We start from the raw sequence: 144,179 nt of genomic DNA, 5'->3' as shown, positions 1-144,179 counted from the left end.
AATAAAAGTTTGATAGCAATAGTTATATNATTGTAGGTTTGAAATCTAGAAAACACACCCTTGTGATAGTTAGGTTTTCACTTTTCCTAGCCAACTTCCAACTGATTTCGGCGACCAAAATTCAATCAACACCACCAGTTGAACCGACGACCTCTACTCTACAACACCACCAGTTCCTATAGTTAGGAACCAGAACTAGGAACCAGGAACCGTGATTAATATAAAATAAAATTAAAGATTAGGGGGGTTTAATAAAAATTTTTGTAGAAAAAGTAATGTGAATATATTTATATTTATATTTTATAACATTTAAAGTAAGTTGGTTTGACTTTTGAGAATCTATCTTTACAAAGTAATAGAGTTTGTAATTTTGAATTTGTAATTTGTAATTTTATTTTTGTTAACAAGTGTCAGGTGGAGGGGTATTTGTAAGTTTTAAGGGTTTTTTTATCATTTTAAAAACTTTTGGGGGTCATGTAATTTTATAAGGTACCCAGAACTGGAACTGGAACTAGAACCGGAACCGGAACCAGAACCGTTGTTATAGGTTCTGGTTCTGGGTACCTAGGAACCGGAACCGTCAGTTATGGTTCTGGTTCCAAATTTCAAGGAACCGTCGGTTCCGGTTCCTTCAAAAATTGCAGGGTACACGGAACCGAATACCCCTAATTTTGAGTATTATTTTTAAAAAAGTTGAGTTAGGTTGTTATTATGAGGTATGATTTGAAAATTAACAAAAACACATCATAAGTTTGTTAGTTTAACTAAACACCCTTTACAATAAAACATTAAAATTAACAAAAACACCCCCACCTACCCATTAGATGCTGGCCACCACCGTCAAAGGGTGGTCAAAAGTTCTCGTAATGGCACACGATCGACTGAAAAAAGCTATATCGATGTACGACTGGTCAGATCCAACTTGTCGTATGCTATTACAGTAACTTTCGACCACCCTTCGACGATGGTGGTTGGGTGTCGATATTTAATAGGTGGATAAGAGTATTTTTGTTAATTTATAAACTTTTATTATTGAGGATGTTTAGTTAAATTAATAAATATGAGAGATTAAAAAATTAAATATTTTGAGTTGAATATAATAGAATTGAATTTTGAGAATAATGAAATAAATATGTATTTTAGGTAGGATTGGATAGGACGAAAAAAAAAAAACTGCATTATTTTCCTTTAACTATTCATAGATTGCATTATTTTCTTTACTGCGTTGAGTGACAGAATGGATTGATGCACACATTTATTAAATTATTAAAAGTGGGACCTGTTAAGGTCAACCCTTAATTATGAGAGATCCACTAAGGTCTGTTTTCATCCTTTTTTTTTTTTTTTATTTCTTTTCTTTTCTAATTATTTTATTTTAATAATTAATTTTAAATTTAGAACATATATTAATATATGAATAAGTTTATAGATAGTATATAGAATTAATTACAATAAAATCCTTTTATAATTATAACGATGAAATTAAACTAATTTTGTTATTATGAAAAGATTATAATTTAATAGAACAAATTTCTAATAAGATTTGCAGATAAATAGGTAAGTTTTCAAATATATATTTGAATATTTAAATGTTTTCATCCTACTTTTCCTAAATTGCATTATTTTCTCAAGTGTTTTGCGGGATAGAATGGATTGATATATACATTTATTAAATCATTACAAGGTGGAGCTTTGTAGGTCAGCCCTTAATTATGAGAGATCCACTAGGGTCTGTTTTCATCTTTTCTTTTCTAATTGTTTTATTTTAATAATTAATTTTAAATTTAGATCAGATATTAAATATGAATAGGTTTATAGATAGAATACAGAATTAATTATGTTTCAACTAAAATTAAAGGGTCATAAAGTCAATTTCATCTGCTTCATCGACTATTATAACTAAAATTTAAGCACATCTTATTTCAGAATTTCCCATAGTAATTTTAAAATTCCCATATACTTCCCGATACAATTAAAATCATTAATGAGTCATTTGCAAACGCTATATGAATATTGGGCTTTTAAATCTATAGGAAGAAAAAAATTGTTTCATTTTCATTAAAAACAAAACATCTTGTATCACAAATTTTCATTGAGAAAATTTGACCTCAAAACTTTAATAATCAAGTAATCAGTTTTTTTATTTTATTTATTTTTATGACAGGAGTATTCAGACTAGTTTGAGCATAGTTGGACTGAAAAAAAAAAAAAAAAATTAACCAAACCATAAACCATCACATTTTGTAAAATAGAAAATGAGGTGGATTTGAGTATTTATACAGAGTGGATCATTTGGCACTCCCTTATATTAAATTATATAAAATTAACTTTAATTTCCCACTCTACACAAGTACTTTTGGCACCCATTATTATTTCATAAACCCTAATTAGAATTAATAATAAAGATAGGTTTCAACTATGAGATTGTTTATTTTTTTTTTTCAAGGTACTGATAGTTACTTTAATCTTTATATTTTTTGTGTTGTTTAACTTTGTTATGTTTCTGGAATTGTTTGTAAGGATTTTTTTTAACTTTAATTTTTTTTTTTTTTTTCTGAATTTTCAATTTGATTATCTAAAATTTTGTTTTAGGAATAACAATGGTGAGAGGTATATAATATAAGTGAAGTGGATATAATATAATGTTTGACTCTTTTAAAATGAAATAAATGGAATGAAAGGGCATTTATGGTGTGCCATAAGAAAAAAATTTAACTGTAAAACTTTGAAATGGAGTATCTTAACAAATAATGTTTCTTTAGTGCATTAGTGGGTGTTAATAGCTTCATTCATTTATAAAAGAATTGAGCATGGACGTGGGAATTCTAGTCCAACCCAACCATATTTAGTAACTATATTGTATATAAATATAGGAATTTGCTATTAAAGCCGGAAAGTGAAAGGTGAATATATCCTTCCATTATACATATATTGTCAGCAACTATACCGTATATAAACATAGGAATTTGCTAATAGTATAGCTGGATTTCACAACTATATATGTAATGGCGCATATCATGCAAACAAATAAATATCAAGGACGATCGCCCAAATATTTCGCTAAAATCTAAGTTGTTCCTACCAGATGTCACATGCATTTATGGGACCATATAGACAATAATTCTAATATTACATCATCAACCATAATTAGGCCAAGCATTTCATTTCGTGCGCTCTGAGTCGGATATTAGTAAACATTTCTGGTGCATTTCACTCCAAAAAGTATGAAAATTATTGATCTTGATCACGTGAAGAGATGGAGTTGCTGCTATACTTTATTAAGATAAGACAATTAATTAAGAAGAAAAATAAAGTCACCTCCACAACTTCTCTTCAACCCGATTGAAAAGTTCCCATCAAAGATGTAGGGTTATGAATAAAAATTGATTTGTTATGAGTTTGGGTCTATGAGTTTTAAAAAGATTGGGTCTGGTGGGGATGGCTTTGATGGAGTTACATTTACAGTTTCTGAAAGTTTCTCTTGACAGAAGTAGCGACGGGGATGGAGACGACTCTAAAATTAAAGTAGTTGATATATTAAAGATGTAGGGTTACTACATCAATTTGTATAAAATAGTTTGCGTAATTAGTTTGTACGTATAACATTCTTTATAAAAAAATTCGGAGATGAAAAAATATTTCATCAAAGAACTAGGGATAGGCGTGGGGCGGGGTGGACCCCATTCCCCGTCCCAACCCGTACGGAGATTTTGAAGGGAAAATTCCCCACGGGGATTTCCCCCTGCTCATTCCCCGTATGATTTTGTACTTTTATTATGTTAATATTAAATTTTTTTTTTTTTGAAAAATGGTTACAAAACTTTATTACGTTAATTACTATCTATCGAAATTAAAAATATGTGCAAGATTAATAACACTCTTCTGTCATAATCAAAGATGGTAAGCATAAATAAATTATTTTATTTAATTACTTGTTAATTTGAAGGTTTAAATAATAAGAAATTATTAATATAATTAGAGATACATCATACATCAAGCATTTGTAATTTGTAATTTCTTATACAATTGAATAAAAATAAAATATTTAATAAAATATTGATATTTTAATTAAATATTATAGAGAATGTAGAAAAAAACATTTGATATTTTCATAAAATTAATTAAACTATTTCGATCTTAACATATGGTGAGTTAATTAATTGATTCATAAATCACTATCACCACCACAAATAATAAAATTAGTCCGCTTGTGAAAGGGACAATTCCCATTACCCTAACATTAATTAAGTTTAACATCATAATTAATTAATTAAAAAGATAACTGAATTTGTATAATTTGATATTTTTATTTGTGTAATTTGTAATTAAGTTGTGACGGAATTGTGTGTATATTCTTGTATTGGTTTTGTAATAATTTAATTAAATTTATTTTTGGGGGCTACTTGAATAATAAGTTGGGACATCAATTTATTAGAGAACATTGTGAAATCAACAATATAATAATTGATCGATTTTATTATTTAACTCTCTCCTTCAATTATTTTTTCTATAAATTTAATAAAATATTAGTAAGGGGGTCTATAATACTTTCTAAAAATATTATCAAGTATTATAAAAATAAATATCTATTTTCTATAAAATTTATAAAATTAAACAATCTTTAAGTGTCCATGTCCAATTATCCATGACTCCATGTCACCTGGTGGCAAACAAGGTACAATAAAACTTCTCTATAATGATACTTTATATAAGAATAAACTCTACATAGTTATTAAAAAAATTTAATCCCAATTTGGGATATTTATAAATAAGAATAAACTCTACATTGTAATAAGTTATACTTTTTCTAATTCTCACCTTAAGGGAAGTTGCTTCTACATAGTAATAATTATCTGTATGTTACAAAAAAATATATGTTATGTAAAATTAAAGCTTTTAAATGAAATAAAATATTTATTTAAAATTGTTTAGGACAATGATTTATACTTTAGAGTTGTTATCATATCTTTTACCATATAAGTACGTAATAGCTCGTTAGCATGTATACCTTCTTGTTAAAGCTAAAATATTTTTAGTTTCTCAAGCATGTTTAGAGCTTCATGACACAAGACTTTTTGTTTTTCCGTACTATTATTCTTAGGATTATTTCCTTTCTCTTATTGTCTAATTGCAACAATGATTTCTTATCTGGAAAGTATACATGAGTTGTTGCTCATTTGGATAATCAAAGAAGACATTAATATCCATTCGATTAGTGTAGTGAAGTTGTCGAATTTGATCACTCAATTCTATAATGACTCTTTTATTCTCCTCATCTACTTTATTTGTAACTTACAGTTTATTGACATTAATGGTCCTAATTTTGTAGTATTTAAAACAATTGACAATTGTCTGTGGCTTCACATCAATTGACCATGCATCAACTGCATTTACAGTTCCATCAATGATACTTATTTTTGCTAGTTCTAAGAAACGATCTTTTATCCGTTTCAAAAGTAGGCAATTGAAGTGTTAAATTGAAATCCTAATATTACTAAATATGAATTGAAATCCTAATACTGTACTGCTAGAACATGAATTATAAAATAAGAAATCAAAACTATAATTTTTATAATTACATCTCCATTAAGTTATAACCTCCTTATAGTAATAAAATTAATTAGTCCCACCATTAAGACTATAGAGAGGTTTTACTGTATTTAGAATATTTTAGTATAAATTAAATTAAGTATTTGAATTTATTAAAAAAAATTTAGTGATTAATCTCATGTAATATTGTCAAAGAAAAGCATGCATGCAAGAATTAATTGTCACTGATAATTAAAGATAAAAGATCTTACATTTTTTTGTACAAAGAAATTAATTAATTTTTTTAATGTTTCTTGGCCGTGATAAACCATTACTGGTACTATATATCTATTGAAGTCTGCATTTTAATTAAAAGCAACAAAAGAAGAATTTTCATTGTGTCCATGAAGGGATACGCTCAAAGTTCCAAAGAGGTCTATATGCTTCTCTAGATATGTTCTGTTTAAAGTTCAATTAAATACTAGTAAGTTGTCTGGGACACCTTTTGATGAAGCATGCATGAAGAAGAATAAAATTGGTAAGTTGTTAGAGGTTCATAGGTGAAAACAAAACCGAATCTGATTATTAATTGTAGGCAGTTGTTGATCCACTGGAAATTTAAATATTATATTTGTTCATATGGAACGAATACAGAGCATCAAGTTAAGAATAATTCTTTTTCTTCTCGTTCTATAAAATCTAACCATGAAAGTTGACAATCGACTAATATAAATTAAAACTTACTGTGATAAGTCACAACCACTCCCAAGTCTGGACCTGGACCACAGAAATTAATTAAGACTAACGACTTTTCTTTTTTCTTTTTTAGTAACCAGGGTGTCGAGACAAGCTTGCATGCACCTTAACTAATCCCCGAGTTTCATTAAACACCTTACAAACCTAAAGGACGAAGTAAATCATAATATTATTATGATAGGTGATCACAAAGTTTGAACCTAGTAACAAAAGGAAGAAAATAAATCTTTTTAAATGTCAGACCAATCCCTTGGGGTTAGACTGACGACTTTTGTTCCTTAAGCTAAGTCTTATAATCTGTTATGTACTTCAATATTACTATTTTGGTTGCACAAAAAATTGATAATTATGCTTTGAAATGTAACTAATGAAAAATGGCACAGTATAGGGAAGTTTATGTATTGTTTGATTATTATTATTAAAATGTCTTATATTATGATTTGTTTTATTTTTAATTTTTTTTTTTTATTCAGCCTAGACTTTACATGAACTTAAGTACTGTTGGCAATCCAATTTGAATTTGTAAATCCATCCCTAGAAAGCATTGATGAATGATGCTGCTAAGGACTTCATTTGGTAGCAAAAAGAATATCTATCAATCTACTGACAAAGAAAAAATCGTAGAGATTTAGTCTTATCCTACTTAAAAGAAAAGTATTAGAGGCACAAAATTTAGGTTAGTGCCTAGATACTTGATGACGTTATAAGTTTTGGGGTTAATTAATCAATCATTTGATAATTAAACGCCATGATATATGTGGACCAAGTATTATAGAGAAATAGTTGGGAGGAAAATATATATTTGGGTCTTAAAATCGTCTCTGCAGGCATCCGCTATGACTCTAAATGTTGACCATCCCTTTCCGTTACTTATAGGCTTTTTTCAAATATTGAAAGTGTTGGATTAGGTTTTTACTTGAGAATTATAATTTGGTTATGAAGACAAACAATTAAACTTTATTGACTTAGTTCCATTTAATTTATAAATCCTTGGCTTAGAAGAGAAGAGAAACCCTTTTTCTCTTTCCATATGGCTTCGACAAATAAAAACTTTATTTGTTGAAGCCATATGTGATGCAGATAACAAATCTGTTGTTTCAAGGTTTGCAAGTGGGCAAACTATTGAACTATTTTCATGGGACTGAAAGGAACCTGATTGTTTGTAATTGTTTCCTATATTTTTTTATGTATCATGTATGGATGGACTTTCTGATAATCTTTCGGTTGTTGATATAAAGTTAGATATATATGCTATTATTTAATAATGAGTTTATCACACCGTTAGTTATAGAATCAGGGAAAATAAAAAAAGAACCATTCACTTTATTTCAAGCCATGTCCCATTCATTGATTAAAGAAATACTAAAAACTTCATATAAATTACGAAGTGTCGTATGAAAATAATAGACATTTCAGTTGGTCCTAACCCAAGGATTGTTTTTGTTCTGTCCTCCTTATACATTCTCTTTCTATCTCCCCAAAAAAAAAAAAAAAAAAAAAAAAAAAAAAAAAAAAAAAAAAAAAAAACATTAATAGACATTAAAGCATGTTAAATTGTTAATTAAAGCAAGTCATCTTAAAGTTAATTAAATTGTTGAGAGTGCTCGTCAAAAGAATAAAGAGAGTAGTTAAAGATTGACAGATGAAAACAAAGAAATTTCGTCAATGTAGTTGAACCACACTTAGTTTCTATTGTTTGTCCTTGTCCAATACGTAAATATAAAGCGCAAATAAAGCTTCAAAAAGTATGATTCCTATATTCTTTTTCCTTATATTAATAACAAAATATAGCCATGAAAAGAGTGATTGACAATTTCCCAACCTAAGGTTTGCCGTAATTGCATTTCCACCATAAACTTGGAAAAAAAAAAAAAAGTTTCACCCATCATCAATCTTTGTCAATGGAATATGTTACCTGACAGAGGTAAAGCTATAAAAAGACTATAATACCATTTACTATTTGAATTTATGATTTTTAAGGAGGTTGCATAACATTTTCCTCTCCAAACTTTATTAAATGTATTTTTCACCCCTGGTTTGGTTTTTATTAATTTTAGAGTTAATAAATTTAAAAAAATAAAAATAAAATTAGTTATTAAAATAAAAAAATAAAAAGCTTGAAAAGAAAATAAAAAATGAAAAGAAAAGGTTGGCTGGAATCATGCCTAGCGATTCCGGCCAACTTTTTTTTTTCAGTTTTATTTATTTATTTTATAAAATTTTTTATTCTGGATTTTTCTTCTTTTTTACAATTTTTTTTTTTTTTGGAAATTGTATTTTTTTTTTATAATTTCATAAAATATATACAATTTTAATGAATATTGTTTTGTAATTATAGAAATTGAAGATAGGGGTTTAAATAGCTAATTTCCAAGTTGGTGAAGGTAATTGTTATGTGTTTGTAATTTAGGGGTGTAAGTAAGATTAACCCTATAATATATATTGTGCGACAAAAATGTCATTTTGTTGTCAAAACTAAGGGATTAATTTAATGATGGGTGGGAACATATAATTAAGGCAAACTTCGGGTAGGAAAATGTGATTCACTCCCATGAAAAACCCAATGTTTGAGACACCTAATGTAATAAATAAATAGAATAGCAACATGTTATAGCCGACAAGGACGTCCAAAATGAAAATTGACAGTGGCCCATTCCTATATAGTCATAAATTACTTAGAAATTAAGACAGACAGAAGCTTTGGTATAAGACTAATCCTGATTCGGGTAAATACCCCTGGTCACAAGATGCTTCCAGTGCAGTTCGAACCCTTGACCTTTACAGGTAAAGTTCAACCCACTTGGAGTCCAGTTCCCAACTGGACTACACTGTTGGACAAATGACAAGGTGCCAAAGTTATAAATCATTGAAAGGAAACGTTGTCGTTTAAAGTGTACATTGAAGCTCAAATAATGCACACCCAAAACACTATCGTTTAAAGTGTAAAAGGCTACTGACTTAAAGTATATGTAAAACAGTAACTCTTCTTCTTTGTAATTAACAAAAGATCAGTAAACCCGTAATCTGTCTGCCTAATAGCCTTGTTAGCTCTATTAAGGCATCTGTCTCAAGGGTCAAATACTGTAATGACATTAGGTGTTCAGTCTAATTAAATGATTGTCTTCATGGTATGTCTACGTTTCTAATAATAAAGGTCAGTCCAAAATACAAGTCAGTTCTATAATAGAGGTTAGTCCTCTTCAGGTCAGACTTCTTCTGATCTTAGTAACAATGTTGATCAGGTCTCTCATGTTTTGAATAATAGCACTTGTAACATCATTTGTTACTGAAAATTGTCAATGTACTACTTGCTTGAAAAATAATGAAGTTTCTGATTTGACAAAATTTCTGTCTCTAACACAGCCTTTAATTGATAATTCTGATCATAAAACATTAATACTGATTTCATTGTTTAATTGCCAACACACAGTCTGAAGAGTACATGCTTTGGCATAACTACAGTGATGTTTGGGGTCCTGCCCCTTGTACCTTAATAGAAGGTTTTAAATACTATGTGAGTTTTGGTTAACTACAGTAGATGTACATGGTTGTTCCCTTTAAGACCAAAGCTGAAGTGAGATTACTTTTATCAAATTCAGCATCTTGCTGAAAGGCAATTTGGATGTAAACTCAAAACCCTACAATCTGATCAAGGTGGGGAGTACAAAGCCTTTTACCATACTTAGTTGACCAAGGCATTCAGGTTAGACAATCTTGCGCTTATGTTCACCAACAAAATGGTAGGAGTAAGAGGAAACATAAACACATTGTAGAGTTCTGGTCTTACACTTTTGGCCCATGCATCTATGCCACTGCAAAATACGGGTGGCTAGCCTTTGAAACTACTGTTTACTTAATCAATAGACTGCCTACCCCTGTCCTAAATAATGTGTGTCCTTATCAAAAAGATTTTTAACCAAACTCATCTATGAAGGCTTAAAAGTCTTTGGCTGCTCATGTTTTCCATACACTAGGCTTACAATAGGCACAATTTGATTTCATACCATAAAGTGTGTTTTGTTGGTTATAGTTTAGTGCACAAGGTTACAAATGTCTAAAACCTGATGGAACAATAATATACCCCTAGTGTACAATTCAATGAATGTGAATTCCTTTTGCAGTCACTAATATGTTTTTCCCACACTAAAATCTAAACCCTCCATCTCAGACCAGTGTTGACACTTGTACAAGGCCACAAGTTTAAATTTTCCTTTTGGCTCTAATCCTAGTTATTATCACCCTTCAGCTCCCTTAGTTCCTACAGTAATTGACCTACTAATCAGTCACCTCAGAAAATGTAGTAGTTAGCAAGACTTCAATTCATGTGTCTTCTCCCACACTATAATAGCTCCTAAATAACAATTACTTCTCCCAATATCTCTTCCAGATTTACTTTTATGTCTAACCCATTAATATCCTTACTATACCTGTTTCTTATCATAAAATCTTCACTGATCATAATCAAACCACAATAGACACTCTCCATTATTCATACAGGGTGCTCTTCCTACCATGTCAGCTTGTTGTTGATCTCACATTCATCGCAAGTTACTGTTGAACCAAATGACAGTTGTCTCAATGAGACCTTTTGTTCCAACAAATCACCACCACATCAGCTTGTTATTGATCTCAATTCATTGCAAGTTGCTGCTGAACCAAATATAAAATCAGTATATGAGAATATTCATCTAGTGTTGACCAGATGTAAGTCAACGTCCAATCCCATATGTTCCTTATAATCAAACTAATGATGATAATCATTTTGCACTTCTCATTGGTGGATCTGGCATCACTAAATCTGCTGAATCGAAACCTAGTTCAGTCCGGTGATTAAACTAGCTACTATGCATATTGTTCTCACTCTAGATGTGACACATGGGTGGGGTATTCAACGATAGATGTTAACAATGGTTTCTCATTGGAGTTTTAACTGAAACAGTTTTCAGGAGCAACCACCTGGTTTTAAGAGTTTTGCTTTTCTGATGCAGTTTGCAAGCGAACAAAGCACTTTTTTCTCAAGCAGGCTCCAAGAGCTTAGTTTGATCGATTGAAGGCTGCTCTACAACTTAAAAGCTTTCACAACTCAGTATCAGACTCAAGTTTATATCCTTAACAAGACACGGTTCCATGTATGACTGTGTATGTTGATGACATACTATCATAGGTTTTGATCAGGTCTTCATTAAGCAATGATGAAAGATCTCAATGATAATTTTGCCTTAAAGACATTTGGCTCACTCAAATATTTTCTGGGCTGGAAGAAACAAGAGATTAACAGGTATTCACTTAAAACAGTCCAAAGTATGTTCAGATTTATTAGTTCGAACCAAAATGATGGAGGCACATGCATGCTCAACTCCAATGACTATTGGTGTCAAACTTAGCTCAACTGACAATAAGCTATTCAGAATCCCAACTGTATAGAAGTACTATAGGAGCACTCAAACTTAACTCTTACAGACAATATCAGTTACACTGTAAACAAGTTAAGTCAATTTTTACAAGCACCTACTGAACTTCAATGGCAAACTTGTAAGAGGGTGCTGAGGTACATTAAAAGTACTTTGATTTTGGCCTTCTGTTTAACCAGCAAGCAATCTTCATGTTGAGTGTTATGCTGAGTGTGATTGGGGAGGAAATATAGAGGATCGAAGATCTACGAGTGGCTATTGTGATACTAGGACCAAACTTAATTCAGTGGAGTTCTAGGAAACAGAAAGTTGTTGCTCTTTCCTCTACGAAGCTAATATAGAGCCCTTGTTCACACATCCACAGAGATAGCTTGGCTTGAAAATATGTTTATATACTGAGCTTGACCTAACCTTTCACACTATACCAGTAATCTGGTGTGATATGTAGTGCTGGTGCTTTTGCATCTAATCCCATATTCATGCTCGAACCAAACATATTGAGATTGACAATCATTATGTTTCAAGAACAAGTCTTGGCAAAAAAGCTAGCCATCCATATGTTCCCTCCAAGCTACAAATTGCGGATCTTCTTACTAAAGCTATTTCAGTTGCTCAGTTCACTGAGTTAAGCCAAACTAAATGTGGTGTCCTTAGGAAATGTTTGCAAGTAAATGATAGTTGATTCAATGTGATTAATTCTTGCTTTGCTTACGATCTGATTTGTAGCTCAGTTAATTGATCGCAGTTCTGATAAATTGGTGTCTTGAAGTCTGATAATGATTCTTGCTGCTTCTGATCTGATTTGCAGCTCAGTTAATGATCTGCAGTTCTGATAAATGGTGTTTTGAAGATTCTGATAATTGATTCTGGCTTTTGCTTCTAATTTGGTTTGTAGCTCAGTTAAATGATTTGCAGTCTGATAAATTGGTGTTTAAAGATTTTGATAATTTATTCTGTAGCTCAGATAACTATCTGCTTTTGATCTGATTTAGCTTAGGTAATTGCTCTTCTGTAGTTCTAAAAATTTTCTACTAATTGATCTTTACAAGCTCAGATAACTATTCTGGTTGCAGCTCGAAATTTCCTTACTATGGTGCATCAGTTGATGGATGTATTCAGCTTAGATATTTCCTCACTACGTTGTAGTTAGTTGATTGATATATTTCAGCTCAGATATTGCATTCAGTTGATGGATATACATAATGAGCAATTCAGTGTGATTGATGTCTCAGCCAGATACTTGATTTGTTTTGCAGTTCTACTATTGCAGATTGAAGTTTATTTTAGTGAGATATTGCAATCCAGTCATTTGGCACACTGCAGGTAGTTCTCAGTTGAATAATGGTGTTGATCAAATGCAGCTGAGTTAAATTGCAGTTTTGCTATAGCAAATTTGAAGTTTCTTTTAGTGAGATATTGCAGCTCAGTCATTTGGCATAATGTAGTTAGTTTTTCAGTTTGAAAATGGTGTTGATCGAATGCAGCTGAGTTAAATTGCTAATTCCAGCACACTTATGCAATCTAGTTTGAGGGGCAATGTGGGACAAATTCAGCAAAATGCATCAGTTTGAAGGGCAATGTTGGACAAATTCAACATAATGCAGACAAGCAATTAAATAGCTTAGGCAGTCCGTTGAGGGGCATTGAAATTCCATCTATGTCCCTTAGTCAATGACCATAATGCCCTCATTTTTAATGCATTCTCTATGAAATTCTATCTCTTTTCACTCCCCACAATTTCAACTAATTTTGAGTTAAAAGACCTTTTTATCCTTAATGAAAGTTTAAGGGATTTTCTTCACATCTTTCTCAAAATAACTTTAACAAAAATTCAACTAAGGCCAACCAACCAATATTAACAATATATCGACCCAAATAAAAGCAAACCAATAAACATTTAAACAATACACTATAAGTTAACTATGTACCTCAAGTGGGATGTTACACTCAAATAATGAACATCCAAAACGCTGTCGTTTAAAGTGTAAAAGGCTACTGAATGTGAAAAGTATATATGTTAACAATAGCTCTTCTTCTTTGAAATTAAACGAAGATCAGTAAAGCTTTGTATTTCTCTCTGCCCTTATTGCTCTCTGTTTTTCGGTTACTTTCTCACATGGTATCAGAGCCGTGACTTGCGTCAATGGCGAATTCTAGTAAATCCTCTGATGTGCTCAACGACTCAAACGAGATGTTGAAGCAATGAACAAATCGAGCTACCCCAGCTCTAGCTACCAGCCTTCATGTCATAAATCCGAAGCTGACCCAAAGTAATCACCGATTTTGGAGCTCTCAGGTGTTGTCCATAGTTGGCTCTCACGAACTTGAAGATCATCTATTTGGTAGGGTTTCTTGTCCCTCACCTATTATAATTTATGATTCAACAATTGATCATGAGTTAGGTCAATCTAGTGGTGAAGTTAGGGCAAGTAGCGTTTCAGTTAATGAGCAATTGAATCCTGCTTATATGATGTGGAAAAGAACTAATAAGTTCTTAGTTAGTTGGTTATTGGCATCGATTTCGGAAAGCATCTTTAGGTATGTGTCAAAATATAGAAGCTCCACTAAGATATGGTTTGCGTTAGAACATGAGTTCATTACTGACTCAAAGGCTAGAGCGTTACATCTCAAAAATTTACTTCAGACAACACAAAAAAGAAATTTAAATGTAGGAGATTATGTCAAAAAGATGAAGGAAATTTCAGAGAGTTTGTCTGTTAGTGGAATGATAATCACTGATGAAGATTTACTATAGTACATCTTAGATGGACTTAGTCTTGAGTTCGATGCTATTGTAGTGCACTTAACCTCTCGAGTTGAGTTGAAATTTGATTCTGTTAAATTGCAAGAAGCCACATTTTTGCTGCAAAAATATGAACTTAGACTTGAAAAGTTCAATACTGTTGATTTATACAATTGTTCAGCCCACATAGCTTCTACTGGCAACTCTGTGAGTGATTCTAATTGTTCAAACAATGTCACAAACATTTCCTTCAAACCAGACCTAGTCAGTCAACAATCTGACAAAATGACTGGACCATGTTATACAACACCTCCCACCCTGATGTCTCTCGACAATCCTCATTACCCTCAATATCCCATAATACTTGGCTCTCAAACTATCCCTCAAACCTACAATCAGCCTCTGTACAACAACATACCACCTTATTTTGGGGGAGTATCGTATGGTAGAGGAAGAGGACGTAATACTGGAAGAGGAAAACTAAACTGTCAGTTATGCAGTAAAGCAGGACATTCAGTTGGGCAGTGTTATCATAGGTATAACTCTGCTTTCACTGGTATGTCTCAGAATCCCATTGGCTACCTATCACAACCACCTAGTTCGTATCATGAAGGATTATTCTCTCAGCCACATAACAACCAACATTCATACAACCATCACCAATACAATAGTGGTGGCAATCATTATCCATCCAGCATTCCTCAATTTAATGGTCCTGCAGGAGGCTTTTATAGTTCATCAGCTTATCCACAACCATCTTATAGTACTCAAATTGGTACTCAACATGGGAACTTCAATAATGGCACAAATTACTTTGACAATGTGGTTGCTACTACTTATAATGTTCCCAATCAGCAAATTACTGGTTAGAATCAAGCACATTTTGTGGTTGTGGGTTCCAATTTTCACTCCGCATAACCCTTTCAATCTTCACCCTCTTCAGTACAGTCCCTTCCACAAGCACAACAACAATTTGCAGTGGCTACATCTCTTACACCCACTGATCTAGTGTGGTATCTAGATTCAGGGGCAACTGACCATGTCACTTTAGACCCTAGTCATCTAAATATCAGTAAAAACTACAGTGGAGTGGATCAACTTCAAGTTGGAAATGGTGAGTACCTTAATATTTCTCATACTTGCCATTCCTTTTGCCTAGTACTTTTCATTCTAAATCTTTGCATCTTAAGAACATTCTTTGCGTCCCTAAAATTACAAAAAACCTATTAAGTATCTCTAAGTTTACTAAAGACAACAACGTTATTGTTGAATTTGATGCTCACTGTTGTGTTGTCAAGGACAAATTCACAAGATCAATCCTACTGAAAGGGGATCTTAAAGGGGGCTTGTACCAGCTAAATTCATCCTCCAACAAGCTTCTTATGCTACTCATATGTCATCCCCAAGTAATCTGTCTGCCTATATAGCCTCTGTTAGCTCTATTAAGGCATCTGATTCTCAAGGGTCAAATACTTGTAATGACATTAGGTGTTCAGTCTAATTAAATGATTGTCTTCATGGTATGTCTACTGTTTCTAATAATAAAGGTCAGTCCAATAATACAAGTCAGTTCTATAATAGAGGTTAGTCCTCTTCAGGTCAGACTTCTTCTGATCTTAGTAACAATGTTGATCAGGTCTCTCATGTTTTGAATAATAGCACTTGTACATCATTTGTTACTGAAAATTGTCAATGTACTACTTGCTTGAAAAATAATGAAGTTTCTGATTCTGACAAAAGTTCTGTCTCTAACACAGCCTTTATATCTGATAATTCTGATCATAAACACATTAATACTGATTCTCATTGTTTAATTGCCAACACACAGTCTGAAGAGTACATGCTTTGGCATAACTACAGTGATGTTTGGGGTCCTGCCCCTTGTACCTTAATAGAAGGTTTTAAATACTATGTGCAGTTTTTGGTTAACTACAGTAGATTTACATGGTTGTTTCCCTTTAAGACCAAAGCTGAAGTGAGATTACTTTTTATCAAATTTCAGCATCTTGCTGAAAGGCAATTTGGATGTAAACTCAAAACCCTACAATCTGATCAAGGTGGGGAGTACAAAGCCTTTTTACCATACTTAGTTGACCAAGGCATTCAGGTTAGACAATCTTGCGCTTATGTTCACCAACAAAATGGTAGGAGTAAGAGGAAACATAAACACATTGTAGAGTCTGGTCTTACACTTTTGGCCCATGCATCTATGCCACTGCAATACTGGTGGCTAGCCTTTGAAACTACTGTTTACTTAATCAATAGACTGCCTACCCCTGTCCTAAATAATGTGTGTCCTTATCAAAAGATTTTTAACCAAACTCCTATCTATGAAGGCTTAAAAGTCTTTGGCTGCTCATGTTTTCCATACACTAGGCATTACAATAGGCACAAATTTGATTTTCATACCATAAAGTGTGTTTTTGTTGGTTATAGTTTAGTGCACAAAGGTTACAAATGTCTAAAACCTGATGGAACAATAATTATCACCCCTAGTGTACAATTCAATGAATGTGAATTTCCTTTTGCAGTCACTAATATGTTTTCTTTCCCACACTAAAATCTAAACCCTCCATCTCAGACCAGTGTTGACACTTGTACAAGTCCACAAGTTTTAAATTTTCCTTTTGGCTCTAATCCTAGTTATTATCACCCTTCAGCTCCCCTTAGTTCCCCTACAGTAATTGACTCTACTAATCAGTCACCTTCAGACAATGTAGTAGTTAGCAAGACTTCTCAATTCATTGTGTCTTCTCCCCACACTATAATAGCTCCTACAATACCAATTACTTCTCCCAATATCTCTTCCAGATTTACTTTTATGTCTAACCCATTTAATATCCTTACTATACCTGTTTCTTATCATAAAATCTTCACTGATCATAATCAAACCACAATAGACACTCTCCCTATTATTCATACAGGTTGCTCTTCCTCACCATGTCAGCTTGTTGTTGATCTCACTTCATCGCAAGTTACTGTTGAACCAAATGACAGTTGTCTCAATGAGACCTTTTGTTCCAACAAATCACCACCACATCAGCTTGTTATTGATCTCAATTCATTGCAAGTTGCTGCTGAACCAAATAATAAATCAGTATATGAGAATATTCATCTAGTGTTGACCAGATGTAAGTCAACTGTCCAATCCCATATTGTTCCTTATAATCAAACTAATGATGATAATCATTTTGCACTTCTCATTGGTGGATCTGGCATCACTAAATCTGCTGAATCAGAACCTAGTTCAGTCCGGTGATTAAACTAGCTACTATGCATATTGTTCTCACTCTAGATGTGACACATGGGTGGGGTATTCAACAGATAGATGTTAACAATGCGTTTCTCATTGGAGTTTTAACTGAAACAGTTTTCAGGAAGCAACCACCTGGTTTTAAGAGTTTTGCTTTTCTTGATGCAGTTTGCAAGCTGAACAAAGCACTTTCTTTCTCAAGCAGGCTCCAAGAGCTTAGTTTGATCGATTGAAGGCTGCTCTACAACTTAAAAGGCTTTCAAAACTCAGTATCAGACTCAAGTTTATTTATCCTTAAACAAGACACTGGTTCCATTTATGTACTAGTGTATGTTGATGACATACTACTCATAGGTTTTGATCAGGTCTTCATTAAGCAATTGATGAAAGATCTCAATGATAATTTTGCCTTAAAGACATTTGGCTCACTCAAATATTTTCTGGGCTTGGAAGAAACAAGAGATTCAGCAGGTATTCACTTAAAACAGTCCAAGTATGTTTCAGATTTATTAGTTCGAACCAAAATGATGGAGGCACATGCATGCTCAACTCCAATGACTATTGGTGTCAAACTTAGCTCAACTGACAATAAGCTATTTCAGAATCCCAACTTGTATAGAAGTACTATAGGAGCACTACAATACTTAACTCTTACAAGACCATATATCAGTTACACTGTAAACAAGTTAAGTCAATTTTTACAAGCACCTACTGAACTTCAATGGCAAACTTGTAAGAGGGTGCTGAGGTACATTAAAAGTACTTTGGATTTTGGCCTTCTGTTTAAACCAGCAAGCACTCTTCATGTTGAGTGTTATGCTGATGTTGATTGGGGAGGAAATATAGAGGATCGAAGATCTACGAGTGGCTATTGTGTATACTTAGGACCAAACTTAATTCAGTGGAGTTCTAGGAAACAGAAAGTTGTTGCTCTTTCCTCTACTGAAGCTAAATATAGAGCCCTTGTTCACACATCCACAGAGATAGCTTGGCTTGAAAATATGTTTATATACTGAGCTTGACCTAACCTTTCACACTATACCAGTAATCTGGTGTGATAATGTTAGTGCTGGTGCTTTTGCATCTAATCCCATATTTCATGCTCGAACCAAACATATTGAGATTGACACTCATTATGTTCAAGAACAAGTCTTGGCAAAAAAGCTAGCCATCCAATATGTTCCCTCCAAGCTACAAATTGCGGATCTTCTTACTAAAGCTATTTCAGTTGCTCAGTTCACTGAGTTAAGAGCCAAACTAAATGTGGTGTCCTTAGGAAATGTTTGCAAGTAAATGATAGTTGATTCAATGCTGATTAATTCTTGCTTTGCTTACGATCTGATTTGTAGCTCAGTTAATTGATCTGCAGTTCTGATAAATTGGTGTCTTGAAGTTCTGATAATTGATTCTTGCTTTGCTTCTGATCTGATTTGCAGCTCAGTTAATTGATCTGCAGTTCTGATAAATGGGTGTTTTGAAGATTCTGATAATTGATTCTTGCTTTGCTTCTAATTTGGTTTGTAGCTCAGTTAACTGATTTGCAGTCCTGATAAATTGGTGTTTTAAAGATTTTGATAATTTATTCTTGTAGCTCAGATAACTATCTTGCTTTTGATCTGATTTGCAGCTTAGTTAATTGCTCTTCTGTAGTTCTAAAAATTTTCTACTAATTGATCTTTACAAGCTCAGATAACTATTCTGGTTGCAGCTCAGAAATTTCCTTACTATGTTGCATTCAGTTGATGGATGTATTCAGCTTAGATATTTCCTCACTACGTTGTAGTTTAGTTGATTGATATATTTCAGCTCAGATATTGCATTCAGTTGATGGATATACATAATGAGCAATTCAGTTGATTGATGTCTTCAGCCCAGATACTTGATTTGTTTTGCAGTTCTACTATTGCAGATTTGAAGTTTATTTTAGTGAGATATTGCAATCCAGTCATTTGGCACACTGCAGTTAGTTCTTCAGTTTGAATAATGGTGTTGATCAAATGCAGCTGAGTTAAATTGCAGTTTTGCTATAGCAAATTTGAAGTTTCTTTTAGTGAGATATTGCAGCTCAGTCATTTGGCATAATGTAGTTAGTTTTTCAGTTTGAATAATGGTGTTGATCGAATGCAGCTGAGTTAAATTGCATAATTCCAGCAACTTATGCAATCTAGTTTGAGGGGCAATGTTGGACAAATTCAGCAAAATGCATCCAGTTTGAAGGGCAATGTTGGACAAATTCAACATAATGCAGACAATGCAATGTAAATAGCTTAGGCAGTCCAGTTTGAGGGGCAATGTTGGACAAATGACAAAGTGCCAAAATCATAAGTCATTGAAAGGAAACGTTGTCGTTTAAAGTGTACATTGAAGCTCTAATAATGAACACCCAAAACGCTGTTGTTTAAAGTGTAAAAGGCTACTAAATGTGAAAAGTATATATGTTAACAGTAGCTCTTCTTCTTTGTAATTAAACGAAGATCAGTAAAGCTTTGTATTTCTCTCTGCCCTTATTGCTCTCTGTTTTTCAGTTACTTTCTCACAAGCATAAACCAAGACTTAGACTGTCTTTCTTTTTGCATTTCAATTTGTACATAACAAAGTTGTATCGGTAATTTTTTTTTTCTTTTTCTTAGTACTTCTCATTAATTCAATAGATCTCATATCATATAGATAATAAATGAGAAAATTTTAACTGCGATATAGACATATGATCATGTCATTTATATAGTTATCATGTAATATCATAACATATATGCAATTTCTTCAAAAACTATAGCTAGGGTTAGTTAGATGAAAGAGAAAAGAAATACGATGATGATGTTTCATGCCCAGATAATTCTTGTCCGACTTGGTTAGGGTTTTTTTATCTTTAAGGTTTTAAAAAATGATTCTTATAATTTTGTATAGTAGACAACTAGACATGAGAAATTTGAATTTGCGATATCAAATTAGAATAACATATGTGATAATCAGTTTGGAAAATAGAGTTTAAATAAAATAATATATATATTTCACAAATTGCATAAAATTGGTTTTTAAATTTCTTTTTTTTTTTGAATTCAAATTTTATTTACAATGAAAAAGCGTCACTGACTTTTTGCTATTTTTTTATTTACTTAACATTATTTTTTTCCTTTTCCTACCAACAAAATAGTGGAAAAAATTAAAGAAGCTATTCGAGAGAAAATGAAGTAAAATCCAAACTTCTTGGGAGCAGATGTATGAGAAGCATGATGAAGAAGAAAAAGAGGAAGTTATACGTCAAACTTTATCTTTCCACTCTCTAAAAGTAAGCATTGTAAATGTTATAAAGTTCTATATGATGTGCCCTTCTATGTCTATATAATTAAGTTAATTAATGTTGGAGTTAGGTGAACTCAATTTAATGTTTAGGTACCCATTTTAAGTGCAGCGGAAGTATTACCAAGTTGATTAAGAGATTTCTAGTTTTTAACCACATCGAACATAAGTGCAGAAAGTAAAGAACATAGTCATATACATGGTTCGGCTAAATCCACTTTTAGCCTACATCCATGGGACTTTGTCCAAATCGAAGCAATCCACTAAGTTAAAAACACATTACAAAATAGCATTCAAAGTTGATCTAAGTTACAGTAAAAGGAACTCCCTGTTCAACTTTATACTTAGTACCACACTTTGAATCCTTAACGTGTAGCAACTCTTTGGACCTTCTTCATGTTGGGAACACACCCAAGAACAACTTGCGAAACACCAAGCTTCAAGCACTGATGCCACACACCAGCATCAGCAAAGGAACCATGTTCCAAGAGCCATCAAGTCTATGTTTGATATTGTGAAGTTTTGGCACAAAGGGAAATGAATCTACGAACCTTAAGAGAAAGAATACTATAAGAATTTCATAGTGCAATGAAACAAAATGTCAAAATGTTAGATTCATACATGCAAGAAAGAAGATTATATAATGAAGGGTTTCTTGCTCAACAATATAGTGCCAAATCAGCCAACAAGGGACTGACCAATGTTTGTCCAAATAAGGAAAGTATTTATTCTTTTGGTTTGGACCACGAAATAAATCGAGAAAGATAACTTTATTCCCTAGGACCACTTAAGGATATTATGATATATGTAAAAAGGTCCTAAAAAGCAAGAGACAAAGATAAGCAATATCTTTTTCACTTTATCAGACATGCAACTCTTGCTGGGTTGCAAATAACTGAAGCGAGAATGTAAGTACTAACCGTTATGCACACACATTCGAAATGAAACAAGCCAAGACATAAGTCTGACAATCAATGTACACATAGAACTGATATGCACACACACGACAAAGGAAACAAGTCAAATCACAAGATTAACAACCAGTGTGCACATATAACTATTGTGCATACATAACTCATAAGTTTGACAAATATGAATAATCTACCATTAATATTTTAAATAAAGAATTTAAACTCATGTAATCAAATTTTGCAAATTTCTATCAATTTATTTGTTTTCAGTTGACTTCCTTCTTTGTACTTTTATTATTATTATTTTATTTAGAGGTAAATCTCGTTAAGAAACAAAATTCAGTACAATCAAAAGAAAACAAATGTCTCCAACAAGACGTAAGGGCATCTCCAACCCACGCTAAAATGGTGCAAAAAACACCAAATTGGCGTGGGTAGTCCAACCCGCGCTAAACACTGCGCCATTTTGGCGCAGCACCGCGCCAAAATGGCGCGGTACTGTAGCAGACATAAAAAAAAAAATTTTTTTTTTAATTTTAGTTTTTTTGTTTTAATTTTGTTAAGTTAATTTGAGTATTAAATTTTACACCAAAAATCACACCAAATTTGAGTATTTGTATTTAATTTAATTTGATTATTATTTATAATAATAAATTTATAATAATGATATAATTTAAAAAATGATGAAAAATTAAAAATAGAACTTTATTCAATGCAAATATTAAACTACAATAACTCAAAATAAAAATTAACACTAATTTAAAAACACTAAAATTAAAAGAAAATATAACATAAACTAAAATAACAATTTATATTCCGGTAGATTAGTTCCGATCCAGTAAGATCATCATATTGAAAAAACTTGAATGGACAACACATCTTTTTGAATAGCCACAAATCTCAAAAGCTTGAATGGACAACACATCTTTTTGAATAAGCCCACAAAGCTCAAAGCTTGAATGGACAACAAATCTTTTTGAATAAGCTACAATCTCAAGCTTGAATGGACAACACATCTTTTTGAATAAGCCACAATCTCAAGCTTGATGGACAACACATCTTTTTGAATAAGCCACAAATCTCAAAGCTTGATGGACACACTCTTTTTGAATAGACCATAAATCTCAAAGCTTGAATGGACAACACATCTTTTTGAATAAGCCACAAATCGCAAAAGCTTGAATGGACAACACATCTTTTTGAATAAGCCACAAATCTCAAAAGCTTGAATGGACAACAATCTTTTTGAATTATATTTTTTATCTAGAATAGTGTTTTCTTCAACTATAAAATCTCATACCAATCAACTTCAAATCATTCAACTAAAATATATCTACAAAGATGATTTCAATTTGAGGTCCATCTCATTTATCATCTTCTAATTCATCATCATTTTCCGACAATGAAATTGATGATGAGGAATTGATGAATGATCTTAAGCAATTGATGCAGAGCGAAGCAATCCTTCGCATGAGAGCTAACAACAACCTCCTCCTCCTTCACTATCTCAATCACAACAGAACAACCAGGTGATCCGTAGAGGATCAATTCCTGGTCATAGAGTCATCAATCGCAATCGAGAAACTGCTGATCGCATTTGTTCAAAGATTTTTTGCCGAAATCCACGTTTAATGATTCCATGTTTTGCCGACGATTTCGAATGTCCGCAATTTATTCATTCGTATTGTTGATCAGGTGAAAGGTCATGACACACTACTTTGTACAACGAAGGGATGGGCTCGGTAGCTCGCGGATTGTCTGCTTTTCAAAAAATAACACGGTATTCTGGATGTTGGCGTATGGTCTACCGGCATTGCTACTGATGATTATATTAAAATAGGCGAGTCTACAACCATTGAAAGTTTGAAGAGATTTTGTCGTGCTGTTGTTGAGGTATTTGCAGAACGATATCTAAGATCACCTAATGCTAATGATGTTGCAAGGCTACTTCATATTGGTGAACAACTTGGTTTTCCAGAATGTTGGGTAGTTTAGATTGTATGCACTGAAGTGGAAAAATTGTCCAACAGCTTGGGCAGGACAATATGCTGGTCGTAGTGGATCCCCAACTATTATTCTCGAGGCTGTAGCTGATTATGATCTTTGGATATGGCATGCATTTTTTGGTTTGCCAAGTTCCAACAATGACATTAATGTGTTGGGGCATCTCATTTGTTTGCCAACCTAACTCAGGTATTGCTCCTCCCGCTCATTATAGCATTCAAGGAAAAGATTATAATATGGTTTTATATTTAGCTGATGGTATATACCCAATGGTCTACTCTCGTACAAACTATTCACGATCCACGTGGTCCCAAAAAAAAAATTATTTGCAATGAACAAGGAAGGATGTAGAAAAGATGTGGGAACGTGCGTTTGGAGTTCTCCAATCGCGATTTGCAATTGTGGCAGGACCGACACGTTTTTGGGATAAAAATGTATTACATGATATAATGACTGCGTGTATTATTATGCACAACATGATAATCGAGGATGAACGTAATGTTGATGCATCGATTGAATCGATGAAGCGCCAACTCCCGAAGTTGAAATTGTCATAGATGAAATGTCCGATTTCGAAATTTTCTTGCTCGACATAAACAAATCAAGGATACAGAGGCTCACCATGCTCTTCAAATGCATTAATTGATCATTTGTGGGAAGAACATACTAATTTGGAAAATTAAATTACTATCTATAGAATTTTACCTTGTGTTGTTGTTGTTTTTTTTTTTTTTTTTTTGTATCATTTTATATTAGATGTAATGTTTTTCTATATTAAATGTAATTTTTTGATTAAATAAATACTTAATTCTATTAAATTAGTATAATTTTCAAAATAATTATTATTAATAAAACTATCATTCCCAATATTTAATTAATATATACAAAAATAATAAGTGAATAGATTAATTGTTGATTATTACATAAAAGAAAAAAAGAATATTATAAGAATATTCTAGGGAATATTAGGGAATATTCTTTTTGATGCAATATTTGGTGTTGTGGGTTGGAGATGGAATAGTATTTTGCACCAAATTTTGCATCAATTTGGTGCAATTTTGCACCAAATGGGTTGGAGATGGTCTAAAAGCATTAAGAAATTAAATACACATTAACAAAACGAATGGCAGACATATACTCTAGGAGTGATACAATATAACTATTTATACAAACATTCTTTACAAAGGATACTATTTCATACACAAACTTTACTCTCATACAAAGTGATGTATTTTAAGATGATTGGGTGACTTTAAATTAAAAATAAATTAAATAGTTAAAACAGATTACATGACAACTCATAGTGTGAAATTGTAAACAAAAAAAATTAATTTAGAGTTTGTATTATACATCAACATAAAGTTATAATTTTCACTTGTACAGTGCTTTTAATTTAGAGTAGCGTTGTTGGCCCTCCAATATGTATCTATTAGACGCCTTTCATAATTTATTTTTTTGAATTCCATTTTATCCTCGGTGAAATTTACTAAATTTGGTAAACTAAAAAAAAATAACTACATGTATAAATAATAATAATTATTATTATACTGTAGTTATTTTTTTTAGTTTACCAATTTGTAATTTTCACAGAGGATAATTTGGAATTCAAAAAATAATATGAAAGGCGTCTAATAAGATACATATTGTAATTATTATTATTATTATTAAAATACTCTAATTTTTTATGCTACATTACACAACTTTATTTAAATTAATTTTTTAATGCAAATTTCATAATTTTAGTTCAATTTGCTTGCTTTTTTTTTTTTTTTTTTTTTTTTTAAATGGCTAAAACAAAACAAATGTGTTATTGTATTAGAGAAGCAAGGCTATGAAAATTAATTAATTCACCCAATAGTAGTGTTTTAAAATGGATTCGACCGCCAATCGCCCCTTCTCTAGTTCAGGGACACCCCAAACCTGGTTTCAACCATTAATTTGGATTGACCTACTGTTGAATTGATGGAACAATGCCGAACCGCCAATTCAACCGTTAGGTTAGAGGATCGGTGGCCAAACAACTATTGTATGTGGGTCATGCAGGATGACGTTTGAAGCTGTGAAAGGACAAGGTGAAGAGGAAAGCTGAAGGTAGTGTTGCTGTCGGCGATCGCATGCGATAATAGTCGGATGATCGAAAGGTGGGTTGTGCAAGCAATGTTGATTGACTAGAAATCGGCGAAAATGGATGAGGGAAAGTGTTTAGGCAATGTCAAGAGAGTTGGGAAAAAAAGGCTGCGGGCTAATTTGGGGTGGATTGAAGTTGCGACGGCCAGGGTTTCCACTTTCCTGGCCAGATGTAGATATGTGTTTGCAGGATTTAAAACCTATAGGGACTCATGAAAATTTCTTAGGGTTGTGTTTGTCTGGCTTCAAACCCATTGGATATGCTGAGATCAGCGGTTGGACTGACCAGTCCAACCAGTCGGACTGCTCGATCCAAGGACCAGCCCCTTGGCCTAGTCGGGTTTAAAAATATTGACCAATAGAAGTATTTGTCGATGAATAACTTAAACCGTTTTCTATGTCTCCGTATGTTTAAAATTTTCAAGATTATTTATAGTTTTGAATGAAAAAAATTTGATAAGTAGGAGAAAAAAAAGGTATTCATCAATGTTTCATTTTCTTATCATCATATTAGTTACTATTTCCTTTAGTAATTTGATAGTTATTATATATAAGTTGTATCTAATTTAATCTCAGAAAAAGATTAATATATATATAAAAGTGATTGTTATTCAAATCCTTAAAAATATAAAGATTCATAAAGTATGACACAGTAATTAAAATAATAATTAAAAAGGATTATTTGGATATACATTGTGTTTATTTAGATATTTTAATAAATTTAAAAGTACTAGTGGAGGTTTTTAAAAGTGGGGTTATACAAGATAAATTGTAGAAGGAAAAATAGCATCATTCTTAATTTATTGATATTTTTCCAAATATTGTGGTTTGCTTTTTTATATCTCTCAAATTTAGGGAGAAAACATGTTAGGTCAAATATAAAACGGTAATTTTAGAATAAATAAAAAATATATTTAATTTTTTTTTAATCAAAATACACTTAGAAAGAGTTTAGGTTGGGCTCAATAACATCACTCTTAAAATCTGAAAAAAATAAAATAAAAAATAAAGAGTTTATTGTAATTCTGCCTTTGGGTTTTTTGTAAAATAACTTTTCCCTGATCATTTATTTGAGAAATAATAATCCACACACCTAACATTCAACTCTTCGTTAAAGTTTTGGTGTTTAATTTAACTGATCAAAGGTATTATTTGCTAGTCAGATAACAAAAACTCAAATGAAACACAAATAATAGTGGATAAAATGTTATTTTAGATACCTTATGGGTAATTGTAATGAGCTCTATTTTATAAGAAGTCTTTTATTCTAAACCTTGGGACTCAATTGATTTTTTGTTGTAATAATTAGGGCTCAAAAAATCTACTCACTGAGTAATTGAGTATGTCAGTTTAGGCCCACTTCTGAGGCTCTAAAGATCTGTTTCAATTTCAAACTCAACGTTGCCCATTTAAACCTTGTTTTCACTATCATCCCAACGGGGAGACTTTATTTTATATAGATCCTTTGTTAAGAGTTTACCAAATTAACTAATTATCACCACAATGAAATGCTATATTTAGTTAAATAATGTTGAACTTGGTGCAATACCTAAACTTACCTAACTTCTTGATAAACTCGAACAACTTTGTGACCGATATAGCATAATTGAATGTTTTTAAATGATCGAATATAATGCAATCACATAATACATAAACCGAGACTGATCAGAGAGATTATTAAAAGAAAAAAAAAATTGGATTTAAAATGGCTTACAAGAAAACTCCCTATGTAGTAGTAGTTTGGTGCATTATTATCGTAGTTTTGGTTGTGAGCAGTGACGTCCATAAGGCTTCGGGTTCCATAATTGATGATATAGTTCAATGTCAAGAAGAATGTGAAAGCATAAACAAAGACATTGACTGTCTTTCTTATTGCATTTAACGTTGTTGGACGAAGTATTCTGGTAATAAATTTTTTTTTTTTTTCTTAGTAATTCTCATTAATTCAATCGATCTCATATCATATAGATAATAAATGAGAAAATTTTAACTATGATATAGACATATAATGTCATTGATATAGTTATAATATAAATCAAACATATATGCAATTTCTTCAAAAACTATAGCTAGGGTTACTTAGATGAAAGAGAAAAGTAATATGATGATGATGTTTCATGCCCAAATAATTTTTGTCCGACTTGGTTAGGGGTTTTTTTTTATCTTTAAGGTTTTAAAAATGATTCTATAATTTGTGATAGGACAAACTAGCCATGAGAAATTTGAATTGTGATATTAATTAGAATAACATATGAGATAATCAATTTGGAAAATAGAATTTAGATAAAATATTTTTTATTTTTTCTACAAATTGCATAAAATTAGTATTTAAATAGTTTTTTTTTTTTTTAATTCAAATCTTATTTACAATGAAAATGCTTCATTGATTTTTTTTTTCTATTATTTTATTTACTTAACATTATTTTTTCTTCTTTTTTTACCAATTTTATAGTGGGAAAATATAAGAAGCTGCTCTAGCTGAGAAAATGAAGCAAAATCCAAGCTTCTTGGGAGCAGATGTTGAGAAGCATGACGAAGAAGAAAAAGACGAAGTTATACGTCAAATACATCTTTCCGCTCTCTAATAGTAACTTTGTAAGCTAATAAAAGGGTTTAAATGTCATACAGAGAAAGTTCTATGTGATCTGCCCTTCATATCTGTACAATTAAGTTAATTAATATTACTTAAAGGAATTTAAACACGTAGTCAAATTGTGCAAATTACTATCAATTTTTTTTTTTTTTTCAGTTGACTTCTTTCTTTGCAGTTTTATTAACTTTTAGAGGTAAATCTTGTTAAGACATAAGAAACAAAATTCAGTACAATCAAAAGAAGAAAAACAGAGTATCCAACAGAGGTAAAAAAATTAAGATATTAATTACACATTAAGCAAATAATAATGCTAGATCGATAACTCAATCTCACAACTTTCTCTTACAATTCTTGACATGATATTTTGTAATGGTCAGATTGCAAATGGGTTTGCCTGCTTGCCATGGGTTATGTTTACTTATTTGCGAGCTGACCAATTACGAGCTACTACGACAGGGGTTATGAGAGAAGGTTGTGAGATTGCAAGAATTTATTCTAAAAATAATGCTACATATACAAACTATTCCTTACCAAGGATAATATTTTATATACAAACTCCTCATACAAAGTTATGTGTTTTAGGTGATTAAGTGACTTTAAATAAAAACAAAATTAAATAGTTAAAAAGAGATTACTGGTAAATCATAGTGTCAAATTTGTAAAAAAAAAAAAAAAAAAATTGTAATTTAGAATTTGTATTCGTACATCAACATAAAGTTATAAAGTGTGCACTTGTACATTTTATAACTTTATGTTGATGTAGTAATTTTCAGAAGAAAACAGATGTATCCAACCAGAGGTAAAAACATTTAGGCTTCGTTTGGTTCAAAATTTGGGGGTTTTGGGAAAAGTTTTTTGAAAAAAGTTAAAAAAAAGTTGAATTGGACGGGTATTACGATATAGAATTTATAAATTAATAAAATATCCTTTATGTTTATTTTTTTACAAAATACCCCCTCTAATAAAACATTAAAAGTTAACAAAAATACCCCTAACCCACCCTCAAACACCTCCAGCCGGCGACCACCACCGGAGGTGGCTGGAGTCGCCTTATGAGCGCATGACCGGTTGGATCTTGCTGGTCATGCGTCGCTATGGCCTTTTCCGACCAGATCCACGGTGGATCTGACTGTCAACGGCCAGATCTGGTCGTATTTGCTCTCAACAACGGCCAACAAACGGTTGTCGTTGATGGTCAACGACGACTGTTTGTTGGCCGTCGTGATCGAGTGTTACGGCCAAAGATCCGGTCGTCAACGGCCAGATCTTTGGCCTTAGATCTGGCCTTTTTCGGCCAGATCCACGGTGGATCTGGCCGGAAAAGGCTAGATCAGCATACTACCGGCCAGATTCAGCCGGTAGTGCGCCATCCTACCAGATTCCGGCCATTTTTCGGTAGTGGTGGCCGGAATCTAATAAATGTGGATTGTTGGGGTGTTTTTGTAATTTAAAAAAAAATATTTACGGGTATTTAATTAAATTAACAAATTTAGAAAGTTTAAAAAAAATTAAATAATATTGAAAATAGTATTCCTAAAAATGAGAGATTTTAGGTATTTTACTGTTTAACTGTTTTAGAAATATCAAGAGTAGTATTCCCAATCTTGAACCAAACGGAGCCTTAGAAATTAATTACAACAAAACGATAGGCAGGACTTTATTCAAGATTTTAACCTAATCACTTTAATTTTAGGTTTTAAGAAATAAGTTAAGGAAGCTAGCATATCAAGAGTATTTGAGTATTAATGTGTAATTATTATTGGGAAATGGGAATTTATGGGATCCTGAACTCTGCAATTCTTGGCAGAGATTATGACACAACCATAACATTTTCTTAAAGAGCGTGATGAATATAATATCTGGACCTCGTTACTCGCAGCTTTCTTAATATATTAACAGATATTTAAAAGAAATTGGCTTTGATTTTGAATAAATTGGTCAAGTTTTCAAGTGATTTCTTTTTTTTCCCTCAAAAAATGCATGAGAAATCAAGAAATTACCATGCACAAATTTTAGTGCCAAAATCAAATAAACATAACAATCCTTTTGGTGATGCAATTTATGGAGCTGGATCGGATCTAATCAAAACTGAATTTAGTGATTACAGTGAGAAGCCTCCGGGATCAAGCTCATCTTATGTTCATAGCAATGTAAGATAAATATTTATTGCTAATTAGAATGTTTAATTAATGCTAATGGCTTTGAAAATTTTGTTGCATTGCAGCTTGGAAGATTACTCTCCAACACCCGATATTATTTTCAGGTCAATGATCAATATGTTATAAATAAATTGAAAGTGATTCTTCTTCCATTTCTGCACAAGGTGTATATGTAATTACTAATTATAAAACAAAATTAAATTGATGTTTTGTATGAATCTTGTTTCCAGTTTTATGAAGCCAAATTACGTTGCTTTCACATTTCTGCAGGGACATTGGATGAGGGTAACGGATAATGTTGAGGGTCAATTATGTTATAAGCTTCCAATTTATGATATAAATGCACCTGATTTGTACATCCCATTGATGGCATTTGGTAGTTATCTCGTTCTTGCTGGCTTCTTTCTCGGCATAAATGGAAAGTAAGTTCGAAGATTTCGTGTATTAAAACCTCTCAGAGGTTTGGTGATGACTCGAAGTAACTGAAAAAATGCACCATTTTTTTTTTTTTGTTTTTGTTTTTTTTCAGGTTCAGTCCTGAAGCTTTAGGAGTGCAATTTTCGAACGGACTGATTTGCTGGCTGTTCCAAGTCCTCCTTCTCGAGGCTACACTGCACAATTTAGGCGACGGAGACATACCCTTACTTGATGTTGCTGCATATGGAGGATACATTTTTGTTGCTGTATCGGTTGTGTTGATGGCCAGAATAGTTGGCGGCTATTGCTTCTATGTGGTTGCATTATGGGAGGGTGTCTGTATGGGGATGTTTTTGGTGAAAATTCTGAAGAAAATTTTGATTGCAGCGGTTAGAATTCCTGAGAAGCATCCCAGCAAGCGACACTATCTCTTGCTTTTAGTTGCCTTTGCGCAATTACCATTGTTATTTTGGCTTGGAAATGTTAGTGTTTGATCTGTAACTTTATAAATTTCTCAATTGTTCATCAACTATTAATAAATTAAATCTCCACTTTTCGTATTATACCTGTCTACTAGTGAATGCAACCAAATAATGTGATTATACTAATGCCAAAGGAAATTATGGAAATTAGAAAGTTCAGAATGCGCAATTTTTTCTTTGCCTATATATATATATATATATATAATATCTATGAAACTCTCTTAAAATATTGATTTCATTCGGTTTTGTTAGGATTATAATTGCATTTGCAATGAATAAATATTATTGAAATTAACAAAAGCAAGAATTGTAAGTATTATCAATAGATTGTTTTCAAATTTTTTTTTTTTTTTTTTATTTAACAAAGTTAATTATAAGAGATATTAGATTAAAATTTGATTACTACTCTACTTCATGAATTCCTTACATTATGCCAAATATATATATTAAAAAGTGTTTAATAGCATGATAAGTTGTTTTTCCGCCGCCTAATCAAATTGTTTAATTTCCTTCTATATTTTAATCAACAAAGCTATGGACACCGGCATTTTGCACCAAAAATATGTACCGGCCTACGTGTCCCCTAACTCACACCAGCAATCCAGACGCGTTATTAAATATTTTTCTAGTGAACGGTCATCCATCAAATATGGACGACCGTTTACTTACATGGACTTTCGTCCATATTATATGGACGGAGGTCCATTTACTACAGACAGGTGTCCCCATTTAAAGGACGTTTGTCCATAAGTAAAATTGAATAATTTTTTTTTTATAAAAATTAGGGACGGCTGTTCATAGGTTATGGACGACTGTCCCTAAATATTAGACAGGCGTTCATATTTTAATGGACGCCCGTCCATTAACAATTTTTTTTAAAAAATTAAAAAACATTTAAGAACGGCCGTTCATCTGTTATGGACGGCCGTCCATGCATTTTGAACGAGCGCCCGCAAATAAGGGACGCCCATCCTTAACCAAAATGTGAAAATTTAAAAAAAATAAAATAAAATAACTTTGGGGACACCCGTCCACAAATTGTGGACGGCCGTCCTTACTTTTGGACACGCATCCGTAAGGAATGGATGCCCTTCCATTATTTTGGTTTTACAAAACTAAAGAAAAAATTTGGACGGCCGTCCATAAATCCTAGCTTCCCTTCCATCTTTGGTGCACAATACCACTACAACTTCTCAGAAAATTTTCATGCATGTCTTAACTATGGCATCTTACATGCTGCCCATCTATTCACTTTGTCGCGATCATGCAAATCCTCTCGACTATTGCATATTCGACTTGGGCTTTACCTGTCATTCGAGTGACGAGGTTGGGCTGAGACTAGGCCTTTTTCATGGGGTTAGGCTTAGGCTTAGGCCAAGGGGCACTTGGTCCCAACCCGACCCATTGCCATCTCTAGAGGTGGGAGGTGTACTTGATTTTTGGCTTTTCTATTGCAATATAAGTATGTCTAAAGAAAAAGAAAAAGAACATGATTGAGGATTAGTCTTATACTTTCAAGTATAGGACACCTCAAGGCTTTCATGAAAAAAGCAAAAGAACCTTGATTGGGGATTAGTCTCGTACCTTCGTGTGTGAAAACACCCTGAGGCTTTAAACAACAAAAAGTGATTGCATGTTCAAACCAACCCGAAGTAAACTTACGAAGAATTATCCACTGAAACTTGAAAATCAATTATGTAGTGTGTAAATATAAGATTTGTCATTTTAATTAAAAAAAAAACTGGAGGTGCTAATGGCCCCCACCAACCCAGGACAAATAAAAGACCTTTCTAGACCCTTAAGACTGGAAGATACGGATATTGTCGTCATTTTACTTGCTCTCGTTTTAGGGGCTATTGATATTAGTGATGGAAATGGGCCTGGGCCAAGGGGTAAGCCTGACCTCATGACACAGGCCCAAGCCCGGCCCAAGCCCGTTACAGGTATGATAGACAAAGCCCAAGCCCCGCCCAATATTAAATATATAGTATAAAATAAAATAAAATAGTCAGTGAACAATAAAATAACAGTGGATATAGGATTTACTTTTAAGCATCTGAATCACTATAAAAACACCTTATTGTCAATCTTTTATTTATGTTCCTGCAACATATATATCCTTAGCACCATATTCAAATCACATAGATCTATCACGTATAATTTCTAAGACTCTCTTAACACTTCGTATGTGCAAGCTGTTGAAGTCCAAAATCAAATGTCAACATATTTCTTCAGTAACTGTGATTTTATTCTTTATATTTATTTGATTGAATTTGGTTAGGCTAAGCGTTACAATCTGCTTTAAGAAATGGGGTGACAAGAGTCTATAATGCAGGCTGCTAGTTTCCTGAACTGTAGTTGGGTGTTTGGGATAGGGGGTAATTTGGTGATTTAGAGAAGAGAAGTTTTCATCTTGGCGGATAAAGCGGAGTAAGTTTCAGTTATTATTGATTTGAGTGGCCTGCGCCAGGTCAGATTGTTGGAAGAAAAAAAGCAGAGTTTGTTACAGGGCAATTATGCAATAAGTAATACTACACATGTATAATTCTCATACAGTATTTTTCATACAACATTATATGACAAGATATAATTGGCTACTTTAAAGTTAAAATTAAACTTTCACCCAATCATATCTTACCACATAATGTTATATGAAAAATATTGTATAAGAATGATGTATATGTAGTATTATTCTTATGCAATTATGTTATCAAAATTGAACAAAATGTTTTGTATTATAATTTAATCATCTTCATTCTTCAATAATCTTAGATTATAGGACATGAAGTGGATGAACACTTTATGTCATAATATTTCCTTAAAGACACGTGTAAATTGATGTTATTTTCTTTTAAATTAGAAATTGTAGGCGTGAGATTCCAACGCCAGATAGTTTTGTAATTGTAATATTAATATACCAATTTTTTATTGTTATTTTCTAAAAAAGTAAAGCATCTCTTTTAGAAAACACAACAATATGCGTTTTTAAATTTTGGGCTGGCGGAATAATAAAATTGTGGTTACACTTGGTGACAATTGACAAAAGCTTAAAAGCAAGCTTTATGTCTTTTTGTTTAGTTAAATAGTTAATCAATATTCCTTTTATTATATGTCGTTAACATAAGAAATAAGCCGTAAATAATTAATAAAATGGTTAATTGATCAAATTAAATTATCCATGAAAGTTGAATATTGGTTGAATATTGGTTTGATTCTGTTTCCAATTTCCATGTGCTCCCCAAAGATAAGATATTATTGTACATACAACAAATGCGAATTGAGATTGATATATCATACATTAATCTTTCTAAATTTATGATTTATTTCAATTCTTCTTTATGTTTCAATATAAAGTATAAACTATTAAGGCCTCGTATAATCTATGCTAAAAATAAAAATGTGAGTATGGATGAATGATATCTATGGGCAAAACATACTACAGCCATGATTTTAGGCTTTTAAATCCTCATGAAGAACGAAAATGTTATATCTTTTTCAAAGATTTGGTGCATATAAAATACCTAAATAGATTTTTTCTTAGAAAAAGTCAATGCGGTGCGGTGTATCTCAAGTCTTTTAACTCTTAACACCATCAATGCCCTTGGTTAGGTCTCTACAATCTACTTGATGGTAACGGTGAGAAGACCAAAGGCTACAGAGTAATGTCACCACAACAAACCGAAAAAAGATTATAAAAATAATTTTTACACTTTGTATGCATAACATTTCCTATCAAACTAACTGGTTAATTCATAATGTCCAATAAACTGACATAGTGGTGACTGAAGAGTGTTAATTTTCTCAAGTGAAGCTGACTTTTTTACTTAAAACAGGGAACATATGGGGTCTTTCTTTGACAATTAAACAAAAGATACATTATTCTTAATCATATTAAATATAAGACAACTTTACTATTTCAACCAATCTAAGCTTTTATATTATCTTATAATATAACTTCAGCTTAAGCTTATCATTTGATTAATCACATTTGATCTTCAAATTAATTTAACTTTTCTCACCTAGATGATTCTGCCTCCTCCTTCATTGCCAAAATGTCCTGGCCATACTTATTTAGCTGTTCATTCTCAGGTTGTTGTAAAGAAAGCCCCTGCAATCAAACGACATGTTCAATGTTCAGGAACAAATACTGCATTTTGAAATTAAATAGTATGAGACAGCAACAATGAGGTAATTCCAATACCACCTCTGCCCCATACCAACTACATGACCTTCATATCACTCACTCACCCCCAAATCCAAAAAAAAAAAAACCATAATACGCATCAACTTAAAAAAACATAATCTGGTAACAAAAACCGAGGTTGGATTTATCATCCAACAACAAACTTGTACTTACACAAAATCTTTCTGTTACTAGTAATGTTTTAAACAAACTTGTGATCTTCATGATATGAGTAGAATTTTGATAAGAAAATTGCAAATTTTTAGAATTTTTATTAATTTGCAGTTACTAGTTCAGGACTTACAATTGATCTCCTGTGTAAAATCTAAGCATCCCTTATTATTTAACATAGATTCTAAAAATAAGATTGCCTAAATACATGAGCTCAATATGGAGTCTTTCACAAAATCGAAGAATGATTAATGCATACTAAGAGACATTGAAATAACACTTTTCTTCTCAACATACCTCTTCCAGTTTTGTTCTTTTTTAGCATCATCAATAATAATGTCTTCATGATCTCTCTCATCCTTATTCACTTCAGAAATCCCACATACTCTGTCCCTTCATCAGACGGCCATGTTTCAGTTAGGAGGATTTGAAAAGGGTATTTGGAATCTGTAGCCCACCTCTTGTCAGTTCAGTAAGTAATCCTTCAAGACAGGGTCGTCTACATTTAACTTTCTTGGCTTCATCCACTATTCCTCCGGTTTTCAAGCAGGGAAACTGCAAATGATGTGCCTAATGTGTTCAAAAATATTTGAACTGCATTCTGAGAAAACCTCAAGGAGTAGAGCTTTTAGCTGTTGTCGACTTCAAACATTTCACAAATTTAGCTATGTTCAAGTAGCAGAGATCCTGTACAACAATGTCATAAGTCCATTTCCTCTTAATGTAAATGTAATTGTAGTACAGACCTTATGTGCATTATATACCAAAATTTAAGAGGATGGACAATCAACATGATTTCTCAATTCAATAGAAGAACCAAGGGTGAATTAGGGTCCAAAATAACAAGAGATGTGAAAAGTAGTCCGTTTACACCTACTCCCAATCCTAAATGGTATCAACACGTAGAGATGATGTAAGGGTAATTCATCCTAGCCTTCTAACCTCACAAAACGACTATCCCAAGGAGGACAACCCATGATACATTAGTTACTGAGCATCATTACATTATCTGGCAATTAAATGGGAAATACTGGTTTCTGCTATCATATTATCAACCTCCATGTCTTCAATATTTATAATGCATTTGTTAAACAAGTTAGGTAGCAGATTTCAGCCAAACATAACGTATGTTTAAGAAAGTTGAGCTGAAGTATATAATGAAGAAATAAAGGAGGTAGTCATTATAGGATACAGAACTGATGCAACTGAAAGGATAGTCTCATTGTGTTTTACAGTATAACCCATATTTCTGGTAGCACAAGAAAGCTATACACAACGAAACTAGAACATAGAAATTGCTGCACATACAACAAGTATCTCCGATTAGACTTATAAATAAATTACCCAATAATAATACGAGAGGCTATAGAACTTCCAGTCAATATAGCAGACGTGCGGACGTCTACTACAATGAAGAAACTCAAGGAAACAAATTTTATGATTCTAGCCTAGTTAGGGTGAGTGCATAGTGATGTAAAAAAGAAAAAAAGTATTATATGAGAGTGAATACAGTTTATAGAACAAGAAAGACAGTATTTAGTTTATTGAAACAAGTTGAACTTCATTTGGAAATTATATTTATATACTCATACCTTGCAATGAATCTACATTTGTAATGATAATATCCGACTAATAAACCATATTACTTTCTTCATGATCAATTGTTCAAGATTCAGATAATGTCAAACACCATTCATACAATACAAAGGGATATCCATTATGAGCACTGAGGCTGCATGTGTCATTATTCACAAACAAATCATGAACAAATTCTGTAATACATTGAACCAACAGTTGTCGTACAACTTAACTGTTACGACATGATTCCACAAGATTAAATTTCTTTTCTGGTTTTCCAACACAAATATAACAAAACAGTGTCCACCAATTTCAATTATGAGTTTGAAACAGAATCGAAAAAACAGTGAAAGTCTGTAAGGATTTACAATAAAACGGTATATACAGATATATATAAAGCAAAAGAGTTTGAATTAGAAAACAGAAAACGACTCTTGCATAGTTTTAAATGCCGACAACATAAACCTTCTTGATATATTTTAGATTTTCAAACTCAAATCAAGTAAAAACCCATAACTTAATCAAAACACAAAAAAAAAAAAAAAAAAAAAAAAGAAAGAAAAAAGTAAGCTACTGATAAAAGCTTAAAAAAGAACATGACATGAAACCAGATATTGCTCCACTATCTCATATCCATTATTTCGTTACTTCCTCTGCATCCAAACCATACATTCCATATGCTTGCCATGCAATTACATATTAACACGCCACTCATAACCACTAACCATCCAACTCACTCAATCAACTCATTCATGCAGCCTCTTACCCTTAACATTTCGAGAAGCAACTGAACCCACTACGCACAAATTCTCTAGCTCCACTCTTCAAATACGACTTAATTTGTAGTTCAATGAAATGAAAGCCAGTCATAGCCCATGGTCAAGCATTCAACCATCATCTTTAGCGTAGACAAGTTGTATAAACTCTTAACTCTCCTTCTCTTTCTTTCCAATTTAAAACTTGGTTGCAGCGACACAAAAAATAAAAAGAAAAAAGAAAGCCGCCAAATTTCAGCAAGAGTTGCATGACCCACATGACAGATTCCATCCAAAAGTAAAATCAAACATCACTAGTCAATGTAGGCAGCATTAAATGAACCTGTTATGCCTAAAAAATACAAGGGCTGACGTCAGGTCCACTCAGCCCACAAAAGTCAAATCATTGGGACAACCACCGTCTGTTCCCGTCAGGATAGTGGGTGCGCGTCAGGCTAGTCAAGAGCTGTGGTGCTCCCACATGTTCAATCCCTGCTCTAAATTGCGCAAATCACTCTGGAAGGTGGGCAATGTGACATAAAGAAGGATTTGCACGGATAATCCCACCAACTTACAGATTTAGTGATCATTGCCTCATGGCATCTGACTATAAATTGGAAGCTCATCTCTTATTGAAGGGGATTGGCAAATGTTACAATTGATTAATTATCCTCTCTTTCCTAGAATTCTTAGCATTCAATACCTTGTAATATTACTGTAAAGTCAGTCAGCTAAAAAAGAACTGACCTTTATCATCAATATAAGCATCAGTGGACGTAGGACTTGCTTTTTTTTGGATAAGGTAAGTATGTATAAAAGACAAAAAAATACAAATACGAGGGGCATACCCCAAGAGGATGACTGATAACTATCAGTCAATAACATTTGGGAAAACCCACAAAGTCATGAGCAGCAAAAGAGAGCACGCAGGCTCCCCACAAAGCAAAAGATGCCATAAAAAAACCACAAACCGGCATAAGGAGCACGCAGGCTCACCACAAACACAAAGCCACAGACCGGCAAAAAAGAGCACGCAGGCTCACCACAAACACAAAGTCACAAACCGACACAAAAGGGCATGCAGGTCCCTTACAAAGCTAGTCAGGAAGATGCCATATCACACGAAGCTGAGGCGGGATCTCGTATCTAGGTGCTAGACCCAAAAGCTTGAGCCGAACTAGATCACAAATAGCCAAGACAATATCTCTGCGGGAGCTACAATGCTGACGAAACACGCGATTATTCCGTTCAAACCAAAGGAAATAAACTGTGGCTGAAAGGACTAACCGGGAAAGAAGGTGACTGAAGTCACCTTTTCGTCGAAGATGCAAACTAGCCCACTGAAGCAGAGGGAGCCAGGAGAGAGTAGGCCATGTAGAAAGCGTCCTGGTAGTGACCTCCTGCCAAACATACTGGAAAAAATCACATCTGAAAACAAATGGTCATGGGTCTCTGTAGCTGATCTGCACAAACACATCGGGAGGACGTAATGACACCATGAGAGCTGAGCCGATCCATGGTGTGAACGACCAAGAGAAGCGAGCCAGAGAATGAAAGAGTGACGTGGAATATGCCCGATACCACAGGAGTGATGAATCGAGTTCACATCTCGTTTGTCCGCAACACATTCCAGGCTGAATCAATAACCGTCCAGATGGATGGCCCTTCCACACATATGGTCAGGCTGACTCGCTGAATGCTGCACTGTAATAGAGTCCCAGATATGCTGAAGGTCGGAACTGCCCGAAGGAAAATCCCACAAACCATCCCGAAATGTCTGAAACCCGAGCATCCCACGGCAACCCAGTAGAGTCAAGGTCCTGAAAGGAAGCAAGTCACACAGAGGACCCTGCGGAACCAGTGATCTCGCCATAACATGGTGTCCCTACCATCTCCATACAAGTCACAATAAGACCCCGGCACCAAACCCTACTGAGTAAAATCTTCCTCCAACCCATGAAGCCCCAAGAACTCGTATAGCCAAAAGACCGACCACAGGAGAACCGAATGGGCCCTGAAGACCATATGAAGATCTATCAGTAAGTCCTCCAAACATGTTTGAGAATAGCGGCCCTGTTCCAATCTTGGATCCTCTTAATCCCCAGGCCACCCTCCGTCAATGGATAGCAAACGAAGACCATGCAACCTTAGCCCCAATGGGACAGAGAAGTACCTTTCCAAAGAAATGAGGCCAAAATACTCTCAATCCGTCTAACTGTAGCTGCCGGCAAAAGAAACATGGAGGACCAATAACCTGTATGGGAGAAGTACCGACTTTATCAACGTAGTCGGCCTGCATAGGTCAAAGATGCCGACGTCCATAGCCTATCCGAGAGAAATGCGCTCCACAGAGGCCTACAATCAGAGTGTCGAAGCGGGTAAGATTAGAGAACCCCTAGATATCTTACCGGTAACTGGCCCAACTGGAAACCCATGATAGACTGTAACCCAATCTGCTCCTCATCTGTAACTCCAGAAAGAAACAACTGGCTCTTCTCTGCATTAGTCACTAATCCAGAAACCTGAGCAAAATAATCCAAGGCCGATTTGATCAAGCTAACAGAGGAAGCATCTGCTCTACAAAACACCATCAAATCATCTGCAAAACCAAATGAGTAATAGATGCCTGCCTACATCTCCAATGATACTGAAAACCAGGGCTGTGGAGAGTTTCCCGAAAATACCAGCTAACCCCTCCATAGCAAACACAAAAAGGTAAGGAGAAAGAGGGTCCCCCTGCCGCACACCCCGGGAGGACCTAAAAAATCCGTGAAGCTCTCCGTTCAGGGCAACGAGAAATACGGTGTAGAGATACATGTCATGATCCACCTCACCATACGCTCAGGAAACCCACATACGCATCCCAAAGGATGACTCCCAACTCACAGTATCAAAAGCTTTCCGATATCACTTTAAGGGCACATCGAGGTGAAGAACCCCCAAGATGATAATTCCGCAAAAGCTCCTAAGTCAGCAGAATATTATCAATCCTTCGACCCGGGACAAAAGCTGACTGGGAAACCCCAATAATATCCGGAAGCACAACTTTAAACCGATTCACAATCACCTTAGTAATGCACTTGTAAAGTACATTACAACAAGATATCGGCCTAAAGTCTGTCATACGACTCGGGCTCTCCACCTTAGGAACCAAAGCAATCCTGGTGGCATTACACATCTTGGCATTTCATTAGTACAAAAAAAATGTCTCACTGCATCCCTGAACTGTACCATAATATCCCATGCCCGCTTAAAAAACAAAGAGGGGAATCCATCCGGGCCAGGGGATTTATCATCCGGATAGAGAATAAGCAATCCTAATCTCATCATCAGTGATAGGAGCAGTCAATGGAGAAATCATATCAGGAGAAATGCGGCCAAAAAATACCTGGAAGCCTCGGCAATCTGAGGGCGACTAGGGCAGTAAGAAGATCCTGAAAAAAACCCACCGCCAAACGCCCTAATCCCTGACTGTCAGTAATATGTTCCATGCCCATCAGTCAAACCGTGGATGCGGTTCCGAACCTGCCTATGGATCAACGACTTATGAAAGAACTAGTATTCTGATCCCCTAAGTTCAAACCACTGAACACGAGACCGCTGCTTAAAGAAAGCCTCCTCATCTCGACAAAGACTGAAATACTGGTTGGCAAGGTTCCTCTCCTCAGAGATACACTCAGTAGAAAAGGGTTCCCGATCCAAATTTCCCTGGGCTGCTGCCCACCGACCCGACCTCAAGTACCCTGCTGGAGATATGACTGGAAGCCCGAATATGTAAAGCTTTTAGCTTCCGTTTCACTAGCCCCAATTTCTGCGTAAGACGGAACATAGGATTGCCCACAAGAGTTTGTCCCAACTGCCTGAACAATACCCTGAAACTTGCATGATCAGCCCAAAAATTTAGAAATTTAAAAGGGGATGGTACCTTCCACGGCGGACCAAACCGGACGATAATAGAGCTGTGATCTGAAGCATCTCGAGGTCGGAACTCTGAAACTGTGCTTGGTCGATCAAGGAACCAAGAAAGTGATGCAAGACCCAATCGAGCTTTCGTAAAATAACCCATCGCCATGTTGACTGTTATGCCAGTATACCGAAGCCCAGTAAAAGGAACCCCAATCAACTCAGCATCATGGATACATTGGCCAAAATCATCCATTAACCATACCACTCAGGATCACCACCCACTCTGTCAAACTCCCAAAATGGCATTAAATCACCCAACACAAGCCACGGGAGCCCCTCTGAATCAAACTCTGCCGACTGATCCCTAAGGAAATCCCACAGATTGCGGCGATTCCCAGGGTCATTAGAACCTACACAAAAGTAATCCCAAATGAGAACCCCTCAGAAACATGAGTAACCTGCAAGTAATCTCCTGAGAGAGCATAATGACTATGCACAGAGTAAAGAGAAGAGTCCCAACATACCAAACGCGCAAGCAATAGAATCTGTCGCATTCGATAACTGCCAGGAAGGACAAACAGATGAGACCACTGACTGTAAATGAGACTGCTCAACCTTAGTCTCCAACAAACCATCAAACCCAAAGAGAGTCAAATCCAATTCCGCACAGCGCGTTGTTTCGAGAAGCCGTTAAGGCCTCTAATATTCCAACTCCCTATCATTGGAATGGGATAGAAACAACAAAGAAATCACTTGAGCCGAAGCCCCGCTTTCCCCGACCTATCCCCTTTGCCAGGGTGGCAAGGAAACTGATCCAGATAAGGTAGCATCTGTTGTCTGGAGATCGTCACTATGCAAAACAAGCGAGGCATACCTGTTGGAAGAGTGGATTGCCTACTCCCAGAACTCATAAAGGACTGAGTGTTTTCTGTGCAATTTGTAAATCCCATATACGGTCTTGCTCGTCCTCAATAGGAAAGGGGAATCAGGTTCTGACCCCGATTCAGAACCAGAAAATGCACCTCTGCTAGACACGAACAGTCTGCTGATACGGACCATGCCAAGAAACATCCCCAACTCTAACTGTACTCGAAACTGAAACTGTAGATGGCACTAAAACATCCCTCTCTATCCCCCGGTCCTCTCCCTGATGGGATCAATAGTGGTGCTGGCTGGTTCAGAGGCTCACAGTTCTCGGATTGCACTGACTTCCCTGGTGCCTTTCTGGAAACTAGTAACTACCTTATTCTTACCTGAGCTATGGCTGGAGTAGGTACCTCTGGCTGGTGACAAACATGACCAACAACACAGCATTTAGGGCACCTCTTAGGGGTCCACTCATACTCCACTGTAATCTGAATAGCTCTGCAGATAACCGGCACTGAAATTCAATATGACGTCTCAAAGGCTTTGTAGCATCTAGCCAACACATACCCAGCATAATCCAACGGGTCCGCTCTGATGTTGTCTTATCACGACAACGGTCGACCTAACTAGAGGAAACCATGCAGAGTCCTTGTGGGACCACAAAGGATAAGGCAACCATGCAAACAGCAGCCCATACCGGAACTCTAGAGATGCGGCTCTTATCAAAATTAAACTGAGCATGCCATTGTTGCGAATAATACCTACCCCAAACATCCACGGCCCTCTCTCAAGGATTGAATGCACCGCATCCTCATCCCTAAATCTGAAAATGTAGAAGCCAGTACCTGTGGACATAACATCTTCCAACCCTGCAGCTTCCCATGCACGGAAAGCAATTGAGCGAGCAGCATGAAAAGGCATAGAATATCCAGGGAAATAGCCCACAATACAGCGAAGCCATTCAACATCATTATCATCAATAACATCATCCGGTATATGTAAGATGTCATCCTTAATATCAAGGTCCACAGCTTCAAGGGTGAAATGGGACCCGACCTCTGTCACTCTAACCTTGTCCGCCCATGGAGGACACTTTTGATGTGCTCTTTCCCCTACTCTCCTGATCTTTTGGCTTAGGGCTGTCTTTTTTTCACGAGGCTCAGAAGATGCCCAATTGAGTTGAAGACCTTTTCAGACTCGGCATTTGTAAGCCATTAACACGATTGCAAAGACAACCTGCAATATCATTAGAATCAAAGTCAAGAAAACCAAAGAAGACTTTTTGTGGTGAAAAACCTTGGCTCCTTGAATCGCCACATTTGAAAAAACGGATAACAAGTACTTGTCATCCATCCATGGCTCCAAATCCCCAATCCATAAAGATTTCCTCGAATTCCCGGAAGGCTGGGAGCTTTTGAGGTAGTGGTTACTGTTTTGGTTGGTTTTGGGGGCGGCACGGTGTTATTTGGGTGTGAGAGGTTTGGTTCGGACATTTTGTCGAACACTTGGTGGGAGGAAAAAAATTGTGATTTTAGTGAGTTTAAGAGTTTGTAAAAGCGGGGATTTGTGAATTAGTGGTTGGGGTGAAGAGATTTTGGTGTTTGGGAAGTGAAAATGGTCTGGAGGGCGAAAAAGGGGTGGCTAGGCGCTGGCGCACTGGGCGCTGGCCGCGCGCGCTGCGCGCTGGGTGAGCCGCCCGCGCTGCGCGCTGGGGCTGGCCGCGCGCGCGCGAGGCTGCCTGCGCCTTTTGTCGAACCACCTGGCGTGCACGTCCAAACTCGATCAGATGCAACCAAAATTTCCAGATTTCTGCAAAATCAAACCCAGCAAGAAACCAAGAAAACCCTACAAAAATCACAAAAATCACACCAAAACATCCACCAAATGGCTTACAAACCCAACCCAATCCGCACATTTTCCGCGAGAAAACAGTGGGTTTTTCCGGCAACCAGAGGTCAACAAGGTGCAATAGGATGTGGGTAGTGTCGATCTTGTCTGGATGAGTCAGTATTGGCACTCCATTGCAATTCCCGAATGAAAAAACCCACTTCAAAGAAAATCCAGAAGTGCACTTTTCGCCAGATTCAACGGATAACTCCCGACGATATAGACCTCTAAACCACGCAGTGACTGAACGACTGGAAAGAGGGCTGAACCAGCTTTCCACAGCAGGTTAGATCGCCGCATCCGAACCACTTTAAAAACTGTCCCCATTGCATTTACTATCTCTTTATTCATTACATTCACGTGTGTCTTCTGGGTCATCATAGCATTTCACACGTGTGTTTCGTTGGTGCAAAAATCACGCATCAACAGTTTGGCTCTGGAAGGAGGGCCCGATTTAGTGTTCATCCTTTATCAGGAGAATCTCCAACTTACCGGTCCTACAGCAACAAGTGGCCCGCCAATCGGAGCATGAGCAAACCAACTAGGGCGCTGAGAGGCTCCCCCAAGTTCAGGGGGATACCTCTTCCAAAAAACCTTCAACCCCGCAAAATACTGTAGAAGATATCCCATCAAGCTCACAGCTTGACCCCGCTATAAGAAGCTACCTGGAGAGGTTTGACAATACTCTCCAGACGGTCAACCAAAGGTTGGACCGTTTGGACCAAGGCGCGCCATCTAAGTCAGCTGCGGCGGTACAACTGCCAAAAAGGCCTGCAGGTCGTGCGAAAGAGCGGCAAAGGGAGATAGCCCATGCCGCGAGCACTGCAGCACGTAGACGAAAGGGTAAGCAAGTGGCAAAAAGCAAGCCCACAGGCTCCAAAGGGCCAGCAAACACCGACCGCGTCTCAAACAGAATACCAGTCTCATTGAGACTTGGTGAAAAGACGCAGCCTGAGCTGTCCCATGCCACGTCGCAGGTACACCCCCAAAAAAGTGCTGGACGAGGCGATTCTTATCACCGTCAGCAAAGCAATCCTGGTCGTCATCGTGCGAAAGGGTCCTACACTTCGCGGGGCAGTTTTTACCACAGCGAAGGTCGTGAGAATACCCCGTACATTTCATCGCCATCACACGCCTCTAGTCAGCGTGTGTCGAGAGTGGCTGGAACCGCCAGCTGAGGTGAAAAAGAACCCGACCTCCGGACATTCCTCAATCATAACCGCGAGAATCGAACTGGCGTGGGTGAAAGCAACCCCCAAGCGGCTCCATTACCGCAAATTGAGGAGCTGCAGCGAGCTCTAGACAGGCTAAGGGCTCAGCAAAATAAGTAAGGATAGGTCGCATCCGCGTCCCCCTTCTCTCCCGAAGTGTTAGCTGCTCCACTCCCACCGGGATTCAGGATGCCCCACATACGGGCGTTTGATGAAAATTCCGATTCGCAGGATCATCTATACGAATTTAACGACCTGATGGAGCTTCACCAGGTCTCAGACTTGGCAAAATGCCGCTGTTTGGCAGTGACATTGACCTCCCATGCCAAGCGATGGTTCAGGTCGCTCCCAGCGGGATCGATCAGTTCGTGGCCTCAGATGAGCACGACGTTCCTAAAGCATTTTCAAGCGAATTAGAAATTTTCGATGCCTTTGAGCTACCTCAGCAATATAAGGCAAGAAAGGGATGAATCCCTCTAGTCTTACATTGACTGTTTCCATAGAGAACTCAACAAGGTGGCTCATACTCCCGAAGAGTCTGTTCGGATTCTCATCATAGCCGGGGTTCGCCCACAAACCGACCTGTGGAAAGAATTACAAGCTGAGGACGATGTTTCCCTCACAGGGTTCTACAACCTTGTAGAGAAATATCTCCGAATAGAAAATTCATTGGCGGCACTCCGCCGTCGAGGACCCGGTGCTTCGAGTAGTATGTCTGGTTGGGGGGAAAGTAGGAGAGCTGATCGTAGAGGAGACGCTGACGATCAACGAAAAGGGAAGAAGCCCCGCTACGAGCACAAAAAGTCCTATGCTCCTGTTCCTCATCGCGATCACGACAGAATTCAATATACTCCACTAAATGTGTCTGTATCTGCCATTCTTGATAAATCCGGGGAGGCCAGTCTGCTCGGTGAGCCAGAACCCATGAAAACTCCTGTGACGGCCAGAAACAACAAAAAATACTGTTGCTTCCATTGGGACAATGGACATCATACCGATGAGTGCCGAGCTCTAAAACAAGCAATCGAAGAGCTCATCAAGAAATGACACTTCAAGAAGTATATTAATGACTTCGCTCCCGCCAAAGAGAAGGGCCAAGAGGAACAAGGAAAAAAGCGTCGTGATTGCAGAGGGTATAGTAGCGTCAACATAATCTTTGGAGGACCGCACCTCGTGGGAAACACGCGAGGTCCGATCAGGGTGATGAACACATCGCAGCGACCGCAAAAGGTTCAAAAGGAGGAGTTGATCGCCTTCTATGAGAAGGAGGCAGCTCGTTTACATCATCCTCACGACGACGCCCTTGTGATCACGCCCCTCATAGGGCACCATAACATCCGCAGAATGCTCGTGGACAACGGAAGCACTGTGACCATTCTGTTCCAGACCGCTTTTGAAAGAATGAACCTGGATGAGGCCGACCTGAAGCTCGCCTCGATCCCTCTTTACGACTTTACAAGGGACCACTTAATCCCCAAAGGAACGATCCAACTCCCGGTGACACTGGGTGACTATGACGAGGTGACTAAGGTAACTGAATTTTTTATCATGGATTGCCTATCTGCCTTCAATGGAATCCTAGGGCGACCTCTATTAAGAAGCTTCAAGGCAATCACTTCCATATACCATCTCAAGATGAAGTTCCCCACCCCAACGGGGATAGGGGAAGTGAATGGATCGCAAAGCACATCTCGCGACTGCTACATAAAAGCGGTGCAGATGGCATGTAAAAAAAAGGGCGTTTTGCGAAGTTCACCCCGACAGGCTATGGCGATCAGCCGGATTGAGCCGCAGCCTGGCCTAGTAGAGGATAATGTGGATCCTCGAATTTAGGAAATCCCTTCTAGCGGCACAGTTGGGGATTTGTCCGAGGTATTCGTTGACTTGAAAGAGCCGAGCTGAGTGTTAAGAATCGGGAGCAACCTCAACCCTCAGCTCGCGTCCGAACTAATAAGCTTCCTGAGAGAAAACATTGATGTATTTGCCTGGTCGCACGTGGATATGGTCGGGATCAGCCCGGACATCATTTGCCATGTGTTAAACATCGACAGCGAAGCAAAACCAGTTCGCTAGAAACGAAGAGCAATGGATCCGGAGCGGTATGCCGCCTTGAAATTAGAAATGGAAAACCTCCTCCGAAATGGGTCCATCCGAGAGGCACCTGACCTGGGTTTCCAACCCAGTTCTGGTAAAGAAGCCAAATGGCAAGTGGCGAACCTACGTCGACTTCAGCGACCTTAACAAGGCATGCCCCAAAGACAGCTTCCCTCTACCAAGAACTGACCAGCTCGTGGATGCCACCTTAGGGCACGAGCTGCTAAGTTTCATAGACGCATACTCAAGATACAATCAAATTCTGATGTATGGGCCAGACGAGGAGCATACGTCCTTCATTACAGACCGGAGTCTGTATTGTTACAAAGTTATGCCTTTTGGCCTCAAGAATACCGGTACGACCTACCAACAGTTGGTTAACCGAATGTTCTCCGACCAGATCAGAAAGACAATGGAGGTCTATGTGGATGACATGCTAGTCAAATCCCAGGTCGCCTCAGAGCACACTGCGCATCTCGCCGAGATGTTTGACATCCTTTGGTTGTATAGAATGAAACTGAATCCTCTCAAGTGTTCGTTCGGAGTATCGTCAGGAAAATTCCTGGGGTACATGGTTAACCAGCAAGGGATAGAAATAAACCCTGAGAAGATTCAAGCTCTACTCGATATAGAGGGCCCGACCAGTAAAAAACAAGTCATGTGTCTTAATGGGTGAATAATGGCACTTAGTCGTTTCATATCGAGGCTAATAGATCGCTGCTTATTGTTCTTCAATGTCCTAAAGGCCAACAAGAAGTTCGAGTGGACACCCGAGTGCGAACAGGCGTTCCAAAGCATAAAAGAGCACCTCAGGAAACCACTTCTCCTGTCCAAGCCTTTTCCACAAGAAATCCTGCTCCTGTACCTGTCCGTCTCTCAATTCACGGTCAGTGCAGCTCTAATTCGGGAAGAGGAAAAGGCGCGATGGCCAGTATACTATGCGAGCAAGCGTCTGACAGATGCTAAGATACGGTATCCGAAAATGGAGCGATTAGCCTATGCCCTGCTGATCGCTTCCAGAAAGCTGCGACCTTACTTCCATGCCCATACTATACATGTAATGACCAGTTTCTCACTCAGGCAAGTCCTTCAGAAGCCAGAAGAATCGGGTAAATTACTTAAATGGGCCATGGAATTGAGTCAGTTTGATCTGAAGTACAAGCCAAGATCGACTATCAAAGGGCAGGCAGTTGCTGACTTTATCTCAGAATTTTCCTATCTTCCAAGTGAGCAACAGCCTGGCGAAGCCATTCAGGAAAATATTCAGAACCTGTCGACCTGGAGCCTTTAAATCGACGGGTCATTGAACAGAAAAAGGGCCGGTGCAGGTCTTCTCCTTGTGAGCCCCGAAGGTGCTCGCGTTCATGGCATTCTTTGGTTCGGATTTAAAACAACCAACAATGAGGCTGAGTATGAAGCTCTGCTCGTCGGGTTGCGATTGGCCAGAGAAATGGGTGCAACCACGATTAGTGTCTACAACGACTCCATGCTGGTCGTCAACCAAATTTTGGGGGAATATCAAGCCAAGGAAGAAAACATGGTCCGTTATCTGAAAGAAGCTAAGGCTGCACTCGAGCCGTTCAAACACTTTGAAATCACTCAGATTCCCAAAGATAGCAACTCTGTGGCAGACGCCCTGGCAAGGATAGCCTCGTCGTTGGATTCAGAAGCTCCAGATAGCATTGCTGTTCGGTTTGTTGAGGCTCCAAGTATCAACCCGACAGAACAAGCCGTGAATGTGACGCAATCAGATTCCTGGATTACTCCCATTTTCTAGTACCTCAAGGATGGGATTTTGCCAGATGACAAGGTCGAGGCAAGGGTCCTGCGAACAAGATCTACACGTTACACCCTCATCGGGGACCAGCTGTACAGGAGAGGATTTAGTGCCCCTCTCCTCCGATGTGTAACCAGCGAAGAAGCAGACTACATCATGAGGGAAATTCATGAAGGGATCTGTGGTAATCACACCGCCACTCGGTCTCTTGCGAACAAGGTTGTTCGTCAATGGTACTATTGACCCCGAATTCAAGATGACGCTTACAACTTTGTAAAGAGGTGCGACAAGTGTCAGCGGTTCGCCAACATACCGCGAGCTCCTTCCCACGAACTGATAACTATGATTAGCCCTTGGCCTTTTTCTATGTGGGGGATCGATCTCATCGGTCCCATGCCAGTTGGAAAAGGGGGAGTCAAATATGCCGTGGTCGCGGTAGATTACTTCACCAAATGGGTAGAAACCGAACCGCTAGCCGCAATCACGACCAGAAAACTCAAAGACTTCATTTTCAAGAATATTGTCTGCCGCTTTGGAATTTCTCACACCCTCATATCGGATAATGGAAAATAATTCAACAACGAGGAATTCAAACAGTTTTGCGACGAGCTGGGCATTCATAAGAAATTCGCCTCTGTCGCAAGACCACAAGCAAATGGCCAAGTTGAAGCTGTCAACAAAACCATCAAGTACACTCTGAAGGCCAAACTTGGCGCAGCTAAAAGAAATTGGGCCGACGACCTCCCCGAAGTCCTATGGGCGTACAAAACAACTCTAAGAACCTCCACCTCGGAAACCCCCTTTTCGCTGGCATACGGTTGCGAAGCAATGATTCCCATTGAGGTAGGAACTGGTTCACTTCGGAGAGACTCGTACAATGAGACCGACAACGAAGCACTCATAAGGGCGAGCCTAGACCTTGTTGAAGAACATCGCAACAAGGCTTCGCTAAGGATAATAGCCTATCAGCAACACACGAAGAAGTTCTTCGATTCAAAGGTCAGGCGAAGAGACTTCCAGGTCGGTGACCTGGTGTTAAAAGAAGTTCTTCTCGGAACTAGGGAACCAAGTGCGGGAGTTTTAGGGCCGAACTGGGAAGGTCCGTACCGCATTGATAAAGTAATCAAACCGGGGACTTATCATCTCAAAAGGCTAAACGGTTCCAAGGTACCCCGAGCCTAGAATGCTGAGCACCTTCGGCCATACTATTAGTAATTCCGAACTTAGCTTTCCTTGTAAATTAATTTTTGATTTTTGTAAGTCATTTCTTTGTAAAATTTTATCTTGGGCGTTTGTAACAACCTTTGTATGTGATCCTTTTTGTGCATATGAGTTATGTTATCTTTGACTCAATGAATGTAAGTAATCAAAAAGTACTCATGTATAATGAAACGAACAGAAATTGTATAAGTAAAAAATGTGAATTTTATTAATAAGGAGTACAGTAGGCAAATTTACGTGGACATCAGGTCGACGTTGTTGAAATTTACGAACTGCTCGAATGATTCCGAGAGTTCGCATTTTAATAAGGTATAAACCACCGGTTGTAGGTACTCCGACAGGTTCCCTAGCGAGTCCAACACTGGGGTATCCTTCTTCGCACCTTCAGTAGCGACCGCGTCAACCATCGGTTCCTTGCCCGACCTCCTTCCAACGTCCTTCTTCGACCTCTTTAGCTGCTCACCCTCAGATTCGGTCTCTGACTCCTCGACCTGAATCTGCCTCATCTTCTTTCGTTGAACCATTGTTTTCATCCTCGGGCGAGTAGGCGACGGCTGGGAGACCTTCGTGGTTTGCGTTGGCACGTCTTCCATAGGCGGTTGTTGCAAAGTTCCGGAAGGTCGCGCTGGTTGGCCCAAGGTCGCTCCCTCAGCCAAGGGGACGGTTTGAGCAGCTTCGGTCGCCTTAGCTTTCTTCGACCGAGGAAAATTAAGAGGCCTTCGCCGAGGCTGCTCTGGCTCCTTTGGTGGCATGGTTGCTGCATACAAGACAACGTTAGTGAAGGCATTCTATTCCATGACCAGGAAGAGAATAGGTTAGCAGAGCTTACTCAGTGGAGGCTCTAACGACGCGCTTGCGTTAAAGAAACCGTATTTCCGTAAATTCGCGGCCGTCACAACTTTCTTCGCGTCGCGCTTGTCCTCAAGTAGGGAGCCGAAGTGCAGGATCCTTCTCTTATCATGGAGCAGCCCTATTTCGGTCGTCTTGTTAACTGTCAAAAAAAAAAAAAAAAAATCAGGTCGTTAGAACGAACACACTTCGAACGCAATCAGTTCGCCAAAACAAAGCAAAAATGAAAACGAAGAGAAAGAGGCATACTCGGTTCCTGGAAGCGGCAATGGCCATCGTAACGAAAGAAGAAAAACTTCGTTTTATAGGCCCCCGCATTGCTGGGATAACTGTGTATCCCGTCGGCAATGGTTGGTCACCTGGACAAGTAATACGAGTCCTTGTCCTTGCTCTTTTTCAGAAAATACGAGCAGTCGAGCTCCAAGGCGGTTAGCTCGCCCAACCCGTTTTCCTGACACGCGATGTACATTGCGACAGCAATGACGTATGCGTTCGGGGTTAGCTGCATCGGTGCAACCCCGAAGTGGTCCAGAAACGACCTGATGAAAGGGTGTAGGGGAATAAGTCCTCCACCCTTGATAATCTCCTCGGAGATCGCGGCCAGGCCGCTTGACGAATGCGTCAGGTCGTGGAAAACGTCCACCTCGATACTGTATTGGTTTATTACCCTCTCGAGTTCTTCCTCGATAAGTACCGAGAAAACCTCGAGAGGGATGCTAGGAGCACCCTGCGGGGATGAGCTAGTTCCCTGCTCGGATTTGGTTACTAAGGGGTCCATTTTGCCTGTTTGCAAAAGCGACAAGCAGAAGGGTTATTTGGCCTCCGTACGCTATTTCATACGATGACGTGGGAGAAACAGACTCCCCAATTCCCAAAGAAAACCCTAACATCCCGATTCGAGCTACCATTCATGGCTCGAACCCGACACAAGCATTTCGTCTCCGATGGGTTATTGAAAGACAGACGCCATTAACTCACAAAAATAATGAAACAATGGTAGAGAAGTCCTTACCTCTCGGAGTATGACGACTGTTTCTGCCTCAAATGTCGGAAAAATGCAGGTTTGGAAGACAAAGGTTCCTGGTTTATGAAAGTCTTTTGTTCTCTGTGAAAAAGGCTCTTGTGACATTGCCTGAGAACGATTTGAGGTTTTTATAGCGTGTGAATCGGCGTTTGGATTTCCCGAAATCGAAACGACGTTTGGGCGGCAAAAGTTTCTTGCCGTTGATCTCGACCACGTGTCACTCATCAGCAAAGAAGGGTGAACGAAACGACTGGATAAAGTCAAACTTTCATCCTTCTAGTTGAAAAGCTCAAACGACAACCATACCTCTCTCAGAGCATTAATTGCGTTTCAAATCCTCATTTAATGCTCTGATAAGGGGCGTCGTTCCAACGTAAAATGCATTTAATGTTCTGATAAAGTGCATTGTTTCAGCATACAACGCATTTAATGCGATTGGCTGGCATTTATCACGCACAGGACACACCTGTCAGTGCAAGGATTGCTTCATTAAATGCATCCCCATCACCAGAACAACGTGTGACGTCAGACGAGATCAGGTCGCTCGCCCTCTGCAAACGATGAACATGTGAGGTTGCGCTCATGAAAATGTCACTCCAACCTACTTTCGAACAGATCAGAATTTCCAAAAATCATCCCGCTGTGGCATTACCTATAGTTTCTAAGGTTCAATCCTCAAACCTTAAAAACTATGGGACTTCTGTTATGCCTAAAAAATACAAGGGCTGACGTCAGGTCCACTCAGCCCACAAAAGTCAGATCATTAGGACAACCACCGCCTGTTCTAGTCAGGATAGTGGGTGCACGTCAGACTAGTCAAGAGTTGTGGTGCTCCTACGTGTTCAATCCCTGCTCTAAATCGCGCAAATCACTCTGGAAGGTGGGCAATGTGACATAAAGAAGGATTTGTACGGATAATCCCACCAACTTACAGATTTAGTGATCATTGTCTCATGGCATCTGACTATAAATTGGAAGCTCATCTCTCATTGAAGGGGATTGGCACATGTTACACTTGATTAATTATCCTCTCTTTCCTAGAATTCTTAGCATTCAATACCTTGTAATATTATTGTAAAGTCAGTCAACTAAAAGCGACCTGACCTTTATCATCAATATAAGTATCAGTGGACATAGGATTTGCTACCTTAACATCCGAACCATTTTAAAAACTGTCCCCATTGCATTTACTATCTCTTTATTTATTATATTCACGTGTATCTTCTAGGTCATCATAATATTTCATACGTATGTTTCATTGGTGCAAAAATCACGCATCAACAGAATCACTCAAAATAAACAAGAAGAATTGACTCACAAGTTCGATGAAGAGGTGGGAGAGATAGAAGGCGGCTGCTATCTCTGTTCAAAGAATTTCATCGTTAATTAACAGGCTGATAAAATAACCATAAAATAACGTCAGTTTGACTTTTTTGCCCTTTATATAAGGGATATAATATCACCAAAATCAGGCTTCTACGAAAAGAGAACTGAAGCCTCTTTGACACGAAATTAGCACAAAATTGTCATTAAAAAAATCAAATTCCCCTATTTAAACCCAAACATTCACCGACCTTCCCTTTGATTCCTTCTCTTTCTCTCAGCTTTCTCCCATTTTCTTTTTCTCTTTTTGGAAAAAAAAAAAAAAAAAAATCAAAAACCAAAAAACAGGTAATTTATTTATTTATTATAAATTTAATATTTTTTTCATCATCTGGGTTTGGTTCTTATAGCTATTGATTAGATCTTGAAGTTTTTGTTTTTGGGTTTTAGATGTCAGATCTTTTGTGTTTTGATTGAAGTTTTTTTATGTTTAGTCGAACAGAAATCTTGGAATTTGAATTAGGTTTTGTGATTATAGACTGTTTCGGGATTTTGATTTTGATTTTTTGTAGTTTTGTTATCAGTTTTTTGTATTTTGAATAATTAATCATGGTTGATTGTTGTGTTATATTGATTTATTTTGTTTTTTATCTGAATTTGATTTGCTGTAATTTAGATCTAATCCCGGGTTTGGTTTAAATTTGGATTTTTAGTCAAACCAAGATAAGGAAAAGGAGTTCTACTACTAAATTTGATTGTTAGTTTGTGGAATAATTCTGTCTGTTTTGAGTTTTTAGTTTAGAAAGTTTTGATTTTTATGATTTTGGTACAGAAAGTTTGAATTTCTATGTTTTTGATTGCAGGGTGTTTGTTGAAATTCCATAATGTTAGAGCAATTGCTGATCTTCACTAGAGGAGGGTTAATCTTATGGACTTGTAAAGAGCTTGGGAACGCTCTTAAAGGTTCTCCGATTGATACCCTGATTAGGTCATGTCTATTGGAGGAGCGATCTGGATTGGCATCGTACAATTATGATGCTCCCGGTGCTGCATACACCCTCAAATGGACCTTCCATAATGAGCTTGGCCTGGTTTTTGTTGCTGTGTATCAGCGGATACTTCATCTGCTTTATGTGGATGATTTGCTTGCCATGATGAAGCAGTCTTTTTCAGAGATTTATGATCCGAAGAGAACGGTGTATAATGATTTTGATGAAACGTTTAGGCAGATTAGGATGGAGGCGGAAGCCCGGGCTGAGGAGTTAAAGAGATCAAAGCAAGTGGGTAAGCCTGTTAACAATGTTAAGAAGCAAGGAGGGAAGGTCCAGAAGGTTGGATTTGAAGGAGGAAACAAGAAGAGTGAAAATGGCTTGGCAAATGGTGATGGAGATGCTGATCATGTCAAAGGACGTAAGTTGGGGAATGGACTCTCCAATGGTAACCACGTTGACACTGAAGAGTTTAGGGTAGCAGGTGATGTTAAGGGTAAAGAAAATACGAGCTCTAACATAGGGGCTTTTGATGTAAGTAAGTTACAGAAATTAAAGAGTAAAGGTGGTAAGAAAACTGATACTGCTGTTGTTAGCAAGGGTTCAAAACCGGACCCTAAGAAAAAAATAACAAAAAAGAATAGAGTTTGGGATGAATCGCCTCCAGAGTCCAAATTGGACTTTACTGATCCTGTTGATGGAAATGGCAATATTGAGGTTGAGGTAGCTGATCACGGCGAAAGTATGATGGACAAAGAAGAGATTGTCAGCAGTGACAGTGAATCTGAAGAAGACGAGGAAGTGGAAAAGAGCGGCGACAAGCCTGATGCTAAGAAGAAGGGCTGGTTTTCATCTATGTTCCAGAGGTAAATTTGTTTGATGACTTCCTTTTAGTTCATCAGCTTTCTATTGTTATTTATGAGTTGGGGTTCATCACTTTTATTAGCCAAATTTGGAATCTGCTTGCCTCTTGGTTTTATGAGGAGCTACAGTTGACTAGAATATTTAAAATTTTTAAAGTCCAGTTAAATTTTAATTTAATTTCATCTACTTTTCCTATTTTCGGCAATGTTTTTGTGTTCAGTATTGCTGGAAAGGCAAACTTGGAGAAGGCAGACTTGGAACCAGCTCTCAAAGCTCTCAAGGATAGGCTCATGACCAAGAATGTGGTATGTTACTCTATTCCTGAATATTTTTTTTTTTTTATATGTATTTTAATTTTTGATTTTTTGATACTCAATCTTAGGAAGCTGCTAACGAGTTGAGTATTGTGACACTGACAGGCTGAGGAGATTGCTGAGAAACTGTGTGAATCAGTAGCAGCAAGTCTTGAAGGTAAAAAGCTGGCATCTTTTACAAGGATCTCTTCAACGGTTCAGGTTCGTAATTTTCATATTCTTGTTCTTTTAATGTTTTATTTTCAATTTTTTTCTTTCTTTTTCATTTTCTTGTAAGGGCAATAATATATTAATATGTCAAATTCTGATTGCAGGCTGCAATGGAAGAGGCCCTTGTTCGTATTTTAACTCCAAGGCGCTCCATTGACATATTGAGAGATGTTCATGCTGCCAAGGAACAACGAAAGCCTTATGTAGTTGTTTTTGTCGGTGTTAATGGAGTTGGAAAATCTACCAACCTGGCCAAGGTTTAAGCTGATCACCTTGTTAGATTCTCTAAATTATTTTGTTTCATAACTTCTGATCATGTAGGCTAATGGCAAACTTGACTTGCAGGTTGCTTACTGGCTTCTCCAGCATCAGGTCAACGTTATGATGGCTGCCTGTGACACTTTTCGGTCAGGAGCTGTTGAACAATTGCGCACTCATGCACGCAGACTCCAGGTATAAGTTGGTCACTCTTTAATTTTCTCAGGGTTATTTGACCTCTTAGTTGGTATGTGGCACTTACACGGGCACTTATACGGTTACTTATGATGACACTTGTCAGATCCCTATATTTGAGAAGGGCTATGAAAAAGATCCTGCCATTGTTGCGAAGGAAGCTATCCAAGAGGCCACTCGCAATGGCTCTGATGTTGTTCTTGTTGATACAGCTGGTCGGATGCAGGTATTCTCTAAATTCTGCTGTTTTGTGTTGCATATGTATTTAGATATTGTCTGGCAAGCACTTTTAAGTCCTATCAACAAGTTTCTGGCAATATTCACTTGATTTTTCTTGATTAAGAAAGGAGAAAAAAAAAAAAAAAAATGCCATTGAAGTATGTTTCAGCATTAAGCCAATGAGATCATGAATACCGATCAGGCTGTTTGTGAATAATAGGATCTTTATATTCAATGTAGATTTATACCATGGTTTACCGTGCATGATTATCTACTGCTGTATTGTTAACATCTATACTAATGCTTTTTAGGATAATGAACCACTAATGAGGGCTCTCTCAAAGCTTATCAATCTCAACAGTCCTGACCTTGTCCTGTTTGTTGGAGAGGCTCTTGTGGGAAATGATGCTGTTGATCAACTGTCAAAGTTCAATCAGGTTTGGTTTATTATTCAGGATTTTTATTCATCGTTGTTTACCATGTCATTTTTGTTATGTTAATCATAAAGTATCTTTTGTATAAGCAATCCCTTGTTCTTGCAGAAATTGGCTGACCTGTCGACTTCTCCTAATCCCAGACTGATAGATGGGATATTGCTCACTAAATTTGATACAATTGATGATAAGGTAGGCAAATCTGTGCACGTACAAAGAATTTCTATGTTTCAATTTAATCTCTTATCTTGTTTTCATCTTTATCTTTAGCGTGCTCTACATGGGTAGGGCAGGCTTTCCATTAACTCAGTGCTTTGGTTTTTGTCGCATCATCTATGTTTGACAAGGGAATTGATATGTTAGTGGCCAACAAGCTTTTGGCATTTTAGCACTCACATTGCTTTTAACTGAAATGGATGTAGGTAGGAGCTGCATTATCGATGGTGTATGTTTCTGGAGCACCAGTGATGTTTGTCGGCTGTGGACAGTCATACACCGATTTGAAGAAGCTGAATGTCAAGTCCATCGTGAAAACGCTGCTGAAATGATACTGTCTCAACCCTGTTATGTGTGCTACAATGTTGTGAACTGTTTATTGCTATGACCTTGTTACTTTTGTTGGAGGCAAGTCAGTCCCTTGCGGCTGTAATAAGTTAATATTAATTTTAACCTTTTTTTCCTTTTTTATCTTCATACTGGAGCCTTGTTTTCATGTATGTGAGTCCTGTGTAGATTTGGTTAATCTCTGATATAGATTTAGAAAATTTTAGAATGGCACCAAATTCTGCACCTTTATTGTGTTTTCGGATATAAAAGCGATTACTGGATTAAGCAATTAGATTACCGGATTCTTGTTTTTGGGTTTTAGATGTCAGATCTTTTGTGTTTTGATTGAAGTTTTTTTATGTTTAGTCGAACAGAAATCTTGGAATTTGAATTAGGTTTTGTGATGATAGACTGTTTCGGGATTTTGATTTTGATTTTTTGTAGTTTTGTTATCAATTTTTTGTATTTTGAATAATTAATCATGGTTGATTGTTGTGTTATATTGATTTATTTTGTTTTTTATCTGAATTTGATTTGATGTAATTTAGATCTAATCCCGGGTTTGGTTTAAATTTGGATTTTTAGTCAAACCAAGATAAGGAAAAGGAGTTCTAGTACTAAATTTGATTGTTAGTTTGTGGAATAATTCTGTCTGTTTTGAGTTTTTAGTTTAGAAAGTTTTGATTTTTATGCTTTTGGTACAGAAAGTTTGAATTTCTATGTTTTTGATTGCAGGGTGTTTGTTGAAATTCCAGAATGTTAGAGCAATTGCTGATCTTCACTAGAGGAGGGTTAATCTTATGGACTTGTAAAGAGCTTGGGAACGCTCTTAAAGGTTCTCCGATTGATACCCTGATTAGGTCATGTCTATTGGAGGAGCGATCTGGATTGGCATCGTTCAATTATGATGCTCCTGGTGCTGCATACACCCTCAAATGGACCTTCCATAATGAGCTTGGCCTGGTTTTTGTTGCTGTGTATCAGCGGATACTTCATCTGCTTTATGTGGATGATTTGCTTGCCATGATGAAGCAGTCTTTTTCAGAGATTTATGATCCGAAGAGAACGGTGTATAATGATTTTGATGAAACGTTTAGGCAGATTAGGATGGAGGCGGAAGCCCGGGCTGAGGAGTTAAAGAGATCAAAGCAAGTGGGTAAGCCTGTTAACAATGTTAAGAAGCAAGGAGGGAAGGTCCAGAAGGTTGGATTTGAAGGAGGAAACAAGAAGAGTGAAAATGGCTTGGCAAATGGTGATGGAGATGCTGATCATGTCAAAGGACGTAAGTTGGGGAATGGACTCTCCAATGGTAACCACGTTGACACTGAAGAGTTTAGGGTAGCAGGTGATGTTAAGGGTAAAGAAAATACGAGCTCTAACATAGGGGCTTTTGATGTAAGTAAGTTACAGAAATTAAAGAGTAAAGGTGGTAAGAAAACTGATACTGCTGTTGTTAGCAAGGGTTCAAAACCGGACCCTAAGAAAAAAATAACAAAAAAGAATAGAGTTTGGGATGAATCGCCTCCAGAGTCCAAATTGGACTTTACTGATCCTGTTGATGGAAATGGCAATATTGAGGTTGAGGTAGCTGATCACGGCGAAAGTATGATGGACAAAGAAGAGATTGTCAGCAGTGACAGTGAATCTGAAGAAGACGAGGAAGTGGAAAAGAGCGGCGACAAGCCTGATGCTAAGAAGAAGGGCTGGTTTTCATCTATGTTCCAGAGGTAAATTTGTTTGATGACTTCCTTTTAGTTCATCAGCTTTCTATTGTTATTTATGAGTTGGGGTTCATCACTTTTATTAGCCAAATTTGGAATCTGCTTGCCTCTTGGTTTTATGAGGAGCTACAGTTGACTAGAATATTTAAAATTTTTAAAGTCCAGTTAAATTTTAATTTAATTTCATCTACTTTTCCTATTTTCGGCAATGTTTTTGTGTTCAGTATTGCTGGAAAGGCAAACTTGGAGAAGGCAGACTTGGAACCAGCTCTCAAAGCTCTCAAGGATAGGCTCATGACCAAGAATGTGGTATGTTACTCTATTCCTGAATATTTTTTTTTTTTTATATGTATTTTAATTTTTGATTTTTTGATACTCAATCTTAGGAAGCTGCTAACGAGTTGAGTATTGTGACACTGACAGGCTGAGGAGATTGCTGAGAAACTGTGTGAATCAGTAGCAGCAAGTCTTGAAGGTAAAAAGCTGGCATCTTTTACAAGGATCTCTTCAACGGTTCAGGTTCGTAATTTTCATATTCTTGTTCTTTTAATGTTTTATTTTCAATTTTTTTCTTTCTTTTTCATTTTCTTGTAAGGGCAATAATATATTAATATGTCAAATTCTGATTGCAGGCTGCAATGGAAGAGGCCCTTGTTCGTATTTTAACTCCAAGGCGCTCCATTGACATATTGAGAGATGTTCATGCTGCCAAGGAACAACGAAAGCCTTATGTAGTTGTTTTTGTCGGTGTTAATGGAGTTGGAAAATCTACCAACCTGGCCAAGGTTTAAGCTGATCACCTTGTTAGATTCTCTAAATTATTTTGTTTCATAACTTCTGATCATGTAGGCTAATGGCAAACTTGACTTGCAGGTTGCTTACTGGCTTCTCCAGCATCAGGTCAACGTTATGATGGCTGCCTGTGACACTTTTCGGTCAGGAGCTGTTGAACAATTGCGCACTCATGCACGCAGACTCCAGGTATAAGTTGGTCACTCTTTAATTTTCTCTGGGTTATTTGACCTCTTAGTTGGTATGTGGCACTTACACGGGCACTTATATGGTTACTTATGATGACACTTGTCAGATCCCTATATTTGAGAAGGGCTATGAAAAAGATCCTGCCATTGTTGCGAAGGAAGCTATCCAAGAGGCCACTCGCAATGGCTCTGATGTTGTTCTTGTTGATACAGCTGGTCGGATGCAGGTATTCTCTAAATTCTGCTGTTTTGTGTTGCATATGTATTTAGATATTGTCTGGCAAGCACTTTTAAGTCCTATCAACAAGTTTCTGGCAATATTCACTTGATTTTTCTTGATTAAGAAAGGAGAAAAAAAAAAAAAAAAATGCCATTGAAGTATGTTTCAGCATTAAGCCAATGAGATCATGAATACCGATCAGGCTGTTTGTGAATAATAGGATCTTTATATTCAATGTAGATTTATACCATGGTTTACCGTGCATGATTATCTACTGCTGTATTGTTAACATCTATACTAATGCTTTTTAGGATAATGAACCACTAATGAGGGCTCTCTCAAAGCTTATCAATCTCAACAGTCCTGACCTTGTCCTGTTTGTTGGAGAGGCTCTTGTGGGAAATGATGCTGTTGATCAACTGTCAAAGTTCAATCAGGTTTGGTTTATTATTCAGGATTTTTATTCATCGTTGTTTACCATGTCATTTTTGTTATGTTAATCATAAAGTATCTTTTGTATAAGCAATCCCTTGTTCTTGCAGAAATTGGCTGACCTGTCGACTTCTCCTAATCCCAGACTGATAGATGGGATATTGCTCACTAAATTTGATACAATTGATGATAAGGTAGGCAAATCTGTGCACGTACAAAGAATTTCTATGTTTCAATTTAATCTCTTATCTTGTTTTCATCTTTATCTTTAGCGTGCTCTACATGGGTAGGGCAGGCTTTCCATTAACTCAGTGCTTTGGTTTTTGTCGCATCATCTATGTTTGACAAGGGAATTGATATGTTAGTGGCCAACAAGCTTTTGGCATTTTAGCACTCACATTGCTTTTAACTGAAATGGATGTAGGTAGGAGCTGCATTATCGATGGTGTATGTTTCTGGAGCACCAGTGATGTTTGTCGGCTGTGGACAGTCATACACCGATTTGAAGAAGCTGAATGTCAAGTCCATCGTGAAAACGCTGCTGAAATGATACTGTCTCAACCCTGTTATGTGTGCTACAATGTTGTGAACTGTTTATTGCTATGACCTTGTTACTTTTGTTGGAGGCAAGTCAGTCCCTTGCGGCTGTAATAAGTTAATATTAATTTTAACCTTTTTTTCCTTTTTTATCTTCATACTGGAGCCTTGTTTTCATGTATGTGAGTCCTGTGTAGATTTGGTTAATCTCTGATATAGATTTAGAAAATTTTAGAATGGCACCAAATTCTGCACCTTTATTGTGTTTTCGGATATAAAAGCGATTACTGGATTAAGCAATTAGATTACCGGATTAAGCGATTACTGGACAATAGATTTCGGTTGGTTGATACAGTTCTGAGTGTAGAACTTAAAAAACCTAATATTGATGACAGACAATTCTTTTTGAAACCTTCGAACTCATTTTCATATTTCTTCATCATCCTTCTCCAAAATTAGAAGCCATAGTTGTTTAGTTAGAAACAGAAGTTGCTGTTATGATGCAGTTTCACCCTTCAATTGCCGTATGTATATACCGGCGTGATCTGGCAGTGGCATCTCAATGTTAATGACCTACTGTAATGACGGCGAGCAAAAATTAATTAATTTGAAAAAGATTTTGAACATAAATACATAAGACAAGCAATTGAAGTTGTTTACCATGTGTTCAGCAAGATCTTCGATGGTCTTGTTGAGGTTATGAAATGCAGAGTCGTGGTGAAAGAAGTTAGACCATAGCAGTGGTGGTGAGGTGACCGTAGGAGAAAATGATGCCAAACTCTTCGCCGTAAATTTTTAAGGTGGTCAATCTGCATTTATTCAAAGTGGTCAATCTGCATTTATTCTGGTTATGTATTCCTATGGAATGCACTCAATGCAGTGGACACCATTAAAACTTTAATCAATAAATAATTTACTAATTGCAGATCCTTAAGTTCAAAAGCACGAATATTCAAACCCGATTTTTTTGATTAATGAATAAAACTATAGTTATATAGAAAATCATCAAAATAATTTATTAATGGTATTTTTATAATTATCTTGAACTTATTTACATATTTGTGTGTGGTATAGTTTCATTATAAATGTCATTAAGTTTGCATTTCCTTTTATGATTGATTATATCATATATTATTATGATTATAATTATATATTATCACCAATTGTGGATGTTTTTATTTTATTAGATTAATAGACAAATAATCTTTACCTTTAAGATCCAAGAACATGCAATAAATTTTTAATCGATGAATGCATAAATAATAATATTATACCCATAACCTTTTTATAAAAACTTTCTCTCGTAAATTTATGTGGTAAAAGATAATTAAGTGAAAATTTATTTTAAATTTAAAACCATCTAATCATTTTTTCCACATAAGTTTGTAAGAGTAAATTTATATAAAAAAATTGTGGGTATAATATTACTTGTATATAAATTGCAACATAATAAACAATTTATAATAATATTTAAGTAATGTTATGCTTACAACCGAGTCATACAACCAAATAAAAAACAAATGATAAAATAGTCATTTTATATTAATTTTGTGTAATTTTTGCCTGATCGTATGATTCAATTGTAAACACAACATTATTGATAACAATTTCAAATGGAAAATATAATATATTCACCATTCTGTTGCCATAAATACCGTGCAAAAATTAAACGTTACTGGTATCCCAGTAATATTACTGTGTTACTAAAAATTTCTCCAATGAACAATCAATAATCACAGCTCATCATCATCACCACCATAGTGCCAGCGTTCATATAAATACTCATTCATTTTTTCTCTCGCCCTCCAATAACAAATAGTATCCCCTTGGACATTTAAGTTTACTTTCTCTCCTTTGTCACAGTGCCCTTCAGCTCCACTAATGAAGTAGAAATTCCCTCAACGGTCTAATTCAACAGTGGGGTTACCATCTCTGTATTGTTTAATGGCAGGCTTCATAGTCCTCCCTGCTCACTTCCAATACTGAATCAGTTTTGTTATCGTATTTGAACGCTGCAAACATCAGTAGTATAGTTAATTTTTATATCAGTAGGATAAGGCTTTAATTAAAACTAAAGAATTAGTAAAGAGAAATTACTAAGAGTATCGCCTACTATGAACTCATCAATTTTCTTTGCCCATTCTTTGAAAGTATTATTGGATGGTGGTATGGTCCATGAAGTTTCATTGCCTCCAACCAGAAGCTCTTTCTTGTCACAAAAGGATGTGGCTTCAGGCAAGATAAGCAATAAGGAAGTGAGAGCTAAGATTGCAAACCGGATTTGAGAACTTCCATCTTTTGTTATCACAATGTTTTCTCTGTTCTTTGCATAAACCGACTCAGCGAAGTTGATAATGACAACGGGGGAAGAGGATGAGAGAAGCTAGGGTTTTGCCTATATTTATACTGGGTTAAGTACCTTTTGCTCCCTAGGGTTTTTTTTAGGTCCAGTAATATCCTACAGTTACACTTTTGTCCTCTATAGATCAAATTAAGCATGTATATAAGCATATATCTGTTACCTTCGTTTGTGCATAATCATATTACTGTTACGATTTTATAATAATGAATGGATAAAAACTTTTTTTTTTTTCTTAATGGTCGAGGATGTTCGGGCCAGTTTTACGCGTACCTCAACTAATCTCTTGAGACCCTGAAACTACCGATCTAGTGAGAGCTCTACTAGCCATCACTATTAATAATCAAGAAGTGACTTGAACTAAGAACCTTTTGAGTAATACACCTAAAAATCCATATCGAATCACTCGGCTATCAAAGGGTTGGTTAATGGATAAAAACTTGCGTGTAGTTTTACTTTTTTGTTATTTTTATAATCAGTTATAAATTCAAGAAACTATGCATAGTATTTTTGGTGTCTCAAATTTTGATTTTTTCTTCTATTCTTAATATTGGGTTGCTAAAAAAAATCATGATATGAAATGATAAACATCGATTTAATTAAGTTTTAAGGCTGATTAAGATAAGTAAATAGAAGTTTATGAGTAAAGAAAATTAGAGAACGATGTTCTCCTTTTAGTATTATCTCTTTATTCTTATTTATTATGAGAATTTCTAGTTTGGGGGTTGCTTTTTGTATCTTTACCCTAAGAATGATTCACATGGATAGGAAATGCCGAAATGTTCCTTTAAAATACTGTGGGAGTAAAGCACTGATTTGAGCAAACCATATATTTGACCATTTGCTAACCCTTAATATTGATTCACATGTGTGGTATGTGGTATTTAAAATTTGATTTCTCTTTTTCTATTTTTAATATTGGGTTGCTAAAAATATTGACCTAATGAAATAAGAGTTGGAAGTTTATTCCTATTTATTTTAAGAATTTCTGGTTTGATTCACATGGGTTGAAAATGTTAATTTTATTTCAGTTTTAAATTCAAGAAAATATGTGTTGTTTTTGGTGTTTGAAATTTTTTTTTTTTTTTTTTTTTTTTTTTTTTTTTTTTTATAATCGGCCCTCTCAAAAAATGTTTCAAAAATGAAGTTTTAGGCTGATTAAAATAAGAGTTGTATAAGCTAGTCCGAACTCTCGGTCGAAAATAAAAAAGATGGAAGTTAATGAAACCTTGAAGCAAAGATACTAGAGAATGATGTTCTCTGTTGACAATTTTGTTTGTTCTCATGTATTTATTTGGTTACTACTGTTTTTAATACTATTCTTTATTCTTATTACTTTAAGAATTTCGGTTTGGGGGTTGCTTTTCGTATCTTTATTCTAAGAGGAAATGTTATACCTAAAATATCCATTAACTTGACCATTGCTAATCTTTATATGGTTTCACATGGTGTATTTTTGGTGTTAGACTTTGAAAATTTGACTTTTTTTTCTATTTTTATTATTTCGTGTCTCAAAAAAATTTCAACCTGAAATGGTAAAATATTGATTTGATGAAGTTTTAGGCTTATTAAGATAGGAATTGGAAGTTTATTTTTTTATTTATTTTAAGAATTTGGTTTGATTCACATGTAGAAAATGTTACTTTAAAATACATAACAAACCATTATATATTTTTTTTTTTGGTAAGTATGCAGTATCGTTAAAAGAGAGAAGAAGTATAAAGATACCATAAAAAAACCAGTCATCCTATCTCAGACAGCGACAGACCTAAGATAGAAACAAAAATATAAGTTTAATTGACTGAAAATCTATCTCATCTTGTTTGTTTATCTAAGCACACGAAGATAGGAGACAAAAGAAGAGGAGCAAGCAAAGGAACACAAAGACAATACAATCTACAGAGGACATACCTTGGGATAGGATCCCAAAAAACTTAAACAAAACAAAAACAACTATACACAACTACCGATTTGACCGTTTGCTAATGGATAATACCTTAATACTGATTAAGTTTTACTAAGAGTTGACGATATTGTGACATAGGCCAGCTCAAGTGGGTAAGCTTTTGCTTTTTCCTTAAAACATTTATTTAATAAAATTAAAATTTCCTTGTAATAGCTTTGTTTGATATTCATTCGTTATATAGTTAGACTAATAGCTATTCTGAACGATTATATTTATAAATAAATATCAAAATATTAGTTTGGTCCTATTATTGAACAATGACTTGGATTGGGGACCATTTTTATATGTGTATATGATTTTATATTTATATTTTATTTATTTTTAAATTTTTTTATATAGTATTTAGCATATTTGATACAAAATTATATGTTTATAAACAATATATATGATCAAGGAATTTGACACAATCTACCTATTAAAAGAATTTTAACTAATGAGGACGGGACTTTGAATGGTTTGAAGATTTGATTTTGATTTGAATCATTAATATCAAAAGAAACTTTTTATAATAAGATTTTTCTTTTGGGTAATTAAGCTTTAAATAGAAAAAGGAAAAGAATGTGCAAAGAGGTTTATAAAGGCGACCGACCTACCACAGGACAAACCTCTGGGAGGATAAAAAACAAAAGTCTAACCAAGACAAAAGAGTTGTATAAGACTTTAAATGGTTTGAAGATTTGATTCTGATTTGAAAGTTATTTTGAAAGTTTGATGAGGATGAACTTAAAAGTTATGCTAAATTAACTTACGGATATATATGACATGTTTTTAAAAAAAAAAAAAAATTCCGGAAATTATTAATATGAGCTAATCACATTTGGATTTATAGTATAGAAAGTTGAAGAAAAGAGTAAAGAAATTATTCTAATTGCATATGTTGGAGTCCCACACTGACTTGGCATGCTCAAGTCTATTGATTTATAAGAATGGGTAATCATCTCATTTAATAAGGTCTTATTGGATGAGGAGTCAAACCCACCTTAAATTTTATCATGGTATTAGAGTCCAGGTTCAGTTCAGTTGAGCTAACTGGTTGACCATCGAGTGAGGAGTTAGAGTCGACAATTACCTCCAATAACAGGCATGACCCAATATATGGGCTTGACCATGAGGGGGAGTGTTGGAGTCTCACACCGACTAGGTACGTTCAAGCCCATTGGTTTATAAGAGGAGGTAATCCTCACATTCAACAAAACCTTATTGGGTGAGAAGTTAAACCCATCTCAAATTCTATCAGTATGCTTTAAAATTATAATTTTTTCCTTCCATATTTGTTAAATTGACATCATTTTATTTTTTGTTATAAAATTTATATAAATATGTATGTGGGATTCGATCACGTTGTATCTCTATATATTTTCTGCTTCTAAGTTTCTATTTAATCATATTTCAACTGAGACTAAGATTTCAAATTTTCAAAACTAATTTATTATTAATGGATTGGCATCCTAGTTTCTTGAAAAAATCTAGAATATCATATAGGTATTACCATCCTCTAGTAAAATTATAACACTACGATATGTTGCGGCATGAACACGTCATTTTTCTCCTCGTACAAATTATATAACTTCTTCTCAATACCATATCTATATTAATGCTAACCAAAACTTTATTATTTCATCTTAAAATCTTCATCTTAACCAATACTTTACCTTCCCCCTTCCCCTTCACTTTCTTTCACTTCACAATACATATTTTCTATAAATTCTTGCATTGTCTGCCTTCATATCTTCATTATCATTGATAATTAACTTTTCCTCTTCTCCTTCTAAGCAATATCTACCAAGAATTCGTATACTCTTTCTTCTTTGTTGTTATGGAAACTTTACGTTCTATTACAAATATTTATTTACTCTTTTCTTTAACCTTCTTGAGCATCCGTTTTACTTTAGCCGCCAATGCCACTCTTATCAAACCCAAACCACTAAAGTTCAAACTACACCACCCTGACACTGTATTTTACAAACCTGATGACACATTGAAGACCGTGCTAATCGCTTTCTAAATGCTTCAATTGATCGTTTATCCTATTTGTTCGAAAAAGCAGGAGGAGGTGATCCTGAATATGATGCTCGTGGTGATTTTGTAACCGATAGAGCTTACAATTATGCTTCTTTTTTCGTAAATTTCTCTATTGGCGACCCATCCTTTTCTCAGCTTGCTCTCATGGACACCGCCAGTGACCTTATATGGGTCGATTGCAAAAGCTTAACTGCTTTTGATCCCTCTGACTCATCACTCACGCACCTTCGCTAAATACACATGTTTAGATCATGTTAATGTTCCTTGCGATACTTGCTCCTCGGCCAATGAGTGCATGTTCACGATCTTATACGCCACTGGAAGTTCATCTGAAGGTGTCCTTGCAACAGAGCGGTTCACTTTTGAATCATCAGATGAAGGTATTACAATTGTAAATGATGTGGTGTTTGGGTGCAGTAGGAAAATTTCTAATACTAGAAACTTAATGGGAGTTTTTGGACTTGCCACTCACAGACCTGGATACTTTATTGTCAAGAAAATGGGCAACAAATTTTCCTATTGTATTGGCAACGTTTATGATAAAGACTATAAATATAACCAAATAAGTTTAGGTGAGGGAACATTTCTTGACGGTGCGGCAACTCCTCTTACTAACTACCGTGGCCTTTACTATGTTGATCTTGAAGGCATTAGTTTAGGAGACAAAAGGCTTGATATTGATCCGAATCTGTTCAAGAGATCTACTTCTTATGGCAAAGATGGAGTAGCTATTGACACTGGGGCTCCATACACTTGGTTAGTCTCAGAGGCATTTTATGTTCTTCGTGCTGAAATTGCGAAAGTCACTGATGGGTTGGGGTTGACGAGGCAATATGATCCACACGTTTGGGGGTTGTGCTACTCCGGGACTGGGAACATAGCTAGGGATCTTCCAGATTTTCCACTTATGACATTTCATTTGGGTAATGGCGCTGATTTGGTTTTAGATACTACGAGTATGTTTTATCAATTTAGCGCTAGAGTGTTTTGCTTGGCATTTGGTCCAAGTGGCCAGAAGGGTTATGACTATTTCTCGGTTATAGGAGTACTGGCTCAGCAGAATCATAATATTGCTTATGATCTTATTGGAAAGAAATTATATATCCAGAAGATCGAATGTAGTCTTCTTGATGAAGATTAACTGATAGGAGATTAAATTAGCTTTTTGAGGAGGGGAGCTTTAACTAATAACAATGACCTTTCTTCATAATTTTCTTTTTAGTTATAATTTTATCCTCGATTAGAATTGCATCGAAAGACATGAATTGAACCATTATCTCTTCATCTTTTGCCAGTATGATCATTGCAGCAATAGTGATATTTTGTCTTAAAGATCCAAAAATTTAATTACATCAAATTTGCTCATTATGGAAGAGCAAAAGAGTGCAAGAATAGAAATAAATATCATATTAAATATTCATTATTGGAAAATAAATATCATATAATTTAATTACTGGCAAGCATAGCTAAAGATATTCTTATTGTTTGTTAATTGTTTACAATATTGGAGGATTACTATAAGCAGTATGATTTTATATGAGGCACTATATTATTGACTTACATATTATTACGAAGAATCTCTTCTTAATTGGACAATTTATAATTAATCAATGTTGAGAAGATTTCACGAATCAATTTGATGGTGTAGGGCCAGAATTTGATGCTGTGTTTTCACTAACCTCCAAAATTGATTCAATTTCTGTTGCAGAAATATGATCAACAGCTTAGTAATTCTTACTGAGGACTGTTAGTACTTTGCTTGTGAGAAGAAATGAAGAAGGTTAAAGTTTTATTTGAGAGGATCAATTGAAACTAAAATAATGTGAACCAAAGGCCAACAATGCAAACAAGACGTTACTTAACGGCTGCTACATTGAAACAGTAACATAAGTTGCCGCAGTTTCACCATTCTGTTGCCATAAATATCGTGCTCCGGCAGCCCAACAGTAAGATCTCAATGTTAACGACCTAAGTTAATGGTAATTCCAGTAGAATTACCTTGTTACTAAAATCAGGCTTAATTTTATTGCGCGGTGTATTGAAGAACAATAAGGAAGTGAGAACTAAGATTGCAAACGATATCTTCAGAACTGCCATGATTTGTTGTCCAGTAGAAGCATCGAAATTGATAATGATCATAAGGGTTTTGCATATACGGTGTGTATACATATGGAGTTAAATATGTTTTGGTCCCTAAGGTTTGATAATTTTAGGTCCATTAAAATCCTAAAATACACTGAGATCCTTATGAATTAAAAACTTATTGAATAATTTTATAAAAGTTCAAAATACCCCTAATTTTATAACTTGAATATATTAATTAATTGGTCCTATACGTGTATGAGTTTTATGATTTTTTTTTTTTTAAAACAATTCAGATTTCTAATATCATATTTAGATGTTTAATTATGGCTAAGATTTTATTTCCCCATTTCATGACCTTTTTTCTCTTCTGTGGCTCAGTCTTTTCTTATATTCTTATTTGAATTAGCAAAACAAAAATTAGAGAAAGGATTCATGAAAGAGTAGAAGTTGATTTTCTCATTCCTTCATTTACAAATCAATGACAGAGAAGGTGGACATCGATAATTCAATTTTACCGATATCAATCAAACATAAATCTCATTCTTGATTGAGTTAAATTCCGCTTTGAAAATTGTAGCGGAGCCAAATGCATGCCTTGGGCAGCCATGGCTACCTAGACCTCACAAAATTTCTTAAACTGTATAGATAAATTTATTTAGTCCCTATAAATTCAGTTTTCACTTTGCCACCCCAAATTTTGAATGTAACACTTTGGACCCTATAAATGTAGTTCCTTATGTAGTCTCTTTATTCATTAAAGATTACATTTTGGTCCCCCAAAATCAATTTTGTGGCTCAACCCTCGATTGGAAGAATCCTTTAAAGAAGTAGAACAGGATTTTCTTTTCTTCCCGAAGGAAGGAGTCAAAGAGTCCAAAAGAAAGATTTTGATTCCTTCCATGAAGAAAGTCCAAAAAGCTAAGTTTCACGTTAATAAATTTCTTAATCTTTAGATACAGAGGATCTTGATAATAAAAAGAGATACATATCATTAAGGAAATAAAAATTAAGGATATAAAAATTATTAATTACACATATTAAAACCATCTCTAACGGTATTATTTATTTTAAAAAATATTTTTTTATATAAATAAAGAATATTTTTATTAATTTCTAAATATAAAGAATAAATTTTTTATTTAAATCTAATAGATTTTGTAAATTTAATGAATATATTTTTTATTTAAAAAAGACTTAATAAAAATAAGAATTAATGAGTAAAATATATAAATAAATTTATAATTTATTAATTAAAATTAAGGTGAAAAGTAAAATTTAAAAAATTAAGTTTATTTTTTAATTAATATTTAAATAATAAAAAAATCTATTAAACTTTTATTTGTATAAATAAACTATCTGCAAGGAAGAGGTTGGTCCTACAAAGAGTTTGGTCAGAGTCAGATAACATCACATTAACTCTATATAACTGTTACAATATGGCAGATTTTCAGAGTCTGCTTCCAATTGAGCAATCATGGCTTCTTTGAAAATATTACTTCTTCCCATCTTGCTTTTATCCTTCTTCTCCTTCTCGGAATCCGGAGAAATCAAAGAACTTCTGGTGGGAGGCACTGAAAATTCATGGAAAATTCCTCCGTCCTTTGATTCTCTCCAGAAATGGGCTATAAAAAACACCTTCCACTTCGTGTACTTCGATTCCCTTGGTAATTTTTCTTCTCAAACTCTTATTTCAATCAATACATTTGTTTGAATATCAATTTTTCTTCAGTCTATTGAATTTTTTTTTTTTTTTTCATTATTTGAGTGTATATTGTTGCAGTCTTTAAATACGATGGCAAAACCGACTCGGTTCTTGAAGTGACAGAAGAAGACTACGAGGCCTGTGAAACATCGAAACCAATCAAAGAATACAGAGATGGTAACACTAAGATTTCACTCAGCACTGGGACAAAGTTCTTTATCAGTGGGGCTGAGGGCCATTGTGAGAAAGGGCAGAAAGTGGAGATAAACGTAGGACCCGATGTGTTGGTTTTAGGATTTGAGGATTTTGGTGACTCAGAAAAAATAATTAAAGAGATCAATTCTTCAGAGAATTCAGATCAGTCATCCTTTTAGTTTTATGATTGTTATATTAATGGATTGATAAAATACTTTGTGCGCAATTTAACTTTAATTGTTGTTTTTTATTTTCAGTTTTTAGTTGAATTTGGTGTGCCATGTTGGTTGCTTGTATGTGTTATCCGGAATTGAGTTGGTGTAATTCCAATAAATCGGTTGTATGTGTTATCCGGAGTTGAATTTTCAGTTTCAGAAACAGCGGTTTTATCTTGGGGGATAGCTAGATTCTGGCGTCTTCAGGCGCTCAGATTATGAAACCAAAAAAAGGGGATAATGGTAAAACGGGGTTGAAGAACCAAATCTCACGGCGGAATCTGAAATTAGGGATTATCTCGAGCAACAAAAAACTCTTGGTGGATGGCGGTGTTGCGTCTGATAATGAGGAAATTGGGTCACTTGGCTTGATGAACTCAAATGACGGTGGTAGAATCGAAATCAATCTGTCTAAGGCAGGGCTGGAACCTGAGCATAATGGCCATGAAATAGGTGAACACACTTGGCTGAATCTCACCCTAATGAGAATTGCAGAGATAGGTCCTGTAGCCCACCTTTGAGGCCTCTTGTTCTGCTGATATGAATTCATCCCAATAGCTGCAATTTTCTTCATAGCATGTTCGAAATTTCTGCTTGATTAGTTTTAACTGATGCAGGTTGATTTGAGGAATTGATTGTGCAGAGCTGTAGATTTGCTGCAAGTATTAGTGTAGAACTGCAGGTTTAATGGCTGAGTTGCAGTTAATTTGCACTGCAGATTAATGCAGCTTGGTTTGAGGAGTTGATTGTTGCAGAACTGCAGATTTGCTGCAAGTATTAGTGTAGAACTGCAGGTTTAATGGTTGAATTGCAGTTGATTTGCACTGCAGATTAATGCAGGTTGGTTTAAGGAGTTGATTGTAGGTTGGTTTGATGAGTTGATTGTTGCAGAGCTGCAAATTTGTTGGAGCTGATATTGTTGCAATTTTAAATGTGAAATTTTGAAGTTTAATGAGTTGACTTAAGAAGATGGTTTAAGCTGCAAGATTAATGCAGGTTTGAGAAGTTGATTTGAGGAGGAATATTGAGATAGTTGAAAAGTAAACCAGTTTTTTGCTTAAGGGGTAGTATTAGCAAAAGATTATAATGCCTGATTTAAGAAGTTGTTTTGAGCTGATTTGAGAAGAAGTTTTGAGTGGAATATTGAGGTAGCTGAAAAGTGAACCAGTTTTGCTTAAGGGGAAGTATTAGCAAAAGGATAAAACGGCGCTGTTTCTGGTTGGCCCTTTCCTAAGTGCAAAGTGATTCAATTTATCTTTCTCAAGCTAACAATATCTACCCTTTCTTCTTCACTGTTATGGAAACTTTACGTGTAGGCATCGCAATGTTCCCCGGGATTTCGGGGACCCGTCCCGCCCCGCCCCATATAATATCTACCCTTTCTTCTTCGCTGTTATGGAAACTTTACGTGTAAGCATGGCAATGTTCCCCGGGATTTCGGGGACCCGTCCCGCCCCGCCCCATATGGGGCGGGGAAGCCCCGGTTTTTTTGGGGATAGGGGCAGGGGTGGGGGTTGTTTTAATCCCCGTCCTCGGGGATGGGGCGGGGGTGGGTGATGCCTTTCCCTTGGCCCGCCCCATATATAATATATAAAATTAAAAAAATGTAAATATATATTTACTTTTCACTAATACCCCTATATTTCACCTAATTACACAATTATCCTACCTATGTAAAGCCATATTTTCCTAATTTCCTTCACCCTAAACAATTGAACAAGAACAAATCCTGACCCATATTTATGTATAATTAATTATGTTTAAACGATTAATTTAAGTGTTTGTCATGTGGACGAGAATTAACTATTGTGTTTGGTAATACTCAAATTAATTTATGTTTATATAAAATTAACGGGGCGGGGACGGGCCTCCAACATCCTTTTGGGGCAGGGAAGGGGAATTCTTGTCATCCCTGTAACAGGGATGGGGCGAGGGTGGAGAATGATTTTAAGGATAGGGATGGGTACGGTGAATGAGATCCCCGCCCCGCCCCATTGCCATGCCTATTTACGTGCTATTACAAATATTTATTTACTCTTTTCTTTAACCCTCTTGAGCATCGTTTTACTTTAGCTGCCAATGCCACTCTTATCAAACCCAAACCACTAAAGCTCAAACTACACCACCGTGACACTGTATTTACAAACCTGATGACACCATTGAAGACCATGCTAATCGCTTTCTAAATGCTTCAATTGATCGTTTATCCTATTTGTTCGAAAAAGCAGGAGGAGGTGATCCTGCATATAATGCTCATGGTGATCTTGTAACCGATAAAGCTTACAAACGTGCTGCCTTCTTTGTAAATTTCTCTATCGGCGACCCACCTTTTTCTCAGCTCGCTCTCATGGACATTGGCAATGACCTTGTATGGGTCGACTGCGAAAGCTCAACTGCTTTTTACCCCCCTGACTCACACACCTTTTCTGGATACACATGTTTTGATCATGATAATGTTCATTGCGATACCTGCTCCTCGGCCAATCAGTGCATGTTCATGATCCGATACGTCAGTGGAGATCCAACTTATGGTGTCCTTGCAATAGAGAAATTCACGTTTGAAACATCAGATGAAGGTATTACAATTGTAAATGATGTGGTGTTCGGGTGCAGTACGAAAATTTCTAATATTACTAGAAAGTTAGTGGGAGTTTTTGGACTTGCCAGTGGAAGACCTGGATAATCTATTGTCAAGAATATGGGCAACAAATTTTCCTATTGTATTGGCAACGTTTATGATAAAAACTACGAATATAACCAAATAAATTTAGGTGACAGAACATTGCTTGAAGGTGCAGCAACTCCTCTTACTAACTACAATGGCATTTACTATGTTGATCTTGTAGGCATTAGTTTAGGAGACAAAAGGCTTGATATTGATCCAAATCTGTTCAAGAGATCAACTTCTTATCGCAAAGATGAAGTAGCCATTGACACTGGGTCTCCATACACTTGGTTAGTCTCAGAGGCATTTTATGTTCTTCGTGCTGAAATCGTGGAAGTAACTGATGGATTGAGGATGAGGAGGCACTATGATACAGACGATTGGGGGTTGTGCTACTACGGGACTGGGAACATAGCTAGAGATCTTCAAGGTTATCCACTTATGACCCTTCATTTGGGTAATGGTGCTGATTTGATTTTAGACACTACGAGTATGTTTTCTCAATTAACCGCTAGAGCGTTTTGCTTGGCATTTGGTCCAAGTAGCCATTATGGTTATAACTATTTCTCGCTTATAGGATTGATGGCTCAGCAGAATCATAATATTGCTTATGATCTTATTGGAAAGCAATTATATATCCAGAAGATCGAATGTAGTCTTCTTGACGAAGATTAACTGATCTGTATGATTGCTACTGGCTCTTCGCTCTATCTGTCATGATTAGGAGCAGCGCAATTTACTCTGTGATTAGGAACAGCCATACTCTATCCCTCTCACGTGGCATTAGCTCCTCTTCCACTTGGCTCTTCCTCTCCCTCTAGGACCATCATCCTCTGCTCCCAACTCAATCCTTTTTACTCTGCTTTCGCTTCATTGTTTTTGTATTTCTAAAAGCGAAATATTATCCTAAATTTTGCAGAATTTTTATATCTCTAATATTTAACAAAAAAATAAATTAGTCTCTAAATAACTGACTGATAATATTGTATGAATTGTCCACTCTGGTATCCGCACAGATGTCGTACCTTGTCGTCATCTGGTTCCAAAAGTACTGCACCCCAATGAGTGTCACTAGCATCCGTCTGAAGAATGCGTTTCCCCGAAGAAGGAATCTTCAATGGCTGTGTATGGAAGGATGAGCGCTTGAGACTCTTGACTGNATCTCGAGCAACAAAAAACTCTTGGTGGATGGCGGTGTTGCGTCTGATAATGAGGAAATTGGGTCACTTGGCTTGATGAACTCAAATGACGGTGGTAGAATCGAAATCAATCTGTCTAAGGCGGTGCTGGAACCGGAGCATAATGGCCATGAAATAGGTGATTGGTGAACACACTTGGCTGAATCTCACCCTAATGAGAATTGCAGAGATAGGTCCAGTAGCCCACCTTTGCGAACGGAAGGTTCTATGAATGAGATGGTCCACTCTATTGTGGCTGGATTTGAGAATGGTGAACCAGGATTGGTCGTCGATGGAGGGTCAACGGCGGTCAAAATAGGAGGAAAGGAGGTGGCTTCGATGAGACTCTGAACTCTGAAGTCTGAACCAGGGTGTGGGGGACGGGTCACTCCATAACCGGGTCCAATCTTCTTTATCTGGACTGGATCGAATTAATGATCTAGGAGGTAAAGCTTATGATCTGCTTCCTCCTAAACAAGATGGCCTTATTACCTCTCTTAAGTCTCTAAGTGGACAAATCTTTATTTGAACCCAATGAACACTTCGGTAAGCAGTTGAAAAATAATCCAAGTGGACAGATTACTTTGCTAGATCCAAAATTTGGGCTCTTCGTCTATTTACAAAGAGGAGACTAGTCTTAACCATCAATCTCCCAAAAATTAACATAGCTTAATAGTAAAAGAGTAAAGAGATTCAATAAGTGTTCTTGAGTTTGAGTCTTCGTAGACACAAATAAGGGTGATAAATATGAGAATTTACTCGGTCGTTTACTTTAAGGTTTCGAGAAATTAGTTGAAGTGCGTACAAACTAACTTGGACGTCACTTATCACAAAAAAAAATATTCATCCAAGGTTCTGTATGAAGTTTAGATAGTGGGAGAAGTGGACTATCGGGTCCTATTGAGAGTATAGGACAGAAACAAAGTTGGGCTCATGTGGACGCTGATAAGGAGACCCCGGAAAATGACCCTTTGCAGTACCATCAACAAAGCTTGTTTAATGTCTTTTATCTTCAGAACCTCTAGACCTCAAAGTGTCCTCGGAAAAGTGTTGTGCTGGCTATCGGCTTTTATGATATGCAGTTAGAAAGTTAAAAGGATACTCTTTCAATAGGCCCCTTCCGGGTATACCAATGGTAGCCGAAATTCAATCATTTTAATTCATGATACAATGGTGCAGTTAGAAGTTCTTTGGATGTAACATATGCAAAAGATTTGGTTGAAATAGATGTACTAAGTTCACTCCCATCCTCTTTAATGGTCGACATGCCAAATGATGGAATTTATATTGATATTGTTTATGAAAAACTCCACACCTAAATGCTCTCTCTGTGGCACGATTGGCCATGAACAAGAACCTCATGATACAATAGTGCAGTTAGAAGCAAGACGTATTAATTATAAGGTTGAAACCATAATTCGTCAGGATAATTTACCACCTTGTCGAATTGATCAAAAGTAAACTTCTTTTAGCAAGAGCCATAATGATTCCCACAACATTGACAACGAAGGTTTCGATTTGTTTCGATTGAGAACACTATTGATTTTGCTTATTACTTTGACTTGGATCAACAGCCAAGCAAAATGCATAAGCATTTATTTGCTCAAACATACTCCAAATATCCAAAACCAACATCACCGGAAAACCCAAAAGATTTTTGCTTATTCTCCCATATAGTAACACAATTGCCATGCCTGCTTCTCTAAAACAAACCCTGTCAACATCCCTTGAGAGAGATGCTCGATTTCTTCACAAAGCAGACGATATGCGCTTGTGGGTAGCCAAGTGTACAACGAACCAGAATTGATGATTACTCCATTATCGACTCGAGCTCGGTGGAATATATTTTCATCAATATCAAGCATTTTGTCCCCTACACTAATACCATCAAGAGGAATGTAATATCTACCGTCAATGAAATATAAAGAGATTGCACCCAAAAGGCAATAACTACACCGTCAATAGAAAAACCTTTATCTTCATTTGGTGAGCCGAAGATGAATAGCTCTTTGGCTTATATTCCTTCTACTTTTTCACCAGATTGGTATATAGCCTGGAAAATGCATTGCTTGGCCTCACAGTCAGAGCAAAAAACCTTGTCATTGCATGAAACAGTAGCAAATTGACGATGCATTTTGTTATAACAGTTCTTATTATTTTGTTCATGATGATGATGAACAAAATAATAAAATTAGAAAGTTCTTTCTTTTCTTATCCATTAAATTGAGGAAGTATTATTATATATAATAATAAAGGCTAGCTAGTGACTAGTGTCATTTTTTAAGCCACAACAAGAAACATATATGACTATTTTTATTAATCTGAAATTGAAGTTTTTGATGATAATGTTAGATACGAAAGCCTTGGTCCAAGTAGTTTGCCTATTTAAATTCTCCCACTATATAGGACAGAAATTAGGAAGTAAATAAATTTTGCAAGTCTTATAATTTAAATGCAATTGGGTTTTCTTATTTATCTTTTTAATTTAAATAGAATTTTTATATTTATTTGTTAACTATATATAATATTCAAAACCCTAACCTCTCTCATTCTTTTTCTTCCTCCTCATCATTATTTTGCTGCTTCTACTATGGCAGTTCTGAACATTTCATTCACAATATTAGCTCTCGCTTTCTTATTATCTGTCTTCTCTGAAGCCTATCCCTTTTGTGACAATAAAGAACTTGTGGTTTGAGGCAATGAAACTTCGTGGAGAATTCCTCCATCCAATAATTCTTTCAATGAATGGAGAAAGAAAATAGATGAGTTTATAGTGGGCGATACTCTTAGTAATTTCCCATCTCTAATTTCCCATATATCATTAACATCCTTGTTTTAAAATGTTATGTTTTATCATTCTCAAACAAAAACTCTTATTTTTTGCAGCTTTCAAATACGATAACAAGATGGATTCAGTGTTTGAAGTGAGCAGGAGCGATTATCTAGTTTGCGAAACATCGAAACCGATCAAAGAATACAGAGATGGTAACACCACCGTTGAACTAGATCGTTGGGGAAATTACTACTTCATCAGTGGAGCTGAAGGTCACTGCGAGAAAGGACAGAAATTAGAGATATACGCAGAAGTTGATGGTGTTTGTTATTGGAGGACAAGAGAATTTCCCACACCTCCTGAAGCAATTGCTGATGAAGAAGACGAAGATCATGATGGTGATAAGAAGGATTATTATATTTATGATCATTCTGACTATGATTATCAAGATTATGATTATTATTTGGACGAAAATCATGCTGTTCAGATAGAAATAATGAAAAGCAGGTTATTTGGTCGTAAAGTTTGAGGTGGAATGTTGAGCAGACTTTAAATCAGTTTTTAAAGTCTGGCAAGTCAATTTAGTGGGTTAAAATCTTGTTAAATAAAGTTTAGAAAAATGTTATCCTTACAAAGACTCATACAAAGAGGGTTACAAAGTGACATTATCCAGAAGAAAAAAACAAAGAAAAAACAGAAAAAGAGAAAGAGAGAGAGAGAGAAATCATGAAAATCAAGGGTGGAGATTGTCTTTGTATGCCCTTTTTGTATGTATCTTTGTAAAACTAGCATTACTCTAAAGTTTAAGTGATGCGGTGCGTTTTCATTCTTTCAGTTACAATCAGTTAGCTATAATTATAAAAGCCAGTGTCAGTTAATGAAAGATCAGCTTTCTGTTTCTTTAATTCTTCCTCAATTTTCTTTCATTCTGGAACTTTCTTCGAAAGTCCTACAGTGACACGACATGCCCCGACCCTCATCCCATAGGTTACTCGAGTAACCGAGACATGCTATGTGGAAATTTGAAAACCTGTATTCTAAATACATTTTTCATAAAAACATTTAGAATACAAGTTTTCAGATTTCCATAAAAACATTCCCTTGAAACTAATTCGTGCTACAACAACTCGATAGGAAACTCTTTGTGCTACAGTAACTCGATATAGAAAAAAAGGATTGTCCTTGGGAATGCACTGGAGTCTGGTGCCGAAAGGCGTCCAAAATTTGAAGACGAAGAAAGGGGATAAAGGTAAGTTGGGGGTGAAGAACCAAAACTCTCGGCAGGATTTGAAGTTAGGGATTAGCTCGGGGATTAGGAAAATAATGGGGGAAGGTATAGTTATTGTAGAGTATTCATTTTTATCAAACTTATGAGTTGTGTATGTGCACAGTAGTTATGTGTGCACACTGACTGTCAATCCTTTTATTTGGCTTGTTTAATCTGTTGTGTGTGTGCATATAAGTTATTAGTGCACACTGTTTGCCAGACTTGTGTCTTGGCTTGTTTCATTTCAAGTGTGTGTGCACAACGGTTTGTGCTTACACTCTCGCTTCAAATATTTTGCAACCTAACACAAGTTGCATGTCTGATAAAGTGAAAAAGATATTGTTTATCTTTGTCTCTTGATATTTAGGACCTTTTGCATGTGTCATAATATCCTTAAGTGGTCCTAGGGAATAAAGTTATCTTTCCCGATTTGTTTTGTGGTCCAAACCAAAATAAACGAATACTTTCCTTATTTAGACAAACATTAGTCAACCCTTGTTGGCTGATGTGACATTATATTGTTGAACAAAAAATCCTTTATTATATAATACTCTTTCTTGTGTAAATGAATCTAACCTTTTGATCTTTTATTTCATTCTTACTCTGAATTTCTTAAAGTATTCTTCCTCTTAAGGTTCAAGGTTCATTTTCTCTTTTGTGCTAAAACCTCACTATATCAAACATAGACTTGATGACTTTTAGAACGTGGTTCCTTTGCTATGGTGTATTTGAAATGTCCATTTGAAATGTTAAGGCTGTGGTAGTATAGTTGAGACTTGATGGAGTATTACTGTATTAGCTTGTTGTTGAAGTGGTGTTGAGTTTTTTTAATCAATGAGTTGATCTGGAAACACGTTGAAGGATAACGTAGTATTGCGAGGTGATGTGCTGAGATTACTAAAGTAATGTGCTTTATCATAGTTCTGTGGGTAATGAAGTGGTGTGCTGTGGCTACTGAAGTTTTGTGTTGTGGTTACTAAGGTGTTTTTTTAAAGTCTTGGAAGTAATTGAGTAATGTATTGTATGATGTGGTTAATGAAGTGGTGTGGTGTGTTTAAATTGCAGATGCTATGTTTTATTATAGTCCTATGGGTAGTGAAGTGTGTTATGATAAAAATGCAGATTGAAGTACTGTNTATGGATGATATCAGCAAAGTCACGAAGAAGACGTATATGAGATTCCTCGTCTTTTGAAAAGAGAAGGATATCATCGATATAAATGAGACATATATATATATATATTAATAAAAGGCTTGAAGAGGAAAGAAAATAGAAAACATCCAAAATTAAAGTGAAATAGAATTTATCTTCTAGAATTTACTTAGTAAAATGGTTTTTGATAATCTAGGGTGCGTTTGGTTTATTATTTTGGATAGGATTTTGGAGATAGTATTGGATAATTGGATAGGGGAGTATTACGAGATAAAATTTAAAAATTTATGAAAAAACCCCCAAGGTTTGCTAATTTAATAAACACCTCAATATATTAAAATATTGTAAAATGACAAAAACACCCCTATCACCCGCAGTGCCAGATTCCGGCCACCACCGTCAGAATCTGGTCAAAAAATTATGTTACGACACAGACCAGTCAGATTTTTGTCGTAATGCGTCATTATGGCCTTTTCCGGCCAAATCCACCACGGATCTGGCTGCAAAAGGCCAGATCTAAGGTCGGATGTGGTCTTCGACGGCCGGAAAAGGCAATCTTTGGCCGTCAGCGACAACCAAAGATATGGTCGTCATTGACTGTCAACGACGACCATTTCTTTGGCCATCGCTGACGGCCAAATCTGGCCATTACCGGCCATTTCCAGTGGTTTTGTGACTATTGTGATAGATTTCGGTTACCACCGGCGGTGGTTGCCCGAATCTAGCAATTATTGGTAGGTGGGGATATTTTTGTTAGTTTTTAAACTTTTTTTTAGGGGTATTTAATGAAATTAATAAACTTATGGGGTCTAAAAGTAATTAAAAAAATAGGCTAAAATTTTGGGAATAATGTGCCAAACAACATTTGAAGAATAGGATTAGGAATATGGATAAAAACAATAAGCCAAACGCACCCCTAATTATTGTGAAGGCACATGACATTTTATCATTAGTTACCAACCTATAAACCATCGTTTAAGATTGAGATGTGACTGTAAAAAGCATGTTATTGTACCCTAAGAGGCTAAGAGGTTACATTTTATTCTCTATGAGAATTGCATCGAAATACATGAATTGAACCATTCTCTCTTCAATTGACAGTATGGTAATTGCAACAATAATAGTCATATTTTATCTTAAAGATCCAATAATTTAATTACATCAAATTTGCTCACTGTGGAAGAGCAAAAGAGTGCAAGAATAGAAATAATATCATATTAAATATTAATTATTGGCCACAGTTGAGGGGTTTTTATTGAAATAGATGGACGATGGTGATAGGATTTTTCTAGCATAGCTAAAGATATCCTTATTGTTTGTTAATCATTTAAAACATTGGTGGATTATTATAAGGGTGTGTTTGGTTTAGGAAATGTTGGATTACTGAAAATATTAGATTACTGAAGTCTTATATTACCTTCAAGATTATTGGAAATTTTTAGAAAAATCTGTTTGGTTAGTTGGAATAAATAGGTGGATATTTACCTAGTCATTCACCTCAAGGCCTCGAGAAATTAGTTGAGGTGTACACAAGCCGGCCTAGACACCACCAATCACTGAAAAAAAATCATCCTAGGGGCCTGTATGAAGTTCAGATAGTGGGGGAAGTGAAGTATCGGGGTCCTATTGAGAGTATAGGACAGAAACAAAGTTGGGCTCATGTGGCCGCTGATAAGGAGACTCCGGAAAATGACCCTTGCAGTACCATCAACGAAGCTTGTAATGTCTTTTATCTTCAGAACTCTAGACCTCAAAGTGTCCTTGGAAAATTGTTGGGCTGGCTATCGGCTTTTATGATATGCAGTTAGAAAGTTAAAAGGATACTCTTTCAACAGGCCCCTTCCGGGTATACTAATGGTAGCCGAAATTCAATCATTTTAATTCATGATACAATGATGCAGTTGAAGTCTTTGGATATAAAATATGCAAAAATTTTAGTTGCATAGATGTACTAAGTTCACTCCCATCCCTTTAATGGTCGACATGCCAAATGATGGAATTTATTGATATTGTTTATGAAAAATCCCCACCTAAATGCTCTCTCTGTGGCACGATTGGCCTCAACAAGAACCTCATGATACAATGGTACAGTTAGAAGCAAGACGTATTAATGATAAGGTTGAAACCATAATTCGTCAGGATAATTTACCACCTTGTCGAATTGATCAAAAGTAAACTTCTTTTAGCAAGAGCCATAATGATCCCAAACATTGACAACGAAAGTTTCGAATTTTTTTGATTGAGAACACTATTGATTTTACTTGGATCAACAGCCAACCAAAATGACTGATAACTTCACAAAGAATGAAAAATACTCCAACTATCCAATACCAACATTACCTGAAAACCCAAAAGATTTTCGCTTTTATTCTCATAGTAACACAATTGCCATGCCTTCTCCTCTGCAACTTACTGTTAACATCCCTTGAGAGAGATGCTGATTTCTTCACAAAGCAGACGATATGCGCTTGTGGGTAGCCAAGTGTACAACGAACCAGATTGATGATTACTCCATTATCGACTCGAGCTCGGTGGAATATATTTTCATCAATATCAAGCATTTTCTCCCCTACACTAATACCATCAAGAGGAATGTAATATTACCGTCAATGAAATATAAAGAGATTGCACCCAAAAGGCAATAACTACACCGTAATAGAAAAACCTATCTTCATTTGGTGAGCCGAAGATGAATAGCTCTTTGGCTATTATTCTTCTACTTTTTCACCAGATTGGTTATAGCCTGGAAAATGCATTGCTTGGCCTCAGTCACAGCAAAAAAACCTTGTGTCCATGAAACAGTAGCAAATTGACATGCATTTTTTATAACAGTTTTATTATTTTATCATGTGATGTGAACAAAATAATAAATTAGATGTTCTTTCTTTTCTTATCCATTAAATTGAGGAAGTATTATTATAAATAAAATAAAGGCTAGCTAGTGATAGTGTCATTTTTTAAGCCACAACAAGAAACATATATGACTATTTTTTAACTGAAATCGAAGTTTTTGATGATAATGTTAGATACGAAAGCCTTGGTCCAAGTAGTTTGCCTATTTAAATCTCCCACTATATAGGACAGAAATTAGGAAGTAAATAAATTTTACAGGTCTTATAATTTAAATCCAATTGGGTTTTCTTATTTATCTTTTTAATTTAAATAGAATTTTAATATTTGTTAATATATAATATTCAAAACCCTAACCCTTCATTCTTTTTCTTCCTCCTCATCATTATTTTGCTGCTTCTACTATGGCAGTTCTGAACATTCATTCACAATATTAGCTCTCGCTTTCTTATTATCTGTCTTCTCTGAAGCTATCCCTTTTGTGACAATAAAGAACTTGTGGTTTGAGGCAATGAAACTTCGTGGAGAATTCTCCATCCAATAATTCTTTCAATGAATGGAGAAAGAAAATGATGAGTTTATAGTGGGCGATACTCTTAGTAATTTCCCATCTCTAATTTCCCATATACTTAACATCCTGTTTTAAAATGTTATGTTTTATCATTCTCAACAAAAAACTCTTATTTTTTGCAGCTTTCAAATACGATAACAAGACGGATTCAGTGTTTGAAGTGAGCAGGAGCGATTATCTAGTTTGCAAAACATCGAAACCTATCAAAGAATACAGAGATGGTAACACCACCGTTGAATTAGATCGTTGGGGAAATTACTACTTCATCAGTGGAGCCGAAGGTCACTGTAGGAAGGACAGAAATTAGAGATATACGCAGAAGTTGATGGTGTTTGCTATTGGAGGACAAGAGAATTTCCACCACCTCTGAAGCACTTGCTGATGAAGAAGAAGAAGATCATGATGGTGATAAGAAGGATTATTATATTTAGATCATTCTGACTATGATTATCAAGATTATGATTTTATTTTGACGAAAATCATGCTGTTCAGATAGAAATAATGAAAAGCAGGTTATTTGGTCGTAAAGTTTGAGGTGGAATGTTGAGCAGACTTTAAATCACGTTTTAAAGTCTGACAAGTCAATTTAGTGGGTTAAAATCTTGTTAAATAAAGTTTAGAAAAATGTCATCCTTACAAAGACCTACAAAAGAGAGCTACAAAGTGACATCATCCAGAAGAAAAAAAACAAAGAAAAAACATGGAAAAAGAGAAAGAGAGAGAGAGAGAAATCATGAAAATAAGGTTGAGATTGTCTTGTATGCCTTTTTGTATGTGTCTTTGTAAAACTAGCATTACTCTAAAGTTTAAGTGATGCGGTGGTTTTCATTCTTTCAGTTACAATCAGTTAGCTATAATTATAAAAGCCAGTGTCAGTTAATGAAAGATCAGCTTTTGTTTCTTTAATTCTTCCTCGATTTTCTTCGATTCTGGAACTTTCTTCGAAAGTCCTACAGTGACACGACATGCCCCGACCCTCATCCCATAGGTTACTCGAGTAAACGAGACATGCTATGTGGAAATTTGAAAAACTGTATTCTAAATACATTTTCATAAAAACATTTAGATACAAGTTTTCAGATTTCCATAAAAACATTCCCTTGAAACTAATTCGTGTACAACAACTCGATAGGAAACTCTTTGTGCTACAGTAACTCGATATAGAAAAAAAGGATTGTCCTTGGGAATGCACTGGAGTCGGTGCCGAAAGGCAGTCCAAAATTTGAAGACGAAGAAAGGGGATAAAGGTAAGTTGGGGGTGAAGAACCAAAACTCTCGGCAGGATTTGAAGTTAGGGATTAGCTCGGGGATTAGGAAAAAATGGAGGAAGGTATGGGTATTGTAGAAAATTCATTTTTATCAAACTTATGAGTTGTGTGTGTGCACAACAGTTATGTGTGCACACTGATGCCAATCTTTATTTGGCTTGTTTAATCTGTTGTGTGTGTGCATATAAGTTATTAGTGTACACGTTTGCCAGACTTGTGTCTTGGCTTGTTTCATTTCGAGTGTGTGTGCACAACGGTTTGTGTTACACTCGCCTTCAAATATTTGCAACCTAACAGAGTTGCATGTCTAATAAAGTGAAAAAGATATTGTTTATCTTTGTCTCTTGATATTATGACTTTGCAGTGGTCATAATATCTTAAGTGGTCCTAGGGAATAAAGTTATCTTTCCGATTTGTTTTGTGGTCCAAACCAAAATAAATGATACTTTCCTATTTAGACAAACATTAGTCAACCCTTGTTGGTTGATGTGACAATATTGTTGAACAAGAAATCCTTTATTATATAATACTCTTTCTTGCGTAAATGAATCTAACCTTTTGATCTTTTATTTCATTCTTAATCTGAATTTCTTATAGTATTCTTTCTCTAAGGTTCAAGGTTCATTTTCTCTTTTGTGCTAAAACCTCACTATATCAAACATAGACTTGATGACTTTTGGAAATGGTTCCTTTGCTATGATGTATTTGAAATGGCCATTTGAAATGTTAATGTGGTAGTATAGTTGAGACCTGATGGAGTATTACTGTATTAGCTTGTTGTTGAAGTGGTGTTGAGTTTTTTTAATCAATGAGTTGATCTGGAAACACTTGAAGGATAACGTAGTATTGCGAGGTGAGTGCGAGATTACTAAAGTAATGTGCTTTATCATAGTTCTGTGGGTAATGAAGTGGTGTGCTGTGGCTACTGAAGTTTTGGCTGTGGTTACTAAGGTGTTTTTTTAAAGTCTTGGAAGTAATGAGTAGTAATTGTTGTATGATGTGGTTAATGAAGTGTGTGTGGTGTGTTTAAATTGCAGATGCTATGTTTTATTATAGTCTTGGGGTAGTGAAGTGTGTATGATAAAAATGCAGATTGAAGTACTATCTTGTGGTACTAAGGTGATGTCTTTTGTTATAATCCTGTGGATAATGAAGTAATGTTCTGTGTTAATGAAGGTGATGTTTCTTTTTGTTATAGTCTTGTGGTTATGAAGTGATTGCTAATGAAATTAATGGTTTGAAGGAGAAATGATGCCTGTATTAACTGCAGTTTGGTGTTAAAACAGAAGGTAGTTTTGCTTGCGGGGAAATGTTGGCTAAAAGAAGGTTGTATGTCAAAATTTATGCTTTTGGCTTGAGGGGAAATGTTGACCATAGGAAGTCAAACGATGAGAGTGCATGGTTTTGAAGTTAACAGAGTCGTTTGAGAAGGTCAAGACGCTGCCGCTTTTGTAAAGAACTAAAATAGTGCTAAAATAATTTATGAATGTGAAGAAAGAGAGATTTTCCGGATGAAAAGTTACTGTAACTTGAGTGTTTGCATTTCAGTTGAATGAATTACAGAGAGAGGGAAGAAGCAATTTCTTATAAGCTTCTTACTTAGCTTAAAACAACAGCGTGTTTTTACATTACATATTCTAAAATTACAGTGTGTAACACTTTTGACTTCTTATGGTCAATATCCCTCTCAAGCCGAACTACATAGCATCTCACACCAGCTGCTTTTGCTCTTCATCTCAATTATTACTTTCAACATTGCTGCTGCTCCTTGAATTTCTTTGTATCTTCAACATTACTTCAGTTTCCACAACTTCTCAACTAGCTTCGATTGTATTGAATAAGCTGCTGCAATTCAAACTTATTTTTCTGCGACTGATCTAATCTGCACACCATCAACATGACCAAAAAAAAAAAAAAAAATGAATTTCCACCACCAACAACCTGCATAATTTCATCACCTAATCTGAACTCCATCATCACCTAATATGACCTCCACAACATCAAACTTGCAAACACATTAAACTGTACCAACACCAAACCTAAATGGCAGCCACATCAAACTTACATATCACCTATATCATCACTACATACAGATTTGGTAATGTTCTTCATAGGAAGATAATTGGAGCGAAATATGCTTAAATAAAAAGTTGGCAGTGTTTACTAAGCTTTAAATTAGTGTGGATTTTTATAGATTTAAGTATTTGATCTAACTTTGCCTTTCTTCAAAGGGCCCATATATTTGATATAGAATTTAAAATAGTTCCTTTTTTTTTTTTTTTTTTTTCCTTTTTTAACGAAGAATATTGGAAGTTCTATGAACAGATATTAGTTTTTAAATTGTAATTAAGATATATTGTGAAGTTGATCATACACCTTGCGAAGAAACGAAATATAAGGCTTGCTAACAAGCTATTATCACAATTGAAAGAAAAGATAATAAACCATTCTAATATTATAATCAAGCATCAAAATCACAGTCGATGGTCATCTGGAAATATTGTTGTAATAACACACTACAAACCATAGATTATAACCAAATAAGACACATCCACAAAGATTAAGAACACCACAATTTTACCGTGGTTCACCTTTCCAAGATTGGGAAGGCTACGCCACGTTGAGCTCCAGAAAAATCGAAGCCCACTGCACTATTAGGAAAGCAGTTTATAGATTACAGACACAAGATCGAAAGATTCAATCAAACCCGAAATCACCTATCTGGTAACTAATAGCCTTGGAAACTATACACTGAGAACCAACCAACCGAGAGACAAAACCCCCTCAAACAGAATGAAAAATCAATCACTCAACCCGTTACACAGAACCAAGATTTCAGAACAAAGGATGAACCCTAGCAGAGCAAATACCAACCTGTTTCAATCGAATTACTAAACTTAAAAACTAAAGAGAAAAAGTTCACTTATGTATCGTTGACCAGGATGGACTAAGCACAGCGTTGGATCTTCTCAAAACTGATGGTCCAGATTCATGCTTGAAACGATAGCGTGTTGGTAAGTGACACGGCACCGTTTTGGTCTTCACACTTACAAATATACTTCTCGTTTCAAGGTCATAGCCCACATATAATCTGTTGAAAACCAATTCCATAATATTAAAATCGGGAATATTTTTCTGAACACTCGAAGCAAAAGGGAAGCAGATCACATTTCTGGTTAATTGGTAAAAAAGGCTTTTTGAATCCAAAACCAGTTCTGTATCATCTGCAAAATGAAATCTCACCCATGGAAAATTTTTAACAACATCCAATGAGCCCGAATAGCACGTCAGATAGCCCTGCTTTGCACCATAAAATTCAGTGAAACGAGGCAGACCATAATTTCTTGTAAGATAAAAATGAACATGGCCAGCAAGTTTTTCAAATGCACTTTCGACTAACCAGGTCAGTTCACTACCACTGTCAATAACTACTCCACTTTTGTGCCAATCAGTTCTCACGAATACGTTGGGATCTATGTCAAGCGTTATTCCCCCTACACTAATCCTTTCAAGAGTAACGTAGTATTTGCCATTGTCGTTAATAAGAGGTGTCGAAGGGCCGGAAAGCTGTGTCCCGTCGCCAATAATTAATTTACTATTGTCATTTTCCGGGTCAAATATGTTATTACAACAATATGAAAATTTAGAATCAAGTCTTTTTACCAGAGAGTAACTGGATCTATGGGTGGCAAGTCCGAAAATTCCATTTACTTTATCAGCAAAAATAGGATACTCTAGATTGCACCCAAAAACTACATCCTCAATAGAAAAACCTTTATCTTCATCTGGTGAGCCGAAGGTGAATAGTTCTTTGGCTATTATTCCTTCTACTTCTTCACCAGATTGGTATATAACCTGGAAAATGCATTGCTTGGCCTCACAGTCAGAGCAAAAAATCTTATCATTGCATGAAACAGTAGCAAATGATGAGGACTTGGAAAAATTGAAATATTTACCGAAGCATTTGATCCATATAAAGTCACTCCCAGTATCCATAAGCGCAATCTGTGGAACGGGTGGCTGACCAATCTTGAAGCTTACATAAAATGCTTGATTCTCATATTCTTTAAGAGAATAAAGCTTAGCATCAGCACTAAGAGTCTTTGAGTCTTTTCCGTATAGATGAACTAATCGAGCAATAGATATGTTTAGCATGCGTTCAGCACGATATTCAAGTGTATCGTTAGGATGGTGAAAAACATAATCAAAATGAAGAAGTTTGGCCACAAAGGTTTTTGGTTTCATGGTGGTGGAGATGTTAATAGTGGTGGTGTTAGTAGTGGCGGTTAAAGTGAAACGGGTAGTAATGAGTAAACAAATGAGTATGGTAAATGGAACTGCCATATCATGATATTTGCTTCTTGGGTTTAAAGATTTCAGTTCAATTTATAGTGATTAGCTCAATTGGTTAAAAGAAAGTTAATTCTTAATTGGTTAGTTCATGGCCTGATTAAAATTAGTTTTTAAATTGTTAGTTCATGCTTAGTATAAAGAAATTATTTGTTATTTGTTAATTAGTTCATGCATGATTAATAAGAATGTTAGCTAAGATTTGTTTATAAATATTATGGAGATGAAAATGATGATAAGAAATACTACACCACTCTTCATCGATTGAATCCATCCACCACAAGCAAACTTCAACCAAAAATTGCTAAACCACTTTCCATCAATCCAGAATCGCCAATCAACAACACAATAAAGATAAGATTTAAAAAACACACACACAAAAAAAAAAAAAGAAGATAAGATCATGATGGTGATAAGAAGGGCTTATTATATTTATGATTATTCTGAAAATAATTATGATTATTATTTGGACTATAATTATGTTGCCAAAAAAAAGAAAAAAAAGAAAAGCAGGTTACTAGATTGTCAAGTTTGAGGTGGAACGTTGAGCTGAGAAACAGTTTATAGTTTTCTGCTTGTTAGTGAGAAGAAAGATCAGAGATTTTACATGTTTTATAATTTAAATCCAATTGGGTTTTCGTATTTATCTTTTTAATTTAATTAGAATTTGTATATTTTAAATAATTGGTCATATATGTTCTGTTAATAAATATAATATGCAAAACCCTAACCTCTCTCATTCTTTTTCTTCCTCCTCATCATTATTTTGCTGCTTCTACCATGGCAGTTCTGAAAATTTCATTGATAATATTATATTTATGATTATTCTGATTATAATTATCAAGATTATGATTATTATTTGGACTATAATCAAGTTGATCAGATAGAAATAATGAAAAGCATGCTATTTGGTCGCCAAGTTTGAGGTGGAATAATCACGCTTGGGTGGTCTAGTAGTAAATTAAGACTCTTCCGTGTATTACTCAAAAGATCTTGAATTCGATTCATCTGAAATATTAATAAGGATAACCATTGAGAAGATTTACCTAATTGTCGAATTCAGAATTTGAAGAATTAGTTAAGGTACGTGTAAACTGACCTGAACACTCTCAGTGAAAAAAAAAATAAAAATTGTTGAGGAGATAAACCAGTTTTTAGTGTCTAAGTCAGCTAAGTGGGTTAAGCTTGTTATTTAAAGTTTGATACGGCGCGTTTTAGTTCTTTGTTGTAAAGTTAATGATGCTGTGCATTTTCATTCTTTTAGCTACAATTAGTTAGCGATAAAAGCCGGCAGTCCTGTACTTCAAATTCAGTTAATGAAATATCAGCTTTCTTCTGTTTCTTTAGTTCTTCTTCGGTTTTCTTCAATTCTGGATCTTTCTTTGAAAGTCTTACACAGATTATGATGATGATTCTTCATAGGAAGATTAATTGGAGCCAAATATGCTTAAATAAAAATGTTAGCAGTGTTTCATTAAGCTTTAAATTTCTTTGGATTTTTATATATTTAATTTATTCGATTTATTCTCTCTACACTTAATTTTATCTTTCTACAGTATGATCATTGCAAAAACTGCCATTATCCTTTATAATTATCTTGAAAAAATTACCTTTCCAAATAATATTACTATTATTCTTTTTGTTTTAAAGATATTATTACTAACGTTAAAGTCATACCAAATAATATAATGTGGATATTTACTTCTACCCTTTATTTTATTACAATAATAGCCGAGAAACTAACAACTATCAAGTTAAATAAAATTAAAGAATCAAAGAACAACAAATTACGACATAATAAACCACTTATAATTAAATTGGTAGGGTTAATTAAATACAAAAGGGATATTTAACCAAAGGGATTTTGTTATTTCACAAACCTGAAGGGAATAGTTTGGAACTTTGGAACAATAACAGAACCAGTAATAGCAGTATGGTAAGATTATAGTGTTACTGAAACAGGGCCTCGTATTGTGGGGATGAAATTAGGGTTTTATAAGAAAGAAGAACAAACAATAATAATCATAATTTTTCCTAATAAACAATCATAATCATCACTCAACATTGTAACAAAAAACTGCGATAAACAAGCTTATTCCATTCTGCTCTCATCGTAACAACAAGCTATGTACGAGTTATATAATCAATTTCTATCTCTAATTTCTGTCCTTTCTCACAATGCCCTTTAGTCCACTGATGAAGTAGAAATTTCCCCAACAATCAATTCAATGGTGGTGTTACCATCTTCGTATTCTTTGATCGGTTTCGATGTTTCACCAGCCTCATAGTATCTCTACTCACTTCAAGCACTAAATCAGTATGTGTATCCGTAGAAGCGGTGAAGTTGATAACGAGAAGGTGGATAACATGCAGAGACGTTAGGGTTTTGCATATATGTATACATATACAGTTAAATACCTTTTGGTTCTCAGGTTTGGCTTAGGTAATTTAATCAATCTTAGTTTATTATTCCCCTTTAAAAAAAAAAAAAAAAAGAAAAAAAAAAATCTATTTCTACATTTAAACATGGACGTCTATATGTATATATAGAAACTTACTTCTACGTTTAAATGAATTACATGATATTTTTTAAGAAAAATTAATTAAAATACCATTTCAAGTTTGAAATAAATTAAATAGTTTTACTAAATGATCTCGCTTAAAAAATATAAGCTTATCACTTAAACAATTAGATTTAATACATTCATAACTATTTAATTTATTCCAAACATGGTGTTTTAATAGTTAGATCGTAGTTTGGAGTCACGGTGGAAATCAAACTCAAAAACAATCAATCTCCCAGTGAGTCAAAATCAATCCCCCAATTCAACAAACAGTATCATTTACTATTATGAATAAACAAACAACTTTAAAAAAAATTCCAAGAACCAAATATGAACAAAATAACTAAAGTTTTATCTGGCTATGATTCACATTTCTTAATGAATCACAATATACGATCTTTCAGACTCCAGAACACTTATTCATTTCTGCTCTCCTCTCAACTAATTATCTATCATAAAATTCAGCAAACGCCTCCATTTTCGCGCGTTCTCACAGCGGCCGTCGACTCTGCTGGTGAAGTAGATTGGCCTATCGCCGCGCAAGCGATCTTGATCACGTTCCTTCTTCTTTGTATTCTTGATTGGTTATGATGTGTTGGAGGCATCATTAATCTGCTTGAACACTTCAAGAAATGATTTAGTTTGTTTTCAGAATTACGAACTGCAAACAAACAAGAAAGTTAATGAATTAATACAAAGTTCGAAGGAAAATATTGCAAGTTGAGTCATCATTTAGTTGGAACACTTCTGCTCTTAATTTCTATAAACTATTAAGACATCTCTGTTGATACTGGATTTGGCACAACTAATTGTCACGTGGTAAGTGATTGGTGCTAATACACGTGAAAATGGAATATATAAAGCGAAATAAATGCAAAGGGAGTTTTTTAAGTGGTTCGGATGCTAAGGTAGCAAGTCCTAGTCACTGATTTGTATTGATATTAGTGTGGGTCAGTCGCAACAGCGGATGACTTACACGAGTTGGAAAAAATAAATGTGTTTATAGGAGAGGAGGAGTTTTTCCAATGTAAAAATGGTCGAATTCCCTTAATGAAGGGGTCTTCTTCATTTATATCAACTGAAGCGTGTAATCATCATTAATCCATGGGTTGGTGTGATTGTCAGAATATAATCCGGCTTTACGTCCCATTCCCCCTTCCCAAGGACTTCACACGATTTATTGCAGGGCAATGGACGCGTGTGAGCTCATATCTTTTGGCAGGTCTGCAGTGTGCGTGTTGCTCTGAGGGAGCAGGTCACCCTTCACGTGACTTTCCCACGTCAGCCCTTTATTTTCCCAGGCATAACAGAAGCCCCTAGTTTTTAAGGTTTGGATCGAACCTTGGAACTAAGTCACATTGGAGGATTTGGTCGCTCCGACCTGAATGGGATGAGCTCGGCACAGGACTCTGGCGAACATGATCTCGCGCGATTCCTTGTAAGCGACCTGACAATTTTCATCCCTTGCGAACTGGATCTGATGGACGCTTTTGTACCTAGAGATTCAATGAACCTGGTTAGCGCTGTCAGGCGCTCTGCGCGTTAAAGCGTGTCAGACACATTAATGCGACGTGTGCTGACTCGACACTGTTTTGCAGCATTAGTGGTGCAACGCATTGAAACGACGACATCTTATCATGGCATTTAATGCGACGTGGGTGCATTTAATGCGGGAGAGAGAGTGGGCTGTCGTTTCGGTTCCGAGGGGTGGTACTGTCGATTCGCATTCGTATAAAAACTCACATTTTCAGATGAGGTCATCGAAATTTTTTGTTTCGAGTGACAAACCTTTGCAAAAAGAAACAATTCTTTTCCGATCGGCGCTTCTCAGGCAACTGAAACGAGTTTCGGCTCGGTTACTCATCCCAGAAGGTAAGATTCTCTTCTTCTTCTTTTTCTTTGCATTTGCTTGGTTGGGCGATGGCGTTGGGTCTCCGGTGTTTCACCAGAGACGTGACACCGTCATTGGATTCGAGCCGTGGACGGCGGTTCGAGTTACTATTAGGGTTTAAGAATTTGTCCTGCCGCCGACGGGACAAAACGAAGGCCTAAATGACCGTGTCTGTCGATGTTGCAGACTGGAATGGAACCGTCAACATCCAGAACGAGGAAGGGCCAGTCCCCGGGAAGTTCCCGAGGACGCGTCCTTGATGTCTTCTCAGTCCTCGCCCCAGAGGAATTCGATAGGATAAAAAGGCAGTTTGATGTCCGCACGAAGGTGTTCCTCGACCATACACAGGTAGTCACGGCGCCTGCCGATGGCCTTGCCGTGATCTCGAAGAGATTCAAGGGTGGAGGGAGGATTCCCCTCCATCCTTTCATCAGGTTGGTCCTGGATCACTTCGGGATCGTGTCGATACAGCTGACGCCAAACGCGTACGTCATCGCTGTCGCGATATACATCGCGTGCTGCGAAAGTGGCTTGGGCAAGCCAACGATAGTAGAGCTCGGCATCGCCTATTATCTCAAGAAGAGCAGGGACAAGGACTCATACTATTTGTCTCGGCGACCTACCATTGCCGCGGGGATACACAGCTATCCCAGCAATGCGGGGGCCTACGAGACAAAGTTCTTCTTCTTTTGCTATGACGGCTACTGCCGCTTTCAGGATCCAGGTAGGTTTTTCTTTGCTGGATCCATTATCTGCTCGCATGATCTATAGTAACGACCTGTTTTCTTTTGCAGTTAACAGAACGACCAACCAAAACTTACTCGCCGACCCAAACAGGCTTGTATCCTTTGGAGTACTGGACGAGGAGAGCCGGGACGCGAGGAAGCTTGTGACAACTGCGAACTTGGGGAAGTACGGTTTTTTCAGTGACAAAGCGTCTTTAGAACCTCCAGAAGGTAAGTTATACTGGTTCCCTTCTGGTCGTAGAATGATTTCGTTTACTAACGAACTTAAATGCAGAAACCATGCCCCCAAAGGAGTCCGAGCAGCCCCGCCAAGCACCATTCGTCTTCCCTCGATCGAGGAGGGAGAGAGCGGCTGAAGCTGCTCGTCCTATTCCGGCACAGCCGGTGCGAACAGTCGCCCCTCCCCAGCCCCGTCCTGCGCAAGAAGCGACCAGGATTGAACAGGTCGCTCAGGCACCAACTGCTCGCCCAAAGCGGAAGGCTCCGGCCCAAAGGTCGAAGAAGAGGAAGCAGATTCAGGCCGAAGAGTCGGAGAGTCGGAGATCGAATCTGAGGAACAGCCTCTGAGGTCGCGGAAGGAGTCTAGGAGGTCGGGCAAGGAGCCCGTGAGCGAGGCGGTCGCTGCCGGCAAGGCGAAGGATGCACCTGTGCTAGACTCATTGGGGAGTCTGCCCGAGTACCTGCAGCCGATTGTCTATGGCCTGCTCGAGTGCGAGCTATCGGAGTCATACGACGAGTTCACTGATACGGGCGACGACCTGATGACCACGTCGTTCCAGCATCTGAGCAAGGTAAACGAGCTGTACTTGACACTTCATTCTGATTTATTTCTAACTCGTATCTGGCTCGCAGGCGTTGCTCGCGATGAGGATGTCCATGAAAAAGACGCGGCTGGGGGCCGCCAAGGGGACAAGCGACCTGAAGGAGGAGGTCGCGAAGCTGAAGCAGAGCTTGGAGTCTATTGAAGCGGAAAGAACTCAAGCGTTCGAAGTGGCGAACAGGTATCTGAACCAAAAGGACGCTGCTTTACGAACAGTGGACTTCCAGAAGACGGAGCTCGATCGACGTGCGGAGGAAGTCAAGGAACTTCAAATGACAACCGCCAGGCTCTCTAAGGAGGTCGGAGACAAGGACCAGGAGATCCAGGAGACCTTCGCACGGGCTCAGCGAGCTGAAGAAGATAGGGAGGCCTCCAAACAAGACAGGTTAGCTCTTGAGGCCGAGCTCCAGGAGAGTCGGGAGAGAATCACTTCTCTGACTGAAGAAATGCAGAATCAGTCAGAGGAGATGGAGGAAAAGGCCGCGGACTGGGCAGTCGGGTCTATCTACACCCTGCGAGCAAAGAACCCAGATTTGGACTTGTCCGACCTCCCGGAGGGTTGTCAGGCGACCTTGCGGATCATGACCGAGGAGGACGACCAGACTGCCGCGGCCGCTCAGGGACCCGACCAGGCAGGTGGTTCTGGCTCGAAGGATCCCCCCGACCAGCCTTAGTGTAATGAGTTGTCCCCATTGTAATCGGGTCTTCTGACTTTCGTTTGTACATAAATGAAGACATTTTCTTTACAATTGCAGTTCGCTTTTTCATATATATGTACACTTTACAATTGTGATTTACATGAGCGATTACATATAAATCTTTACATGCGAACAGAACATATGCGAACTGTTTTGAGCGAACAAAGAAATACTTGAAAAGAAATTAACAAAAACTGAGAGCTGAGTTCGGGATTACTAATAGTATGGCCGGAGGTGCTCGGCATTCCAAGCTCGGGGTACTTTGGAGCCGTTCAATCTTTTGAGATGGTAGGTCCCCGGTCTGATCACCTTGTCGACCCCGTACGGACCCTCCCAGTTAGGTCCTAGTACCCCCGCACTTGGCTCACTGGTCCCGAGGAGAACTTCCTTTAGTACAAGGTCTCCGACCTGGAAGTCTCTTTGCTTGACCTTTGAGTCGAAGAACCTTTTTGCTCGCTGCTGGTAGGCTGCTATCCTTAGCGAAGCCTTGTTGCGATGTTCTTCGACCAGATCCAAACTTGCTCTCATAAGCGCTTCGTTTTCGTCCTCATTGTACAAGTCCCTCCGAAGAGAACCAGTTCCGACCTCTACAGGGATCATCGCTTCGCAGCTGTAGGCTAGCGAAAATGGGGTTTCCAAGGTGGAGGTCCTTGGAGTTGTCCTGTACGCTCATAAGACTTCGGGGAGATCATCAGCCCAATTTCCTTTGGCTGCCCCAAGCTTGGCCTTCAGAGTGTGTTTGATGGTCTTGTTGACTGCTTCAACTTGGCCATTTGCTTGCGGTCTGGTGACTGAGGTAAATTTTTTATGGATGCCCAGCTCGTCGTAGAACTGCTTGAACTCCTCATTATCGAATTGCTTTCCATTATCTGAGATGAGGGTGCGAGGAATTCCGTAGCGGCACACGATGTTCTTGAAAACGAAGTCTTTCAGCTTTCTGGTCGTGATCGCGGCTAGCGGTTCAGCTTCAACCCATTTTGTGAAATAGTCTACCGCGACCACGGCGTACTTGACCCCTCCCTTTCCAACTGGCATGGGGCCTATAAGGTCGATCCCCCACATGGAAAATGGCCAGGGACTAGACATAGTAATCAGCTCATGAGATGGGGCTCACGGAATGTTCGCGAACCGCTGGCACTTGTCGCACTTCTTGATAAAGCTGTGCGCATCTTCTTGGATTTGGGGCCAATAATATCCCTGACGAACAATCTTGTTCGCAAGAGATCGAGCTGCTGTGTGGTTACCGCAGATCCCTTCATGAATTTCCCTCATGATGTAGTCTGCTTCTTCACCGGTTACACATCGGAGGAGAGGGGCACTGAATCCTCTCCTGTACAGCTGATCCCCGATGAGTGTAAAGCGAGCAGACCTTACTCGCAGGACCCTTGCCTCGACCTTATCGCTAGGCAAGGTCCCATCCTTGAGGTACTGGACAATGGGAGTCATCCAGGAATCTGGCAGAACCACATTCACGGCCTGTTCAGTCGAGCTGATGGTTGGAGCATTGACGAAACGAACAGGAATGTTATCAGGAGCCTCAGAATCTAATGATGAGGCTATTTTTGCCAAGGCGTCCGCTATAGAGTTGCTCTCCCTGGGGATCTGAGCGATTTCAAAGTGCTTAAACGACCCCAGAGAGACCTTAGCTTCTTTCAGGTAGCGGACCATGTTCCCTTCCTTGGCTTGGTATTCCCCTAGAATCTGGTTGACGACCAGCATAGAGTCGCTGTAAATACTGATCACGGTTGCACCCATTTCTTTGGCGAGTCGCAACCCGGCGAGCAGAGCTTCATATTCGGACTCATTGTTGGTCGCCTTAAACCCGAACCGGAGAATACCATGAATTCGAGCCCCCTCGGGGATCACCAGGAGAAGACCCGCACCGGCTCTTTTCCTGTTTGATGAGCCGTCGACGTAGAGGTTCCAGGTCGACAGGTTCTGAATAGTTTCTTGCCCAACTTCGCTAGACTGTTGCTCGCTTGGGAGATAAGAAAATTTCGAGATGAAGTTTGCAACAGCCTGCCCTTTGATGGTCGACCTGGGCTTATACTTTAGGTCGAACTGGCTCAGTTCCATGGCCCATTTGAGCAGTTTACCCGATGCCTCTGGTTTCTGGAGGACCTGCCTGAGGGGGTAATTTGTCATTACATTGATTGTATGGGCATGGAAGTAAGGTCGCAGCTTTCTGGACGCGACCAGCAGAGCAAAAGCTAGTCGTTCCATTTTCGGATACCGCATCTCGTCATCCGATAGACGCTTACTTGCATAATATACTGGCCACTGAGCTTTTTCCTCTTCCCGTATTAAAGCTGCACTGACCGCGAACTGAGACACGGACAGGTAGATGAGCAGGATTTCCTGTGGAAGAGGCTTAGAGAGGAGAGGTGGCTTCCCAAGATGCTCTTTTATACTCTGGAATGCCTGCTCGCATTCGGAAGTCCACTCGAATTTCTTATTGGCCTTCAGAACATTGAAGAATGGTAAACAGCGGTCTGTTAGCCTTGATATGAAGCGACTAAGTGCCGCTATTCGCCCGTTCAGACTCATGACCTGCTTTTTGCTGGTCGGGCTCTCCATATCGAGCAGAGCTTGAATCTTTTCGGGGTTTACTTCTATGCCCCGCTGATTGACCATATATCCCAGGAACTTTCCTGACGATACCCCGAATGAACATTTGAGAGGGTTCAGCTTCATTCTGTAGAGCCGGAGTATGTCAAACATCTCAGCGAGATGCGTAATATGCTCTGAGGCGACCTGGGATTTGACCAGCATGTCGTCCACATAGACCTCCATTGTCCTCCCAATCTGGTCGGAGAACATTCGGTTGACCAACCTCTGATAGGTCGCTCCCGCATTCTTGAGGCCGAAGGGCATGACTTTGTAACCGTACAGCCCCCGGTCCGTAATGAAGGTCGTATGCTCCTCATCTGGCTTATACATCGGGATTTGATTGTATCCCGAGTATGCATCCATGAAGCTTAACAGCTCGTGCCCCGAGGTGGCATCAACGAGCTGGTCGATTCTTGGCAGGGGGAAGCTGTCTTTCGGGCAAGCTTTGTTCAGGTCGCTGAAGTCTACGCAGGTCCGCCACTTGCCATTTGGCTTCTTTACCAGGACCGGGTTAGCAACCCAGGTCGGGTAGAGAGCCTCGCGAACAGATCCATTTCGGAGAAGGTTCTCCACTTCTGATTTCAATGTGGCGTACTGCTCCGGATCCATCGCCCTTCTTTTTTGGCTTTTTGAGGTCGCTGCGAAGTGTTCATTACCCTGATCGGGTCATGGTGCGCTTCGCGAGCATATCTTTCCTGCGCTCCTCGCGTGTTTCCCGCGAGGTGCGGACCTCCAAAAATTATGTTAACACTATCGTACCCGCTGCAATCACGGCGCTTTTTCTTTCGCTCCCCTTGGTTTTCTTTTGGGGAGTCATCAATGTACTCCTTGAAGTGCCCCTTCTTGATAAGCTCTTCGATAGCCTGCTTTAGAGCTCGGCATTCATCAGTGAGATGCCCATTATCCCGATGGTAACGGTAGTATTTTTTGCTGTTTCTGGCCGTAGCAGGGGTTTTCATGGGTTCGGGCTCACTGAGCAGGCTGGCCTCCTCGGATTTATCGAGGATTGCAGATATGGACACATTCGACGGAGTGTATTAAGCCCCGTCGCGGTCGCGACGAGGAACAAGGGCATAGGACTTTTTCTGCTCGTAGCGGGGTTTCTTCCCTTTTCGCTGATCGTTAGTGTCTCCTTTGCAATCAGCTCACCTATTATCTCCCCGACCAGGCATACTGCTGGAAGTGCGGTGATCGCGACGGCGGAGTGCCACCAGCGAATTCTCTATTCGAAGATACTTTTCTACCAGGTTATAGAATCTGGTGAGGGAAATATCGTCCTCAGCCTGCAGTTCTTTCCACAGGTCGGTTTGCGGGCGAACTCCAGCTATTATAAGAGTTCGGATGGACTCTTCTGGGCCGTGAGCCACTTTGTTGAGTTCCCTGTGGAAGCGATCAATGTAAGACTGTAGGGATTCATCTCTTTCTTGCCTTATGTTGCTGAGGTAGCTCAAAGGCATTGAAAACTTCCGATTGGCTTGGAAGTGTCGCAGGAACGTCGTGCTCATCTGAGGCCACGAACTGATCGATCCTGCTGGGAGCGACCATAGCCACCGTTTGGCGTGAGAAGTCAGCGTCACGGCCAAACAACGGCATTTCGCAAGGTCTGAAACCTGGTGGAGCTCCATTAGGTCGTTGAACTCATATAAATGATCCTGCGGATCATAGTTTCCATCGAACGGCCGCATATCTGGCATTCTGAACCCTGGTGGAAGTGGAGCAGCTAACACTTCGGGTGAAAAAGGGGATGTAGAGGCGACCTGCGCCTGTTCGTTTTGCTGCTCCCTTAACCTGTCCAGAGCCCGCTGCAGCTCCTCAATTTGTGGTAACGGGGCCAATTGGGGTTTGCTTTCACCCATGCGAGCCCGGCCTTCTCAGTTGCGGTTCAGGAGAGTTCGGAGGTCGGATTCCTCCTCGCCTCGGCCGGTATTTCCAGCCGCGCTTGACACACGCTGACTAGAGGCGTGTGAAGGCGATGGATTGTGCGAGACATTTTCACGACCCTCGCGGTGGTACGAACCGCCCCGCGAGGTGTGGGGGCCACCCGCATAACAATCGGGATCGCTCTGCTGGTGGTGATAGGAACCACCGTGCCCAGCATTTTTGCTTGGGTTTGCCTGCGACGTGGCATGGGACAGCTCGGGATTCACTTTTTCACAGAGTCTCAGCTTTGCCGACACCCTGCTCGGGGCGCCTTTCGTATTCGCTGGCCCTTGGGAGCCCGTAGGCTTGCTTTTTGCCACTTGCTTACCCTTGCGCTTACGCGCTGCAGTGTACTGCTCCGGCTGTCGTAGATGACATGCCCTGGTCCAAACGGTCCAACCTCTGGTTGACCGTCTGGAGAGTATTGTCGAACCTCTCCAGGTAGCTTCTGATGGCAGGGTCCAGTTGCGGAGCTGCTGGGGTATTCCCAGCAGCATTTTGCGAAACTGGAGGTATGTTGGAAGGGGTGTCCCTCTGGGCTGGGGGGACTCCTTCAGCTACTGGTTTGACCTGCTCAGGTTTAGATTGACGAGCCATTTGTTGCTGTAAGACAAGTAGGTCAAAGATTCTCCTGATGAAGGGTAGACACTAATCAGGCCCTCCTTCTAGCGCCAAACTGTTGATGCTGGATTTTGGCACCAACTATTGTCACGTGCGTAATGTTAATTGGCTGTTAAATACACGTGAAAATGAATATATAAAGCGAAAATAATGCAAAGGGAGTTTTTTAAGTGGTTCGGATGCTAAGGTAGCAAGTCCTACGTCCACTGATTTGTATTGATATTAGTGTGGGTCAGGTCGCACACGCGGACTGACTTCACGAGTTGGAAAAATAAATGTGTTTACAGGAGAGAGAGAGTTTTTCTCAATGTAAAAAGGGCCGAATCCCCTTAATGAAGGGGTTTTCTTCATTTTATATCAAACTGAAGTGTAATATCATTAAATCCATGAGTTGGTGTGATTGTCAGAATATAATCCGGCTTTACGTCCCATTTCCCCCTTCCCAAGCTGACTTTGCACGATTTATTGTAGGGAAATGGACGCGTGTGGCTCCATATCTTTTGGCAGGTCTGACGTGTGCGTGTTGCTCTGACGGGAGCAGGTCACCCTTCACGTGACTTTCCCACGTCGGCCCTATTTTCCCAGACATACAATCCTGATTAAAGAATTTTTGTTTATTTGCATGATTTTGATATAGGATTAAATTACTGAGAGAAACGCCAACTATGAATTCGAGTTCCTTGGATGCCCCATCAAGAACACAAGTTTTAGAGGAATCTGTCCATGAATTCGTAAATTCCACACAAATTCTTTGAATTTTAAGTTGAAGTTTTCAATGAAGCCATAATTGATCAAGTTTAGAAGCAACAGACATTGAATGAATAGAACGGTTTACGTTTAAGTTTGTGTGATATGTAACTAGCTCTACTATTTGGTTAGGTTTTAGTAAATTAATACCACGTGGCAAAAGCCCATTTGCCGAGCAAATTCTTAATGAGTTTAAGTTTACACTAATCAGTCATGAATGTGATTAATTCTTGTTAATTAGTATTCCACCTTTATTAATTTGAATTGAAGTTTCCAGTTTTTTTGATATAATTCTACAAGTTTTATTTGAATCAATTTTTTTTTTTTTTTTTACTCTTTTTCTATTAGGATTTGTATTATCTAATAGTATGCACATCAGAACCCGAGAAATTAGCCTTTCAGTAGTACTGAAACTCTAATCAAATTAGGTTAAAATACCGAATCTAACAATATGATATGCAAAACTCTCATTCCTCGTAGAGTATTTTTTTCTTGTCACAATCATCTTCATCAATTTCTTTGCTTCTACTAAAGAAGAAGTAATCATGGCCGTTCTGAGAACTTCAACTGCAATTTTAACCCTCACTTTCTTCTTATTCATCTTCTCTGAAGCCAGACCCTTTAGTGAAAAGGAAGACCTTATGGTTGGAGACTCTAGTAGTCATTCTTTCAATGAATCTTGGAGTTGGCCAGAGAGCAACATTGATTTCGAACTCAAGCAATGTTCATGGAAGAAGAAAATCAAACTCAAAGGCCACGAACGCCTTTGTAATTTCCCATCACAAAACTATATATATATATAAAATTCAATGCAAGCGTTTTGAAATTTTTAATTGTAGAGTCTCGGAAGTGAGCGATCTGACGCGCATCTTTGATCTATATGTTAAAAATGTTATGGCTTTAGTTTATATATATACATTCTTTTCTCTAACGTATAAATCTGTTACTGTTCATACTTCTTGCAGGGTTCAAATACGATTGCACGACAAACTCCTTCTTTGACGAGACCAAGGAGGAATTTGATGTTTACGAAGAGAGATCTCCAGGCACCCCTGAAAGTCATAAATATTGTAACTTCACGCTTGAACTAAAGCATGATAGAATAATGCATTTTAGACTTACTGCTTTAAAACCTAGAACATTCTACTTTGAAGTTAAGTGTACAATAGATTATACTTGTCTTCTGAATATTAGATGAAAACATTCTTATTATTAAGATTTGATTAGATATATATATATATATATATAATATTTTTGTGTTTGAAATTTCTGTACGTGGAGTGCATTTATATTGCTTTGAAAGAAAAAGGGGAAAGTTAAATAATAAAGATACAAAGGCATTAATGCAAGACTTAAAGAAATTATGTAAGGAGAGGTTAATTCTTGGTTTACATGAAAGATTTTATGATGAACTGAGTTTAAAGGTCTGGTTATCATCAAAAGGTTTTAGATGAATGAGATGAATTACTGGGAAATTCTGATTCGGGCCTAGTTGGGCCAGTTTGGGCTATTCTGGCCCATTACTCACCTTCTAGGGGCGGCCCATGAATACCCCGTGAATTATCTTCTTGTTCTTACTCTTTTGCACTATCTAATTCAATGGAGGTCGGAACCCCTGTAAAATCTCAACAAAAGGTCTCAAACTTTCTCTTCAGCTCAATGCCAGAATCTCTCTGTCTGTTTCTCTCCGGCTGAAAGTTTCCATTTGGGCAAATGGCTGTGTTCTTAAGTGGTAAAGTTGCAGTCTTTTTTCCTCACAGAGTTAACCTTAACCCAGGCCTTAGTTCACTCGATTCTTTAAAGGTATGCAAAGTTTCGAACTTCGTAGCTTATTTTATTAGTCATGTTTCGCTTAATTTAGCTTGCTTTTGATCTTTCTATTAGTAACTAAGTTTTGTTTATCCGGGTTCATTTTTTGTTAGATGATTGTTAATTGTATTAACTCCTTGGCATTGCTTGTTAATAATTTAACTTGAACTTATATCTTCTTAGAGAATTATTTGTGGACATTATATGTTTTGAAGAGGTTGGTGAAGCTGTTTATGATATTTTTAGAACAAATGATGATTTTTTGTTGTGAGAAAATGGTCCAATAAATTCAGTTCTATTGCATTTTCTAATGCTGGGCTGCTTCTTGTTGCTGGATTGGATTGAAGGCTGAGATTTTTTCAAGTTGATGGCAAATGGGATACCAAAATATAAAGCATTTTCCTTGAGGATTGTGCAGTTTGGAAGGCGTCTTTATTAATGCTTCTCAGGTTGTAGTAGCTACTAGCTGGAAGAAGAAAGTTCTTTTATAGAATTGATTTAGTGAATTAAGGTAGATAAAATTGGCCCCCTGGTTGGTTGGGAGGAGAAAAGCTTGGAAGTTTTTGAAGTTTTCCCTGATTCTAGTATGATTACGTTTGTAGGAAATGAAGATTGTAAATCGTTAGTTTCATCTAAAACAGTTTATTGGAACTCTCAAGATGAATGGAATTGTTCATTCTTTACCTTTTGCCAATGATAGCCAGCAATTATTGACTTCTGGAAGTGATGGATGGATCTACCGTTGGGATTTGAGAACAATAACTTGCATCCATGGGGCTGTTTATGAAGGTTGCATAAATGGCACCTCACTGAATGGAACTCTATTTCCAGCAAGTTCTGACAGTGTTATGCTGAATATTTTTAACACAGGAGTTTTAGGGGTTAAGAGAAAACCAATGAGACTGCTGAGGAACTAACTACTAAGTTGGATTCTGTGAAATTTAATAACAATGCCCTAATATTGGCTATTTGTTCAACCATGAACAAGAACAGTTTTACTTCATTTTATACTGTCTCTAACTGGCCTCCACCAAGTAGGATTTGCAATATCCTTGATGTTTGGATTTCAGTCCGGCTGGTGGTTTTGTTGCTGTAGGCAAGGTTGCTCGAAACGTGCTTTTATACAAGTTGCATCATTATTGCAATGCATAGAGTGAACATAAAAAAACAGATATAATTAAAAGAGAAAATAAAACTGAAAAGGAAAATTTTATTTTTTGTGTTGAGGTTTGCGATTTTGAAATTTTGATCCATTTGTTCTCACCTAGTTTTAATTCAGTATGAGAAATAATAAGATTACTTTGTAGATGATGAAACTTTCAAGTGGATCGGATTGTATTGCTGAATTGGGCATGGGATGATTGTCTATATTCATTGCTGCTTCTGGAGTCCAAATTTGACATGTTTATCTCTGGTTTTGTAATTCCTTTATTCTTTCTACATTTCATATATTTTAATTTCAATTAATTTTTTCTTACAGCATAATAGCAGTAAACTACAGCTTCAAATAAAGTCTGGAGTTCCATCAAAAAAGTTGCATCAATCACGTGCCTTGGTTGTTAGAAGCGATCATCCACAAAATGCAGATTTCCCTCGGCACTACTCAAAGAGGGAAAAGAAGCCATTTCCAGTTCCTGTACTGGAGCTGAGGCGAAGAGCTAGAGAGAGGACCAAAAATCGGAATAACCAACCCAGAAGACCCATTCCACCTCCAAAAAGAGGGTTGCTTGTTAAACACCTTATACCAGTTGCTTATGATGTGCTAAATGCAAGGATTACACTGATTAATAATCTCAAGAAGCTCTTGAAAGTGGTGCCTGTGCATGCTTGCGTGTAATTTCTTTCATCTTTGTCATCAATTTCATCTTTTTACATTTTTGGCTTACCCAAATTCAAAACATTGGAAAAATCTAGGAAGCTAATTACTCCTGTGCTGCAGATCCTGTACTGAAATCCATGTGGGACCTGTTGGTCATCCTTTCAAGTCATGCAGAGGCCCAAATGCTTCACTGCGGAAGGGTCTTCATGAGTGGACGAGTGCAGCCCTTGAAGATGTACTCTTACCAGTTGAAGCATACCACCTTTTTGACCGTTTACAAAATCGTATTCGTCATGATGAGAGGTTCACAATTCCCAGAATTCCAGCAGTGACTGAGCTTTGCATCCAAGCTGGTGTAGATATTCCAGAATTTCCCACAAAAAGGAGAAGAAAGCCGATCATTCGCATAGCAAAACGAGAATTTGTTGACGCTGATGAAAGTGAACTGCCAGATCCTGGTCCACCAGTTCCCTTGAAACCAATATTAACTGAAATTCCTGATTCAGAAATAGTTGCTCCATCTGATAAAGAAGAGATAGTCTTGCTTGCAGAGGAAACACTCCAAGCATGGGGAAAGATGAGGACGGGAGCCCTGAAGCTGATGAAGATGTACCACGTGAGGGTTTGTGGATATTGCCCAGAGGTGCACGTTGGACCTTCTGGGCACAAGGCACAGAACTGTGGGGCGTTCAAGCACCAGCAACGGAATGGCCAACATGGTTGGCAAGCAGCAGTTCTTGATGACTTGATACCACCAAGATATGTCTGGCATGTCCCCGATGTCAATGGACCACCATTGCAACGGGAGTTGAGGAGCTTCTACGGTCAAGCTCCTGCTGTGGTGGAAATCTGTGTGCAGGCTGGTGCAGCTGTGCCGGATCAATACAAGTCAACGATGAGGTTAGATATCGGAATCCCGTCCAGTGTTAAAGAAGCTGAAATGGTTGTTTAAGTTGCTATCTGTATATTCTTATCTTCCTCATTTAAGCAAATTATAAGTGTATCTGGACTATTGAAATGAATTGATATACAGTACAAGCTTATTTTTGTCGAAGATGGTAGCAATTTTCAATTTTCAATTTTCATTGTCATGGTTCTTTGATTAGATAATTGCAGGATTCTCTCCTGATTCGAGCGTTGTTTATCTATCGTCTTCTATTTGTTTTCAAAATCTTGGAACCAAAAACACTGACCAAGCTCTATGAGGAGAGAATCATGTGTCAACATTGCTTGTCACCATGATTTTTGCCCGTTTTGGTTTCGTCTCTCCTGCAAATGTCCTACATGGGTTGATCAGGGTGATGCTCCTGATTTGAAAATTGGAACTTCACAGGCTTATTAGCAGAATATATATGTTAAATATTTCTTATATTTCACAAAAATGCTTGTTTAAAGTGAGTATTTATGACTCCGATCAATCAGAATGCACCAAATTGGTCCATGGGACATTGGGACTCGCTTGTTTCACTGTTATTGAACAAATATTGAAGATGAACGTATATTCAAATGTTCAACCCAATGTTGTAATAACCAACCAGCGGTGAAACCCGGTAAAGTTTTCAAGTCCCAGGTTGACCGATTTAACTGGTTTGACCTGTTGGTCAAACCGGGTGACAAATTTTTTTAAATTTAACAAATACACACCAAAAAATTCATTAAGTCCCTACAGGTTTGAAATTTAGCAAACACTCTCCAAATACAAATCGGTGGTCGATTGATTAGCGGCAGCGACACACCAAATGCAATCTCAATCATCTCTTGAGCCCATTCCCCAGAAAATATACCTAATATCTGGTAGAAATTGGTTCAATTTCAGCCATATTTCACTAACATCAACGTCGACATTCTAGGTCAGATCTCACCATCGCCGGTGTCAACAACCCTCCTCATCACCATGAAAAGACTTCCCTCAGCCTCCTAACCAAAACCCACCTCACCCCACCTCCGTCAGCCTTGCCAATCGTCAGCAAAAACCGGTTGTTACCGTCGCCTGTTTTTCCGATTTTCGGTCAATTCACTCACCAAAAATCAACTTTATTACCACCATTTCACTCATTGACACTTTCTCTTCGAAAGCCCTAATATCCCAACCTTCAATTGTTTGCCGATCATCATCCCAAAATCTAGGGTTTTCGATAAATAGTGAAATGGATAATCCGACCTAGTGAAAGCCTTGGGTCCTAGGTGAACCAGTTCAACTGACCGGGCTGAACCAGTTTTAAAACACTAGTTCAACCACAATATACCACATCGACACACTATTGGATGCGAGCAATGATTAGATGGATATCCATGCACTCATCCTAAGAAGAGTTTCTCTATTTCATGGGAGTATTTAACAAGGTTTACACTAAATAGTCTTCAAATTCACAATGCAAGCTCATTTATTTCAAAGATGGTAGCAGTTTTCGTGGTGATGGATGGTTCTTTGACTATATAATTATTAGATTCTCTCCTGATTTGAGCGATCGTCATCCATCTTCTTCTATTTCTGTTTAAAACTACGAACCAAACAACACTGACTAAGCTTGTATGAGGAGAGAATCATGTTCTATCTATGTCAGGACAGACATTCAAGTTTTTGTCACTTTGTTTGTAAAACATGATTTTTTCTCGCTCTGGTTTCCTTTCTCCTGCAATTGCCCTACATGGGTTGATCAAGGGCATGCTCTTGATTTGGAAATTGGAACTTCACAGGCTTATATACATGTTAAATATTTCTTATATTTCACCAAAATGTTTGTTTGAAATGAGTGTATGTGTTTCCGATTAATCATAATTGCACAAATTTAGTCCTTAGAACTTGCATGTACACTATGATTTTGAACAAATATTGAAAATAAATGAATATTTAATTGTCCAACCACAAAATGCCATGTTGACGCAATTAGAACACGTGCAATTTTCCAACTAAATTTTAAAGACTATTTTACTCTCATATTATGAATCTACGCAACCGATAAAACTCAAATTATAAAGATTAAAAACCACTGTAAAAGAGCGGTCAAACCCACCAGAAATCGGAAATTCAAGATGAAAAGTCCATTTTAACCTTCAAAGGGCGTAAGCGTCACTTTTCGAAAATAATGGATTTCAATGTTCTTTTGTCAAACCTTAAGTATGTCCTAACCACATGCCTATTTCACTATAGTGGCAATGTTAGAAATTAGTATAAGAGTGATGCTATGGGTACTAATGGATGGGTACTAATTTGTATACTAACTAAAGCATAGTATCCGTACTATGCATAGTACGGATACTATGCTTTAGTTAGTACACAAATTAGTACCCATCCATTAGTACCCAAAGTATTATTCTTAGTATAAAGAATGGGGTAGCTTTGTAATTTTACATTTACAGACAAAGCAAAATGCCCAGTTCGATTAGGGTATCTCAAATTGACAAATTCTCCTCTTCTCCATTCTCTCTGGCGTCTGCGACTCTGCCGTCTTCTTCTTTGTTTGTCTACTTTTCTGGTTCTTCTCCATTCTCTCTGCCGTCTTCTTCTCTTGTGTTTTATACTTTTCTGGAACTTCAAGTGTTGATTCTTCGCGGCATATTACTTAGATTGAAGGTGCGTATCTGCGTGATATGAAACGATCTGCGTGATATGAAACGAAGCACAATGCTATGTATGAATTATGATTGATTGCTATGTATGATTGAATTTTATTACTTAGATTGAAGGTGCATGTCTGCTGCAATTTACGGTAGTTGCAAGCTGCTACTGCAAATTGCAGCAGAGCAGCAGTTGATTTGCAGCAGCAGCAGTTGCAAATTGTAGCAGTTCCAAAATTGGGTGAGAGTTAGCATTTAATAATAATATTAGTAGAGTTAGTTGAGTTACCGGGTCTTCATTTTGAAGAAAGAGGGAGAGATGGCGAGTGAGTGGCTGAAGGGTGAGAGTTGGTTATTCACGCTCTATAGAATTTGCAAGTCTCTGTCGTTTATAAAAAGGGTTAAAAATTTAAAATAATTAAAAAAAAAAAAAAGGAATAAAATGTTGAGGATGAAACAGTATTAACACGGAGATTCGCATAATCGTGTTTCTTGAAAAGCACAGAAGCAGAGATAGATACGGCACAGAGACATGGAAGTTACTGCTGCTGCTTATCCTTCACTTACGACGCCGTTTCATCTGCGTAATCTCTCTACCTCGTCCTCGCATGTACGGTATTTTTCTCTATTTTTAATAATTTTAATTTATTACACTGATTATTGGTACTAAATTTTATGTAAATTTGATTTTTATCACGCTGATTTTGATGCTAGTTTATATGTAAATTTAGTTTTATTACGCTGTTGATGCTAGTTTATGTGTAAATTTAGTTTTATTACGCTGATTATCGATGCTAGTTTATATGTAAATTTGATTAGAAAAATTAAGATTCAACGAGAGTGAGGAGAATATATGGTTTTTTTGTTTTTTTTTCATGTCTTTGTTTTGATGTATTTTCTCAGGAGGCAAACAGAATATTTGATCAAGTTTATTTATCTAACAGTTTTAGAAGGTTTGTTGGGAGGAGCAGTAGACTAATTCAAAGAATCAAAGTTAAGTAATTAGATATTAAGGTTTAAGGAAATTTTACTCATGTTTTCCAGATGAATGATGATGAACAGTTTTAAATAAAGATGGAAAAGTATTTCCAATAGTTTGATAAAATTTGTGGAAAAAGCTTATGCTGACGGGAGTACTATGTCATCCGTATGTCTGTCCGGTAACCTAGCACCATGATTTTATCAATATCTTCCATGATGATGTGGCAATTTGAGACCGTTAGAACTATTTCATTGGAAGCTTATCATATCAGCAAAATGAGGTGATGAGACCATCTCACGTAAATATTTCTCATCATTTGGTTGAATGCATAATGATGTTGTATGCTTGTCCCATCTAAGTTTATTGTCATGGTATTGCATCATACTTGGAGACGATATAGATATCTGACCATATAGACCTCCAACTAAAACTAACTCAAGCGGATTGGATTTGATTTTGTTATGTTGCTTTACATTCTGCCTTGAATAGGTTTCTCAAATCTCAGAACTTTGAAGATTTCCTTGGCTTCTATCCTGTTATAAATTGACTGAAAATTTGTTTTGGATTTGTGCAGTTGTGCGCTTATAAAGGACAATCTCTTGTGTCCTCTTCATATAAACATGCAGTTTTGAGAAGTTCATACAGTTGTAAGTAAATTAATTTCTTGCATATGGTTTTACTTGCATTTAATTTTTTACTATTTGGAACAAAGTTTTGATTATACCTCATTTGTGTTGTGCCCAATTTATGACAGATCAAATGTTGCATCTCATTGCATGTATAGTTTCATCGTGTGTTAAATGAAAGAATAAAGTTACTTTTGATATTGTGGGAAAATATTTGTAATGTGGTCTCCCTTTAAGCTCATATTGGCAACCATATGTATATGAAAATGATCTGTTGTAGCTTTGTGATGAATACCTCCCTTTCACACACAATCCCAGATTCAACCTGCACTTTCTTACAACAACACACACGAATGCACACAGCAGCAACCCAATATAACAGTAGCAAACGAATATATTCTCAATAAAGGGATGAAGTGAAATGAGAATAATAATTCATGTAATATTCATGATTATCAGATCCTGTATTTACTTTTCCTTATATATAATATATTTATAAATTATGAAAACACCATATAGTATTTTTCCTTCGTTCAGTTAGTCTCATGAGATGTTTTTCCTTCTTTTTCTTAAAGCTGCTCAAAATGGCTTTCTATGCATGCCTAGGAAGAAGCTTGGTGTGTTATGGGCTTATAGCGATTTAAAAAGGGGGAACCTCAATAGACCATATTATGATTTTAAATTGCATAACTATAAGAAGTTGTCCAGATCTGTTCTTGTGAGATCTGAACTTGCGGGAAATGGGGCTCCCAATTCTGCCTATGCGTTATCAGGTTTGCTTGCGAATCCTTTTCAGTCATTTTATTTCACCCTTTCCATCCTATTTTTTCTTTTTTGAATTTCCAGCCTTTTGACTAAATATTTTCGCCAAACTTTTAAAGTGCAGAAGTTAAACTGGGCTCAAAAGTTAGAGGAATAAGCTTTTATGCTGTAACTGCTGTAGCTGCCATCCTGCTGATTGGGCCGATGCTGGTGGCACATCCATTAGTGCTCTTGCTGGATCGATACCAAAGAAAGTTTCAACACTTTATTGCTAAAGTTTGGGCGACGTTAACTGTTTCTCTATTTTTCAGAATCAAGTTTGAGGGCTTAGAGAATCTGCCTCCACCTGGTGCTCCTGCTGTATATGTTTCCAACCACCAGAGCTTTTTAGACATATACACTCTTCTCACTCTTGGGAGAAGCTTCAAATTCATAAGCAAGACAGCAATATTTCTCTTTCCTATTATTGGTTGGGCCATGTCTATGATGGGTGTCATTCCCTTGAAACGCATGGACAGCAAAAGCCAGCTGGTATTCACTATTCATTCCCATTTTAACTGATTCAGTTTTAGTTATTTATTTCATAATAGATGCTGACCTTCCAAACTATGTAGTAGTGATTTATTTTTTTGCATATGTTTTTTTCTGGTAAGGTGATTTATTTTTTTTTCATATGTTTTTTTCTGGTAAGGGTTTTGTTTCACTGCTGAACCCCCATTGATTTGAAATTTTATTTGCTTTTTGGTGTAGGAATGCCTTAAGAGGTGCATGGATCTTATCAAGAAGGGGGCCTCTGTATTTTTCTTCCCAGAGGGAACACGGAGTAAAGATGGAAAATTAGGTGCTTTCAAGGTGAGGTCATGTTGTTCTATCATCCGTGTGGCGTGATTAGATATGATCATAGAAGCCAATAATGGAAACTCATGTGCCATGCTTGGTTGTTGAGAACCCTTAACAAAAGTGAAGAATTTGTTTGTTCTGTATTCTCAACAACTAATAGGAACATGGTTTAAGCCTATAGTAAGATCACAACTAATGCATACACTTCAACATGCATTAATACATTATAGCATCATTTATGAATCTTCTTTTCTTTTTGAGGTTTCGGAATTTTGCTGTTGAAAATCAAGAGCCAGAAAGAGATTGCGCTAATCCGACTTTTGTTAGCAAGGGATGTCATTATGGTGATAGAAGTAAATAGGATTCTGATTAAATAACAATCGAATTTGTAGTTTCTTCCATCCATTTTCTCCACTCTTTGCACTCTCGCTATCTCCCCTCCCCCTTGGTCCTCTTTCTCTTCAACTTAAACATGAGAAAATAATGTTACAATAAATTTGGGTAAATATAAAACCCTTTTGTTTATATGAAATTCCTTGTTTTATCTTGCTGCAGAAAGGTGCGTTCAGTGTTGCAGCAAAAACTGGAGTCCCGGTAGTACCTATGACCCTTATGGGAACTGGCAAAATCATGCCCAGTGGAATGGAGGGTATCTTAAATTCAGGATCTGTCAAAGTCGTTATTCATAAGCCTTTACAAGGAAGAAATCCAGATGTAATGTGCAGCGAAGCTAGAAAAACTATTGCAGATACACTCAGTCTTCAAGGCTGAAAGACTCACTGCAAATCAACTATGTTTCGTACAGCTCAACACCTAATTCCTTGGTATGGATTGAAGAATTATGATCTGAGTGGTAAGAACAGTTGCTCTCTTGCTTTATTGTTGCCATGATTTTAATCAAAATAGGTGCCTGTTTTACAGAATATATAGTACTGCACTTGCTTCTGCTGTCTGTCAACATGTCACTTGTATATCTAATTAGTGAACATCGTGTAAACAAAGTGATTAGTTTTTAAAAGCAGATAAACTATTAGATCACCAAAGGTTTGTCATGAAATTAACATGTTAGACTCCAGATTTCCATAATCGTCACAGGAAAGGGAGTTTTTTTTCATTGTCTTAATGAGGCATAAGGGGCAAGTAATGATAAGATGTGTTGGATATCTTCAGAAGTAACTGTTTGTTGCGAAATCTTTTCTTAACTCTCTGAGCGTATGGACAATTGAAGTCCCATCAAAGTCAGTTATGGTCTTTTATATGTGAACCTAATCCGTGAAATACATCAAATGTCTTACGATCTAACGCTCATGCTCTACAACACTCTGGATTTTGATTGTTGGTAGTTTTGGTTTTACATATTTGTTTTGTCGCATATTTTATTCATCCTGTTTTAAGAACGCATCTGCTATTGGATTAGAATTTCTTCCTTCAAAGTTCCATTTATGTTCTTACTGAACAAAACATGTTTATATCGTTCTTGATCTTTCCTGTAGGTTGCATATTGCCAAAGCTAAGCCATGTGCATCACATTTCAAAATCATCGTTAGAATCGGCAGACCCTTCTTCCGGTACGCGACATGTGGTTTGGCAATTGGCTATCGGCTTTTATTTTGCTGTCTTAATTTGGCATCTAATAATCAATTATTTCTTCCATTCAACCATACTTGTTGGAAATATTCTTAACAAAAATTTTGCTCTGCCTGATTTGAACTTAACACTAGTTGACAATTACTTATTTTGTTATAGCGATCTCATAGTTATGTTACCGAAGATCAAGTGAGGCTTTCAGGAAAAAAAAAAGAAAAAAAAAAAATATATATATATATATATATATATTGGCTTACAACCTAATTTTACAAACTCTTTTTCACAACTCTGACATGACAGCTTACAATTAGTCAGGTAGAAAAAACTTCATCAAAAACCAAGTATGAATTATCACATTAGGGTTATGAGAAAAAGTTTGTGAGATTTGGTTATAAGTGTAGTATTGCTCAAAAAAAAAAGTGGAATGTTGTTCTTCATCACGCTTAGGGCACGATTAAGTCTTAATGGTGATGGAAGAACAATTAGTGAAGCTTAAGAAGATCTTTGGATCCATAACACCACTTAGGATTTTTGTTTTGCAATATAATAATCATGAATCGGATTGGATTATTTGCACTAAAATTCTATTACCCATTTTGTCGAACACATATAATTTTATCAACTTTTGATAAATTCTTTATAATTTCATTGAATTTTCTTATAATTCTCATGTATATATTCTTAGAAAATGGGTGTTAATTAAAGATTACGTGAAAAACATGTTTAATATTAAATATATGGAGAATAATCTCAAGAACATCAAACGTCATATCTAATGTTGACCTGTACCTAAATGTTGGACAATGATAAGAACCCACTCCCAACAACAACATGAGAAAGTGTTTAGCACTCTGCCCTTATCCTATAAAAGATGACCACCTCATTTGAGCAGTACTTGCTAATCTAGCTGGCATTCATATTAACAAGTGGCTTGGCTTTGGCTTTATTTATTTATTATGCATATGACTCTCATGGTCTCTTTCAAGAGACCTACCAATGCACGCTCTTGGAATTTTGACCCCACAAAGGATGTTGATGCTTATTGAAGCAAGAATGATTTGAGAATTCTCCTTAATTTGAGGGAGAAAATTTGTGTAAAGGATGTACATATATGCATAAAAATGTTAGAGCTTGATATTGACATAGATGGCATATATGTACTATCTGATTAACCAATGCACATATTTCCTAACATCAATTTCAACTTTAAGTTGGGTTTGTTTAGAAAATATGGTTCTTGAGTGTGTCAACGATCTTATTTACTCGTTATTTTACCATAACGTTTAGATATTTGAAAGTATTCAATATTGAAAGAAGTTAATTTTCTAAAATTTCCCAAAATTATGGTTATTTTTCTCGTTTTCACTTGTTTTATATGATACCAATACCATACAATAACACCGCCATACCAATATTTAATAAATCGAATTGGGTTTGGCAATAAAATGTCCACAATCGTTTATATCCTTAAAAATGATTAATCTAAAATATTTATGTATAATATATGATACAATTAGTAAACTTATTTATTTTATTATATGATTGTATCGGAGAGTACATCCTTCCCACGAATCAATAATAAATAAGCTATGGTTATGATGATGAAAGCACTTAATCTAAATAGAAATTGAAAGTACAAAGTACTATAATTCAATTTGCACATGACCATGTTTCAATGAAAATATAAATAATAATGTACTATAATTATGTTGACGCTTGATTTTGGACGCCAACGACTCGCACGTGAGAAGCGCTAAGCGGACTTAGGAATCACACGTGATGGATCTATGAGATTTGAATATGGAGCTGAGATTATATATTTTGCAGAAAATATAAATAAAAGATTGGCAAGAGGAGGGTTTTTATAGTGATTCGGATGCAACAAGCGACTCCTACATCCACTGTTATTTTATTGATCTCTGACTATTTCTATGAGTTTGCCCGTAAGACATATAAAGATGAAGAAATACAGTGTTTTTACAGAGAAAGAAATGAAGCTCCAATCTCAGCCCAGCCTCCTCCTCTGGGAAGAGGACTGCCCCTTTTTACACCTTTGCACTCAATGTAATGAGTGTTTTTCAAGCTGCCTTGACACATGGAAGGCTCTCGTCCATTCATCTCTTTGAAATGAGATAAAGTTGGTGAGAATATCTTTGGAGATATGGGCTTGACAACTGGTATAGAGAGACTTTAATTGTGCTGACATAGGCTTGACTTTTGAGGCATAACAAATTAATTGTCCAACAACTTCATATTATATATATATATATATACATACACTCACTAATTTGGTAATGTTACTAGGTAATCGTCATCGTAATAGTAGATGACTAGTTTGATCTCTAAAAATCTAACCTAGGTATTTATTACGATCTATTTGATACCACTTATTTGAATAGAGTTTATGGAATAAGCTTATAAGAGTAAAACTTCGGTAAAATTTTTATTAGTTGTTTGGTTAAGAAAACGTAAAAGAGCTTTCTAATATTAATTTATTAAAAGAGGCTTTAATATACGATAATCAATCAAGTTAAAGTTATAAAATAGAAGATGAATGTTTTTGAAATTTCAACATTCTAAGCTTCTTCTATAAGCCGTAAAATAATTTGTTTAAATCTTATAAGCACCTTTGAAAAGCAACCAAATCACCTAATCTTTTGATTATGATCCAATTATGACCCAAAAATATAGACATAGGTTAAATATCTTAAATAATATAAACAATATTCATACAATGATCTCAACGGTGTTATTAGGATAACCTTTACCAACAAAAAGTAATAAAAGGATTATTAAAGAAATTCCCCCTAGGTATTATTAAATAACAAAAATGCCCCTGTGGTTGCATTAATAACATATATCCTTTTGCCTGTTAAATTTGTTGTGTTAAAATAAACTGTATATAGGCAATTTCGTAAATATTTATTAACTCATCATATTATAAATGCTAACTACATAATAACGTAAAGAGAATTTATGTTATTTAAAAAAAAAGTAATTATTTGATGGTTGAGATTTAAGAAAACCCCCATAGTAAAATTAAACGGGTCGTTATGGGATCCGGCTGGGCCTAATCCTAAGGCCCACTACCCATCAATCAATCTCAGTAGGAAAAAATATGCCGCCCGCCAAGCCAACTAGATCAACCATAACCGGACACAAGGGCAAAACCGTCATTACAAAAGTTTGACCCCTTCAGTTTTTCCGTCTAATAATTTCGTAAAAAAAAATCCTTTTTTGACTTCAAAATTTTCATTATTTCTCTTCAAAGTCTCGTCTTCTTCTAATTGTACGAATCTCTCAATTTTTTCCTCTAATTCATGTACTAAATCTTCATTTAATTTACTTCTCTGTAAGTTTCTCTCTCTTTTCATCTCCCTTAGATCACTAATTTTTTGCTCTTTTTTCTGAATTTTTTTGCTTCAATTTTGATGCTTGTATGCTTAATTCGCGATATGTTTTATCATTTTTGTATAAATTTTATGTATTCGAGACTAGAATCTGGAAGTGAATTAGTTTACTTTGAAACCGTGTCGGTTGGTTTGGTTTGTTTTTTTGGTAAATTTGGTGTGATTATTTCGGCTTAAGTTGTGAATTTTAGTGGTGGAAGTGTGGAGTTAAGGGTATAGGAAGTTTTGATGTTTCCAGTGTTTTTGAAAACAGAATTTGGAAATGATGAAATGTTGAAGTGGGGATGAAGGGTCAGTTGTTATGAAATTTTTAATTTTTGGGGATCTGTTTGATTTAAGAGGTTTTGTGTAGTGTATTATTGGGGAAAAAGTGGAGTGAAGGAATGCGAAGTGAGAATTTAGGAAGGCGGTTGATGGGTGTGTGAAGAGGGTTATTTTAGTAATGGGGATTGGAGATGAGACGGGAGTGAAAAGTGTTTTTGACTTCTGAATAAGATTGTGTTCGGGTTTTTCGTGGTTTATTTCTGGGTTTTTTTTTAATTTTTTTTTCTCTTCTGACTCTAAATTTTGCTTAAAAATGGGATACAAACTGGTTTTAAATCCAAAAGTTACATTAGTATTCCAAACTCAAGGTATCTCTATATCTGTAGTTTAAGTTAATGTTTTAAGTCACGAAACCCTGATCTTTATGCAGTACTTGTGAGTTGTGATGGTAGTTGTGTAGAGTGTGGTTTTGCTAGGGGCTTGCTTTTTATGGAGTGTAATTTTTTTTTTTTTTCCTTTTTTAATGTTGATTTCAGTTTGGAGAAAGCATTTATATTTGGAAATTCAGTGTGGAGTCAGAACAGTGAGTTGGTGTATAGCCATGGTGTTGTAAAACTTGGATCATTTTTCACTGTTGGAGTCTTCGTTATGCTTGATTAAGAGAACACCTTGGGCAGTGTAGAGTGAACTTAATTTGCATGCTTACCATCGTAGTCCATTAAGTTTTCTGAAAAATGTAAGGCGGTGGCGTAAGGAGGTTCAAGCTGATATTTACATGTTGGGTTGTGGTTTAACTGCCAACCTTAAGTGGTGGTCCACGTACTGAACCTTGAAATTTATGTCAATTGATGTTTTGTTTTAATTAATTTCTGTTTCTTGGTCTGCAGGGGTATTTATGTGTTCAACTGCAAAAAATGTTTGATTGTGGTTACAAATCCCATTATATGGATGGTCAGCGAGAGAAGTTTGTAAGGTATTAACTATAATCTTTGGCCTTTTGTATTTGGATATCCTTGAAGAACAAGTTTGAATTTTGTTCTGGTTTGTATCTTCTTTCATTGTTTATTTAAAAAATGGTTAATTTGTTTTATGTTCCATCTTATCTAATAGATTTAATGCATGTTTGACACTGCATTGGATATTTTTTCCCTTGAATTAGTATGTAAAGAGATAATAAATAGCTTGTAACGACATTGATTGATTTGTGAGTCATGTGTCAGAACTCATATGCTTCTGATGAATCTGTTCAACATTGTTTATGGAAGATCCATGAAAATTGAACAGACCAGTTACTGATGAATCTGCAACCAATTTTAGACTCCAACAAATTTACAGAGTTTGCTAAACTAAAATGTGAAACTTAAAGGGAGTGGTCTCTTAATATAGGTGTTTGACTTCTTTTTTATCACTAATTTAAGATGGCTATAATCTTGCATGATGTTATTACCATAAAGGACATCTGTATTCTTTTAAAGGAGAAAATCTTCTTCCAGAATTCATAGTTTCTAGATCAATGTAGCATTAATTGTCTGTATTTCAAAATGAAATTTCTAACTACTCTATGTCACAGAGGAATTTGTTCACATGTTTAGTAACTTAAATTTTTGGAACATTTTGATGAGACTTTGTTTGTGAATAAGAATTCTCTTGGAATGTGTTTTTTAGAGTAGGAAGTGTTTTGATAATGTGATGGAGTATTTTGGTTGAGACTGGTTTTATCCAATAGTATGTCTTAAATCTGTAGACTTTGAATTGGACGGTTCCTAAGTTCTGTGGCATGGGATGATGCTCAACTGAGGTTTATGCCTTTTTTAGTTGGCATGTCCTACAAGATTGTTTTAATTCTGTAACAGAATTTAAGTCTACGATTTCTTGCTTTGCTTCCGCCGCACAACAGATTTGAAATGGGATTCTGATATTAGAATTTACACTCCTAATTATGTCATATATTGGTTATAATGGGGTATGGATGTTGTCCTCTATCTTAAATTTTATAGATAATTCAAATAATTTGGTAATCCATATTATACACTGTGTCTCATGACAAGAAAATGGCTTGGCAATATTGTATACTATCTTGGTTGTTCTATAGTATAATCAATTTCGGACTTGGAACCTCATTTTAAAGGCATCTAAGTTTGCTTTGACGGTGCTTTGCATATGTGTTCTAGGTTGGACGACCTGGACTCCAGATTATCATCATCTTCTGATACAGGAGTGAGAACATGCGGTTTTAACATTGACGGTTTAGGGCGTACTGGTCATCCCAGCAATTCAACATCTTTTAAGAAAGGAATCAGAAAGGGATCTGAAGGACTTATGTCAATAGGCCGATCACTTAGATTTGGGGTTTCTCGTGCAGTTTTTCCAGAAGATCTTAAAGTGTCGGAGAGGAAGATATTTGATCCTCAAGACAAATTCCTCTTGTCATGCAATAAACTGTTTGTTGTATCATGTATTTTGTCTGTATCTGTGGATCCGTTTTTCTTTTTTCTTCCAGTCATTGATGATTCTTCAAAATGTCTTGGCATGGATCGGAAATTAGCAATTACTGCAACAACGTTGCGGACCGCTATTGATGTTTTCTATCTCATTCACATGGCTCTACAATTTCGAACGGCTTTTATTGCCCCATCATCTCGGGTTTTTGGACGAGGTGAACTTGTCATAGATCCTGCACAAATAGCAAAGCGATACATGCGGTGGTATTTCATTGTTGATTTTCTTGCTGTGCTTCCTCTACCACAGGTATAAAACTTTGTATTGACTGCATTATATTTATATTGACTCAAAGGCTGCATGTTTTCGTATTGTTCATTTGCTTTCACTTTTCACTTGCTTTTTGTTAATTTCTGTATTTGTCGTTTCATCTTTTAATTTACTTGTTTCTCATTGATTTTTCTTTTCCATACCACAGATTGTCGTTTGGAGATTTCTTTTGAGATCTAACGGTTCAGATGTACTGGCTACGAAACAGGCCTTGTTTTATATTGTCTTGTTTCAGTATGTCCCTAGATTGCTTCGTATGCTGCCCTTAACTTCAGAGTTGAAGAGGACTGCAGGTGTCTTTGCTGAAACTGCTGGGGCTGGTGCTGCATATTATTTGCTACTATATATGCTTGCCAGTCATGTAAGTCCCTTTTTGGTTTGACATCCTTTTCAGTCTTGCAGAATTTAATGTTGATTGTTCTTGTTCAATGCTGTCTGGTATCATTTTTTCCATTAATGGTTTCTGATGTGTGAAGATTACTTGCTGTTTCAATCACTTTTGAATATTACTTTTATTTATCATGAAAGTGTCTGCTAGATGGACTTCTGCAAGTTTTCTATTGTTGACTGATATTTTCATGTGATGTTCCTTTTATGTTTACCTCTTACATTATTGTGGATTGATATGAGTGTAATGAGATTTAATTTTTTGCTACTGCAAATATTGTTATGCTTCATTTATAAGTTGAAAACCTGCCTATTTGTTATGAGTTCCTGAATAGCAACATTTTCTTACCTTTGGCTTTAATAAATTTGCATGCAATTTTGAGCTCTGATAGTTTTCCTTATAAAAGATGAGTTTGGATAAATGTTTTATTTTTCTACATTCAACCATAAGCTTTCACCAATATTTTCAGCAGAGACAGGCACTTTTTCTTTTTCTTTATAAATATGTGTGTGTGTGTGTGTGTGTGTGTGTGTGTGTGTGTGTGTGTATTAAATTAGTGAAAATAATGATAATGTTCTTTGAATGTTTGCAGATAGTTGGGGCATTGTGGTACTTATTAGCTCTTGAACGTAATGATACTTGTTGGCAGAGGGCTTGTCATGAATCTACAGTCTGTAACAAAGATTTCCTGTACTGTGGAAATCAGAATATGATAGGTTATAGTGAATGGAACATAATAAATAGCTTGTAACGACATTGATTGATTTGTGAGTCATGTGTCAGAACTCATATGCTTCTGATGAATCTGTTCACATTGTTTATGGAAGATCCATGAAAATTGAACAGACCAGTTACTGATGAATCTGCAACCAATTTTAGACTCCAACAAATTTACAGAGTTGCTAAACTAAAATGTGAAACTTAAAGGGAGTGGTCTCTTAATATAGTGTTTGACAAAATCTAACCTAGGTATTTATTACGATCTATTTGATACCACTTATTTGAATAGAGTTTATGGAATAAGCTTATAAGAGTAAAACTTCCGTAAAATTTTTATTAGTTGTTTGGTTAAGAAAACGTAAAAGAGCTTTCTAATATTAATTTATTAAAAGAGGCTTTAATATACGATAATCAATCAAGTTAAAGTTATAAAATAGAAGATGAATGTTTTTGAAATTTCAACATTCTAAGCTTCTCCTATAAGCCGTAAAATAATTTGTTTAAATCTTATAAGCACCTTTGAAAAGCAACCAAATCACCTAATCTTTTGATTATGATCCAATTATGACCCAAAAATATAGACATAGGTTAAATATCTTAAATAATATAAACAATATTCATACAATGATCTCAACGGTGTTATTAGGATAACCTTTACCAACAAAAAGTAATAAAAGGATTATTAAAGAAATTCCCCCTAGGTATTATTAAATAACAAAAATGCCCCTGTGGTTGCATTAATAACATATATCCTTTTGCCTGTTAAATTTGTTGTGTTAAAATAAACTGTATATAGGCAATTTCGTAAATATTTATTAACTCATCATATTATAAATGCTAACTACATAATAACGTAAAGAGAATTTATGTTATTTAAAAAAAAAGTAATTATTTGATGGTTGAGATTTAAGAAAACCCCCATAGTAAAATTAAACGGGTCGTTATGGGATCCGGCTGGGCCTAATCCTAAGGCCCACTACCCATCAATCAATCTCAGTAGGAAAAAATATGCCGCCCGCCAAGCCAACTAGATCAACCATAACCGGACACAAGGGCAAAACCGTCATTACAAAAGTTTGACCCCTTCAGTTTTTCCGTCTAATAATTTCGTAAAAAAAAATCCTTTTTTGACTTCAAAATTTTCATTATTTCTCTTCAAAGTCTCGTCTTCTTCTAATTGTACGAATCTCTCAATTTTTTCCTCTAATTCATGTACTAAATCTTCATTTAATTTACTTCTCTGTAAGTTTCTCTCTCTTTTCATCTCCCTTAGATCACTAATTTTTTGCTCTTTTTTCTGAATTTTTTTGCTTCAATTTTGATGCTTGTATGCTTAATTCGCGATATGTTTTATCATTTTTGTATAAATTTTATGTATTCGAGACTAGAATCTGGAAGTGAATTAGTTTACTTTGAAACCGTGTCGGTTGGTTTGGTTTGTTTTTTTGGTAAATTTGGTGTGATTATTTCGGCTTAAGTTGTGAATTTTAGTGGTGGAAGTGTGGAGTTAAGGGTATAGGAAGTTTTGATGTTTCCAGTGTTTTTGAAAACAGAATTTGGAAATGATGAAATGTTGAAGTGGGGATGAAGGGTCAGTTGTTATGAAATTTTTAATTTTTGGGGATCTGTTTGATTTAAGAGGTTTTGTGTAGTGTATTATTGGGGAAAAAGTGGAGTGAAGGAATGCGAAGTGAGAATTTAGGAAGGCGGTTGATGGGTGTGTGAAGAGGGTTATTTTAGTAATGGGGATTGGAGATGAGACGGGAGTGAAAAGTGTTTTTGACTTCTGAATAAGATTGTGTTCGGGTTTTTCGTGGTTTATTTCTGGGTTTTTTTTTAATTTTTTTTTCTCTTCTGACTCTAAATTTTGCTTAAAAATGGGATACAAACTGGTTTTAAATCCAAAAGTTACATTAGTATTCCAAACTCAAGGTATCTCTATATCTGTAGTTTAAGTTAATGTTTTAAGTCACGAAACCCTGATCTTTATGCAGTACTTGTGAGTTGTGATGGTAGTTGTGTAGAGTGTGGTTTTGCTAGGGGCTTGCTTTTTATGGAGTGTAATTTTTTTTTTTTTTCCTTTTTTAATGTTGATTTCAGTTTGGAGAAAGCATTTATATTTGGAAATTCAGTGTGGAGTCAGAACAGTGAGTTGGTGTATAGCCATGGTGTTGTAAAACTTGGATCATTTTTCACTGTTGGAGTCTTCGTTATGCTTGATTAAGAGAACACCTTGGGCAGTGTAGAGTGAACTTAATTTGCATGCTTACCATCTTAGTCCATTAAGTTTTCTGAAAAATGTAAGGCGGTGGCGTAAGGAGGTTCAAGCTGATATTTACATGTTGGGTTGTGGTTTAACTGCCAACCTTAAGTGGTGGTCCACGTACTGAACCTTGAAATTTATGTCAATTGATGTTTTGTTTTAATTAATTTCTGTTTCTTGGTCTGCAGGGGTATTTATGTGTTCAACTGCAAAAAATGTTTGATTGTGGTTACAAATCCCATTATATGGATGGTCAGCGAGAGAAGTTTGTAAGGTATTAACTATAATCTTTGGCCTTTTGTATTTGGATATCCTTGAAGAACAAGTTTGAATTTTGTTCTGGTTTGTATCTTCTTTCATTGTTTATTTAAAAAATGGTTAATTTGTTTTATGTTCCATCTTATCTAATAGATTTAATGCATGTTTGACACTGCATTGGATATTTTTTCCCTTGAATTAGTATGTAAAGAGATAATAAATAGCTTGTAACGACATTGATTGATTTGTGAGTCATGTGTCAGAACTCATATGCTTCTGATGAATCTGTTCAACATTGTTTATGGAAGATCCATGAAAATTGAACAGACCAGTTACTGATGAATCTGCAACCAATTTTAGACTCCAACAAATTTACAGAGTTTGCTAAACTAAAATGTGAAACTTAAAGGGAGTGGTCTCTTAATATAGGTGTTTGACTTCTTTTTTATCACTAATTTAAGATGGCTATAATCTTGCATGATGTTATTACCATAAAGGACATCTGTATTCTTTTAAAGGAGAAAATCTTCTTCCAGAATTCATAGTTTCTAGATCAATGTAGCATTAATTGTCTGTATTTCAAAATGAAATTTCTAACTACTCTATGTCACAGAGGAATTTGTTCACATGTTTAGTAACTTAAATTTTTGGAACATTTTGATGAGACTTTGTTTGTGAATAAGAATTCTCTTGGAATGTGTTTTTTAGAGTAGGAAGTGTTTTGATAATGTGATGGAGTATTTTGGTTGAGACTGGTTTTATCCAATAGTATGTCTTAAATCTGTAGACTTTGAATTGGACGGTTCCTAAGTTCTGTGGCATGGGATGATGCTCAACTGAGGTTTATGCCTTTTTTAGTTGGCATGTCCTACAAGATTGTTTTAATTCTGTAACAGAATTTAAGTCTACGATTTCTTGCTTTGCTTCCGCCGCACAACAGATTTGAAATGGGATTCTGATATTAGAATTTACACTCCTAATTATGTCATATATTGGTTATAATGGGGTATGGATGTTGTCCTCTATCTTAAATTTTATAGATAATTCAAATAATTTGGTAATCCATATTATACACTGTGTCTCATGACAAGAAAATGGCTTGGCAATATTGTATACTATCTTGGTTGTTCTATAGTATAATCAATTTCGGACTTGGAACCTCATTTTAAAGGCATCTAAGTTTGCTTTGACGGTGCTTTGCATATGTGTTCTAGGTTGGACGACCTGGACTCCAGATTATCATCATCTTCTGATACAGGAGTGAGAACATGCGGTTTTAACATTGACGGTTTAGGGCGTACTGGTCATCCCAGCAATTCAACATCTTTTAAGAAAGGAATCAGAAAGGGATCTGAAGGACTTATGTCAATAGGCCGATCACTTAGATTTGGGGTTTCTCGTGCAGTTTTTCCAGAAGATCTTAAAGTGTCGGAGAGGAAGATATTTGATCCTCAAGACAAATTCCTCTTGTCATGCAATAAACTGTTTGTTGTATCATGTATTTTGTCTGTATCTGTGGATCCGTTTTTCTTTTTTCTTCCAGTCATTGATGATTCTTCAAAATGTCTTGGCATGGATCGGAAATTAGCAATTACTGCAACAACGTTGCGGACCGCTATTGATGTTTTCTATCTCATTCACATGGCTCTACAATTTCGAACGGCTTTTATTGCCCCATCATCTCGGGTTTTTGGACGAGGTGAACTTGTCATAGATCCTGCACAAATAGCAAAGCGATACATGCGGTGGTATTTCATTGTTGATTTTCTTGCTGTGCTTCCTCTACCACAGGTATAAAACTTTGTATTGACTGCATTATATTTATATTGACTCAAAGGCTGCATGTTTTCGTATTGTTCATTTGCTTTCACTTTTCACTTGCTTTTTGTTAATTTCTGTATTTGTCGTTTCATCTTTTAATTTACTTGTTTCTCATTGATTTTTCTTTTCCATACCACAGATTGTCGTTTGGAGATTTCTTTTGAGATCTAACGGTTCAGATGTACTGGCTACGAAACAGGCCTTGTTTTATATTGTCTTGTTTCAGTATGTCCCTAGATTGCTTCGTATGCTGCCCTTAACTTCAGAGTTGAAGAGGACTGCAGGTGTCTTTGCTGAAACTGCTGGGGCTGGTGCTGCATATTATTTGCTACTATATATGCTTGCCAGTCATGTAAGTCCCTTTTTGGTTTGACATCCTTTTCAGTCTTGCAGAATTTAATGTTGATTGTTCTTGTTCAATGCTGTCTGGTATCATTTTTTCCATTAATGGTTTCTGATGTGTGAAGATTACTTGCTGTTTCAATCACTTTTGAATATTACTTTTATTTATCATGAAAGTGTCTGCTAGATGGACTTCTGCAAGTTTTCTATTGTTGACTGATATTTTCATGTGATGTTCCTTTTATGTTTACCTCTTACATTATTGTGGATTGATATGAGTGTAATGAGATTTAATTTTTTGCTACTGCAAATATTGTTATGCTTCATTTATAAGTTGAAAACCTGCCTATTTGTTATGAGTTCCTGAATAGCAACATTTTCTTACCTTTGGCTTTAATAAATTTGCATGCAATTTTGAGCTCTGATAGTTTTCCTTATAAAAGATGAGTTTGGATAAATGTTTTATTTTTCTACATTCAACCATAAGCTTTCACCAATATTTTCAGCAGAGACAGGCACTTTTTCTTTTTCTTTATAAATATGTGTGTGTGTGTGTGTGTGTGTGTGTGTGTGTGTGTGTGTGTATTAAATTAGTGAAAATAATGATAATGTTCTTTGAATGTTTGCAGATAGTTGGGGCATTGTGGTACTTATTAGCTCTTGAACGTAATGATACTTGTTGGCAGAGGGCTTGTCATGAATCTACAGTCTGTAACAAAGATTTCCTGTACTGTGGAAATCAGAATATGATAGGTTATAGTGAATGGAACAGGAACAGTACTGCTGTTCTGGAGTCAAAGTGCTCAGCAGAGGGGGATAATCCCCCATTTGATTTTGGAATCTTCACAAATGCGCTGTCATCTGGTATAGTTTCGTCTAATAAATTTGTCTCCAAGTACTGTTACTGTTTGTGGTGGGGACTGCAGAACTTGAGGTAAGAGAATCCTTATCCATGTGTTTGCCACTTGATATAGCATAAAAACTTTCAGGTAGCTTTGTTGTCTTTGAGCTTTAGTTGCTGTTGCCATTTTTCTTTTGGGTGGGGATGGTGTGTGCCCTAAATTGTGATGCACTAAAGTTGCTTCCCAGAGTAAGCAGTATGGAAATTTTGAAAGTTAGGCATAACTTTGGGTCATGAAAGCGTCAATACCCAAAGTCGATGAGAAACTATCAAAGTATTGTATATATATAAACAACTAAAAGCCTTTAGACAACCTGGTTGCTACTATCCTACATGATGCCCATGTTTTCTGTGTGTGGTAGAAATTTCGTATATCTAAGCTTATTAGGTGAACTTACCATGTTTATAGTTTTTCCTTTTTTTAAACGTATTTTATCTCAAAGTTTTGTGGTTATGCCTTCAACCGGCCTGTCTCCCTTAACTGTTGTTCATAGCTGAACGGCTCAGAATTGACCACAAATATGTAACTCTAAACCGTGCTTGTGAAAACTTTAGCCAATATCCACCCCAAAAATAGTTAGTGTGATACAAAGTATGCTTTATTTGCTATTTTGCATCCTTTGTTTTTGAAGTTTTCTTATCTTTAATCTGAATTTAAATAGATACCTATGTTTTCCTTGATTTCTATGCAGTACACTTGGGCAAGGGCTTCAAACTAGCACCTTTCCTGGAGAAGTCATATTTTCCATAGCACTAGCCATATTTGGACTCATCCTCTTTGCTCTTCTGATTGGCAATATGCAGGTGAACTCAGAACTAATTTATTTTATTTTATTTATCATGGTTTACAATTGGTAGAGTCTTTCAAATGATCAATTAATTATTTGTGACTGCTGAAGCAGTTTGTAAGTGCTGCATTTGTGTATGTTTAAGAGCACAAGTCCTGAATTAAGTGACCAAGACTTCTAACCCTTAATGTTCCTTAGAAGTAGATAATTGGTGTAAACTAAGCATAAGACTGACCTCAGGTGTTGAACGTGACAATATGGTGTAAACTAAGCATAACACTGACCTCTCGGGTGTTGAACGTGACAATATTTGATCTGGTTTTATAAATGCAATCTTACTGGGGATCTTGACTATTGAGGTTGCAGGTTTTGACTGTAGTTCCCAGTTTAGAACTCTGTGAGCTCGTGACAAAGGGTGAGAGACTTGTGGGAATCAGTGACACTTCATTTTTGCACCAGTATTGTATAAATTGTAAATCCTCCGAATTAAGCATTTTAGATAGTTGGGATTTCATCTACCATTTGTCATTTTTAAGGTGCACCAACTATGCATGTTAAATGTAATCACAGCTATCAATTTTTTTTTTTTTTTTTTTTTTTTCAGTGATCTAAAAATAATGTAAATTGTGTAAAACATGTAGTGTCATAGATCCTTTCTTGTATATTAGTGTGTTGAATATTAGTGGTTATATAAGAAAGAGGAGCATTTTGAAAATCCAAGAAACGGGCAACGGTAGATCAATTCCTTCTTCCTGAATATAGTAAGTCAGATGAACTTCCAATTGGTTCTTCATTTATTTTTTCAAAGAACATTTTGGGGTCTCTTCCCAGCCCCTTATGTTTTAAGGAGTTCTTTTCATATTTTTGTTGAGTAAATGTATTTGATTCTCTTTGGTATTGCCATGGCTTGCTAGGCCCACATAGCTACCTCTGCTAAGTCTTGTTTTCTTTCCTTAATCCACCTGATGTTTATTTTCTTAGATTGCTTATGTATAATATATAATCCTGTACTTTTGATACAAAATATTATTAAATGGTGCTGAAATCTTTACTATTTTGGCTATTGTAACAGACCTATCTTCAGTCATTGACTATTCGGCTTGAGGAAATGAGGATTAAAAGGCGTGATTCAGAACAGTGGATGCATCACCGCTTGCTCCCACCAGAACTTAGGGAACGAGTGAGACGTTACGACCAGTATAAGTGGTTGGAAACACGAGGAGTTGATGAAGAGAGTTTGGTTCAGAGCCTTCCAAAGGATCTTAGAAGAGATATCAAGCGGCACCTCTGTTTAGCTTTGGTTAGGAGGGTAAGTTAAGTTGATTTCCTTGCTACCTTGTTTGGTCCATCTATTTTATTGTAGTAATGAATTTTTATATTTTTTTGATAGGTCCATATATTGGATATTATCTTTTCTTACATTGTACTTTCTGCAAAGCCCTTGGAGCCAAAATTCTCCAAAAATTACTTAGTTTGAATCACATTTGTCCCAAAAGATTTAGCTCCGATTACTTTGCTTACTCCTGATGCTAGTTTGGTCAATTGATGCATATTCCGAGTGATTATCTATTTATTTGGCTCTACTGAGGTGTGATTGGTTGAGTGGTTTCCATCATCAGTTGAATGAGTTACCATATCTCATGCGAAGGAGATGTAATATGTCAAAATTTCTGAGTCGGAGCAGATTATGTCTTCTATGAAAGATCATGATCACTCTTGTCCTCACCTTTTTAGTCGTTCTAGCTGTTTCTGCTCTCTGTAATATTGCTTTGGCTTAAATTTTTTTACTGTTCTTGTCTAGTTGAAGTAAAGGATTGCTTTGCTGGTGTTTTATAGGTGCCTCTATTTGAGAACATGGATGAGAGGTTACTTGATGCCATTTGTGAGCGCCTGAAGCCGTGCTTATTTACAGAGCACACTTATATAGTCCGAGAAGGAGATCCAGTTGACGAGATGTTGTTTATTATACGTGGCCGCCTTGAGAGTGTAACTACAGATGGTGGAAGAAGTGGGTTCTTTAATCGTAGTTTTCTGAAAGAAGGAGACTTCTGTGGCGAGGAGCTTTTGACCTGGGCACTGGATCCCAAATCTGGCATTAACCTCCCATCCTCTACCCGGACGGTGAAGGCTATGAGAGAGGTTGAGGCTTTTGCTCTAGTCGCTGAAGAGTTAAAATTTGTGGCCACTCAATTCAGGCGCCTTCACAGTAGACAGGTTCAGCACACCTTCAGGTTCTACTCACAACAGTGGAGGACATGGGCCGCATGCTTCATCCAAGCTGCATGGCGCCGTTATTCCAAGAGAAAGAAAATGGAGCATTTCCGCAAGGAAGAAGAAGAAGAAGCAGAAGCAGAAGCAGAAGCAGAAACATCAGATGGCGTCCAAAACAACACAAGCGGAGGTTCATATAGTATCGGCGCCACCTTCTTAGCTACCAGGTTTGCAGCAAATGCACTTCGAGGTGTACACCGAAACAGGAACGCCAAGACCGCCCGGGAATTGGTGAAGCTACAAAAGCCTCCAGAGCCGGATTTTACAGCAGAAGATGCTGATTGATATGTGTGATGTATTAAAATTCATTTAACATGCAGATGAATTGCCACTTTTCTGATTTTAATTGCTCTTTCGAGCGAAGACGATGTATAAATTATAATACACATTTTATCTTGGAATTATAGTTATTGCAAGGCTTGCAGGAAGAAAATTATCAGCTGTAATGCAGCTTGTGTGCTGATTTATTTATAATCGAGCTTTGCCATTTATTTATTTTTTTCCCTTTACAAACAAATAATTAGCATGTTGGTGGTTTATATTAGCATAATATCACATTTTTTGCTACAATTTCAGTTACTCATCATCCTTGGAAAATTGTTCTCTCGCGTAATAGAAATGTCCGTCAGCGAAATATGTTACCTGACAGGGGTATATGTTACCTATTAGCTGTAAAACTACCAAAGTACCATAACACCTTTTGCTATTTGAATTTATAATTTTGAACGAGGCTGAATAATTTTTCCCATCCAAACTTTATTAGATATATTTTTTCATCCCTAGTTTGGTTTATATTAGTTTAAGGTTAATAAATTAAAAAATAATAAAAATAAAGCCAGTTATTACAACTATAAAAATTTGAAAAAAAATTAAAAAATGAAAAAAAAAGTTGGCCGAAACCGCACTTGGTTGGGTGCAAATTAGTCAGAATATCACCTTGCTAGGTGTGATTCAGGAGTATTGCAGGGTACGATTCCGAACAACTTTTTTTTCATTTTTTTTTTTTCAAATTTTCATAATTTTTTAATTTCAGATTTTTTTTCTTCCAAATTTTCAGTTTTTTTCTTTGTTTTTTGGAAATTTTATTTTTATATAATTTCATAAAATATATACATTTTAATGAAATATTGTTTTGCAGTTTTATAAATATTTAATTGACATATTATTATAATTTATAAAAATAATATATACAAATTTAAATTTATTTAGAAACACTAGTTTAAAAGTAACCTCTATTATAATTTTAGAAATTGAAGATAAGGGTTTAAATGACTAATTTTCAAATTGTGAATGTCATTCATGCTTTTGTAATTATGGCTGTAGTAACATTAATCTATGATTATATATATTATATGAACTAACAAAATGCCCTTTGCTGTTAAGACTAACATCTGATTTAACGACGGGTGAAAAAATGTTTTTTTTTTCAAAATTTATGAGTAAAAAAAATGTAATTACGGAAAACTTTGGGTGAAAAGTGTCATTCACTCTTATAAGTGTATGGCATGAGACACGTGGTTACCTACCCAATCACACTTTGGTACATAAGGCCAAAACCAATATGTTACCTCATACCCACTTTTATTTTTTTATTTTTTATTTTATAGATAATATAAATTATTAGGGCATATTGTCTTTTGCAAGACGTGAAAGTGAAACATATATTATTATTATTAACCTCTTGTCCATCTTCGGGGTTCATTTTGTTAATTTTAAATTATGTGGGGGCACTTAATAATGCAAATAACTTTAATTTATTTAAAGAGTTAAAATGCACTGACTTTCTACGGTTTGATTAAATGGCAAAAATTTTCTGAATTCATCCATGGAATTCATGTAAAGGAGACAAGTCTTGTACGCCCTGCTCAAGAGACTCCGACCATCTCTCTGGATCTCTACTTTGGACCTGTTGATGGCAGAAGACCTCAGTCCCTCTGGTCCACTTCTACCGGCGGCCACCGTTGCCGGCGTCAGATAAATCCGGTTTCTTTGACACCTCTCTGCTTAAGGAGGGTTTGAGCAAAGCTCTGTGGCGTTCTACCCTTTGGCTGGGAGGTTGGGAAAGGATAAAATGGAGGCTGCAAATAGAGTGCAATGGAGAGGAGCTTTGTTCGTGGAGGCTGAAACAAGCTGTGTTATTCATGATGAGTTTGGTGCAGATGACTTCTCCCAAGCTTGAAGATGAGGCAACTTGTTCCTAGTTTTGATTATCCATCAACTCAAATCTCTTCTAATCCATTGCTTCTTTTACAGGTATAAAATCCATCATATAATATTCTAAATCTTAGAAGAACATTTCATATAAGATTCTTTCATTGAGATTTACGTGATTGGAAGGTAACTTATTTCAAGTGTGGAGGAGTTTTCTTGGGATCGGATGGCATCATATATTGGGAGACGGAACTTCTGGCTTCCATTTCATCAACTCATGGGCTGAGTTAACACGAGGTTTGTCCCTAATTAGCATCACGCCATTGATTGATCGAACCATACTTCAATCTCGAGCCCTGCCTTATCCTATATTTGACCATATTGATATCCCACACCTCCTTCCATGAATTTTGAAGATTACAATCAAGTCCTTTACCTACTTCCATGGCCAAGTTAAACTATCGCTTGATAAAATCAACACCCTTAAACAAATTCAAGAAAGATCATGGTTCATGTATAGCACTTATGAAATTCTTGTCGCACATATATGGCGTTGTGCGTGTCTCGCACGTAGATTGCCCGATGATCACGTAACTAAATTGTACATGCCCGTAAATGGACGGCCAAGATTATTCTCCTCTCTCATATGGGTATTTTGAAATGTAATATTTCATGCTACACCAATTGCCTTGGCGGGTGATATTCATCGAAGCCATTGATTTATACAGTGAAGATTATTTATGAAGCTAAAGCGGAGAGATGATGATATTTGAGGTCGGGTTTAGCTTATTTGGGACAACATGATCCTGATCTAACAGCTGTCAAGCAAGGAGTCCCCACTTGCAAGTGTCCGAACCTAAAGATAGCGAGTTGGGCCCAATGCCTATGTATGATTCGGATTTTGGATGGGGAACCCGATCTAATGGGCCGGGCTAGTGTCCCTTCTGTAGGAATCCTACGTTTTGTCAAGTCCATATAATGAAAGGAGTTTGTCATTGATTATATGCTTAGAAACTAATGCCATGGAGCTCTTCAAGAAGTTATTTACAAGTGAGGGAGTTGGCCCTTTGAAAGAGTATTATAAGTTTAGCTCTCTGTAAAATAAAATGAAATGATTGTTAATACATGATCTTAGCATCAACTAAGTGAACATCTACCTTTGTTCTTGTATTTTTGAACTCCAATTTTCATGTTTTCATTTTCTTCTTCTTTTCTTTTTCTCTCTTCGGAAACGTTAGGATGATTCGTTTCTAGCCGACTAATATATGTACATTCAGTGTATGCAGGAGTTTCACATCGCTAGTGTGAGAGTTTCTACAATACTATATGAATATGGGGTTCCTTAGATAAGCAGAGAAATCTCTCGATCTAATGTATAACATAGTGGCTCTTGAAAGGTTTTTGGGGTTTAAAAACAAGTTAACCACTTTTTTTCCCTCCCAATAATGGCTTATAACCTTTCCCATCCATATATTTTTAAAATGACATTTTACTACCAAATTATATTTCTAGCAGCAACAAAGAACAAACTCAATCTAGACTATGAGGTTTTTGAAGAGGAGAAGCGATAAGTTTTTGGGTGGGGGAAGATTGATTTTGGTGGTTGGATAATCGAAATTGACTTGAGAGAGGCAGTTACCAAACCCTAATCCCTCAATTGCTACGATTGGGAGATCGCGGGTATAGGGTTTGAGGGGTTTTGGTGAATAATGATCGAGAAAAAATTGTGGTGGTGTGGTCGCAAAGATGCCAAAATTGGGAAATGGAATATGAATTTAGGTAGTAAAATGGTATTTCAAAAGTCTGTGGGTGGGTAAGTGCTTAAGGCATTATTTGGGTAGGAAAATGTCAAAGCCCAAAACAAAACCAAATTACATTTCAAGTAACTTTATCAAGGGTAAGACAATAAAATTACCAATCCAGTAACTTTATCAAGGGTTGGGTAATAAATCCTTTGGATATTTGAGATTAGAGTAAACGACATATCCCACCCAAGTTTGACAAAATCCTAAGTTGGTACCCCAAGTTCTATTTATTCTAGATTCTCATCCTTGAAGTAACGGAAAATGGTAAGATATAACGGTTTAGGGGTAAATTGGTCATTTTGTAGAGGAGGCGCACATTAGTAAATCATCGCCCCTAACAAAGCTCTGGCGCATGTTAGCCAACGCCACCGTCGATGTTTTTTGCCCTTTTCTTGCTATTCGTCCACCCAAATCACCATTGTCACCACCAGTCAAACCCTCATCCTCCCTTCTACAAAACCTTACCTTTCACAACCCCTCATCACTCATCAATGGCCAACCACAATAGTCGTCACATGCGACTGGTTTTCGTCGGCCTCCACCGATGAATGGCCACTAAATGGTTGCTAGGGACAAAGGGTTTTGTAGACTTGGAGATGCCCGTTGCAGTGGTGATATCATTTGACCATATGAATATCACTACCACCTCCTTCCATGAATTTTAAAGAATTACAATCAAATCCTTTACCTACTTCATGGCCAGACTTAAACTATCGCTTGATATAATCAACACCCTTAAAGCGAAATTCAAGGAAGATCAAGGTGTCAATTATACCACTTTTGAAATTCTGGCAGCACATATATGGCGTTGTGCATGTCCGCATGTGGGTTTCCGATGATCAAGAAACTAAATTCTATATGCCGTAAATGGACGGTCAAGATTAATCCCCACTCCCTTTGAGTATTTTGGAAATTTCATATTTAGTGCTACACCAATTGCCTTGGCAGGTGATATTCAATTGGAATTGACGATTTATACGGTGAACATTATTCATGGAGCATTAAAGCAGAGAGATGACGTATCAATTTTAGCTTATCTAGGACAATATGATCATGATCTAGAGGTTTCAAGCAAAGAGTCCCATACACAACTGTCCCAACCTAACGATAGCGAGCTGGACCGAAATGCCCATATATGGTTCGGATTTGGATGGGCAGCCCGATCTATATGGGCTGGACTACTCTCCTTCTGTAGGAGAACATTTTGCCAAGCCCATCGGATGAAAGAAGTTTGTCATTGATTATATGCTTAGAAACTCATGCCATGGAAGTTTGTCATTGAGATGCGGCCATAGCCATGGCTGGAGCAGAGCAGATGAATGTTTCTTGATCAACAGTTCCTCCTGAAGCAGCAAGTCGAACAAATCGTCAAAAGTGGTGGTGTAGGACGAAGGTGAAGCGAAGTAATGAATTCCTTATAATCAGGCCCTAGACCACCCACCACCTCGTCAACCAACTCAGAATCGGGAAAGAAACCTGCAGCAGCCAAGGAGTCAGAGATGGATTTCGCTGAGAGCAGATAGTCGATCATCTGAGTGTCAGATTGCTTCGAAGGGAACGAAGCTGATCCCGCACTTCGAAGATGAATCTTCCAAAAAGGAGCAATTCGCTTGTCAAGAAGAGACCAAGCTTCTGCAGCAGTGTTAAATGGGAGCAACATATTCTGAATTAATGGAGAAACCGTGGCTTTATCCAACTGAGCACAAGACAATCGGCTTTCAGCCACCTATCGTACGTGAGCAGGATTCACAGTTTCATTTTCCAGGAGTGGAGGAGGAGCCGTAGCCGTGCCATCCACCGTATGCCGCAAATCGTGGAGACTATGGAAGCAGATGACTCGGACTGAGTCGTTGTGGAAGAAGTAGTCTCTGATGAAGCCGAGAGAGAGGAAAGGGTTGCTGGAGGCGCTGAAAATTACTACTGCGCTGAAAATACCACTTCTCATGCATTACTACGTACAAAATATGAAAAAGGAGCATATATTTATTATTGTGCTCGAGTGGGGCACACACTGCTTCCTTTTTGTTTTAATGAACTCTTATACTTGAAGCTTCTGACTCCTTCAATACCCTAAACACTTCTAACTTTTTATCATTTTATTTTATTTGTTTGTTTATATTAACCATTGGATTATTTAAAGCAAATTCAAGAGGTGATTTTTTTCTGCATAATTTTTCAATGCGTAATCATAAAAGAAATATAAAATACAATTGGTGTTATTTACATACTACTTTTAATGAATTTGGGTCATTTATAAATATTTTTTTTTCTTTTTATATTAAATTAACTTTATCAAATAATTATTATATGTAATAAGAAAACAGCAATCATGATACGATAGAGCTACGCGCCTACCGGCCTAAATCTTTTGGTATCAAAGGTCGAGCTACGCGCCTACCGGCCTACGCCATGAGAATTTCCAGAACATAAAACGGAGGGGAGAAAGCAATGTCCGATCGTCATATCTGTCGCTAGCATTACTCCGTCCATACCTCTAGAAGAAATTGTTCAACTTTTTTTTTTTTTTTATATAAAAAATTAAAAAACACGGTGCAAAATGATACCTCAGACGAAGCAGAACTGGATTATAATTTCTGCATTTGACCTGACCGACGCAACCCAAAGAAGCTGAGCAAGACACAGAAAGAAGAGAAGAAGTAGTTTAATTTTCTAATACTATACATTAATATTGCTCCAGATCTATATCATGATACTATGTTGTCGTATCTTGAACCTTCATGACTCTTTCAATGAAATGATATTCAACTTCATAGATTGGCGAATGTCTACTTTTGTTTGTCCAGGCGTCCTTTTTGCCTCAGGTAATTACATATATAGAGCCTGAAAATTACCTAATTAACGTGCTTTGTCTGGTAGAAGTATTGATCTTGTCCTAATATTCTACTCGTGCTTTGTACGATCGGACTCTTCGCTGCCTTGGTTGGACCTTCGGTATATCTTAACATACGCTAGCTGAAGGCACTAAATGACTAAGAGAGTTATCCCAACCTCTATGTGGTCAGAACTGACCCATGGGTGGGCATTTCCCTAGCGGCGATCGTCGAAACCATCATTCCGACGATAATAGGAGTCAACCTGCCTTACACTCTTGCGAGGGTGCCTATGCGATGCGGCGTGAGACAGCTCATGATTCGACATACCGCTAATTCGCAAAGCCACAATATTATAATTGCTTCACGACCAGTATTCACTGGTTCTTTCGAGCCCTTGGCCCATTATCAGTCACCTCCTTCCCTTGTCTTACATATCTGTAGTGCGTGTGGCAAGAGCTTTTGCTAGTTTTTGCGTTTTAGCATGACCTACAGGTGTCTTTGGTGGCAGCATCGCTTTGTTAGAATTGGGCGTACGACCTATCTAAATGATCGAGCCTTTGGCTAATCATTTGAGAGTATTGTGGAACCTCTCTAGGTAATATCATTACGGGTTGAGCTGAGAGGTCGAGGGGATATCTGTCGCGGTACCTTGTGGAACTGGAGGTACTTCAGGAGAAGTAACATCCTGTACTCGGGGATCTCCTCGTTGTTTGTGCTAGTTCACTCGGTTTCAAAACCACGAGCCATTTGTTCGCGAGTAAAACTAATTAATCAAAGATTTTGATGAAAAGCGGATACTAATTCAGGCCTCCTTCTAACGCCAAACTATTGATGCATGATTTTGACACCAATGACTCACACATGTAAATGCTAAGATTTCTTAGAAATTACATGTGAATGATTGTGATAATCTGATGCAAAGACTGAATGATAAATGAGAGATGATTTTTAAAGTGGTTCGAATGCTTAAAGCTATTCCATGTCCACTGTTTCTTTTATTTGTGAGAGATTACAAGAGGTCGTGTATAGCGAACAGTGAGCAGAGGTACAATAACTGAGTATTCAGAGAGAAATCAAGTATGTTTCTTTCTCGTAGTGTATCTTTGCTTTGAAAGAAAGATTACAATCAAAATGAAGGTTCGGAATCAGAATCCCGAAAATGAGAGTGGAAGTCCACTATTTATAGTAGAGGAATTTTAGATAATGATTATAATCTGCAAGTGGGTAGGTGTCGTGCAAGTCCTTTCTTGCCTCACATTAGCTGCTAACTTAGGAAGTGTCAAATTATCTGAGGTGGACAGGTGTGCGATCCTCAATCACTGATAGACAAATCCTGAATCTGTAAAGTTGATGACAATTGTATTCTTTCTGTCTTGGGACGACATGACAACTCTTAAATGACGCAAAACCTTCATGAATTCTAATTCGTGCTTGCTAATGTAAGCTTATGTCGACCTGATTTTTAGGCATAACATATCTTTTAATGAATTTGTGTCATTTACAAATAATTTTTGTTCTCTTTTATATTTAAATTAACTTTATCAAATAATTGTATATGTAATAAGAAAACAGCGTGTTCTAATAAAAGGCTGAGTGGAAAGCGTGTTCTAAACGTGTCTCGTGCAGAGAACTATTGGTCAGAGCTAAAACGAAGGGGAGAAAGCTAGCCATCGGATCGTTATATCTGTGGCTAGATGGAGAAAGCTACCCAGACGGTGAAGGCTATGAGAGAGGTTGAGGCTTTTGCTCTTATGCTAGAAGGTTAAAATTGGTGGCTACTCAATTCAGGCGCCTTCACAGTAGACAGGTTCAGCACACCTTCAGGTTCTACTCACAACAGTGGAGGACATGGGCCGCATGCTTCATCCAAGCTGCATGGCGCCGTTATTCCAAGAGAAAGAAAACGGAACATTTCCGCAAGGAAGAAGAAGAAGCAGAAACATCAGATGGCGTCCAAAACAACACAAGCGGATTTTACGGCAGAAGATGCCAAGACCGCCGCGGGAATTGGTGAAGCCACAAAACCTCCGGAGCCGGATTTTACAGCAGAAGATGCTGATTGAATGCGTGATGTATTAAAAGTCATTTAACATGCAGATGACTTGCCACTTTTCTGATTTTAATCATCATGTGGGTATTTAACTTGATCGGTCATTTGGGCATTTATTATGAGTGGATGACAATTCCTACCAAGGTTTGTCGTAAGTACATTTCTCACCATAAACTTTGAAAAAAACATTTTTCACCCATTGTCAATTTCCGTCAATGGAATATGTTACATGACGGGGTTATATGTTACCTTATAGCGATAAAACTGTAAGTACTATAACACTTCTTACTATTTGAATTTATAATTTTGAACGAGGTTGAATAACATTTTCCCACCTAAACTTTATTTGATATATTTTTACCCCAGTTTGGTTTATATTAATTTTAGGTTTAATAAATTAAAAAATAAAAATAAAGCCAGCTATTAAAATTATAAAATGAAAAAAACAAAAAGTTGGCTAGAATCGCACCTACTAGGTGCGAATAAGTCAGAATAGACCTAGCTAGGTGTGATTCGAGAGGATGTTGGGTGCAATACCAGAAATTTTTTTTTTTCATGTTTTTCAAATTTCATATTTTTTATTTTCGGATTTTTTTAAAACTTTCAGTTTTTTTCTTTTGTTTTTTGGAAATTTTATTTTTATATAATTTCATAAAATATAATCATTTAAAGAAATATTGTTTTGCAGTTTTATAAATATTTATTGACATATATTATTATCATTTATAAAAATAATATATATAATTTAAATTTCTTAGAATCACATATTTTAAAAGTGAAACTTCCTTCCATTATAGAAATTGAAGATATGGGTTTAAATGACTAATTTTCAAATTGCTGAAGCTAATCATGCATTTGTAATTTAGGGGTGTAAGTAACATAACCCTATGATATATATTATACGAACTAACAAAAATTCCCTTCTGTTGTTAAAATAACATCTGAATTTAGACAGGTGGAAAAAGTTTTTTTTTCAAAATTTATGGGTGAAAAAGTAATTACGGCAAACTTTGGGTGAAAAAGTGTCATTCACTCTTATAAGTGGCATGGCATGAGACAGATGGTTACCTAACACTTTGGTACATAAAAAGGCCAAAACCATATGTTACCTCATACCACTTTTATTTTTTTAGTCTTTTAACAGATAATATAAATTATTTCACAAAACGTGAAAGTGAAACATAGTGTCTTTTACAAAAAATGAAAGCGACTCTTGGGTGTGCTTTGATTACCTTTATTAATTTCATTATTAATTTCAGGATCTGAAATGATTAATCAAGGCTGACTCAAACACCTACTAAAAAAAAAAAACAAAAAATTACATCAATCATACAACTAGCTTAATCTGTGAGGAAAATTTACATAAATCATGCAAATAACTTCATTTATCGAAAGATTAATTGCATTGGCCTTCTACAGTTTGATTAAATAGCAAAAACTTTCTGAATTCATCCATGGAGATTCATGTCAAGGAGACAAATCTTGTACGCCCTGCTCAAGAGACTCCGAACCATTCTCTATGGGTCTCTACTTGGACCTGTTGATGGCAGAAAGACCTCAGGTCCCTCTTGTCCACTTCTTCCGACGGCCACCGCTGCCGCGTCTGTATAAATCCGTTTCTTGACACCTCTCGCTAAGGAGGCTTTGAGCAAAGCTCTTGTGGCGTTCTACCCTTGGCGGGAGGTTGGGAAAGGATGAAAACGGGAGGCTGCAGATAGAGTGCAATGGAGAGGGAGCTTTGTTCGTGGAGGCTGAAACAGCTGTGTTATTGATGATGAGTTTGGTGAAGATGACTTCTCTCCAAGCTTAGGATGAGGCAGCTTGTTCCTACTTTGATTACCATCAACTCAAATCTCTTCTAATCCATTGCTTCTCTTACAGGTATAAAATCCATTATATAAATTCTGAATCTTAAAGATCATTTCATGTAAGATTCTGTCATATTGATGATTTACGTAATTGTACGTAATTGAAGGTAACTTATTTCAAGTGTGGAGGAGTTTGTCTTGGGATCGGGTGGCATCATATATTGGGAGACGGAACTTCTGCCTTCCATTTCATCACTCATGGCTGAGTTAACACGAGTTTGTCTTTAAGCATCACTCCATTGATTGACCGAACCATACTTCAATCTCGAGCCCTGCCTTATCCTATATTTGACCATATTGAATATCACCCACCTCCTTCCATGAATTTTGAAGAATTACAATCAAGTCCTTTACCTACTTCCATGGCCAGACTTAAACTATCGCTTGATAAAATCAACACCCTTAAAGCAAAATTCAAGAAAGATCATGGTGTCATGTATAGCACTTATGAATTATTGTCGCATATATATGGCGTTGTGCGTGTCTCGCACGTAGATTGCCCGATGATCAAGTAACTAAATTGTACATGCCCATAAATGGACGGCCAAGATTAATCCTCCACTCCCATATGGATATTTTAGAAATGTATAGTTACTGCTACACCAATTGCCTTGGTGGATGATATTCAATCGAAGCCGTTGATTTATACGGCAAAGATTATTCATGAAGCATTAAAGCGGAGAGATGATGAATATTTCAGGTCAGCTTTAGCTTATTTGGGAGAACATGATCCTGATCTAACCACTGTCAAGCAAGGAGTACGCACTTGCAAGTGTCCCAACCTAAGGATAGTGAGTTGGGCCAAAATGCCCATGTATGATTCAGATTTTGGATGGGGAAGCCCGATCTATATGGGTCGGGCTAGCATCCCTTCTATAGGAGAATCATACGTTTTGTCAAGCCTATCTGATGAAAGGAGTTTGTCATTGATTATATGCTTAGAAACTTATGCCATGGAGCTCTTCAAGAAGTTATTTTACAGTGAGGGAGTTGGCCCTTTGAAAGAGTATTATAAGCTTAGCTCTTTGTAAGATAAAATGAAATGAGTGTGTAATACATGATCTTAGCAACAACTAAGTGAACATCCTACCTGTGTTATATGTATATTTTGAACTCCAATATCCCACAGCAACCTACTGCCATGTTTTTCTTTCCGTTTTCTTCTTCTTCTTCTTTTTCTCTTTTCGGAAACATTATGATGAGTCGTGTCTAACCAGACTAATATATGGTACATTCAGTGTATGCAGGAGTTTCACATTTCTAGTGTGAGAGTTTCTACAATACTATATGATATATGGGGTTCCTTAGACAAGCAAGAGAAATCTCTCCGTCTAATGTATACATTTGTGGCTCTTGAAGGGGTTTAAAAACCCAAAAACAAAACCATGAGGACTATATCAAAAACTTGGTTCAGAGTCACTCTCCACACTTGAAAAAAGTCACCTGACAAACATTTAACCGCAATGCATAAATATAATAGCTCAAAACTAGTATAATAAAACCGAGCAGTCGAACCTCTATTCAGATTCATTTATAATACCTGTAGTAAAATTAGAGGATAAGAAAAAATATCCATGGAAGTATCCATTTTTGGAACAAGTTGAGAAAGCT

At 36.7% G+C, this 144,179-nt stretch overlaps 10 protein-coding genes across 20 annotated transcripts; 9 read left to right on the top strand and 1 right to left on the bottom strand.

The window, feature by feature from the left end:
• Positions 1–30,600: 30,600 nt before the first annotated feature.
• Positions 30,601–31,694, top strand: LOC116132803 (protein YIF1B-like). The gene is made up of 4 exons (XM_031418471.1): positions 30,601–30,774; positions 30,849–30,947; positions 31,054–31,205; positions 31,313–31,694. The coding sequence occupies exons 1-4, from the start codon at positions 30,601–30,603 to the stop codon at positions 31,692–31,694; spliced, it is 807 nt and encodes a 268-aa protein (XP_031274331.1).
• Positions 31,695–54,721: 23,027 nt separating this feature from the next.
• On the top strand, positions 54,722–58,753 carry LOC116132756 (signal recognition particle receptor subunit alpha homolog). Of its 2 annotated transcripts, XM_031418422.1 has the most exons (10): positions 54,722–54,876; positions 55,392–56,383; positions 56,602–56,686; positions 56,801–56,896; positions 57,010–57,162; positions 57,251–57,358; positions 57,465–57,584; positions 57,889–58,014; positions 58,120–58,203; positions 58,434–58,559. In XM_031418422.1, exons 2-10 carry the CDS (start codon positions 55,413–55,415, stop codon positions 58,557–58,559), a joined length of 1,869 nt encoding a protein of 622 aa, XP_031274282.1. In that variant the 5' UTR covers positions 54,722–54,876; positions 55,392–55,412. The 2 variants fall into 2 exon arrangements, with proteins under 2 accessions (XP_031274282.1, XP_031274281.1); XM_031418421.1 differs by lacking the exon at positions 54,722–54,876 and having other exon boundaries at positions 55,413–56,383; positions 58,434–58,753.
• A 560-nt stretch (positions 58,754–59,313) lies between these two features.
• LOC116132757 (signal recognition particle receptor subunit alpha-like) lies at positions 59,314–62,654 on the top strand. The gene is made up of 9 exons (XM_031418423.1): positions 59,314–60,284; positions 60,503–60,587; positions 60,702–60,797; positions 60,911–61,063; positions 61,152–61,259; positions 61,366–61,485; positions 61,790–61,915; positions 62,021–62,104; positions 62,335–62,654. Exons 1-9 carry the CDS (start codon positions 59,314–59,316, stop codon positions 62,458–62,460), a joined length of 1,869 nt encoding a protein of 622 aa, XP_031274283.1. The 3' UTR covers positions 62,461–62,654.
• A 6,435-nt stretch (positions 62,655–69,089) lies between these two features.
• Positions 69,090–69,935, top strand: LOC116132802 (aspartyl protease UND-like). Its single transcript, XM_031418470.1, has one exon. The coding sequence runs from the start codon at positions 69,090–69,092 to the stop codon at positions 69,933–69,935; it is 846 nt and encodes a 281-aa protein (XP_031274330.1).
• A 2,343-nt stretch (positions 69,936–72,278) lies between these two features.
• LOC116132861 (stellacyanin-like) lies at positions 72,279–73,586 on the top strand. Its single transcript, XM_031418537.1, has 2 exons — positions 72,279–72,543; positions 72,660–73,586. Exons 1-2 carry the CDS (start codon positions 72,354–72,356, stop codon positions 72,953–72,955), a joined length of 486 nt encoding a protein of 161 aa, XP_031274397.1. The 5' UTR covers positions 72,279–72,353; the 3' UTR covers positions 72,956–73,586.
• LOC116132801 (aspartyl protease AED1-like) lies at positions 73,210–76,331 on the top strand. Its single transcript, XM_031418468.1, has 3 exons — positions 73,210–73,444; positions 75,220–75,567; positions 75,763–76,331. The coding sequence occupies exons 1-3, from the start codon at positions 73,210–73,212 to the stop codon at positions 76,329–76,331; spliced, it is 1,152 nt and encodes a 383-aa protein (XP_031274328.1).
• Positions 76,332–89,634: 13,303 nt separating this feature from the next.
• Positions 89,635–91,059, bottom strand: LOC116132800 (aspartic proteinase CDR1-like). Its single transcript, XM_031418467.1, has one exon. It carries the CDS (start codon positions 91,057–91,059, stop codon positions 89,635–89,637), a length of 1,425 nt encoding a protein of 474 aa, XP_031274327.1.
• Positions 91,060–105,277: 14,218 nt separating this feature from the next.
• Positions 105,278–108,364, top strand: LOC116132845 (APO protein 2, chloroplastic). Its single transcript, XM_031418518.1, has 3 exons — positions 105,278–105,485; positions 106,972–107,324; positions 107,431–108,364. Exons 1-3 carry the CDS (start codon positions 105,396–105,398, stop codon positions 108,260–108,262), a joined length of 1,275 nt encoding a protein of 424 aa, XP_031274378.1. The 5' UTR covers positions 105,278–105,395; the 3' UTR covers positions 108,263–108,364.
• A 2,327-nt stretch (positions 108,365–110,691) lies between these two features.
• On the top strand, positions 110,692–115,741 carry LOC116132865 (1-acyl-sn-glycerol-3-phosphate acyltransferase BAT2, chloroplastic-like). 4 transcript variants are annotated; one of them, XM_031418546.1, is made up of 8 exons: positions 110,692–110,884; positions 111,374–111,478; positions 112,425–112,497; positions 113,052–113,249; positions 113,363–113,769; positions 113,989–114,090; positions 114,634–114,931; positions 115,572–115,741. In XM_031418546.1, the coding sequence occupies exons 2-7, from the start codon at positions 111,401–111,403 to the stop codon at positions 114,847–114,849; spliced, it is 1,074 nt and encodes a 357-aa protein (XP_031274406.1). In that variant the 5' UTR covers positions 110,692–110,884; positions 111,374–111,400; the 3' UTR covers positions 114,850–114,931; positions 115,572–115,741. The 4 variants fall into 4 exon arrangements, with proteins under 4 accessions (XP_031274406.1, XP_031274405.1, XP_031274404.1 ...); XM_031418545.1 differs by having other exon boundaries at positions 110,991–111,478; XM_031418547.1 differs by lacking the exon at positions 110,692–110,884 and adding an exon at positions 110,986–110,997.
• Positions 115,742–118,862: 3,121 nt separating this feature from the next.
• Positions 118,863–132,355, top strand: LOC116132818 (probable cyclic nucleotide-gated ion channel 5). 7 transcript variants are annotated; one of them, XM_031418489.1, is made up of 10 exons: positions 118,879–119,017; positions 119,876–120,075; positions 120,227–120,312; positions 121,511–122,087; positions 122,257–122,469; positions 123,089–123,229; positions 128,671–128,834; positions 129,494–129,605; positions 130,662–130,898; positions 131,426–132,355. In XM_031418489.1, the coding sequence occupies exons 3-10, from the start codon at positions 120,254–120,256 to the stop codon at positions 132,143–132,145; spliced, it is 2,223 nt and encodes a 740-aa protein (XP_031274349.1). In that variant the 5' UTR covers positions 118,879–119,017; positions 119,876–120,075; positions 120,227–120,253; the 3' UTR covers positions 132,146–132,355. The 7 variants fall into 7 exon arrangements, with proteins under 7 accessions (XP_031274348.1, XP_031274345.1, XP_031274349.1 ...); XM_031418488.1 differs by lacking the exon at positions 119,876–120,075 and having other exon boundaries at positions 118,863–119,017; positions 123,089–123,212; positions 128,654–128,834; XM_031418485.1 differs by lacking the exon at positions 119,876–120,075 and having other exon boundaries at positions 118,863–119,017.
• Positions 132,356–144,179: the final 11,824 nt, after the last annotated feature.

The sequence above is a fragment of the Pistacia vera genome, unplaced genomic scaffold (assembly GCF_008641045.1).
Source record: "Pistacia vera cultivar Batoury unplaced genomic scaffold, PisVer_v2 Contig260, whole genome shotgun sequence".
Taxonomy (NCBI): Eukaryota; Viridiplantae; Streptophyta; class Magnoliopsida; order Sapindales; family Anacardiaceae; genus Pistacia; species Pistacia vera.
The sequence above is the reverse complement of the archived record's forward strand: the minus strand, read 5'-3'. Positions and strand labels throughout refer to the sequence as shown.

What these genes read in the sequence shown, in the direction of transcription:
- LOC116132803 (XM_031418471.1), top strand. Translation starts at nt 30,601, where the DNA reads ATGCATGAGAAATCAAGAAATTACCATGCACAAATTTTAGTGCCAAAA. An exon ending in CATCTTATGTTCATAGCAAT is followed by an intron (nt 30,775 to 30,848) that starts GTAAGATAAATA and finishes GTTGCATTGCAG; the next exon opens with CTTGGAAGATTACTCTCCAA. An exon ending in TTCTTCCATTTCTGCACAAG is followed by an intron (nt 30,948 to 31,053) that starts GTGTATATGTAA and finishes ACATTTCTGCAG; the next exon opens with GGACATTGGATGAGGGTAAC.
- LOC116132756 (XM_031418421.1), top strand. Translation starts at nt 55,413, where the DNA reads ATGTTAGAGCAATTGCTGATCTTCACTAGAGGAGGGTTAATCTTATGG. An exon ending in TTTTCATCTATGTTCCAGAG is followed by an intron (nt 56,384 to 56,601) that starts GTAAATTTGTTT and finishes TTTTGTGTTCAG; the next exon opens with TATTGCTGGAAAGGCAAACT. An exon ending in ATACAGCTGGTCGGATGCAG is followed by an intron (nt 57,585 to 57,888) that starts GTATTCTCTAAA and finishes AATGCTTTTTAG; the next exon opens with GATAATGAACCACTAATGAG.
- LOC116132757 (XM_031418423.1), top strand. Translation starts at nt 59,314, where the DNA reads ATGTTAGAGCAATTGCTGATCTTCACTAGAGGAGGGTTAATCTTATGG. An exon ending in CTCATGCACGCAGACTCCAG is followed by an intron (nt 61,260 to 61,365) that starts GTATAAGTTGGT and finishes GACACTTGTCAG; the next exon opens with ATCCCTATATTTGAGAAGGG. An exon ending in ATACAGCTGGTCGGATGCAG is followed by an intron (nt 61,486 to 61,789) that starts GTATTCTCTAAA and finishes AATGCTTTTTAG; the next exon opens with GATAATGAACCACTAATGAG.
- LOC116132802 (XM_031418470.1), top strand. Translation starts at nt 69,090, where the DNA reads ATGTTCACGATCTTATACGCCACTGGAAGTTCATCTGAAGGTGTCCTT.
- LOC116132861 (XM_031418537.1), top strand. Translation starts at nt 72,354, where the DNA reads ATGGCTTCTTTGAAAATATTACTTCTTCCCATCTTGCTTTTATCCTTC. An exon ending in CGTGTACTTCGATTCCCTTG is followed by an intron (nt 72,544 to 72,659) that starts GTAATTTTTCTT and finishes ATATTGTTGCAG; the next exon opens with TCTTTAAATACGATGGCAAA.
- LOC116132801 (XM_031418468.1), top strand. Translation starts at nt 73,210, where the DNA reads ATGAAACCAAAAAAAGGGGATAATGGTAAAACGGGGTTGAAGAACCAA. An exon ending in GCATAATGGCCATGAAATAG is followed by an intron (nt 73,445 to 75,219) that starts GTGAACACACTT and finishes TCGAAAAAGCAG; the next exon opens with GAGGAGGTGATCCTGCATAT. An exon ending in GTTTGAAACATCAGATGAAG is followed by an intron (nt 75,568 to 75,762) that starts GTATTACAATTG and finishes AAATAAATTTAG; the next exon opens with GTGACAGAACATTGCTTGAA.
- LOC116132800 (XM_031418467.1), bottom strand. Translation starts at nt 91,059, where the DNA reads ATGGCAGTTCCATTTACCATACTCATTTGTTTACTCATTACTACCCGT.
- LOC116132845 (XM_031418518.1), top strand. Translation starts at nt 105,396, where the DNA reads ATGGCTGTGTTCTTAAGTGGTAAAGTTGCAGTCTTTTTTCCTCACAGA. An exon ending in GTTCACTCGATTCTTTAAAG is followed by an intron (nt 105,486 to 106,971) that starts GTATGCAAAGTT and finishes TTTTTCTTACAG; the next exon opens with CATAATAGCAGTAAACTACA. An exon ending in GTGCCTGTGCATGCTTGCGT is followed by an intron (nt 107,325 to 107,430) that starts GTAATTTCTTTC and finishes CCTGTGCTGCAG; the next exon opens with ATCCTGTACTGAAATCCATG.
- LOC116132865 (XM_031418546.1), top strand. Translation starts at nt 111,401, where the DNA reads ATGGAAGTTACTGCTGCTGCTTATCCTTCACTTACGACGCCGTTTCAT. An exon ending in TCTCTACCTCGTCCTCGCAT is followed by an intron (nt 111,479 to 112,424) that starts GTACGGTATTTT and finishes GGATTTGTGCAG; the next exon opens with TTGTGCGCTTATAAAGGACA. An exon ending in TGGACAGCAAAAGCCAGCTG is followed by an intron (nt 113,770 to 113,988) that starts GTATTCACTATT and finishes TTTTTGGTGTAG; the next exon opens with GAATGCCTTAAGAGGTGCAT.
- LOC116132818 (XM_031418488.1), top strand. Translation starts at nt 120,254, where the DNA reads ATGTTTGATTGTGGTTACAAATCCCATTATATGGATGGTCAGCGAGAG. An exon ending in CAGCGAGAGAAGTTTGTAAG is followed by an intron (nt 120,313 to 121,510) that starts GTATTAACTATA and finishes TATGTGTTCTAG; the next exon opens with GTTGGACGACCTGGACTCCA. An exon ending in TATATATGCTTGCCAGTCAT is followed by an intron (nt 122,470 to 123,088) that starts GTAAGTCCCTTT and finishes GAATGTTTGCAG; the next exon opens with ATAGTTGGGGCATTGTGGTA.